This window comes from Aythya fuligula, chromosome 16 (genome assembly GCF_009819795.1).
Source record: "Aythya fuligula isolate bAytFul2 chromosome 16, bAytFul2.pri, whole genome shotgun sequence".
Taxonomy (NCBI): domain Eukaryota; kingdom Metazoa; phylum Chordata; class Aves; order Anseriformes; family Anatidae; genus Aythya; species Aythya fuligula.
The window spans coordinates 13,722,386-13,863,849 of record NC_045574.1 but is presented as its reverse complement, the minus strand read 5'-3'; the positions used below and the strand labels follow the sequence as shown (position 1 = coordinate 13,863,849).

Here is a 141,464-nt window from a genome sequence, read left to right as displayed (position 1 = left end):
CTTCACTGCTGTGCTAGTATATGGAGAAAAAAAAAGACACTTCACAGCTTGGGCAGTTGTGGCAGTAGGAAACAATCCCTGCCTAAGTCATTGTAAGCATGTTCTGTAAGTAATTTACTAGATCCAAAATTACCTTTTCCTGTGCAGGTTTGAGAACATTTTCATTTAATGTCTGACCTAACTCTGATGCCTATTTAAAAGCAAAAACAAAAAGTCAGTCAGTTATATTTTCCTTAAAAAAAAAAACAAAAACCACAGCCAATGTTTTCCACAGGGTAGTTTCTCAGCAGTGTCTCCAAAAAGAACACGAAGCCTTGAGCTTTGATTTGTACAAGCAGAATGAGCTGAAAGCACACACAGCACGGTGCTGCAGAGAACAGACACAGATGCACACGGCAGTAGGTTGCTGGAGATGCCCAGAGCCCAAGCAAAATCTGACCTTGCACTGGAAGCAGAAGCAATGGTTCGACCAGCAACAGCCTGGAAGAGGGGCCCCTTCTCTGCCTGCTGCTGAGAATTGGGAAGCACTGACCTCAGCTGCCTTTTTCCTCACTCCCCTCCATGACATTACTTGTAGAATTTGGTCTTTTCAGACCATTTTTCACCAATTCTTCTGTCTCACAGTGCTGCTGTCATCATCTATTAGTAACAACCCAATTGTTTCCAAGCAACACACAGGAGGCAAGGTTGTGACAAAGACTTAAAATCTCTTTTAAGGCTCCAGGTATGCAGAGAGAGAAAACCGTGAACTTCAGAAATCTATTCCAATCCAGAAGATGATGCACAAGCATGTTGCACATTAGAGGCATGTTATAAAATCTGAGCCCACAGAGCAAGTCACAAAATGATGATACTGATAAAGACAGCAAGGCTTGCAAACGTTTCATTTGAAACCATTCCTTTCCCTACCACCATAATAAGCCTTTGATTGATTTAAAGTTTTCTTCAGAATTGTCACATTAAGCTGATTAATTTCTCAATTAAAGTAATTAGTCCAAGAAGGCCAACTTGCTTGCCAGACAAACATCATTCCCAACCATTAGCAAAGACTAATAATGCTTAATTTCTTATGGGTTTACATCCTATACCTGAAAAACATTGATTAGGGTGTGAGTATTCATCTATCCAGGATGGAACAGCAAGGAACTTCCTTCCTCCACCGATTCCCAGGTGTCTATAAAGCCCTTTCCTTAGCCCCATCACTGCTGGGATCTCCCTTCTACCCAACCATCATTATCTCCAATACTTCTGGTCCTTACCAGCTCAAAAATTATTTGAGAAGACAAAGGAAAAAGGTAATCCCATTTCTATCTAATAAGAAATGGGAATGTAAATCATATAAGGCTCGTCTACGTTGCAAGTGAGGCTGAGAAAGTGTTCAAGACAAACAAAGGGGATTGAATCGGACTTCTCAACGATAATAAATCCCTCGGAGTCTACTGAACCTGCCAAACTGACTGTTTATGCTACAGAATAAAGAATATAACATACCAACGGTTGAGCTGTGCTAAGTAAAATTATTGCTAGTATCAAGAAGAATTCTCATATAAACCCATTTACTCAACCACTTAATTTCACAAATACACCAAAGGGAGGTTTGGGTAGTTGTTTCCTTCCGAATCATTTATCTTTACTATTTTTGAATTTAGGATAGCACCTTAGAAACCATTACGAACACTACGTAATGGTGCATTTATTAAAGAGTTTGCCTTCAAGCAACACCCCAGCGTAGTTCTGTGTATACTGCATTCCTGGATCAGACATGCAAAAGGAAATCCTGAAATCGCTGTTTATGAGGAGCATGGAAAGAAGTACAGAATGCTTTCTGAGAGTGCAGAGCCTGGACATCTCTATCCATTTTAACCTATTTCAAGTAGGTTTGAAGAAACATTACCAGATGAAACACACAAAATTGTTCTAAACAGACTTGACTCAAGGCAAAAAAAAAAAAAAAAAAAAAAAAGACAGCTCAAGAGCAAATGAGCATATTCAGCACGAACAGTGACAAGGAGTTCATGCACAAGAACATATGTGAGGGCGTTACCGGCTCTGGCTGCTGCTTGTAGCCCCAAAACTTTACCCAGACAGCGAAAGAGGAAGAGCAAGGAAGGTAGAAGAAGCAGCTTTTAGCAAAAAATTGGAAGCACTTTTTTAGGCAAGTTAAGTAGCATGAATCTTCTTCAACTTAACATCTACTGACAATACGAACAGTGCATGTTTGGTCACTGCTCACTAAATACACTTCTAGTCAATGCATTATATCAAGAAGATGTTAAATCTGTTTACAGAGCAATAGAACAGATGTTTCAGGAACAAAATTTAAGCTTCAATAACACAGCTTAGGCTCCAGGGCACCATATTACTGTGGTTCTTGTCAGTAGATGTGATGAGCTTTTACACTTAACATTTTATTTACATGTTAATAAAACTAAAGGAAGAACAGTTTTCTAAAAGGGAAACTGTTGCATGGAGTGAAAAAGGCAGACTTGTATAATACAGTTTTTCTTTGGTAAGCCAAGCAGCAAATATTTTAGAAGCTTCTAAGTATTAAGTTTGGGTGCATTCACGAGACATTTCTGATAATCTTGAAAAACATGCACGTGTTTGGCAGAGTACTGGTATCCTACTGCATACATCTCCTGTTTGAACACCAACAGCTGCAGGTTCACATTCGTGTTGCACAATAGCACCCTAGCCAGATCAGAAAGTATGCCAGGCTAGGGCTACACATGTAAAGGGAGTCACAGTTCAAAGTACTACCCTATAAAATACATTCAAACATATAAGCCCCCTCTCTCAGAACATTGGAATTTTAAGAATCCTATTATTTTCCAGATTTTCACATTAGAATTTAAATCTTTTCTGTGCAAACAGATCTTGCTTATATCACAGCTCTGCATAATTCAAGTCTAGCTGCTTCTGCTTTAACTTCAGCTTGAACGTGGAAACATTTTTAGAAATTCTTTTTTAAATGCACCCAAGCAAGTTACTTTAACAATATTAAGCAGTTCACATTTGTAGTATCTTATTAGGATTTAGGAATGGCTTGCTTTACATTAGTTCACCTAGAGAAGAAAACTACTTGAAGACAGAGAGCATTTAAGCTTCACAAAAATATGGGTATTTCATATCTGCAAACATGAACTGAAGCATTTCATTCTACTGCCTACTGAATACACCTGACAGCTACTAATACAGCAGACTGTCAGTGTTTGTTGCCTGCTTAATTTGATCACAGTAGTTGATTGCAATTCCCATGGAAATAAAAGCAAGAACCTAAAAATTGCTGTGCACCATGAAGGCTAAACACAAAAATCTGAATAAATCGGTACAGGCAAATGCGTGACATTTAAAGCCAATTATTGTCAGTAAGACCGAGTTTTATATATATATATTTATAATCACCTTTTGACTTGCTTGAGATCCGAATCTGGTAGCCTGTGAAAAAGAAATAAATACATTCAAATTTTAAAATGAAAGGTTTCATTCCTAGTAAACACACACATTTGAAATGCTCTGTGATCCTTCCCAAGATGAATGGAAAGTTTACAATTCAGAAAAATGATTATACAAAAACATGAGAAATGAATTTTAGGCATTCACTGTGCGGCTATTTCATATGGCACAGGCAAAGATAAATAGAGGTGAATTTAATATATCTTGGTAATACTTTTAAAGATACATCCCTAATAGAAGTCAGATCACAATAACGGAACCTCTTTTAGCTTACAAGAATTACACTGAAATGTTTTCTATTTACTTACACCCTCTTTAGCAGCTGAGGCAATCTTGCTTGCTCCAGTTGTAAAACTGCTCCATCCCTTTAAAAGAAAGTAAGTTGTATGTGAATACTAATAATAGTGAACACTTAGTTATTGCCTATTTCACGCTAAATTAAGACAAAATATTTTCCAATACAGCCTGCCCCATGGTCGTAAGAATTAGTTGCTAGTGAGAAGAAAAATTGTGGTCTCACGCTGGTCTGTAACAGACCAACAAGCTTCCATTACTCGTGCCAAAACACTGATGGCTGCAATTTGAAGGAACCTGAGTTTCCAATGTTATTCTGCTAAAAATGACTACATGAAAAAAAATCTTCCACCCTCAAGAAAAGTATGAGAATGTAAAAACATTAAAACCTTACTAAACAAAGATTAGCACTTCAACAACATGCACAAATGAATGAATAATAATAAAAAAGAATTAAAAATCAAAATATGAAGCAGCAAGTAAAGCATCAAACTGCTCATTTCTTGCAAACTTCAGCTTTAAAAATAAGCAAAACTTTATTATGCCTCTTTGGTTCTTGGAAGATCTGAAAACTACCACCACAGTCAAGATGTGGACACTTCTTAGCAGACTTTTATATAATGAACATGAAAAGTTTTCTTCTAACTATCAATTGTCTGATGCTAAGAAGCCAGCTAAAAGAAAATGAAGCAGGAAAACAATTCTAATTTTTTAACATCATTAAAAATCATTTCTCAACTGTTTAGATTTCATGTTTTGTTAGCAACACATCCATCCAGAAACCATCCAGCAAAGCATGTGAAAATAAATCATGTTTATTTCTGGGTTTTGCCCATCAAATATTTAATATGTTTGTGGTTCTCTTTGTTTATAATAATGCAGAAACAGCAGGATTTTTTCTTTGCAGACAAGGCAATGTCTTGTAGTTTTTACGCTAAGTGCAATCACATGGGCCTCAAACGAAATCTAAATTGCAATTATATCTGTTAGTTACAGGATGAGTTGAACAGCATAGTAAGTGTGAATTAGGGACACAGAAAACAGAAATGCTCCAATACAATAGCAGTAGAAAACAAATGTATATATGCAAATGTAGTATGCATGGGGAAAAATAATTATACACATCAGAAGGATGTGTATAATTATACACATCACTATGATGTATAGTATGTCTTAAAATTACACTGTAGTATGCATCTGTGGTCACAAGAGGGCATTTTAATCGTAAGTTTCAATCAGATCATGCATTCAAGTAATAGTTGACAGTAACTCAGACAACACAGTACCAACTCTTGCTGTCTTAGAACATCTGCAATCCATTATAGATGTGCTTTCTAATTTTAACTCTCTGGCCTCCAGTTTATGACATAAGTAGAAAATATTCAGCAGACATAAGTATCCTATAGGATCACCTGGAATACCATTCAAAGGCTCAGGCTTTACCTTTTTCTGTTATTCTCTAGTAGAGCCTGGTCTGGATATTCAGACTGTACTCCACTACACTAGTCAAGACTTCTGAGGGAATTACTTAATTTTACTTAATTTTGTGCCAATTACAAGAATTTAGTAATTTTTCTCACATGCCTCCCAGCTGTAGAGGAAGACAGAACTGTAGTGTGCCCAATGGGTAGTTCAGTCCCCTATCACAAGCATCTAAACCCTTACGTTTTACCAGATACATCTTTAAAAATCTTGATTTTTTCCTCACTGTTAACTACAACCAGAAGTCTGTTCCAAAGCCTAATTGCTCAAATTTAAAGATTAGTAACCACCCATAACAACTTCCAAGCACATTAACACAAGACTTTCTATACCCAAATCATATGATGAGGCTGAACAGAAGACCACCGACCACTAATCCTGGTAGAAAACCTTCCAACATTTCAGAGATTGCAAATGCCAAATTTCATCCTGCGCTGTTACCTTCCAGCACATCAAAGCACCTGACTTTATTCCCCATGTTCTTTCAACAATACATCTCTCACCATCTCTACTTTAATCATGACAACTGCTCAGCCATATGCTGTTAGGTCTTCATGCCCTGCCGAAATATTTCAAACATTTTTATCACTGTTCGGGGCTTCTAGCACCATATACCAGAATGTTTCAATTGTTTTCCACTGCACATAATACAGTTCATCTATTTGGAGCGTTACCACCCCAACTACTATTATCCTGTCAAGTTAATCTTTTATTCATTTGTTTTTCTGTGCTCCAAGGGCAGTGCTGTTGAGTATTAGTTCCTAATTCATTGCTATATCCTCATTTCAAGGAACTGATCTCAGACATGCTTAACTTTTGTCAAAATGTTCCCTTCTTTTCACCTTTTGAAGTCCTCCAGTATTTTTCTCACACTCAGAATAATCCCAGTCCTCTACACCTTCCTCTAACTACTTGCAGTCTTTAGTTTTTCTCCATTGATATTCCAGTAACAGAGGATGAAACAGAATGAAATACTACTTCAGGTCACAGAAATCTTCAAACACTTCCTTACAGAGTACAGCGAAGACATAGCATTATTCAGAAAGTCATCCTCTTTTTTTGGAGGGGTTACCGTGTTTCCAAACCCCACGTAGCGATTCTCTTGGCCACTACAGTAAGAAAATGAATAAATAGGATCCGCATTAGTGATTTTAATGAATGTATGCTAAACAAAAGTATAAAAGAATAATTATTTAACAGACTTTAAAATACACTTGAAAGAAAAAGCCTGGTAGCATTTACATTTGCATGAGCACTTAATTCCTAAGTCACCTAGCACCCAAAAAACACAAAACCACCCACTTCATAGAGACATAATACCCAAAAAGATCCACTGGTGAACCCCTGCAAATTAAGGTGTCTCATATGCAAGCTAATGTCTTCTTAATGTTTCTCCAACACATCACTCAGATCAGAAATCTGAATAAATCTTAATGAAGATATTAGAAAATGGGACAAGAAGAGGAGGAAAACAGTGTCAGCTTTATCAACATCCCCATTTTAACCAAAACACTGTAAGATGCTATACAAACTAAGAATGCCCTAGCTTGGAGCCTACCACAGTAATATTTGGATTTACTAGCTCTTTCTTGAATGCTATCCAAACATTTTTGTTACAAAAATACATTAAAAGACTTCTTCCTTCCTTTTTTCCCCTCATCATAAACTATCAAAATGTTTTTAATCATGAGCAAGACGGAACTGTTAAGTAGTATGGCCCAGTGAATCAGAATCATAGTTGCACAGCTGCAGTGTAACATCCCACTCTTTGTAATACTACAGGGCCAGGCACACAAAAAGTTAATAAATATTGCATTACCCTTGATAGGAGTTGACATCATCATTTAACCAGTCTTCAAAAGCCTTGTCAGAAGAGGCAGTCACGTTCTGAGGTTGTCCAGCAGAACTACTGAAATGAAAGATTTAAAAGAATCAAACTGTGTAAAGCAAAAACCACTAGCTCAGCACTGCATCTTGTCATAGATCATCATAAAACAGGCGCAAAATTGATTATTTCTTTAGTCTATCACGTAGGGAACTGTAATGTAACCACTAAAAGCCACTGGAGTATTGAATGAATAAAGCAACACAGGCTACGCTACTCAGACCACTGCTAGCCCACTGAACCTGCTGGATGATGGCCAGGCACAAAGCACTCGTCCATCTGATTTATAATTGCTTTTTCAGTTAACTTGATTCCTTCTGCAAGGAGTAACATACATGCAGAAGCAGAAAAACAAAACTGCAGTCCAGCTTTGATGCTCTTATTTGTAATTAGCACCTTAAGGAAAAGCCTGTGCTTCTTTGTCACCAGCACTCAATCACGAACTGGAGCAGAACTGTAGTTAAGGTAGGGCTGTGACACACTGTGCATGACTGACATGATGATGAATCTCAGGTGCACTACAAGTCAAGGGAAAAACAGTATGTCTTGTCCTCCTTTCTTACTCAATTGTCTCTGCCACATCATTATTATTATTTTATTTTATTTTTTAAAGATTAAGATGGAGGGAAGGGGATTTACAGAAATTAAAGCTCTTGCTGAAATTTAGGAATATGGGGAAGCAAAGAAATGTTTGTTCAGCCAGCACTTTTCAACAGAATAAAACCAGCAGACATTCAAGCATCAGGTTTTGATCCTGATGTTGCTATGCCAACATTAAATAGCAAGAATACATACCGATGAGTGGAAGAGAGAGACGTTTTAGGCTGAGGTGGCGTCCAGTTTCTGGCAGGGGAAGTTTCAATGGACCACTCCTTGCCTTCAGCTACTGTAGCAACCTAAAAGAGGCAGGAAAACAATCAAAACCCCAGGTACAATATTTTCATGAGATACACACACTGGTCCTATAAGCAAGAACAGGTCAAATCACTGCCAGTTACAGAAATCAATTAATTTGTTTTCACAAGAAGCTCATTTTTTTCTTTTTAACTTTAGACTAGCAATGTTAAATTGAACACTGGTTTTACTTCAGGTGACTTTAAGCACCTTCTTCCAAACTGGCCTGTTTGGTCTGAAAACCAAAGACTAAATTAATTCAAAGACATCAAGCTCTAATCTCCTAATAACGGAGATAAAGGTGGATTTACACTCTCCTATAGGGAAGCTAAAACACATATGCAGAATTTAAATATTCTCTATGCCTAGCTTCAAAGAAAGAACCCAGTGGCAGGGTCAGCATAAAAATGCAGTATCCTTCTAAGTCTCTAAGCTCATGAGTTCATCTTCTCTTTTTTGTTTGTGTTTTTTATATACTACACACATAAGACGACTTACCAGCAACCTTTAAAGACCAAGTGCTGACAAAATATTTGGAGGTTTTCAGATAACAGGGGATGAGGACACACACCTCTGAACTTACCTGATCTCTAAAAAGAGCTGCAGCTTTGCTGTTGTACTTCTCCTGCATGGTCCAGCAGGGATCATAGTCATCTTGAGACTCCAAGAACTCTCGAAATTTGCTGTTACCTCCAGCCTTCATTTTCTCTAACTCAATATCCTTCCATTTGTCCATAGTTACAGAGCGTACAAAACTGCAAATCAATTTAAAAAAAAAAATCACAGATTGTTATAATTTCCTGCTACATTGGCTGGGACAAAAAAAAAAAAAAAAAAAAAAAAAGGCTTATTGCAATCTATATCAAAGGTTGGGTGTACAGAAATGTTAAAAAAAACACTCTCAAAGTAAAGAAAGAAAGCATCTTAAAAAGGTGCTCAAAACCCTCGCTGAAATAAACAAAAATAAACTTCTGGCACTTAAAGGAGACTGTCAGGAGAAGGCAAGAAACAGAAAAAACACTTTCTTCAACAAGCTTGGAAACCTAGCGCACCATATAAAAGAAAACTTCTCCCAGACTTCTTTACTCTGAAATTTCCTTTTCCTGTCTGTTTTCATGTTTTCACAGTTACACTCAGGTAATCTGCAAGAACACCTCCTGCCCCATTTCATGCTTCTGCTCATAATAACCATCAGGTACTGACAACTCAGCTGTCTCGAACAGCCTACGCTAACATTTACCATGACCTCATCCCAGGCATTTATGACTGCAGTTAACTTCCCAGCTCTGCTTTGGGGCATAAATTTTTGCTACCTACTGCTCATTACACTATATTAAAAAAAAAAAAAAAGCCCTACTGTTAAATACAAGTCACAGAGAAAAAAAAAAATTGAATCATCCTCCTCAACAAGGCTCTTTAAAACTTGAAAGTTGACCAATTTCTTTTTGTCCCAAAATACCCTTCATCATATCTTTGTCTCAGTAATTTGTATTTTCTTTCATCTAATGCATGGAGTATGTCCCACACTCTCATTTCCTACACTATTTGTACTCACTAATTAGCTTCAGGATCACCTCCCTGAAAAGTAAAGTGCGTAATTCTGAATGGCCTCCTTAATTTGGTGGTCTCCTTATTGGACTTAGATATCTCTCTTGTTTGGGAAGCTATGCCATGTTCTGCCTCTGTTACATATTGTGAGTCCCTGCAATACTTAACAGTTCTTATTCTACAGTATCCAGGCTCAGTGAAGTAAGTTTCTTGGAAAAAAAAATATATATATATCATTTATATTAACAAAAAAATATCTCTTGAATGGAATAAAATGATTTTATACACTTGTATACAGTACAGAAGCATTCTGCAACCATGCTGTGACTTTCTTTGCACAATTCTCAAGCTGCTCTAGTACTACTTCAGTTTTAATTGATGAAGATTATACAAAATTAAAAAAAAAAAAAAAAAAAAAAAAGGAGGACTAGTGCAATGTTGCCAAACACACCAGCACACCCACAAGATGTAGCTGGAGATGATACTTTCTAGAACTGGGCACAACACAGCTGCACCAATGCAGGGTGTGCTCCAACTAATTACAGAGAAGACCCAGACACTAAAGTTCACTTTGGAGAGGAGCACGAGGCAAAACTGCCTGTGGAATGCTGAAACTGAGACATTTTACACCCCTCCCAAACCACCCGTTCTGTTCACAGCCATAGCACACCCCAAGGTAACCCAACTTATCCTGACAGCTGACCTGAGGTGAACTCCCAAGCCTCGGTGTTTTCCTGAGCACTCGAGACAGATCCAAATTCCATAGGTCACGCTCACCCACTGGGGGTTAAACGCACCACACTCAAAACAGACCTGTAAGAGGAAATAAAGTCATCTCTAACTTGCAATGCCCACGTGAAGTTTTTAAAGTACAACTTGAAAAGTCAAGTCATGAAAACATCACACGCAGGAAATAAATTCAGAAGGGAGAGTTCTTCATGTTTGGAAACACCTCTCCTTAGAGTATAAGCTTTCTTTAAATATTTATTTATGCTGAATGGAAAGAAAAACTCATAACTTAACCTGAACTGGACTGTAAAATTACTCTACCAAGTACCAAACAGCAGTAGGGAAATATAAATAAGTGGGTTGAAATTAATGCACAAAAAAAAGTCATCTTGATATCATAGTCAGACTGTTTTGAAGGATAAGAAGTTCTTGAAATTTACTACGCAAAATGCAAACATTTGAAGTTCAAAACATTCATTCAGAGGTACTACAGCATGGCAGTAAATTGCAAGATAATAGCAGATCAGAATGGAGTTTGCTTTTTTAAATAGCTTTCTTGCTCATACACCACAATAACCTCAGTTCTTACAAATGCAGTCACCAGTCAAAATTTAATACGTAAACAAAAATGAACCTGTCTGTGGGCAGGGATTATCAAGCCACTTGAAACAGATAGTTTTAATTAAGTTATGCCCAAGACATCACTTGCTCAGAAACTAAGGGTTACAGCATTCCTAGAATCTCTGAGAGACTTGTGCCAAATGTACAGCCATGCATTACAATACATATATGAAAAAAAGTTTCTAGAACTAACAAATATGAAATATTCACATCTCTGTATGTTACCGTTAGTTAGACATACAAGTGCTATAAATGGGTTAACCTTTATGGACAGCAACATACACCTGGAGTAGATTTAAAGAAAATTTAATTATAGGAAACTAAAGATCATAATTTTCTCACATTATTCTCATCTTGTGCTCTGACTTCCTTAAGAACTTTCCTTGTTCTTGGACTTGCCATGATTCTACAAGTAAAAAAACAAGATGTGAGTCACGTTAAAGGGTATGATACTGGTAAGATGTTCAGCACCACACAGGCATGATGAAAAGAGCTTACAAACAAAACCACTGAATCATAATCAATTACAGGAAAAATAGGAAAAAAAAAAAAAAAGAAAAAAAGAAAGAACCCACAATCTTACTTCTCCATTTACTTCATACAGTTTGGGGAATTTTAGTCATCCTATCTCGCTGGAAAGCTATAATTCAGCCATAGCTGAGGGCAGGGAGAGGATAAACGTGAAAACTCTTCCTTCTATGGCATATGTCCCACCAAAACAGACACTGACGCTGCTTCCAGAGCCATCCATCACCCTTTCTGAACGTACTTTTTTATCATTCATGATTACATGGGCTCATATGCATACAAATAAACTGACCTAAGCAAAGAATAACAGAGACTCTTGCACTTAATAGTGCTGAATACACTGCTAAAAGAACACTCTATTAGAAGACACAAACACACACAAAAAAAACAACTTGATTTACCATAAGTATTGAGTTTCCTTATCAAGGAAATTCTGACAAAATAAGGCAATTACTGGGGTCTCTTACACAAAACAGAATTTTAATTCCAGCAAAGTCATCTCTGGCTGGCAGACCACATCATCTTACTCTATTTGTTACAAAGCGTGAAATGCAGCAGCCTGGAGCAATGGCAAGCTACAGATAAAATTCATATTAAGAAAGAGATGCGACTCACAGCATATAGCCTGGAAAAAACAAAGGACACAAAACAACCCTGATTGGAAGAAATGCAGTGTAGGATGCAGCACAAGACTGAAAGTTAAGATAAAAAAATGAAATCACATTTCCAGCTATTCAGTAGTACAACATTTAAATTAATTTTAAATATCTCTTCTTCCTTTTCACTTCCAGTTGATTTTTTTCATTTCTACTCCATAAAAGGACCCTCTAGGATGTAATAAAACACTCAGAAGTCACCAGGCTAACTAGAAACAGCACCAACTACTGAACGCCAAGCATATTGGCCAGTCAAGACACAATGCAAAAAATAACAGGACAGCATTTCTATCAAATCCTGGTCTGAGAAGCAGAACCATCTTCACTTCTACGCAAGTGTTTGGCATTTGTTCACTGTGCTTTTTAACTAAAGTCCTAAGTCCTCAAATTATAAGAAGGATTGGTAACTGTGAAGTCATTTTAAAAGGTAAATGATGAAGTGTTGCAAACAATTACTGCAACCCAGCAGAGGAGGGAGAGTATCTTTACTTAGAAAAGGAAGACTTTAAAAAAAGAGTAAAACCCTACAAGTACGAAAACTACCATTAAATTTGTGGAATGTGACAGTGGCAATTTATTAGACATCTCTAAAGCAAAACAGATTTCCTGTGATTCCCAGCCACAGCAGTGCAACAGAACAGTGCAAATACAATCATACGCATCACCAGCTAAGACAACACGGTTTGGAAAGAAACATCCTCAAAATTTTATCTACGCATTGATACAATTAAAAGCGGAAGTTATCTGCAGCAGAACTCGCTGCCTTTATCTAAAGCACTAATTCCTTTGTAAACATTTTGTTGACAAGCACTTAATTCTGTATAACTTAAGGGACAGTGTTTTCACTGAAGTTTAGATAATGCTGCCTTTCTATTTCAATTAACTCACATTAAACAAAACCAGATAAACTGTGAAAGGATCAGTTTAGATGGAAAAGGTTACTGTAACTAATGGTTAATGAGTAAAATTACCTTCCAAACTGACAGAGGAAACAATTGCCCTTGGGCTGCCATACCTGCTTTTTTGAATGAAATCCTTTTATCTAACTTCAGATTGAACACATGCCCACCCCAGGAACACCAACTTCCTTAACCAAGCCCCCAGGAGCTTCACCCAGACCGCTTCATCCATGAAAAGGAGGGGATAACTACGGCCACCAGCTTCTTGCCCTTCTCTCTTCCTCTGAGTCATTCGGAATTGAAAGATGAGGATGTGGGGTGAAAAAAAAGTCAAGCTCTAAGCTTTGTAAGAACATGTAACTGGGTTAGAGCCTAGTCTACTTTCAGTTTTATTTCACGATAAGCAATTAAATCACCACAGCTGACCTGAGCCATGGTAGCCTACTGGGCTCATCATCCCTCAACAGCAGCTTAACTTTCAGGCAGTAAACGTCCAAGTAACAACTGGATGGACAGCCTAAATAAGCACTGAGCATTTCCATCTCATGAGCAGTAAACAAAATGTTTAATTTAGGAATAAGTTTTCACTGAAAATGTCAGTATCTCAGACTAAGGGTTACAAGGTGGAAACATCCAGCTTCAGACAGATTGGTCTCATGCTGTTACTTCTCCGTCAAACAACCTGATTATGGTTGGACCTGATGATCTTGGAGGTCTTTTCCAATCTGAATGGATCTACAATTCCAGAGCAAAACTAGACATGCACCATAGGAGCTTCGATGTGTCTAGTTCCCTAAAAGCATGCAGAAAGGCAGGAGTGGCACTATACACGTAGGTTGAAATGAGCTGTAAAGGGACTTTGCTCCTCTGATCCAGCAACAAATTCACACAGCTGGCCTGCAAGGAGCTCCGTGACCCACCAAGCGATGCCTGTGGTGACTTCGTGTGCCACAGGGCTCCCAGCGGGTCCCACAGGGAGAAAAGCCCACAGGGGCTTTGCTGCCTGAAGGAAGTTTTTAACCAAATTCCATGGAGCAAACACAATTCATTCACACATACCTATCTACATATTAACAGTCCACTTCAGTATATATTATATATTCACATATATAGGCATTGACGTGGCAGTAAATCCGTTACCAGAGGCCTGCAGCCCTGTATTCTCAGACCCACCACCACCTTACCCTACGCTTCACGGAGGCCGAGGGACTGGCGATATTTGCAGGATATCTGCAGGATATTTGCAGGATATTTACAGGATATTTGCTGGGTATTTTCAGGCTGACCGTGAACCCAGCTAGCCGGATCCGCGGTGAGTCGCGGAGCGCTGCCTCAGAACATGGCCAGGATCCCCGCCAGCACGGCGGCTTCTCCTTTCTAAGAAAAAAATAAAAGTAATAATAATAAATAAAAGAGATAAAAGAGATGAAAACCGGACGCCGCTCCCAGCACCACAACGCCTCCCCCTGCCACGCCAGCGGGCTCCCGCCGCTCCCCCCCCCACACCCCCCAGCCCACCGCTCGCTGCCGGGGGAGCGGAGCCCCGAAGCCGGCCCAAAAGCTGTGGAAAAGGCCCGGGGGAGACCCGGGGAACACACCGGGAAGCCGGCCCCGGCACCCCCGGTAGCCCCGGTCCCGCCCGGCGCCTCACGGCGCAGCCGCTGCCCTCAGCGAGGCCGGCGACGTTGCAGGGCCGCGAGGAATTGTGGGCGCCGGCATTAACCCGCTCCGGGCCGGCACCGGGACCGGGGCCACGACCGGGACCCAGCCCGGAATGGGGCCGGGGTGGCCGGGGACCGGCTCGGCTGAGGGCCGGGAGCCCCCCGAGGGGCCCCGGTGTGAAGGGGCAGCCACCGGTCCTGCTGGGCCGGAGCGGGGAGAGCGGGCTGGGGTTGAGATTTAGGGTGAAGGGAGAGGCTGCCTGCCCTGTTTTTGGGGTGTTAAGGCAAAAATATAACCGCCGATGAGCTTGGGGTGAAAATCGTGACGTGAAAAGTGGATGAAAAAAAAATGGCAAGAAGAAATGTTGGAGGAAATAGTGGGAAATGGTCGTTTTCGGAGGGCTGGCCTTAGGCCTTCTGTGTTGATGTGAAGGTTTTGTGTGCGTGTTTTCAAATAAAAGCTGCTCATCAGAATTAAACTCCACTACTCTTTATTTCCAAATCCTGCTTTTGGTAAAGAAGATATTTTAAAATGTTAAATTATCATTTTATTTTATCTTTTTCCTAAGGGAAGGGAAACAGAATTGTGTCAACCAAACAAAACCAAGCCCAGCCTTGTCCCTGGCCTTCAGTCTTTTCTGGACATTTACTTCTAAATTGAAAACCTGGGGGCTCAGATCCCAAACGGTACCGGGGCTGCAGGTCCGTGGGGTGCCACACAAGTGAATTTTGTCAAGGTTGGGGGTTTTGGGGGCTTGCACCTGAGGCTGAGCGCTCCCAGAGGAAGATTTCCTTTTGTTGCCATCCAGCGATGCTCTGAAGGTGATGGGGAATGAGAGGATATGAAAAGGGAACGTGCAAGTGCTTTGTGATGGTTGCAGGCCTGTGCCCAGAGAGCACGTAGATAATAATCACTAATTTCATTTTAATCATCAACTGTAGACAGTCCGGAGCAAGGCTTTAACATTTACATATGAATCCCACAGAGACTATATGCTGCTCATTTTCGGTGCAACTCCTATTCTGGCCTTCATACTTAATAAGTAGGCTATTATCTTACTATCAGCACATGGGAGATTAACAAGAGCCATTTTCATTACCGTTAATGGTAGCTACACACATAACCCCCCTGCATCAACAAGAAGATAATGGGCCCGTAAATGTGTGTGCCTTCGAAGGAGAGAGGGAGGGGTACGAAACATAAAGCAAACTCCGCTGAAATAATTTGCTCTTCCAGTTAAGGACAAAGTGGTCTCTTCTGATAAGCACCATTATTTTCTGGTAAACATGAACTAATGGGCAATGAGGTTCCCATTATGCGCACGCCGAATTATAAGATCTAATGAGAATATTAATCTTCGTTTTTCTGTATAGTTGGTTGAGAGTCCAGCGGTGACAATGGTGGGCTCGCATCCCGCGTTCAATACTTGTGCTCACAGCCTCAGGGGAGCAGTGTTGTGCAACATTTTTCATCTGTCGTGACGCAGGGCTAAGCCACCGATGTCTTCTGTGTTCTTCCCTAATTTACCAAATGTGCATGTTTGCTCTCTGGGCAGCAACCCTTGCAGTGGCAGCTTTGTCTTCCTGGGACCAAAACCGCTACTACCAGCAAAGCATAAATAGTGCTTCTGTTTTCACTACAAGCAGCAACATTGCAATTTGCCCTGCACACCTTTAAGCACTCAACGTACAGTGAGACAGAAGGACTTACCTACACACATGAAGGGTGCAGGATGGGATCAGCTGGTTTGCAGCAGGAATGAGGGGAAGCCACAGGCATTTGCCTTTCTTAGCAAGCAAATAAATGCACGCCTTTCGCTGGCCATTCCAGTTTGCTCTGTTCCCGGAATTTGGGCTGGGTACATAGCTCTCTTCCCATCCCTGCAATGTGTGACAAATATCTATTATAAGATAGTAGATAATGCCAGCAAGAAACATTTGCAAATACATCCCGCATTGTATTCCCAGTTCTTCCCCTTCACTACCTACGAATTGGTTCTAGCTTGAAAAGATATTACAAATATTACAAATATTTTTAGCACAATTGCCGTTGTTATAATTGTTATGCCCAGAGTCAACCACATATGAAATGCGATGATAACAAACAAATTATAGGATAAAATAATAAAGCGTTAGACAGGCACAGGCTCTTTGAGCTGTATTCCATGCTGAGATTTTGCAAGTAGAAGTAATTTTACTGGGCTACAAAAAGATAACATTCGAACATGAAGCATAGTCTGATTTGAAAGCAGAGAAAACTGAAGCCCGATTCCACAAAAATATCATAAATACATGCATCATAATTGCAGTGAAGAATAATCACAAGTGAAAGCTTATTGCTATAACCTACATAGCATGCGGCTTTGCTTGTAAGTTAATGATTTTGAATGATGGCTATGAAATTTCTTAGGTGAAAAAAAATGTCTCTGGAAGAGGATTTAAAGCAAAGAATGCTCATTTTCACATTTTCCTCTTTTACAGCTTTCCTGCAGCCTTTCTAATCTATTAATAAGACTTGATTTTGTATAATTAATATTGCAGTCCCTGACATAAGTGAAGTAGTATTGCGACCCAATTTAAATTCAAAAAAAAACACCTGAAAAAAATCTCTTCTGAAACAGCTGTCAACATGAGTGTGGGGTTGGGAGAGATTCTTCATAGCCCATCAAAGATTAAAGGAAAAACAAAACAAAACAAAACAACAAACCTCTATTTTGCCTTGTTCAGTAACACCTATGTGGGATGAATATGATAGTACAGGTGGCGCTTGTGGTGGACTAAGCAGATGTCAATTTTTACTGCCCCCTTGCCTCCCAATGCACCTGAGATTATCTGCTACATCAGGGTAATGTGCAGGGTGTCACAACGATTAAATTGGAGGGGAGCAAAAAGAATCAGAGATACCCATGTTAGATAAATCTATTTAATAAATCTCAAGAGCAGAGAGGAATAAACCTGTTCGCATGATAAATGTCCCCGTTCGAGTTCTGCGTTGTCATTATTTATGATTTAAGTAACTGTAACTGTGTGAAGAATAATAAAACATCAAACTTTTAGCTCTATGAGTAGTCTTGTTAGTTGATTGGAATGTGCTAATACCCTTTTTTGGACGATCTTTCAGCATTTTCATTTATTACGTGCTATGAAGAGCACCCAGTGAGCATGTTGTCACCTGTGCCACCAAAGACCCAGTCCCATTTTTAAAAGAATGGGTTTGAGAGTTCAGCACGACTTCAGGGAGGTGTCTTCTTTTTGTAAATCTTGACAGAAGCTCATTCCTGCTAACATTATGACACAGAAAAATATGAGAAAAGTAATCTGGGAAATATTTTCTGCCATGGGGTGAAACATCAATCCAGTTCTTATTAAATATTCATTTTATTATTATTATTTTCTGTGCTGAATAAATAATATTTGCTCGTTATTAATTACAGCATTCAGGGCCATTGATATTCATGGCATTTGGCAGCCACGACGTAGCACCCTTACCCAGCTCCAATGAATTTTGCCACTAGGCTATGGAAATGCTACCCGCACTTAATGAAATAATCACTTCCCTCTCACTGTGCAGGGGAACATGGCTTTGTCCTTCCTTTTCAGCTAAGAAACCCCTGTATAAGGGTTTTTCTGACATATTTTCTTGGTTAAATTGATGTTGCCAAAGCCATAACCACCACCAGTTACCCACTGGCCCTGCTGGTGCTGGGGCAGGAGAAGTTCAGGCGAGTCCCACAGCCAAAATGCAGGGCCCTGGGCCCTGTTGTAGGAAATTCACATCTGGTTTGAGCTCAGTGCTCAATCAGGGCACTGAGACTTCCTTTGTGCTGCTGCAGTGACATTTCATAGAGCTGGAGAAAAGCTTCAGCAGCCACTTGTGTTCGGAGACCTCCGCCGGACCTTCTGCCTACGCACGCCTTGTCATTCTGGGAGCGAGGCAAAATTCGGGAAGTCTTCATGCAAGACAGCAGGGATTCTTACTAGAAAAGCTTTGATTTAACAAGCAGGGCTGCAGCTTTGTGTTATCATCCTTTAGGGGTGTGCAGCAGCCAGCACCGTGGTGCTGAGCCATGTCACACGTGGCATCGTGCTGGGTCGGCACCGCCAGGGCAGGGGGCAGCAGCCCAGCGGTCCTGCTGGAGGGCTGCCACCTCCAGGGGGATTCAGAAGGGACTTTTGGAGGCTTATTTCCAAGGTAATTAATTCTTCCTCAACTAACCGTGTATAAAAAATGCTCCTTCAGCCTGGTGGCACCTGACACTGCTGACTTCTTAATGCACGCGAGGTCTTACTGGCTGGGACTGGAAATAATATGTCTGGAAAAGGGCAGAAAAGGGCTGGGACTGGAGAAAATATGGTGAAACAGGGCAGAAAAAGGCTCTGGTCGGTGTCTGTCCATGCTGGACTGGCTGTGCTCCTGCTGCACAGTCCCCACCTCGGGCAGTGCAGCTGCCTCCTGACCCCCTGCCCTTCAGCAGGCACCCTAAAAGAACCCCACTATTGATTTCTTCTCTGTTGTATCACATGGGAACTTCTTTAATTGATTGGGGGAATGCTCTGGGAGGAAAACTCAAATCCTAAGCACTCAGGGAAGCAGCTTGGTGAAAAGAAAGACCGCAAAAAGGCCACCCAAAATCAGAGGCTGCTCTCAGCCTTTTGGCCCGTTTGGTCCTATCATTTGAGAAATACAACTGTTGCATGGAAGCCTCGAATAATCACTTGGTATCGATACCCGGGGACCTTGGCAGCTGCACTGAATTACTTCTTGGTCACACCGCCTGGAGAAACTGCAGCTGGAAATGTGGCTGCAATCATGCCAGCGACTCGGATTGCAGGGGCTGGGAGCTGGGCTGTCAGCTGTGACAGCTTGCTTTTCCTGCGGGAATTAACCCTTGGGGCACTCCCTCCTCCTTCCCCAGGAGGAAAAATGCATTACGGTGTGATATCGGTCATGGTTCCTTCATGCAAACCTTTGATCGTATGAACAAGGTGGCTGGATCACTAAATGTGGACAAATCTTGCACCTCGCTGTTGCTCTGGCACAGTGGAGAGCTCTGAAGCTGCCTCCTACCTTTGCCACCCTCCACCTCCTTGTCAAAGGGTGATGAGGATCCGTGGGGTTCAGCGAGCCAACAGTAGGGAAATACAAACGCAGAATGTGGTTGATGGAGGTGTAGAAATGCCAAAAAGTCTGATCAGGATCCGTCCCCAAGCAGCATCCAAGACTTCAGGAGGAAAATGACAGATTCCACGCACCGCTTCTGATAAATTTTACAGGTTGCCCTGGGCTGCTGGGAAACTATTTCCAGACACAAAAGTCACTGAGATTGTCTCCTCGCTTGTGTAGTGATGAGACTGATTTTTAAAACTCTTGCTTCAGCCTCACAGTGCTGCCCTGGTTTCTTCAAAGTTGTTTTTTTTGTTTGTTTGTTTGTTTGTTTTCAGAGGGGGAGAGCAGCGTGCTTATTCTTTCTGGGCACCACAGGCTGAGCGTGCAGCACTGCGGCGCTGCTCACTTTGTGCTTCTCTGCCTCTGGTCCCTCTGGTGGAGGAAGGACGTTTGCGTGCTGCTGCCAACGCTCAGGTCCTCTCCTCGGGTACTCTTGGCTTCAGCAGCACTAAACAACTCCCTTGTTATTACCGCAGGGTAATGGGAGCTTAAAAACATCACAAATTAAAAATGTGAAGATCAAAAGTGCTTGCCCTTTCCATAATCTCTTTCTCCAGAAAGAGACTTTTTTTTGTCTAGCTGGCTCAGTAATCCTTTCCTATATAAAAACATCTTCAGTAGGACACAGGGGAGGATCACAAGTCCTCCTTCTGCAGCCCTTGCTGTACGAGGTAAGCGGTGACACCTCTGTCACCACGGGCCAGGTCCTGTCACAGCATCCAACATTCCTCCTGATTTATCCTCATCCATTCCTTTGGAGCACCCCCAGTGTCCTGGGGCAGAAGCTTTTGCAGCTCACCCAGCTCCCACTGATTTCCAGTTCTCCAACTGGTTGTTTCGAGTGTGTCCCTTGCGAAGTCCTGCACACAAAGGAAAGGAGCCATCGATCAGACAGCTGGCAGCAAGCTTTCCTTCTGATTTGGGACAGAAGAATGGGATTTGATGCACCACCTTGGAGAGGCTGCTGTCGGCCCTGAGGGAGCAGTAAGGGCACAAAGCCCAGAGACAGGCACATTTTGCCTTTTGGACGTGGCACTGATAGGGCTGGAGGACTCTGACACCGCTGTGTTTGATCAGGCGTCCGTAAAGCTGCCGTGACCCAGCTGGGGTTATTAAAACAGAGAGGAGGTGAATGTCAATGAAGTGAGAGGAATAAAGCACCCACGCGCATTGCGGGACGTGAGAGCATCTACAGCTTCCAGCTCTGACTGCCCCAGGGCTTGGGCTGTGAAAAGAAGTGTCCCAGGCTGATACCTCCAGTCCCGGGTGTCCTTCTTGTTGTCAGACCGAGGAGGCTGCGGACACGAGGGATAACGAGCTGCAGGGAGGCACTGCTGCTTTCTTTCAAGCTTGCCAACTTTGCTTCTTGGGTTCTTCCAAAGCACAACGGCGACCATGAAATTATTTAAATGTCATCAGCCGGGAACAAGCAGCCACCAGTCCTCTTGTCTCAGGTTAACCGCCCTTGGCACAGCAAAGTTCTCTCTCTGAAGGGATGGGACTGGGTTCCTGATTCAAGCTCTGGCTGAGAACGGGGACGTTCAGTCTCTGGAGCCTCATGTGTGCCTGGGGATAATTCCCAGCTGGACTTCATCCCAGGAGGAGGCTGGAGGAAGACAAAAGAAACCGCCAGGAGCTCAGATGGCTTCAGGGTGCTCACAGCTTTTAGCAGGTGCTGGCAGCTCCTGTGGCCACGCCAAGCCAAGTGTCCCCGTGCAGTGGCCCATGGCACATCCCTGGTGGTACAGCACACATCAGAGGTGGCACTGTGTTATGTACACCTCCAACAGCGCCTAGCTAATCCACCCCTAATTAAATATACCCAATTAAGATCTAAATTCCATATGTTTTACTCACTTAGGTCCAAATTCAGCTAAGTGAATGTTTCATTGCCGAGATAAGGGGTTTTCTGGAGCTCCGCAGGAGGCTTTTTAATTGGCTTGCAAAGAATGACCGAAACACCGGGCTCAAAGCTCACACACCTCTGATGGTGCCCACCATCAGCTGAGGCTGAAGAGCTGCCTCCGACGTGGGAGCAGCCCCGCTAACCCCAACCAGGGGGGTACCTGGAAGCTTCGGGGCAGATCCCCTCTGTGCGAGGGCCTCCTGCCATACCCATGCCAAGAAATCCCCAATACAGGTTGCAAAACCAGGCTCTGGGAGCTCCAGGTCTCTTTTTTGAGATACCGTTGTGTTATCACTGCTGTTTTGCCCTGCTTAAGAGGCTAAGATGATTTAGTGTTCGCCTTCAGATGCATGTGGAGTCCCAGCCCACACGCAGTTGCCTTTTCCTTGGTTTATCGAGATGAAAGTGCAGGGGGTGGGGAAATCCTGCCTGTTTGTGTCAAACTTGTTATTTCAGCAGCGGTACCTTTGGCTGTTTCTCACAACGTCTCCTTTGTAGGATGGCTGTGCTGGAAAATAGCGATGCTTAGGGGAGGTTTTTAGAAGCAGGAGATAACAAAAGGTGCAGAAAACCTTGACACTCGCCCCAAAGGCCAGGTAGTAAGGGGCACAGCTGCAGCCCAGCCTTCTCCACGCTGCTCCCAGCAGTTTCCAGAGCACATCACACCCCTCCTGGTGGCCTTGAGCTTCTGTTACAGATCTGATGTCAGGCTGCCTGACCCTACAGTGCAGGGGGATGTCCCCATGCAGTTCGTAAGGTTCGTAAGGTTCGTAATGCACCGACATTCATTAAAAAATAATCTGGTCTTTGTTCCTACTGCCTCTGCCATCCCAAATCCACCTTCCTGGGAAGACGAATGCTGCCACAGCTTCTTCAGTCCACGGTTTTCTGGGGGAAATAAATTGGTTTCTTCTCCGGGTGTACTCCTTTCACCTATAATAAAGTGTGTTTTATTGTATCTGACTGCGCTAATTGCTGCCCTCGTTATGCTCGGTGCACAGGTCAGATAATCAATACACTTCACCATTTAAAACCAGTAGGACTTGTGATCATTTCAGAGCCTGTCTCCTAAGCTTAGGTATTCACAATTTGCTTGTTTGTTTGTTTTTCTCCCCGTGGCTGATTTGAATGACAACAACGTTGTTAGTAGCAGGTTTCTGACACTCACAGCGCCTCAGGACTAACCCTGGGGCCCTCTGTGATAATCAAGCAGCGCTTCCCTCCAGCCAGATGATAGAGCCTTTGTCATCTCAGCTGCCATCTCCTTCTCCCACCACTGCAAGCAGCAGCCTGGTGTTTGTTCAGAGGGACGTGGAGCCGATCCCTCCTGGTACCAAAGTCACGCTCTGCTCGGTGGCAGGAGCAAACCCCAGTCTTGTGTCCAAGGAAAAAAATAGCAGTGGCAGAACAAACTTCACCCCACAGCCGCTGAAGTCACTGGAGGCTGCCAAGAGAGCACGTCGTCATCAGACGAGTCTCCCCCAAAGCTTCTTATCCTGCTGTGCTGGAGCTTAGCACTAAGCAGGTCCCGCTCCCAGCACACGTGTGTGTGCGCCCTGCTCCTGGGGCTGGCCAGGAGACCATGGCAGGAGGTGACACGAGCCCTTGCCTCCTGGTCCCACTCCTCCTCGTGGGCAGGAGGCAGCGGGGAGGGCTCAGGGGGTGAAGGAGGTAGCTGGGTGCTCGTGGCTTTGCTGTTTGAAGCTGAAGCAGCCTGCCCTGCTTGTCTACACGTGGGGCTGGGATGTCCCCGGGGAAGCTCTCCACGCAGGAGGTGCTCCCCTGAGCACTTCTGCAAGCAGCCAGGTGGGATTTGTGCACAAACCTGGCTTTAAATGCCCATAAACGTGCATTTTAAGGAATTCCTTGCCTTAGCCCCCTGCCTGAGCTTGTCTTCCCCGTGCACTTTAGCTGACAAAGTTTATGGTAAGAACCATTGCGTTTTAGCTTAATTCGGGGCTTAATGATGTTGGGGTGAGCGAGCCAGCATCTGCACGGGGTAGAAGGTGAGGAGAACATGTAGGAATGGGGGAAGAGATCCCGATTCCCATCTCCTAGGACGCCCTACAGGCTCCGTGCCCTACATGCACAGCCTGCCCAGCACCCCCCCTGCCCCAACACCCACCGAGCACCCCTGTGCAGCGGGCTGCCCCAGCGGGGCGACCCTGGCAAATGATCATTATCATGCAAATAAATCCAGGGGGCACTCGCAAGGGGTCGGGGAGCTGCCGGGCCGCGGCGCTGCCGGGCTCAGCCCCGGGGAGGGCTCTGGGGGGGGCGGCAGCAGCCGAAGGAGGGGGCTCGGGGGGCGCGTCCCAGCCCCGGCACCCGGCGGGACGGGAGCCTCCGACGGGGAATCGCCCTTTTAAGCAGTGGTCCCTCTGCCTCCCCGGCTCCTGGAGGGGCTCCGGCAGCCTCTGAGACCTCCGTCCGTCTGTCCGCCCGTCCGTCCGTCCCTCCTCCTCCTCCCCTCCCGCCCTGCCCGGCTGCCAGCGGCGGCTGCGCTCCGTGCTGCGGGCGGGGGCGCGGGGAGCCGCAGGGCGGCGGTGGGGCTCTCCCTGTCCCCGTGTCCCTGTGTCCCCGTGTCCCTGTCCGTGTGTCTGTCCCTCTCCCTCTGTCCCTGTCCCTGCCCCGGGGCCGCGCTCGGGGACCATGGGATGCTGCACCGGGCGCTGCACCCTGATTTTCCTCTGCGCTCTGCAGCTGGTAAGTGCCGGAGCTCCGGGGGCTGCCCCAGCCGAGCCTCCCCCTTCGTGCCGGGAGCGAATTTGGGGGTGCCGAGGGCTGCCCGGGCCGGGAAGGGGGCAGTCGGGCTGGGACGAAGCCCCCCAGGTTGGGACGAAGCCCCCCGGTGCCCGGGGTCGGCAGGGGAAGGGGCGGTGGGGGCAGCTTGTTGGTGCTTAAACCTCGGGGAAACGTGGGGTCGGTTGGTTTCTTGTTGGTTGCTTTGGGTTTGGTTCTTTTGGGTTTGGTTCTTTTGGGTTTGGTTACACTGGATTTAGTTGCTTTGGATTTTGGGTTGCTTTGAGTTTGGTCGCTTCGGGTTTGGTTGCTTTGAGTTCTTGTCGCTTCGGGTTTGGTTGCTCTGGGTTTGCTTGTTTTGGGTTTGATTGCCTTGGGTTTGGTTGCTTGTTTGTTTGCCTGCTTGCTTTTTAACTCCTCGATGTACAAGTTTGTGCTTATCAACTCCAACTACACAACCCAGGCGTCCCGGCGGGCTCAGTGGCGATGCTCAAAGGCAACGCAAACTTCAGCCTTGCCCAGACCCACCGGGTCTGCATCACCCTGCATGGGATGGGGCTGCGCAGGCTGAGAGGGAATTATTTCAGCCAGCCTCGCGGTGGTGTGTTCATATACGACGTGCTTCCATGTCCATTTATTTAGGAATAAGCTTCCCGGTGTGTCCCTTGAGGGGTCCCCATCCCTCTCCACACGCCGGTGGCGAACAAAGGTCTGGCTGTGCCGAGCCCTGCGCACCCCGCCTGGACCCGAGGGTCCCCTTCTTGTCCATAGCTGAAGGCTCCAGGGCTTCTCCAGCATTAAAAAGGAAATGACAGCGTTCCTGTACTTAATTTCATGTAGATCTCCCGAATTTGCTTGATTTTGGAGCGCTAGGGGTGTGCAGGGAATGGCAATCTTTCTTCTAAGTTGTTGAAGAGTGAGCTGGAGCCAAGGGGCGAATCCAGCTAAAACTCTTTGTGCTGGGGTCGCTCGCTGTTACAGCAGCTTGTTTTCTGCCAAGAGGCAGCGAGCAGGCACTTGGCTGAAGGTGGGAGAGCCTCTCATGAGAAAAAACGGGAACCTGCTAGTTTTCTGCCCTAAATGAGAGGGGAGCAGAGTGGGAATACCCCCGTGAACTGTGAGCAGCACAATCGCAAGATGTGGATGGAAGATTTGACTCAGAGTTAAACAAAACGCAGAATAGAAGTTTTTCGCACAAAGCGCCTCCCTCGGCATATTTATGAGCGGCTTGAATGGCCGGGGAGTGTATTTAGTCTCCTGGATTATTTCTTTTGATTTCTCACCCGTGATCACAGAAGAAAGAAGCTGTGCCCCGTATTACGTTAGAAATTGGCATCTCCACCCTGACTGTCTCTGAACCCCATCACCATGCCATCCCACTTTAAGGCACACACTCGCATACACCGGAGGGAAAAAAAAAATGAAAAAGAAAAAAGCCACGGGCTGCTGGTGCTGTTCTTATTCCTGACAAGCGTGGGAGTTTTTTCGTATCCAAGATACGGGGACAAAGAACCCCCAGCATTTTATTTTCCTTAAGACCCTCCTCCTGGAAGAAAAGAATCAGTTTGGCTCATTCTTAAGCAAGTTTGGATGCCTTGGCCGTGGCGATTTCCCATGGCACTCGCGGGGTGAATTGGTAGAGCTGGAAAAATGTGAACTATGGGGAGGGAATTCCTGGAGCTCCGCTCCGATGGGGGTGAGGTCAGGAGATCCTGGCTGGTTCCCAGCAAGTGCTTGGGTGAGGGTGAGGTCCAGCCTGGTGCTTTTTTTATTATTATTAATTTTATTTTAAGTGATGCTTGTCCGTAAGACTTCGCATCATTTCCACATCACTACGGCCAAGTGACCTGCAGGACTTACTGCTGCTTGGAGTGGGCTCTGCTGAGACAAAACACTGAAGCAATCAGGCCAAGATCATCAATAAATTATAACGACGTGAACTTCCTTTGTTCCTCTCGTGTCTCTGCTCTGCTTCATTTGATACTTTGAACCCTTCACAGTCTTTCCTGCGTGTTGCCAAGCTCTGTGCCTCCCAGTGCCGAAGTCCCAGGGTGAAACCCTGGCTCCTCTGTGGGCAGTGGATGTTTTGCCTCTAACTTGAACAGGCAGAGCACTGCAGCTGTGGCATTTCCCACTTCAGTTCTGCAGCACAGCCTTGGGTTTCTTTACATATTCTCATGTCAGTTCCTCCAGGCTTCACAGGGGCTTTTTGTAAACAATGAATGGAAACATGAAATAACACCCCCCTGCCCCAAAAATGAAACAGAATTGGCTTGCGATGTGTTTTTTTTTTTTTTTTTTTGCAGTTTGCTTTCTTATGAGGTGCAAGTCGCTGAGTTGGTGTGGGGGGAAGTGTTTGCAAACTGCAGTTTCAGTGTTTCCCTGGGGAAAAAGAAACAACAACAAAAAAAGCCAAAAGCAGAAAACATATTAATCGCTGCTGTGTGCGCTCCCCAAACAAAAAAGTTTGTGATCCCGTGGCAGAGCAGAACAACTTGTGAATTCAAGGAGCTGCTACACAGCGCGAATACCAACGAGATCCTCAGCCCCCCACGGGCTGAGCGCTCGCGGCAGAGGCGAGCAGAGCCGAACGCGGCTGGCTGCAGAAAATCAGGGCTGGCTCCCCAGCGGTTTGCTAATCAAGAGGGGGAGAGGCGAGGCTGTAGTTTGAATAAATAATTCGCCGTGTTCCAATTTTAGGTTATTGTTTCCTCGCAACGTCCACCTTCAGCTCTCGCTCCTGGCTGGTCTGTGCTGGAGGGAGGCCACGAGGAGGTTGGGGCTCTCCTTCCTGTGGGTCCTGCTGTGCGTTGCTGCCCCAAATCCCTCCCTTCTTCCCCGTCCATCCCTGTCTTCAGCAGAAGTTGGGGGGAGCGGCTAAACTGGGGCCACCCCATAGAGGGGTTTGTCCTCAGCCCCAGCACAGAGGGCCACGAGCGAGGTGCGGGACTGTGGTAGCCCAGAGCTCGAGGAGTAGGTTAATAGCTGCTGCAGCCTCCCACCCCAGTCCCAGCGGTGAAAGGGTAACAAGAAACACGTGTCTGACCCCATCGCCGTGCTGGCCAGGCCTGCAGGGGGATGCTCTGTCCTATTAATTTCCTCTGGTGTTGAAATTCCCAAGGGTTTTGTCACCGCTTGGTTCTAGCACCTCTCCTCCAGGTGCTAACGGCGCCTTCAGCACCTTCGCGCCCTCGCTAATCCTGCCCAGGGAAAGCCCCAGGCAAGGCTGAAAAGAGACTGCAGGCCTCCCCATGAGCAGAGCAGCACCCGGATCCTGCAAGGGATCCTCTACGGGGGTTCAGGAACATCCCTCGTAGAAATTAGGGTTGGAAAGGGCTTGTCAAGGGCAGGCATCCATGTGGTTCGCAGCCAGCAGGGCCACGGGGCTGCAGCCTGGGTCACGGTGAGGAACCACAGCTGGGGCTCAGGCAGCGAACTATTTAAAAAAAAATCCTTGATTTGCTTCTTTCCTCCCCGACAGCCTGAGATTGCACCCAAACAGAGTGTTTTCTAGAGTACTAAGCGATCGTGCGCTGAAGGCACTACGTGAATTTATTTCCACCAAGCTGAGCATGGAAAAATTCCCTCCCTCCCCATGCCCTGTCCCAATAAATCAAACAACTGCAGTTTCTTTACATTCTGTCCATGGATTGAGAGCTCAGATGCCAAGCAAAGCCTGGAGACAATTTTACAGATACATTATAAATCCCCCTAGAATAAGAGCTTCTAATGGAAAAAGTGACTAACACTTCAAATGAGCGCAGAACACGGCGCCCTGGGACGGGCCTGCAGATTGAGACTAACCAAAAGTAACTATATACCTTTATTTATTTATTTTCTTCTGCTCCTTCTCCCTCGCTCCCTTCTCGGCAATGCCTTTTTAATCTCTTGCAGAAGGGGGTGACCAGTGCTGGAAAGTATTTGGAACCAGCACAGATCCTTCCCTAGCTGCTCCCTCGTAACTGGAGCGGTCGCGGCGGCTTGGGCGAGACGCGAGGCTATGGAGAGCACGCGAGGGGTCAGGGCAAAAGGGGAGAAAACGGGCACGTGGGGTTGCACAGAGCGTCTGGGAAGGCAGGATTTGGGGGAAAAAAGAAAAAAAATGAGTTAAAATGGGTGGATTCAAGCTGGTCAGTGCCCCTGGGTCTGCAGGAGGGAGGTTGGCAGAGCGTTTTCCTCTCCAAGAGGCAAGTGGGATGGCGATGTCGGCATTTTGGGGCTGCGGAGGTGGTTTTCTCTCCATCCCAGGGAGATTTTGAACGGGAGGCAGGGTGGGGAAAGCGAGGCCCATCTCTCCCCCTCCGTCAGCTGCCTCCGGAGCCGGGGCAGTTGGATGCATCTCCTGGGGGAGCCCTGAGCCCGGGCAGCTGTGGCACGGCTGAGCACAAAGCACTGAAGGCGAGAGCAGGTGCAGAGGGAAGCACGGTGTCCCTTTGCTCATCATGCTGATCAGGCCCACTCCAAAATTGCCTCGCGCTCTCCCCAGCTGTTTATCTTCTCCAGGTTTTGTGCTTAGATTGCAATCCCGCTGGAGAAGGGACTGTCTTTTGTGCATACGCACAGCACCCAACACCGTGATGGCTCGATCCTTTCTCGAAGTCCTTGAACAATACTCCGGGCTAAATAATAACATAAGTCTAAGGCTATATTTGACAGATGCTGTCTTCTCCGTGTCTGTTCCAGACAAAGGAAAATTAAAGCTGTGCCAATAATAGAGCTCGTCAGCATTTTCCACTGATGCTGACTTTCAGTAGAAACCTGGGGATTTGACTAAATGAATATTTTCATGAGAAGTATCTGCTTTCCATAGACAATTCCGAGTTTTTCTCCAAAGTTTTGGCCAGAATATTTTGGCGAAAAATCAAAAATGTGCTGGCAAAGGCTTGCTGTGCTGGCGAACATTTTTAATTTTGGAGTTGTGGGGCTTTTCTTACAAAAAGTTGAATTTTTGCATGCGGAGATCTTTTTTTTTTTTTTTTTTACTTTTTCCTGAACAACTGGAGTCCGTAACGGTGCAGCACGGCGGTCTGAGCCCAAAAGCAGCACAAGGCGAGAGGGGTTTGGGGTACACGCAGGGTGTTTGAGGCAGCCCATGCCCGTGTTCCCCATCACAGTGGCACAGCCCCTGCGCGATTCACAGGAACCAAGTTGCTCTGTGCCTACTATCCAAACCCATCTAGCGCTTTCAGACCAGGACTGACATTTGGCAAAGACCAAGCCAAAAAGCAGCTGAGGGCAGGGCTGGTGCAGGTCAACTCTTCTCGGACTCCCAGGGCTTTATTTCGGCTGGTGCGCTGCATTTGCCCGACCACGCTCTGTGGTGTTGCCTCCGCTTTTTTCTCTCCCCGAGCCCCGGGGCCACGCAAGAAGCAAAGGAGCTGGTTTTCCCCCAAAAGGGAGCCTCTCCCCTGCCTGGTGTGGGGCTGAGGGGCCGGGAGAGCTGCGCCTGCCAGGGGCCCTTCCCAGCGCGGAGCTGACGTTGCTCCATTGTGTGCTAATAATATACGGAAACGCGGCTCGTTTTGGCCGGGGTGCAGGATGGAGCCCTTCCAAGAATCTGCTCCAGGGGCCCTCCAGTAGGAACTCTTGGAGAATAAGCTGGATAACAAAGGCCAGATTGTGATGGCTTTTCCTCCAGGAAAACCCTGGAATAGCCTATCGCTTTCTGAGCACTTAAGAAAACGCATATGATTTCGCGAGGTCTGAGTGCCCCAGCTGGAGCTTTCCCTTCTCCCATTAACAAAGCGTTGGGTTTGAGGTCGGTAGAACCAGACCTTTCCTTGTTATTAAAAAGCAGAGATAATTTATGATTTAACGTCCCTATGGTTGTGGGGTTCCCTTTGTCCCCATTCCTCCTGGGCTGGAGTAAATGTGGTGAGCAGACCTGGCTGCATTGGTTGTGTCTGTGTTGAGACTTGGTAGGAAGAACATTTTCAACAAAGTGGAAACTTTTTTTGTGTGTGTCAAAGGCAGTGCATTCTTTTTCCATTCCCCATATCTAAAACACAAGTTTTTTGTTTTTGTCTTTGTTTTGTTTTTTTTAAAAAAAAAAAGAAAAAAAAAAAGAAAAAAAAGAAAAAGGACATTTCTTGCAAATATTCTGGCATTTAGCAATGTTTGCTGAAGATGATGGGAGTTTTATTGTGCCAAACCCCAGCTGTTTTGAACTTTTCAGAAGTGTTTTCAAGCTTCTGTCAAAAAAAAAAAAATTGAGAAGTCTCACCAAAAAGAAGTTTTGGTTTTGGTGTTTTTTATCGGAATTTTGAGGTCTGAATATTTTCATCTTCCAAACATCTCTGATGTCATCACGTTGGGAGCTCCGATGTACTTCCTAAGGACTGGGGCTTAAGGGGAGAACTTCTCAAAAAGAAAGCACAGGCTTTGGGGTTGCTGCAGTGCACTGGCTCGTTGGATTGATTTGTTACCTGTTTATAGGACACTGCTTTTTGGTGTATTTGTTGTTGAAGGAAACTCGGTGAATAACACCCAGTAGAACTGCCAATCTGAGATATTTTATAGTCCTTCAAAAATCATATTATGGCTCTTAAAGTTCACGAGATCTCAAAATAAGAATAAACAGCTCCTGCTTGGCTTGTTTATGGAGCTGTGGTAAGGGTCACAATCTTATTTCATCTTCTTCTTGTCGGGGATAGCAGCAACGGTTACAAAAGCAAGGATTAACAGCAGTAAAAAGAAGCGAAGCAGCACTAGTAAAGTAATAACAGGAAAGTGGTTATTAGCAGTAGGGATGAGAAAAACTGAAATCACCAAAAACCCGTTGAGCTGGGGTTTCAGCAGGGCTGCTGCTTCTTGCAGAACTGATTTCTGTGTGGATCACACCGAAGCTGGTGGTGATGTCCTCTGGCTCCTCGCTGGGACAGAAGTTTTATTTCGCTTCGTGTTCCAAGTTTCGCAGCCTGAAGAGGAGCGAGCGGCAGCTCTCTGCTGAGGGAAGGTCTGTGGATCGTCTCCTGACTTCCCTGCAGCTCATTAACATCGCGGTCTTTTCCAAGGGATGCTTTCTGGTCTCATTTCCGCACGGATTTAATTGCCATTTTCCTCCTGTCTGCGGCTGGTTCTCAGCACAGCTGCTCCTGTGGCAGGACGTTCGACACAGATATGTTGTTTATCGGGGAAGCTCGCATCCCAGATTTTCTCTCAAAGGTGCGGATTTGGGGAAATGAGGAGAGAAGCTCCTCTAATCCCCCTTCCTCCTTCCTCCCGGCTGCTGTGCGGATGAGTCTCGCTTTGGTAATTGAGGTGTCAGATTCCCTGACACCTTTCGGCTGAAAGGCTGATGGTGTGGAAGCAGTGACCTCCGCTGCCATCTGCCACAGCTTAATGAAAATATACTGTGGGAATCAAGACAACAGCTTGCCTTCGTCACCTGCGTGGAGGAGGCAGGCGTCAGGAGTCGCTGTGCCAGCCTCCTTCGACACCTCTCAGCGCGGCGCTGAGCTGCCCGCCTGCTCCCTGCTCTCCCAGGCCAGCAAAACATCCGCTTTCTTCTGGAAATTTTCTTCTCTGGCTCTTTGATGCAGTGCTCAAAGCTCTAGCAAACCAGGAGCATCGTCCTATTTTTTTCTGCAGGCACACTGATGCCGGTTTGCAGAGGAATTGAATACCACTGAGGAAAGTTTGGTTCAAGTTCTCCTCAGAAGCTAAGTATACTTGACAAAAAATGAATCACGGTGCTCAGATCAATACACAACTACAGTGAATACACAAAGCCTGGGACACTGCCTCCTGTGACCCCTTTTTGGGGAACAGGGACCTGTCCCTTGTCCCTGGTGACCCTGACAGCAGCCTTGGGCCCATTACAGTGCCTGGTGCTGAATTATATTTTCCAAGTGCTGTTCTCTGAGACAGTTCATCTGTAAGCAGCGTCTCAGCTGAACAGGGAAGGTGAGATAGAGGACACTGACGGAGGGGACGGAGTATTTTATTACCCACACAGAACTTATAAAATATGAAGTGTAACCTTGCATGGAGCTCTGTAGAGTGTGTTCATCCATCTCGGATAAACAGCCTCACCACAATTAACAGTTTGTCACTGTCTGTCCTCAGCTCCACCAGAGAACGATCTCTGTGGTAACAGCTCTTACTCCCAGTACCAAGAAGGTTCCCTCACCTGGAGATCAGGAGGAAGCCAAACCCTGGTCATGCTTGGTTTTGTTCATTCTTGCAAGGTTTGGACATTATTTCTACAGCTCTACAAGTTCAGCAGCGAGATGGTTTTTCTGTGGAGGATGCCTCCACAGAAAAACCTCTGTTTTCTGTGTTTTCTGTGGCAGGGCCTCCCGTTACTGCTGCCATGGTGCAGATATTCAGCAGCTCCTCGCTCCATGCCACGGGGCTTGAGAGCTTCCTTGCTCCTCTTCAAAGATTCTGTACCCTTGACACAACATCAAGCTGGAAATTGTCCCGTTTTTGTGAAGGCATGAAGTCCAAATCCCAAAGAGATGGACGCAGTCATGGACGCACAAACCAAACCAAACCAAACCAAACCAAACCAAACCAAACCAAACCAAACCAAACCAAACCAAACCAAACCAAACCAAACCAAACCAAGCCTTTGTCTGCTTCCCCAGAGGGAATTATTGAGTGAAGCTGGCTGGAGAAAAACTCGCCATGAACCAAAGACCCTGTGACCCTCAGCAGGACAGGACAGAGCTGGCCTGGAGTGCCTCTGTGAGCTGTACTTACAGTCCTGGAAAAACCAGAGCTCATATGTATGTATTTATGAGCTGCCAGGTCCAAAGAGGCAAGGGCATGGTCTTGCAGCTGATTAACCCTGTCAAGAAGGACTGACATGTGAGCCCTTGGCCTTGGGTGGGCTGTGGCACTTCCCAGAACCCAAAACGTGGGTTCTGGGAAACCCCAAACACCCCTGGTTCGACTGCAGGGCAGAGGAGCAGCTCTCACAGCACTCCCCTGGGGGACTGCGAGAAGAGCGGCCAAGTCTCTGGCCAGATTTGGAGGCTCTGTGCTTTTAGATAGCGCAAATATCCGAACTACTGGCTTCTTACCCACATCAAACCCAGTTCCTAATTTCCCATGGCTCCTGGTAATCCATCAGCAGCAGATTTCCGTGTGCGAGACGAGAACGGGCTCTGACAGGCGGCTGGCATCCGCACCTCCAGCAGACAACGCGCTTTTTGTGGGCTCATTGTGGGAACAGCCATACACCTGCTTAGATTGTATACGTACAGAATTAGGGGAGAAATCTGATTATCCTAATTACTCAGAAATGCTAAATATGTGCAGAATACATTTTGGCTAATTAGGCTAGGAGGCTGCTGGCTGTTCGGGTGCTGGGGGAGTGTAGCAGGATCTCGTGGTGGGTCCGTTTTGTGCCCTCTGCTTTGTGAGAACATGGAGAAAAATGAGCATGGGGGGTTGGAGATGGCATTGCCAGCCTTAAAACTAATTACAAAGCTGGGAAAGGGCAAATTTGTGCCACTTTTCAGGATTCTAGGTCTTCGAGTTTCCCACCTCATTATTTGGAGAGGAAAGATTCAAAGGAAGGATGGGGCTGCCTCGCCGTGCACACAGCTGGGGAGAGCCTGTGCACAGCACCTTCTCAGGCGGGTCTTTTCTCTGGGCTCTTTGCTCTGCGTTTGTACAGGTTCTCAGCTGCTCTCAGAAGCCTGAGGAGAAAGTGCTGGCAGTTGCTTCTGGGAATGGTGCTGCTTCGTTTGCCTTTCACAGGCTCATTTGCACCACAGAAGTTCACAGTAGAAGAGGTCTTCTGGCCCCAAATGTGACTGCTCTTCCCAGAGGTAGTAGGCAGGGCAGTGGGAGGCTCTTGCTGAGTACATCCATCACTGAGGTGTCTAGATCCTGAGAACCGGGCTGGTTCCTCCACCTCCATGCTGGACCTACACCCAGGGACACCAGGATCCTGCACGGGAGGGCTGGTGGGCTACAGGGTCCTGCAGGACCCAGCACACACACACCTTGTAATACTCCTGGGTCTTCCAGTCCCCACAAATTTCTGCCATCAGAGCCCAAACCCAGATCTCCTGGATATAAACAGTGCACAAACTACATGCTCATCCATCCTTGTGACCCATGCATGCTCGTATCTTTAAATAAACCCATGTGGCTTTTATTCCCTACCTAGTCAGAGGCTACCATCTACCTCAAGCTGTTCTGAGAAGGCGAACTTTGCTGCTTTTAAGTCACCAGCCGTATATTTTGGGTGCTCAGGATCAGTTGTGCTGCCAGATTAAAACATCAGCTGTGAAGTTGGCTAGGAGAAGTTACAGGAGCACTCGAACTTCCAGGGCTGCCACTGAACTAGTTTAAAACTGGGTTGTGTGACAGCCTGAAAGAACAGATAGGGGGATAGAAAAACTCTGCCATGGCTTCAGACAACAAAGCCTGTGTCTCTCCTCTGATGAATAATGGCTCTTTGTTTTATGCCTCAGATGACAGGGCCGTTACAACTGCTGAGAACTATTCCAGCGCTAAATATATGGCTGCGTAATAAAGGCTCTGCAATCTATGAACTGGGGCTGAATGGCTACTGGAGTGAATCATTTAAAGTGCGATGAATTTCTGAAGCAGCTCATGGTGACAGGAGGCGGAGGGGCAGTAACCTCGTTTTGCAGATCGCCCTGCCAGAGGATGCTTTCCTAGCGTGAGACGTAACCCAGGTTTCACGTCTGCCAAGTTTTTCCCTCGTGGTGGCTCCCAGGGCCGCGGGAAGTTCCTCACTCATTTTGGGCACTCACCCACAAAGGGCGTTTCAGACAGAGCCCCGGTGTTGGGTGGTGACATACTACATGGATTTTCTAGCAGAAATCCTGGAAAAACAGTGCTGGCAGACCAAGTGGGAACGGGAACGCAGCAGCAAGTCCCTCATTCAGCTCAATGGGATTTTGTTGGACCACGTCAGAAACTGTGATAATCCTGAGGTGCTACGTTAAGGAGGATAATGCTGTTTTTTACTCCAGTGGTGTTTGCATGCTGGTAGGAGAGGGGATGCATGGGTGCTGTTACCTCTTAAAGCAGTGGGTTTCGCCGCAGAGCCCTGCCAGATTAAACTTCCCTGAAACAACCTAATGTAGCGACGAGGATTTGAATTTCCATAATGTGGATTAGCACTCTTCTATTTTAGCTAATCCTTGCAGGCAGACCTCTGCAAGCAAGAAGGTGAAAGCACGTGAGCGAGGCGATCGGAAAGTTTGCAGCAGAGACTAGCCAGAGACGCTGCTGCTCCTGGGATGAGGAACCAGCTCCGTCCCCCACGGGGAGCGATACCCGCAGCAGGGAGGCAGGGCCACGTGTGGACGGAGCTTTTGTAAGAGATGTTAATAGAGGGCAAGTCTTTGTCCCCTTTCAGGGCTGGAGGAGGCAGAAGCGCTCACGGGTGCCCTACTTCAGAGCTGCCACCCCGGCAAGGTCACCAAACCGGCACGGCCGAGACTTGCTGCAAAAGAAGCGAGCTGCCAAAGTGGCATCTATTGAGCGGGCTCGTTGAAAAGGAGAGGGAGAGAGAAAAAAAAAAAAAAAAAGAGAGAGAGAGAGGGAAAAGAGAAATTCAGCTCTGCTGTTGAATAAACCATGAGCTCAAGTCAGCAGGGGAGGGTAGGAGAACATCGTGCGAGGAGCGCAGCCGAGGAGGGGCCTGGCGGTTGTGGGATGCTCCTGGACGCTTAATTGGGGAGTGGGCTGGTGGGGGGCCAAAAGACGCCCCCGATAACACGGAGACTGCAAAAAATCCAAACAAATCGGGTAGCACAACAGACGAGAGAAATTATGCTGGTAAGATAAACCATGGCCGAGTGACGCTGCACAAATGGCCCCACGGAAGAACGCCGCTCTTGTCTCAGCCGCCCTAATTGGGAGGCCGGGCAGCGGGTGGCGAAAGCCCCACATTGCACATTTTCCCTTCCTAATGAGGCCCATCCGCCCCCTCCCCCAAGAGCAAAATTCCCCCCAGTCCTATTTAGCTGAAAGGCCTGGTTTCAGTCCGCTTTCCCCCAGCAAACTCATCCTGGCAGGAGCTGCGTTAAGGAGGATGAGGAGGAAATGATAATAAATCGAGGACTTGCTCCCGTTTCACCTTGGGACGAATCCATCCCATGGGGGACTCAGGAAGGGTGCTAAGAGGACAGACGGGGTTGCTGCTTTCCTTTTGACGCTTAGTCATGTGGAAAATAACCCCATTCCAGGCCTCGCTCAAAAGGGCTTTCCTTTTAAAATAATGCTCTTTAAAAGGCGCCGAGTCCGTATTTACACCGTCAGACAGGCAGCAGCTCGCCTCCATCAAAGGGAGCGTCACGGGTCTCGTTTCATCATCTGCCTGGACTGAAATGCCAAAACAAAGGGAATGCAGCACAAAAAGTAGTATGGTCAATGCCATTACTGCACGTCAGAGAACTTGTTAAATCTCAGTGGTTTTTTTAAGCACAATACCGTATTGCCAATAAATCCCCGATAAGGATCTTCTGTCTCATTGACCTCCTCTCAAACACAGCGTAGCTGACACCTACAGGAACACACGGTGTGGGGAATGGTGGGCATGAAAACCACGAGCTGACCGACTTCCACCACGGCTCCTTCTCACATTTTGAAGCCAGCACCCTCTGGTGCCTAAACCTTCCACCATCTCCACTGTGCTTCACCCTTACTCGTTTAATCTGTTTGAGCAGTTTATGTGTCTCTGTTCTCCTGCTCTTATTAGCTTAGGGAAAAGAGAGCTCTCTTCCCAATCCATAATGCCCATGGGGAGGTTGCAGCTGGGGAAGAAACCCAGGGGACCTGGCACCCAGGGGACCTGGCACCCCAGGGACCTGGGACCCAGGGAAACTCCAGGACCACGTCGCCGGGGCCGTGTGTAGGTTTCAGCAGTGCCGAGAAGTGGCTGGCACCTCAGGAGTCCCCAGCCCTTGGGTCATGGCTTTTCCTCCTCGAGTGGCTGCCAAAATGAAGCATCCCTAGAGTACAGATCTTGAGGGAGGCGAGGGAAGCTGGGTTTGTTACCTGCGATTACAAAAGTAATTAATCCGTGATTTAAGCAGGATTGATTTCCTCCCAGTGAAGCACTCGGAAGACGAAAGTCAACAGTGATCGATGCATTTTTTAGCTACTCCATAGAAGTGAAGTTGTTTGTGGGGACTGTGGTTATTGGAAAATTCCTGCAAGACCCCAAAAGCCTCTGCCAGTCCCTATTTGTAGCAAAATGGTCGTTTGCCTGTTTGTTCCAATTTAAAACCCTTCCTATCAAAAGCATTTTACTGAAACCAGAAGATGGACTGTTAAATGGGTTTCATTTCCAAAATACTCTTTTCTTCCCGATGCTTTCTCACTTCGGGCTTTGATGACAGGTCTGGAAGTTTCCGAGCACATTCTTTAGGGGAGAGTTGGTCAGTATGCACCGATACAGATTCTGGAACTGGGGAATGGCTACGTCTTTTCACAATACAATTTCACAAGGGGAATTTTCCCTGTGTCTGCTTTTTAACTGAAATAAGCACATTTTCATGTTAGGTTTATTATTATTATTATTATTGGCAGAGCATAAACAACAGAGTGTTAGTAGAGATGATTAAAACTCGGCTGTCTCAGTACGGGTGATTTTATCCTGATGACAGCATGCCTGAAATGCAAGCGAATCACTTGGCACGCTTGTGGCCAAACTCCTAAAACACCTCCAGCTTCCAATTTGTCTGAAAACTTTCTGCATAGTTCATGACGTGCAAAGGGAAAAGTCTCCGGGGTCAGATTTGATATATAAATCCAATCACTTCTGTGGCATTAGCTCATCTGCTCTGTCCTGACTTCCCAGCTGTTCATTAGACTGAAGTTACATCCTCTGACCACGGAGGGCAAGGTAAGGGTAATAGCTGGAGCAGGCAGCAGTGGGGAGCCTGAATTGACTTGGCATCCTTTGCTGGGACTTGCTGAGCACCAGGACCCCACAGCAGGGCTGAATCTGGGGGGATGCAGGCCTGGAAGTGGGGTGAGAGCTCCGCTTTGTGAACTTGATGGTGAGGGGCAGGGTGAGGGTCTGGTGCTGTGACGAGCACAGGAAGGTTCCCAGCCTAAAATGAGACCTCTTGTAATCCCTACAGGCAGGCTGGCAGCCAAGGAAAACACCATTACTATGTTGTTAGGGTTCCTGCTGATGCGTTAATATGAAATATCAAAGATTTTGTGCAAAATGAGGGGATTATTTCTAATTTCACTCCATAGCTGGGAAAACAGGAGGTTAACACCTCTGCTGCAGCACTCTGGGGGAGCAGAACGAAATGCAGGAGATGGATCCTGGTTTGTCCTATTCTCTGTAGGATCCAGGTTGTGTCAGTGCATCCATACCCAGCCTCCGTGTTGTTCCCATGGGCTTTTCCCTCCTGCTCCTTGGGCCCAGGTCTCACGGGGTGCTGCCGCACGTGGCTCCAGCTGGACGGACACCATGCTTGGCGTTAGCAGATGCTCCAGTGCTGAACAAAGCGAGGGTTTCTGTCTTCTTCAAGGAGCTGCTGCTCATGGAGTCACAGCGAGGCAACAAGCAGCACGTGTAGCTGCTGGCAGGTGGAATGGGAAAGCTATAAAATCCTGGGAAATCCAGCCCTTCGGCTTCACTTGTCTTTCCCTGACCCCGCAACTTCTCAGCTAGGTATTAGGAAGCAGAAGTGCTAAGAGGACTTCTCTGCGTCCTGGTGGGGGAGATAAAATCTTCATTGCCTCTCTGCTTTCCATGAGAAACAGATGCTCTATGAAAAAAAAAAGGGTCTGCTTGTGCTGTAATTACCAGTGGAAATTTCTGGGTGGCCGTGCTGTCTCCCCTCCTGCTGTGGGATGACTACAAATGGGTTTTTCTTCGCGGAGCGGAGTCGCAGCAAGACCATGGCAGCTCCCAATTTCCTCGATTATTAATAATAACAATATCATTTGCTTTCTCCCCTATTTCTCAGCCACCCTGCACTTCCCTTTTAATGAATTCCCTCCCCTGGCTGCAGACTCGGCAGTGACACCAGCCTGATTTGTAATGTAAATAGGCAGCCCAGCGTAAAGGCGACCTGCAAGAGCACTGCGGGGCTCTAATTATAATTTTCATTAAACTCCTTCTGTTTACGAATATCCAAGCAATCTGGCATTGCGGCAGGAGCAAGAGGAAATTAAAGCAACACTACCACTTAGCTAAGGTGTCGGGGAGGGGGGGGACCCAGCTGTTGAGCAGAAACCAAGACAGGGCGCTGCGCTTTCCTGCGGGCGAAGTTGGGAAGAGTTATTCCTGCTCTGGCATCCTTCCCCTCCAAAGCTTTGCCCCGGCTGCAGAGCTAGCATGTGTTTTCCCTTCCGAGGCCCTGGCTGTGTTTTGTGCGTGATCCCTTTGTGACCTAATTAAGGGGCTGAGCTGCTGCAGCCCCAGAGCTGCGAGCAGGGGAACAGCGGCTGCTGGTGTGGCCGGAGCGGGACGGGGAGCGCAGGGAGCTCCGTGCAGCACCACTGAGGTCCTGTTGGTGCTTTGCTGCCCTACACGCACACCAGGAAGCATCCGCATGTTCCCCTGGCTGGGAAAAGCAGCTTGAGGTGCTCCCAGAGAGGCATTTTTTTTCATTTCACAGGGCACACTAAGCCTTGCTGAAGGGAAAGTGCTGCAGGTGCCAGGCATGAGTGAGGCTTGTGCAGGGGACACCAAATGTGAGCAATTTTGTCCCTTTAGCTAAAGCTGGGAGATGTTCTCAGAGTAATTCGGATACAGCAAGTCTTCCTTGGGCTGCATGTGGGCAGCATGGGGAAGAATTGAGCTTGTTTTTTCGAGCCTGAAGCAAGAGTTTCTTCCTCCTCTGGGAAGCTGCCCGTGGCATATTTAAGGCTATAAATCAACTCCGGGATAACCAGAGGGAAAGTAAAATTGCAGCTCACAATAAATGCCTATAAAATAGCAAGGATAGCAATAATTTTGTCTAAACTGGGTGAGTCCAACTGGTATCTCATGAGCTTTATACGCCCTGGGAGTCTTGGTCCAACCTCTGAATGGCTTTGAAATCTTTCTGGTCCACCTGGGGCTCTGCAAAATGTTCCCAAACTGCTGCTCCTACATCCAGGAGACTCCAGAGAGCTGCATGATTAGCATCTGAACAGCCTTCTGTCCTGGGCAAGTCCTGGCCATGTGCCTGCTCCCTCCCTCCAGCAGCAAAATGCCACAGGAGGTTGATATCTGTCTCTTTTAGCTGAGCAGACAGTGTTTAAGATAGCAATTCAGAGGGTATAGGGTCAGTCCCTATAGCTAACATCCCCTTTGCTAATCTTCAAGTATTTGTATTTTTTCCCTGCATCCCTGCCAGGCAAACAAACCCAAACTTTGGGCAGCCTTCCTGGCTGAGCAGAGGCGGAGATCACGGACTGTAACGCCCTGTTGGTAGGAAATAAATCTCTCTATTAGAAAATTAAATTCCTGCTGATCTCCAACGCTGCTCTGCCTTGCAGCCTTTATAGGGTTTAGATGGCTTCGTAAATGGTAGCAGATCTCCTGAGGGAAATGGCTGGGGAGTTAATGGCATGTCTTTAATAGACTTCGCTCAACAGTGAAATTCGTGCTACTGGTGGGAGAAGGCTCCCCCCCAGGCCCCTTCTTAGGGTCATTGGTGTGAGGTGGGCTGGGGTAGGGCTGCAAGTCCTGCAGCAGGAGAGGGGAACAAGGCTGCCACGAGCAGAGAGCCCGGGGTAAGGCTGTGCCTTGCAGAGCAGCTGGCTGATGAAAAAGTCAGGCACTTGTTGAAGGAACTCATTATTTTTGTGTCTGTTGGAAGCGGTCACATCCCCTTTGTTCCAGTGCCCCCTCTCTGTTGCAAAGCTGGAGAGCCGAAGCAGAGCCCTGAAACTGCAGGAGGAGAAAAAGCTGGGGGCAGGGGGTCTTGTGGGCACAGCAGCTGAATCTAATGATGTTTGGAAAACTTAGGTCTGAGTGTTGACATAGGTTACAAACCGAACGAGTTTGTCATTCTTCTCAGAGCGCTTTTTGCTTGGCTCACAAAGGCACCTGCTTATTAATTTGGGCTGATTGCTAATCTTGGCAATCAGCAATCAGAGCAGCGTGCAGCACTTCGATGCTATCGGGAGGCAGGAGCGCAGGGAACGGCGTGGCTCTGGTTCTCTGGTTTATGATGCTGCTGTGCACAAACCGGGGCTCCAGGTGAAACCAAGAGGCTTCTGCACCGCCTCGGTGCCGGTCTCATCCCTTGTGCTCACCGAGGATGGAGGATGGTGCCTCTCCTGGAATGCTAAGCAGCATTCAGGCATGTGGGGCTGCATAATCACGGATCTTCTCAGCCAGGATGTTTGTGAAAGGCAGCGGTGCCAGAAAGCCACCGGGACGGTGGCATTTGTCTCCCAGGCCCTCAGAGTGACCGGCTTGCCTCGGAAACATAAGTGATTTAAAGATATAAGGTCTGCTCCCTAACATCTGTGTGAATAGAAGGGGTTCAAGCAGCTCCAGGGGAGGAAACGGACCCAAGCAGGCAGAGAATGGGGCTCATTGTGTCCAGCGGGACCGACCGCGCTGGGGGACAGAGTGACAAACGGAGACCTCCCGTGCAATTAGTCCCCTGACCTCCGCGGTTCGGTGAGGGATGCCGGGAAGGGAGCTGGGGATCACAAGGCCCCGAGGAAGGTTTCCTTGACAACACTTAGTGAAGAAAAATGAGATTTCGTGAAGGCAGCGTGGATCAGCACGTGAGATGCCGACTTGGGAAGAGACAAGGACGTGGCACCTAGCAAACGAGCCCCTCGGTCAGGGGGACGTGAAACATAAGCTCAGTGAGTTGCTCTTTTTCAGACAAACTCAATTAAACAGCTGTTAAGACCATTAATATTTATTCAGAGATGCAGCCACTCTGGTAAAAGCAAGCTTATTGGTTAACTCCCTAATTTTTCTACCCACAAAATCTTCACCTTGAATAAGCCCCGGCGTACAGAGAAGTTTCTGCCCACTGCTGCGATTTTCATCGCACTGCAGCGTGGGTTTAGGGTTCCTTAGATCTCATCCTGTTTCACCATTTCCAAAAACAAAGCAATTGTACAGAAAGACTACAGTGTAATGAGAATGATAATGCCAACAACAACAATAACAGCAACAACAATGCACAGGGCGAGTGTCTGGCATTGCCAAACTTCTGGTCTGGAAGAACCAGGAAAAAAAAAAGTGTTCAAAACCCAAATAGATACATTTTAAAATGAGACATTTGAGACTTTCTTCATTTCTTCCTGCTGTCTCAGCTCGCTGGACTCAAGCATTCATCGTTATATGATGTCTCATCGGGACAGCAGTGCTGTGACTTCGCCCTGAACTCGAGCCATCAACCACCGCGTGGCCAAAATACCGCAGGAAATCAGCGCAAGTTTCCTCCTCAAGAAAAGGCCCGTGACCTTTCTCAGTGAAAGTCTTGGCCGCCCCGGTGGTGTTTGCACAGCAGACAAACAAAGAGCATCTTCTTAAAAAGCAAGGCCGCTTGGCAGGGAACCAGAAGCTGAGTCAACGAGTCGGGCCTCAGCCAGGCAGGGCTGAAAATCCGAGGAGCACGGTGCTGGCCCAGGGGTGCAGCTCAGGCACTTTCGCAGTTCAGCTTGGCAAGAGAGCAAATATTGGGGGCTTACATCGCAATTCTGTCTGTGCTGAAACTTTAGGTCCACACACAGAGATCCAGGGTGGCTGTGTTCACCTCTGAACGAGGGCAGAGCAGAGTTGGAGCGGTCCATGAGGCTGTGTCCTTGTGGTGAAAGTTATGGGAAGCACAAGAGTTTAAAAGTGGCTTTTTTATTGTCCTCGTGGAAAATGGGCTGGGTTTCTGGGTAAAACGTTCTTTCACATTTCATATAGGGAATGTCTCTTGATTTTAGGGAAAATTCTGCCTTGTCAAAACCTGAAGCTACCAGGTACCACTCCTCAAAGTCAGCTCCTGAAAAGTCTAAACCTTTTCTGGAGGAAGAAGAGAGTTTCTGACCAGCTCAAACCACAGCTATGGGCCCGATAAAAGGGCAAACCTCAGACGAACTTCCAAGGCTACACAGCACTGGATTTTGGGAAGGTTTGTCTCCAGTCATGCACTAACACTACAGAAAACTGAAACTGAGATGATTTGATGAATTCATGGAAGAAATCTTTCCATTATGAAGACAGTACATAAAAACTTGCCTTGTCCCTGTCTAAGTAAAATGAGGAGAGCAAATCGAGCTGATGGCATCGCTTTGATAGAAGAGTGTAAAGGACAGGCAGTTAAGGGATTATGGCAACTGATTTGTTCACCAACACCTCTTTTTCCTTAGCAGTATGGAGGCACAAGGGGAAAAGGTTGGACTCCCCAGCTAACCAGCATGACAGGAACAACAGATGAAACAAAAAGGAGGTGATCAGAAAGATTGGGAGGGCCAAAATTTCAACAAGCACCCCCCAGCCTACGTTAAATCACCCCAGAGCGTCCTGCTGGCAGCAACATCCGCCAGTGACACTGTGCTGCCAGAGCCATCACAAACACAGCTGGGACAGTTTGAACCCTCCGACAAGAAACTGTTCCACATTCAGAGATGTTTTTTAGGGCCACATTCCTATTCTGCAGGAGGGTCCATCAGGCGATGCTCCCCTCCAGCTCGGGGACAGCATCTCCTCTCTGGTGAGGCTTTAACCGTGCAAAGCCCTTGAGCACATCCCATCCTGCTGGCTCACAACACCCCTCTCTGTGTGTGAGCCTCGATATAGGACTCTCTGTAAGCTGCAGAACGTCTTCTCTGCCTTTCTTATCTTTCCCAGCTGTATAAATGAGCGATAGCCTGGCGGAGAGCTTGAGCTCATTTTGTTTGCATGGCTAACAGTTGCTTCACGTGCTTATTTGCTGTTCCAGTTTCACTCGGATCAGCAGAAATGCGGTTTGTTTCAGCAGAAGAAAGTCTGCTGCTATTCTGATTTTAGTACCGCAACACGTAATTTAATTTAAGGAGTGAAAGGTAAAAATGTCTTGTGGTCTAGGAAAGCAAAAAGAGCAGAAGGAATACTATTTTTAATAAGAACACTCATAAAGGAGAAAAATTTGTTCTCCGTGATGGAAAGGTCTTGTCAGCTTTGAATGGCTTGAAACCTGTTCCCCAATCTGTGAAATTTCTCCTTACAACAAATATCCCCAGACTATACCAGGGTTTCTCAGCAGAATAGTGTGAATCATCATAGAGAACGCTACAGCGAGGAAATGACCCTGCGGAGCCTTGGCAGCGGCAGCGAAAGCCGGCATTTCCCCTGCTCAGCACGAGGATCCAAGAGGGGCTCAGTGGAGGGGTGCGGGTGCATCTGCACACGTCAGCAGGGGCAAACTCTGGCCCTGAGGTTTCTGCCCAGGCTGAGGGAAGCAGGCGTGAAGGCTCCAGCCGCATTCCCTGCATCTGCTGTTTTGTTTCCAGCCCCAGGCCGAGGGCAGCCCAGCACAAACCTCAGCCCTGTTTACCTGCAGATCTCAGCAGTGTTTAACGGGTGTGCTCTGCACACAGAACTGCAGTGTAATGAGTGGCATGCTTGTTGGTTGGGTTTTAGCAAATGTTTTCTTAATCATCCTAGATTCCTAAGGGGACAGGGACAAGCCCAGGGTAACTTTGGGCTGCTTTTCTGACAGCTAAATCATCTCCAGGGCGGTTGGGTACCTCTCAGGTCAAAGAGCAATGTTTTCCCTGGTCCAAACAAACCAGAAAACATCAAGAAGATGTTTTCCCCTTTTACACATCCCTAATGGAAAGAAGAAAATGCTTCTCTAGAGATGGATGCCGTGAATCTTGATTGTGAGAACCCCAGACAGGCAGCATGGGTAGGAAGGAGCTATCCTTATCCCCTTTTCGGGGGCTGAAGGCAGGAGGTGAGGCTGAGTGCTGGTGCGCCCAGCAGCAGGGGGATGTTATCTCTGCAGGGCACAGCCCCGCGTGTCCCTGCAGCCAACCCAGGCAGCGCCGTGCCAGCTCCGGGCAGCACACGCTGCTGCACCAGTGCACTGCACAAAGCCAATTAAATGCCTGATTGGATGAGGTGCTCACGGACAAGCAGCCCGCTGCCAGCCAGTCAGAACCCCAAGTCCCCAAATATCGTTAAGGTATGTGCAGTAATCCCCTCCTGAAAGGTTAAGTGGTTAACCTGTTCCAGCTGCTCCAGACGAGCTGCAGACAATCTGTGCTGGGGGAGATGGGGCAGCGCCTGCCCTGGTCTGCCCGCAGCATCCTCCAGGGGATTCAAACTGGTCAGAATGAGCCTTTTGCTTCAAAGGGAAGATGTTTGTTTTGCAGAAGGCTCAGGAGACTGCCTCCGTTCCCTCCCCAGGCTCCTGCGCCCCTTTGCTGGTGAGGAGAGATGTCAGTGGGGGAAGGCTCTCACCACCACACCGACCGATCCCCCTTGCCCAGGACTGATGGCCCTGACACAGAGTTCTTTGAAAAAAAGATTTGTGTTGAACTTCCAAGATAATGTTAAGAATTGCAGTAGCTTCACAGCCCAGAAGAGATGCGAAGTTGGTTTCCCCACTATTTGGGAAGAAGGAGCAACAGTGGTCAGTTGGTAGATGTGGCTTCCCTCATCGTGTGCCTTGGCTGGGTCCTGCAGCCACTCGAATCCTTAAATGCCTTAAACCATTACAAAAGCCCCAATGCTTGGCCCCCACCTGCCATCATCTAAAAGCCAAACCAGGAAAAAATTGGTTCACGTTTCATAGCTGATTACACATAGTAGACTAAGATCATCCAAGCTTAATGTCTAATTAGTAGTTAAATTGACTATTGATGGTAAATTGTAATGATTTATTTAAGTGAAAATAAATATGAAATGTCATAACGTAATTGCAGCGTACTATACTAATGAAACACACGTTTGAAATTCACAGGAAAAAATATTCTTTGAAATCCACTGGACAAACCTGCAGGAACCATTTTACCCCCTCCACTCACTGTTTCCCTTATTAATATTTAAGGGCTACGGGGACGTAAAGGCCAGCGTGCAGTTGTGTGTTTGTTTTGCTCTTGCAGCTGCATGCCGAACACAGCTGTTCGGATCCAGATGAACAGTTCCTTGCCTGATACAATGGTTACAGAAAAAAAAAAAAAAGCACATCTTTATGCAAATATGGTTTGAAAATCAGACCAAGCACCTCAACAGTAGTGGAGTTTTATTTCCAGGACATAGACCTAGCCTTGAACCAGGCTATTAGTGCTGGAGAGGAACACTGTGTCCTCCAAAAAGCTGATGTGTTTGCAGAATTTCTTTGCTGGGTGGCAGCATTTTCTGCTGGGGGAAGGCGGAGGAGAGAATTCCCTCCTCCCTCTCACCTTGATGGATGCGTGCTGGAAAGCAGAAAGCTGAGAGGTGTCAGGAATGATGGAGTGATGCTGACGGCTCTGATAAATGAGTTCTTGGACGTCCTGCTGCAGCCGTTTAAGGCGCTGCTGTCTTGCTGTCACCTCTCCCCTCTGCCAGGGCAGCCTCCCCGTGGCAAAGCGCACAGAGAGGCCGTGCCCCACGTAGGCACTGGAGCTCCCTGCTCCTCACCAGCTCAGCTGTTGGAGAGGGAAGGAGAGGTGCAAAGAAGGGCGGTTGTGCACACACATCCTGTACTACTGCCCCGGTTCATGGGCAGCAAATTGCTTTGGGGTGGGAGTCACCACTCCAGCTGCTGCAGGGATTTGCTCAGGGAGCGTGTCAAGGCCTTGACAAGGAACACCGTGAGTCCAGAGGCTGTAACTCTCCTTGTTCTTTTCCTTTCCAGCTTGCGGCGTTAGAGAGGCAGGTGTTTGATTTCCTGGGATACCAGTGGGCCCCCATCCTAGCCAACTTCCTCCACATCATCATCGTTATCCTTGGCCTGTTTGGCACTATTCAATACAGACCTCGCTACATAGTGGTGGTAAGTAACATCCGCTTTGTTCAGAGCCTTTCAAGGCCCTTCATAGCCTTTGTTCTGGGATGCAGCAAGCGATGAGGCACTGAGGAAAGCCCTTGGGAAATCAGGCACGAGCACTGCAAACAATTTTAGCAGGAGGTGCCTGGCTGTGCTAAGGAACACGTTGTTTGGTGTGCTGCACGTGTGCTTACTCCAGACTTGGAAGACTTCAGATATTTGTTATTAGCACCAAAGTAATGCCAGGACACCACACAACAGAGAGGGAGAAAGAGATCTTGGACACAGCAGAAGCTCTTCCAGTCCCTCCAAGGCTCTGCCCCTGTGTCTCTAATTAGGCAAGAGACCTTCTGCACATGAGAAACAGAGGGAAAGAAAATTGTTACGGTGCTGACTCAGTGCATTTCACTGTCCCCAGCTGGATCACATACATATAAAGCAATTCCAGTGACTTCCTCGTGCTTATTGCTTCTCTCTCCCCATCCTGTTCCCTTCTAGTATGCCATCTGGACTGCAGTTTGGGTCACCTGGAACATCTTCATCATCTGTTTTTACTTAGAAGTGGGAGGGCTCTCAAAGGTGAGTAGGAGCTCCGGGGGTAAGTGCCTGGGCTTTTGTAGAAAAACAAATGGTGCTTAGCAGGGAGGCCAGAGGGGTGGCAGGCTGCTGTGGGGTTAAGGTGCTGGGAGCTGGCCCTGGCCTCCTGCGTACTGGGGGGCTGCTTTTCTTGCAGCGGGAAGAGCAGTGCTTGTGGTGTGGAGGGCTCATGTGGTTTCTGGAGTCCTTTGCTGGTCAGCAATAAGTGGCTGGGATAAGTCCTTGTCCAGGGGTGTTGCGAGTTAATACCCATGAAGCTCCTGAAGGCTGAAATAAGCCAAGTATTGCTGCCTGGTTATCGAGGACTGAGTCAGAAATAATAAAAATAGGAGGCAAGCCCCAAACTGAGCCTGGGCTGCAAGCAATGAAGTACGAAGTGTTGCTGCAGCTTAGCAGACTACGAGCGATTATGGGCTGTGGGTTCAGTTCAGAGCACTCCACATCTGGCCTAAATTCCCAGGTCATACATCTAAGTTGCAGTCATAATTGGAACCGCGCTATGTTTTTCATTAGCCCTACAGCGAGTTGTGAGTGACGTTACAAATCCTTTACAGATAAGAAAATGTAATTTCTTAATTCCCCAATTAATCTCTGTTTCCCCTCATGACTATCTTTAGGAACTTCGCGGGAGCTCTCGCCCAAAACAGCAATTACTCAGGGGCTGGAAGCTCAGCCTGAGATGATCTTGGTCTTGGCTGTGACCAAGGAAAAAAAAGAAGCTTATCTAACTATTTTAAAGCTCCCTTCTGAGAGAAAACATTGGCTTGAAAAACTGCTCTGGGAGCTTCCCTGGCAGCCAGTGTTTGCTCCCATCCAGCTGATATTTGCGTTCGCTAATCCCGACCTGCCCTGTGTTGGCTGATTGCTGTTCTGCAATTCAAACAGCCTCACAAACTTCGCCTTCTCCACCCCAGAGGAGCTTCATCTCGTAACCTTGCTCTGTGCTGGCGTTTGTTTCAGCAAAGCCAGCACGTGATGAAGCTTTACGTAGCCTGCAGGATGTCCCCTGTGATGGGGACCCTTTTGGTAGGGCTGGGTTTCAGGAGGTACCGTTACCGACTCAGTGAACCTCTCTCTAGAGCTGCAATGAAAATGTCACACTGCTGCTTTAGTGGCACCTAGGGGGTGGAACAAAACCAAAGATTACTTATGTTGGTTTGGTGGTAAAATCCTTTACAGCCTTGCCTCTATTCTTCATGTGTTACTTCCATTTAAAAAGGCTGCCTTGTAAGGAAAAACTCACAGTGCTGCTTTTCCTCCCCCTTCCCTGTATCTGAAGGTATTTCTGTCTTTGCAATGACAAAACAAAACCTCATTTCCACATAAGAAGGAAAGATGCACTTGGAGCAGGAGTTAAACTTTCTGTAGGACGGCGTGAGGTTTCCCAGGCTGGCTAGACGTGGGCAGTGTTGTTCTCCTGCTACATCTCTGGCAACCTGATCCAACGCCAGCTGACATCTGTAGGGTCTCATTGATTGAATCATCCCCAGGATCAGGCCCCAGGAGGACACCTGGGCTCGGCTGGGAATGTGTAGAGGAGGCTCTGGGAGGGGGGCGAGTATCAACTGGGGTTGGGGGCACTTGGAGCAGCAGGTACCTTTGTGCCCTGGGCACCTTGGCTTCTTGGGAAATCCAAGTTTGTAGTGAGGCTGGCAGTAAGCAGGTGGATTCAAGATATTAGAAGAGCTTTGGAGCGCTGCTGATGGAGCTGGTGAGGTGAATGCTAACTCGTTACCTACTAGACTCCATGGGGAGTGTTTCAGACACGTGTTTTCACGCTTGCTGTGTTCCTGTGCAAGTCCCTCGAGGGGCTGGTAGTTCTGAGGGAGGTTTTGGGGTGCTGTTTGCTCCGGGATCCCTGGTGGGGCTGTGGGAGGGAGCTGAGGGAAGGGGAGAGCTGCTTTCCTGCTCGCCCCGCGGTGCTCCTGACAAGGACAGCCTGCCGGGGAGATCTGTCAGCAGCTGGCTAATTTATAATGACAAAATGCAGAGAGGGCACCGAGCTGGAAAGAATGGAGTTTGTTACCTCGGCGGCTGGCAGTGACAGCCCAGACTGAGACAGGGGATAGATAACTCAGGTGGGGTGAGAAAAGGGAGAAAGGACCCAAGGGTTTCTGCTGCAACAAGTTTGGGATGTGCCTGGAGAATGAGAAAATGAGAAAATTATGATGGTTAGGTGCACTTATTGCAAGTAATTCTCTCTGCCGTGATGCCTCTATCCAAACTCATCGGTGAGAGTGCAGGACGCAGGCAGGGGGATGCCAGGCAGCGCAGGGCTGAGGTTTTTGTGCCTGGCTGATTGAATAAACAGAAACCAGGGACACTGCAGCTGTGGAGTCTGGGAGATAAGGGCCTCTCTCAGCCCATAAACAAGGCAGCACAGGGGTTAAAAGACTGTTACAAACCGTGTCATCTGCAGAATATGGGCTGTAGGCGCACAGTTGTTGAACAGCACTTAGGGGGGCTTGCTCTTTGCCTTCCTTTACCAAGCAACTGCTCCTCCACTGCCCCTTTCCTTCTCTGGGTCATCTCTGTCTCTGCCTTCCTCTACTTTCTCCTGTCTTTCACGACAATTCCTGAAGTGCTCCTCTGTCCTCCAGGCTCCTCCTGCAGCACTCACTCTCTCCTGGCCAAGGAAACCCTGAGGAAGGCTGTTCTGGCTGGCTGTGCTCAGGGTGGTTATAACTACTCTGAATTCTTGTAATCCAAAGGGAAAATGTTCTTCCCTGCTCTGTGAATCTATTCTCTACTTCTTGAAGAGCTCAGCTGGCCTGATTTCTACTTTTCTACCCTGTCATTTTTTATTCTGTGATCTTTTCTTAGCAGGAATAAAGGAGTGTGAAACATGGCACGGCAGAATTTCATTAGGTGGACAGACACAAATAGATCTGCGCAAGCGGCTAAGAAAGCACTTCCCTTGCTGCTGGGAAGGCCTCCCTGGGTGTTAGCATATGCTAGCTTGGCTGTAAGCGCTTTGCCAGCGAGCAGGCAAGAGATACAGCAGTCTGGATTTGAAAGGTTGCATCTCAGCACTGGCAGAGAGATGGGGACGTGCTAGGAGAGGCTTCTGGCAGTGCTGCCTTGCTGGCTGTCCCTGCTCGGTTCTGAGCATGCCAGCATCTGGGAGAAATGCTGTCAGAGAGCTCCGTACTGCTCTGTGTTGCTGTGCTTGGTGGGACATGTGGCTAGCCCACTCTCCAGACTGCTGGTCCTCCTCCTCTGGTCTGTTCCTCTTATCTCTCTCTTTTTTTTTTGGTCCATCTGGCCGTTGAGTAAGGCGAGCTGCTGGAAGCTGCCTCCTGACCATCCAGGCTGTGCTTGAAGTCCTGTGTTAAGCTTCTCCCCTTCTCAGAGTGATGCACGCTCTCCTCAACACCTCAGTATGAATTGTCAGACTGAGTTAATAATTAAAATCCTGCTGGTAAGACACATGAGCATCTGTCTGTCCTGCTGCCATGCTGACTGGCTCTTCATCACATACTTGAGAAGTGTTCGGAGACGTTTGAGGAATTGTCATCTATTCACATTATTCCTTTGTCTCTTCCCCCTGGAATTATTCATCTCATAAGGGTGATTTTTCACACCCCAACCCTTTTTTTTTTTCCCCACTCTCACCTCTACCCAGTGCTTTGATCTGAATTCAGAGCCCTGGTGGTCTAAATTTCCTCTGGAAACACAAGGAAAAAGAAAGTCCTTATTCATCAGATGGGGTGCGTGTGTCATTTGTATTCCAGAGACTCTGGGTGGCATCTGGGATAACTTCGTACCTGAATAAATACTGTGAGGAGGCTGGTGAAATGCATGCCGAATCACAACTGTCCCTCAACTCCACCTGAATTTAGAAGCTGAAAGCCTGGGATTTGCCCTTTAAATGCGGTGGCATTGTCAACAAGTGTGCTGAGAAACGATGGAAGTGCTGCGCTGCGGTCTCAGGGTGATACAGCTATTCAGCACGCATGACTAGGAGATAAACATCGTATTTCCCATTTTGATAAGAAGTGTTTCCAACTTAATGGATATAAAATCCTGCTGTCAAGCTCTGGGATCTCTCATACAGCGTTCGACTTGTTTCCCAAGCCATTATAATGCTGCCTTGCCTGATAATTAAGGAAATAATAGGGGGGATAATTCAGGAGGATGTTCACAAGAAGAAATCAAGCCACCTTTGATTAGTCCCTTAAAAATAATGTTAGAAAAGCTTTCTAAAAAATCTTGCAGAGAAAGGAAGCTTCGTAACACAGCTGCCTCCCTGAGGGTCAGAGCTGGGTGTGAATTTCCCCGTGGGAAACGGTGGGCAGAGGCTGGGAGCAGAAAATGGACAATAAAATGTAGGTACGACACTTTTAGTGCTGTTGTCTTCCTTCTCACACTGCTGGCAAATACATAGCAACAAGGTGCTACGGCAGTTCAGAGCCATGTGTGATTTCTGGCTGGCCTTCAACATCCTCCTGAGGAGGAGCTCATAGCACTCTCTGCTCGTATTTCTCCCGAGGCTGAAGGTTAAGGAGGGAACGATAGCCCTCCAGCTAGCAGCCTGTCAAGGAACAAGGGGGAGTGCAGTTACACAGCTCCTCGCCCTCCCAACAGCAGGGCTTGCTCACTTCTGGGACTCATTAGTATCTTTCAACCTGCAGGCTTTCAACTTCTGAGAGTGTTTCAGTGTGTTTAGACTTCAAATGCTTTACAGAAAGGTCTTGGGAAACAGCTGTTTCCAAAATTTTCTCGCGGTTGATCTTTTTCCGATGGTTTTAGAGCAGTGCTCCTATTTCACAGTTACATCTCTCTTCAACCACCTCCTCGCAAATGATGCTGGCAAACCACAGGAGACATCCTGGGATTGTTCTCCTGATCCCCCAGCAAGCACTGAACAACTGGAGGTCAATTAACTGATTTTCCTGGATGCTCTTTCATTATGCCTCATCCACGCAGGTATCCTCGGAGGACCCCAGCCAGGGAGACGAGCAAAGGGACGGCGTCGCTCTGCATGTCCAGAGCCTTTCGTTTGTGCTGCCCTGGTGCCCTGCAGAGCTGTTGCCTCTGCACTGTCAACCTGAGGGCATCCGCTGCAAAATCAGTATTCATGTTCCATCTGCAATGGCTGGCTCATGGGTGTGAGTTGTGGGGGTACCATCAGAATTTAAATGTGCTCCTTTTCTCCACTCGGTTCCTAGCAGATTGTAATATTTCTGCACAGAGCTGGAGTGTGACAGTAGATGAGCAGCACTGACTGCTGCTCAGGACCTTCCACCTGCCCACCTCCAGCCCAGCACTCATTCTGCTTTTCCAGGCTTCGTTCACGAACAAGTTCAGCTTCTGCAGTAAAGCTAAGCCAGAACCAGTTCTGTATCATCCATCAGTCATTACAGAGGTTTGGGAAGGAGAGCAGCCTGCTCCTTATTTTGCCAAATACACACAGATGCCTCTGGAAGGAGCAGAGAAGAGCACTGGAGGGGCTCTTTGCATCAGCGAGGCAGAAGGTTTGGGAAAGCACCATCTGTGAGTTGGGAAAGGGAAGCCCTGGGGACCGGGATAAAGAGTAGATCCTGTGGTGCCCCGTGGAATGGCTTTGTTACTGCGCTAATTGGGGAAAGCCCCAGGCAAAGAAAGAGGAATTGAGTCTTTTGTTGTTGTTGTTGTTGAGATGATTTTTTCCTTCCCTAACTCCAGTGGTCTGTGAGAAGAGCCCAGCAGCTAGGAGGGCTGGCTGGCTGCGGGGGGAAGCGCCTTTCTGGGGAAAATCCGTGTGTCAGAACATGCAAAGCTGGGAGAGAAAGAGCAAGCTTTGCAGAAAAGATGCAATTTGGTTGATATATGGGATCTCTGTGGGCCACCGAAGAGCAATGCCCAGCAGAGGGAGCAAGCTAGAGACTCTTCTGTCAAAACTGCCAAGCTGCAGGAGCAAACTCCAGCAATGTAGATGGCACAGCTCCTTGCAGTGTGTTATCCCGGAGCTGCCAACCTAATTATTTCCCTTGGCCTTAAAAACGCAGGCAGCTCCCTTTAAATTCCCAACTGTTAATAGTTTTCTCTATTGTCTTTCCATTCAGGCTGCTCGTGCGCTGGTGCCATCCTTCATCTCCATGCCCTCCTCCATCTACTGTAAAACATCCCATCTGCTGCAGTGATTATGTCGGGAACTTGGCAGCTGCCTCCTCACTTAATTGTCCACATTTCTTAACATGTGCTTCCTGCAGCATATTTTAATAACAGCTTTGCAAACTGTTTCTCAGGATCCGTGGTGCAGCGGAGGGTACCCACACAATGCGCGTGCTGGGGCGGTCGGTCTCTATTCATGAGTTAACTGGCTGGCATTCAGGTTTTCTGCTCTTGTAACTCAAATTTGCCCCTGGATACAAACATGGGTATGCAGAAGTGTATCTGCAGGCTTACCTGGCTATGCTGCCTGTACTGGAAGCAGAGACGAGTCCTCTGGGCTGAGGGCAATGCAGAGCCTGGAGTGGCTGCTCTCATCCTGCGCTGCTCTCATCCCATTTTTCCCTCTGGACTGTGGGGAACTAAGGCAGAGGAGCTGCCATGTTTGGATTCCTGTGTTAGGAAGTGTGAATACCCCAAGCTCTGCTGCTGTTCTGGGAGCTGCTTCTTTCCTGCAGGCGGTCTGCACGACCCTGGCATGACCAGTGCCAAGTAGCACATGGATAGGTGCTAAAAGCTTTAGAAACAGTTGGCTGGGTGTGTGAATCCAAAACATATTTCTACCCTGTAGAGACACATGACTTCTCTGCCTGATCTGTTTTGTAATCTAACCTTCGGAATAAAACTTCCACTCCCTTGTGGCTGATTCTGCATCAGAGTGACCACTCTTAGCACTCATCTATGGAGCGATGTGGCTGATCTTTCCTGACCCACTCTGCCAGCTCTCAGTTTGTGTTTTGCCATCTGCAGGGAGGGCTTTGCTGTGTCCCATAGGCTCAAAATCCCAAAGCACTCAGGACGCTCCAGCAGGTCTCATGATTTTCTCGTGTGTTATTTTGAAATCAGCGGCTGGTTGCACACAACTCCTGCACTACTTGTGTGATGTTTCACCACATAACCCCCACAATGGCATTATTTATTGAACTAGCGAAGCTCAGACTAAAATAAAAAAAGCCTCTCTTGAGGTAGAGTTCATAAGGAATTGCAGCAAAAGTGTTTGTAAGAAGCTGCAGCGGTCACTGAGGTCAGCTCAGCTGGGTAACTTGACCTGAGGCTGTCAGTGCTAGGGTCAACAGAAGAAGCAGAAACACCAGATGTCAGGAGTGGAAGGAAATGGGACAGTTAGAAACAGTAGGGGAACTTGGTAAGTGGGTTAAAAGCTAGGAACACATGAAGATCTGCTGGGTTTTGAGATTTGCTTTGGGGTGATGAAGTTTCTCTCTTTCATTTCTGTGTTGCTTCCATGCCCATAGCACAAGATTCTGTGACGGGGTGCTCTGTGCTCTCATTTGCCTTTTTCTTCCAGATTTGAAATCTAGCATCAATGTATTTTGATCAGTGCTAGTGTTTCTTGAGGGTGGGGATCTCAGAAGCTTTAGGTTTTCCACTGATTTAATGACCCCCATCTGGCAGCACATCAGATGCTCTTGGAGTAAGTGGAGATCTCTTTGCAACTCTTTTCTCTAGGACAGCGAACTCTTGACATTTAACATCTCCCGGCACCAGTCGTGGTGGAGTGAAAATGGTCCTGGCTGCGTAAGGAAGGAGGCTTCGATGTCCGGCATCAAAGGACTGGACAGCCATTCGTACGTCTCGGTGATAGGCTGTGCCCTGGAGTACCGGTACATCGAGGTCATGCACAGCTCCTTCCAGATCCTGATCGCGGTGAGTACACTGCTGAGCCCACCTGAGCAACTGCTGAGGAGATGCCCTTTGTCTTTTCCAGGCACAGGGGCTGGCCTACACTTTGTGTCCCAGTTTGTATCATCTGATTGCAAAGGCCTTTGAAAATGTTCTTATTTGTTTGTTCATGGGTTCTTATGAATGATATTGCCAGAGAAACTGGACATGCACAGCAGCAGCCCAACATGTGGGGTAATGCATCACACAACCAGCCAGCAACAAGTCACCCTGCGCCCCTGCTGGGCTTTATGCTGGTAATGTTTGGTGGGTTTTCCTTCAGGGAAAAGGATCCGACCTAAAGTGTCTGCGAGTTGCTTAAATGCACATGTATGAGAAAGGAAAACCAATGCATCCAGAAGATCAGAGCTCATTTTCTTTTATAAAGAGCTGTTAGGTGGAGCAGGATTGATGCTGATCTGGTGCTGTTCCTGACTTTGGTGAGACAACTAACACATTTTGAAGTCAGAACAGGTGGACCTGAAGTGCAGAAGTGTCACCGTTAGCATCCTTCTATGCGTCCGAGCTGCCACAAGCACCATGTCCCAGGCTCAAGGTCCAGCCAACAACCAGTCCTGACGTGGACTGGGACAGGGCTTTGTTTCAGGGTGTCTTACTGACTTAGGCAGCTGGTCCTGAGCTCAGTGCTCACACTGCTACTCATCAGTCTGTGTCTCCAGGAGTGTTTTCTGCTTCCCCCAGGGCACAGGCCAGTACTCCCTCTGCATCTGTAAACCACCACAAGGGGCCAGCTGGGGAGACAGGAGGGAACTGTAAGATAAAATACGATTTAGGTAAATATCTTCTCTATCCTTTTCTCTGAGACTTAACTCACAGTGGGTTTTTACATCCTAAACCCTGGAAATGAGGGTAAAATATTTGTATGCAAGGAAGCCATATGGGCTGAGCTGTGCAGAGTGAGGTAAATTTGTGCTTGTCCTGTAATAAAAGCAGAATATTGAAGCCCCAGGCCTGTAGCTCCTGCCAGCTCTGAAATGCTCATATAATTTTGTCATGTAGTGGGAAAAACAGAGCTTTTCCCCTCTGCTTTGCTGAGGTAAGGCAGAAAGAAGCCTTTTCGTATTCTCACTCAGACCTCGCCTGAAACCAGTCAGCCACTTCTCTCCCTTCTTAGTCTCTGAGGGTCAAACTCTTTGATCCCTGCCAGGATCTCTTTCTGTGCTCTTTATCTCATTTTAAGGCAGATTTTATTACAGGCTGCCGTCCTTCCCAGAGCGCCAGGCAGGTACTGAGCAGCAGGCTGGCAGAGAGGCCAGATCGATAGCACAAAAACCACGAGGAGGAGCTGATGGCTCGGGGGATGCAGCCAGGGACATGACCTAGTTCCCTCCTCGTCTCCCACGCATTTGAGACCTCAGTAGTCAGCACCGTTTTAAGGGGGAGGGACAAGCAAAATTGTCCCATTCTGCTGGTTTTGCTTTGTTCAGTGTTTTTTAGAAGTTGTTGGGTAGTTTTTTTTTCCCTTTTTTTTTTTTTTAATTTATTTTTTAAATTCCAGATACAGTAGTGTGATATCCATGTTCTTTATGCAGTACCCAGCTGAGGAGACTTCTTTACTTCTTTTCTGAAAGTCCCAATTCCTCGAGACTCCCGAGGACCTATAGTGCACCGTGCTGTGTGCCTGGGGAAGGCTGAGCTCATCTCACTGGATTTCATCGTGCATGCCAAAGCAGAGGGAAAGCAAACCTTAGCCCATATGACAACCGCAGTACTAGCTGTCATCTTGACTCCTGCTGGCTATATTATCCCACTCCTGGGTGTACGTTTGAGGAAGATGCATAAGGTCTCAGTCTGCTTTTGTTCAGAGCTTGTCTGTACCCCTTGAAGGCAAAAGCAGCTCCTTTAAACTGGAGCGGGATCAAACTTGGGTACATCAGCCACCACACACAAGACGAGTAGCTGTAGGGCCCACAATGAAAATCTTGCTCAGTGCTTGAGCAACGAAGACACCGGAGGAAAAGCTCCAATTAGAACAAAAACTCTTGAAGTCTGTACTGGTGTAGAAATGTAACTGTAAAACTAATCCTAAGAACCTAATCAGGAAATGCAACCGCAGTCAGGGTCAAAAAATCTGCTTTGTTTTTATCTTACCAAGGATTCATCTTGCATCTCCCCAGCTCGCCAGCCAGCAGGGAGAGGAGTGATTTCTGGGTCTGAAATACCTGGCATAGCTCTGGGCCGCCCATATGGTAGTTCTGGGAGCGGGGAGGTCTAGGCTTTTCCTCAGGCTTCGTTGAATTGGGGTGGAAATTGGAAATATCCTCCCAACCGAGAGAGCTGCCTGTCTGCTGCTTTCGCTCAGACTGACAGGTTGGAAGGCTCCCAGGAAGGCGGCAGCTCAGGCTTTGACAGCAGATGTTATGTGAGAAGCAAGGCGCAGGAGATGCTCTGCTGTTGGCAGAAGCTAGATTTTCAGTGGTTGTAATTGCATCCAAAGAGTAAAGAAGGTCAGGGAATCAAAGGATTTTGCTCCATTTTGACTATCTGGCCACAATAGCTTTCTCACAGGCTGGGTTTGGCTTTCTTGTAGCTTGGGAACTGGTCAGAAGGCTCTTTATTTCCCCCCCCCAGTCTCTCAGTGAGAGCACACACGCTTCATTAGCTCTGATTAGAAGTGAAACCTGGAGTACATCTGCCCTGGAGAAGGAGATTCTGCACATACTCTGTGGTGGGGGAAAAAAAAAAAAAAGCAATGGGAAGTTTCTCTTTTCTCTGGAGAGAAGAGTTGAAGAGCCCAGAATCTTCACCAGAACAGATGCAGATCAAAGCTAAGATTTTATTCAAGCAGCAGTAACACCTTCTAAAATTTGCCTTCCCATCCTTCAAGTATTTTGTACACTTGCAGCCAGCTGGTCCCTCCCGTTAGATCTTCCTGTAATTCAGTCTTTGTGCCTCTAGTCCTTTACCTCAGTGCTGCTCTTCCATGAACACTCTTCAACTCAGTATTTAAAAGTTAACTTCAGACGACCGAGGAACTGGTTTGTTTCCTTGTTCTTTAGGAACACACACTGCCTTTTCTGCTCTGCTGATCGGCCGGCACAATGCTTGGGACATCCCAGCTCCATCCCCTCGCTCCATCCTCTCCCTTGCTCGGCAGCGTGTGCGTTCCCAGGCTGTCCGACGGGCTGACTGAACACACCTGCCTGCGACATGTGTTCCTAATAAAAAGCTTAATCGGATACTTGTGCAGCCTGGAGGAAGCTGGTACTGAACACGCAGAACAAGTGGAGAAACAGCAGCAGAGGCTAAAGCCCGGGAACATTCTTTGGGGAATTAGAGCAATAGCTTAGTGTCGTTTTACATCACTGACTTCTCCCCTCCTCTTCCACCTTTCCTATGTGATTCACAAAGATCTAAGAATTCCTGCTATTTATTTCCCTGGGATAGAAGAGCTTAAAGCCCTCTTACTGAAATCAGCAATGAAGACCGCGTTTTGAGCAAGAGCAAAATTACTTCTGAATTCTTGGCCTTTGAAGCCTTCTGCTCAGTGTTAATTACTGATAACTGTGGTGGTGTCTGGGGGCTTGACACATCTTCATCAAGAATGCAGTCAGAAGGGAACCACTGCTGTCTCTTGGAGTCTACTCACGGCGTGCTCCAGCAGACTGAGAACAACTGGGCGATAGGAACGGCGTTTCTCTGTAACTGCTTCATTCACAATTCACGCAGGAAGCAAGATGCAGGGAGTCCCAGGAGCTCACATCACCCCTGAGGTGATACGGTTAATTACAGTTTAGGTCAGCCAGTGTAAAAATGTGCTCACATTTATCTTGTAGGTCTCTTCCCTCCTTTGCCATGGAAAATCTCCTACTCTGGGCAGGCTGCAAGACTTGCAGAAATTATTTGAATAAAAAAAAATGTTCAGCTGAATAAGCAATTTATTATTGATGAAACTCTTGTCAAGAAGGAATGGGTTATAAGGTAAATGCAAAGAAAAATTTTAACATCAGTCACGTCAGTTTGAAACTTTTATCAGGAAATAAAAACAAAACTTTCCGCTCCAACAGAGCTGGAATTAGGAGTTCCCTGACCCAGATATCAGGAATGGCAACCTTAGATAAGGTTTGTGTGCATATGTTATAGCATATAATAATAGTGGATGATTGATGCCATTTTGCATGGCTGTTAATCCAAAGTTCCTGCTCTGGGGCATGACAGAAAATCTGGGGAAGGAGAAAGCCTTCCTCGAGCTCCTCTGGAATCAGAGCATGCATTCAAGATGCATCTTCCCTGCTTGGATATTTGTGTGTGTGTCAGCCCTGTGATTTGGCCTTTATCTCTTGTGAAATACAAATGGCTGGACCTTCAAACTCAAAAAATGTCAGAGCTACCTCTACTGCACTGAGGTACGGGGACGTGTTTCCATAGGGCCCACCCAGAGCTGGCTCGTCTCTTGGATGATTATAGGAGATGTAAAGGCAATACAGGGTTTGATGATGCTACAGAAATATTCCATTCCCGTCCAACAAGGTCTCTTTTGTCTGGGAGAGCTGGAGAAATCAAGAATGCCTTATAACTCCCCAGTAGAAATCTCATTATCTTGCCTTTTGTTTTCTGCTGTGATGTATTTTTCTGTCATATTAAAAATGAATGGACTCTACTTTCCGAGCTTCACCATGCATCATTCTGTCTTCCCTTGGAGTGAGTCACTGCATGTTACATCCTAGCTCTTGTTCAGGAGAATTGAGTTCACAGTGGAAAACAATTACGCCTCACAATAACTTTACTAATACGGTTACTGTCAACCAAGATCTCGCTAAGTGGGGTGCTATGTAAAGATGTAAAATGAAGGATGGAGAGGATATTTGATTACCAGGAAGAAGGCAGAGCAAAATAAAACCTTGCTGAATCTAGAATGCTTAATTCCCACAGTACCAAAAGCTTATTTCTCTTTTCAGGCTGGGTAACAACTTGCTACTGAAATTGAACACGGCAGTTCAGATACTTCAGAGCTCCTACAAAGCTCTATCAACTAAGCACAGACCCGCTGGGCTCCCATAAATTGCTTTTTTAACGTTCACTCTAGTTTTCTGCTCGAAACACTGCTTCGAGCAATGGGTTGACATGAGGGCCGTGCCACGCCAGGACGGCTATTTGAGGGGCACCCCGTTGTGTTACTGCTCCTTCCCCGTGTCCGTCCTCCTCCCAGGAGCTGGCAGTTTCCTGCTAGCCTCTGCAGTTTGTGAAGTAAGACCATCACTACTGTCTTGCTTGTTTTTCACCATGCCCCAGCCCGTTTACTTTGCAGGCCTAGTGCTTGATTACTCCATGCAGCAGTGTTTATTTTCCATAGAAAGACCTTTAGAAAATGAGGACCTAGAGTAAGACTGGGATTTCCTTCCAATGAACTTCAGATCTCCAAGCCTACATTACAAAAGATCTCAGTGGCTCTGAACGTTGCTGCCAGTGCAGCACTGTTCTCATGGTTAACTAAGTTTCCACCTCATCTGCATAAAAACTGCTCACATCTTTTTGATTGCTCCTACACCAGTGTAATTTCTCTTCCCTTTCATTCCCCTTATCACAGGAATACAGAGCTGAGGAGCTGAACCTCTGTTAATAAAACCTGAACCTCTGGTAATAAAACCTATCCCTGTATGTAGAGGTCTGTCTAAAACGTTCCCTCAGTTCCTACATCCCCGTCACTTCTTACAGAGCATGAACTTAGCACTTAGAAAGCATAAACTTAGTTTCAATATCAACAAAGCCAGCCCATGTTCTTGCCAACCATTCTAGTGACAGCGGGTCGCGATCTGAAGGTGAGGATGGGTCAAGTTTTGAGCTTTGAGTCTGCTCCCAGCAGTGTCCTCCTCTAAGCCTCCACCTGTACTCCCTACCTCACAGCCAATATGACTTGGCTCCACCGTTACAGTAGTGCTGCCAAGTGGAGAATAAATATTGGCTGCTAACATCATGCCAAGTGGGTTTTGACCAGCCGTATAAGATTGATGCTGAAATGATTTATTCTCTCTATTTTCCAGCTGGTGGGCTTTGTCTACGCCTGTTATGTTGTTAGTGTTTTTACAGAAGAAGAAGACAGCTGTAAGTATTTATCAACAGATCCCCTGGAAAGGGTTTATTAAATTTGCTTTCTATCTCAGATGTTCATCTATCAAGAACAAGTTGTCATTAGACTACTTTCCATCTCTCCCTTTATGTGATGTGGTCCTGCCTACCTTGCAAGGATCAGCCGTTTTTACTGTGTGATATTTCTCCCCACGTCACTAAGTGTTACATGCTGTAATCTGGCTACTCTTCCAACACAAAAAAAGCGTGGTGTTAGCTACTCACTCAGGCTAGGCTTCAGAGAAACTGGGCAGCTTCTTCTGTTCTCAGGCTTCTATAGCTGAAGAGTAATGCCACTGAAATTTAAGCAGGAGAAACTACAGCAAAGCCTGGTACTCAGCTGGGCCACCTGCTGAGTATCATGTGCCATAAGCTGAGGATGAAGCAGAGCATGAGATTTCTTGCCAGGAACCATCCTGACCACTTAATTTAAAAGCAGAGGAAGCACTGCATCTGAATTACGGGAAGGATGATGGAGCTGACTCTCGTGTTTGGTTGACAACTCTCTCAAGTGTCATATCTTCACTGTGATGGGTCAGAAAAGAGCAAAAATTCAGAGAATTCATAAGGATGGTTGGGTCTGCGGGATCTATCCAGGCACCTGTAGCCTGGACCTGTATTACTGCCCCTCTCAATATCCTCTTGAGACCAATACTTTTGCAAACAAAAGAATGGATGTGTAGGGATCAAATAAATGTGAGTTCTGCTTTTTTTTTTGGCCTTTCTGTTTTTGAATTCAGAATGTTTAAATTGGAATATTCTTACTGAAATCAGTGGGTCTAGGCCAGTTCTCTCCAGGTAAGGATCTGATTCAGAGGCTTTATACCCAAATATCACTTCCTTAAGATTTTTGTCAGATTTGTGCAAGTAGCTCTGTTGTTTTAAAGAGCAGCTGGCATGGATGGTAGCTGAAAAATAACAGCTTTGAGCTGACTATTTGAAAGTATGTGAAGAATGTTGATTTCATACGGGTGAGATGAGCTGCATTGCTTATCTGACTTGTCCTCGTGTTTTGCTGTTGTTTCCTGTGCGGCTGAACTCATTCTGCTGGCTTTATTGATTATTTGTTCAGAGCTTGGAATTCCACTTAGTGAAGGCACTTTGTTATAAGTAATATTTTAAAAAATATCCGATAGCTCTTCTGGTAGCTAAATAGCTTGAATTGTGAGACTCTTTTTAATATTGCAAGGTAGTAACTTGACAGAGCTCATTTTTATGGGAGGGATCTGGTAGGAGAGGCAATCACATGGAAGGAAGTATTATCTAGAAACACAGGGTTGTTAATTCCAGGATACTTTTTATTTTTTCTTCCACTAACAAATTCCTTTTTCCTCCCAGTTTCCCAGCTTGGAGTTAAAATGCCAGCTTGAATAATTAACAATGACAAACCATCAATATTTCACACTCACAGTGGTAGATCCTTCCAGTGACCCGAACGAATTTGAGCTGCGTTTTAATTTTCTCTTCCATTTGTGATTTCTTTTAAATGTTCCTTTGATATGCAGCATGAAGTAATTACAAGTGCTGAGGCACATTAATCAGGAAGCTCATGCTAACGTGATTTTCATGAGAAAACACAGCAGTAGGGACCTACTAACACTGAACCGTGGGCAAGAGTATTTCAGGTGTCCGGATGCACTGAGATGTCTTGGTGGTAGCAACAGAGAACCACAGCTCAGACTTTCTCTTTAAGAGACTTGGCTTTTGGGTGCTTCCACGGTTGGGTGCTGAGATGAGATGACTTTGTTAAAGGTAACAGACAGTTACTGTAAATTGCATGTCGTTAAGAAGCCTTCCTAATTTAGATGCTGCACAATTGAGGTAATATAGTTAGCATCTGTTCTTTTAAAACTGCCAACTGTTTCAATTTTAAAATACTCACAGTTTTTTTTAAGTGGCTAAGTAAAGTTCAATCTCACTGGAAGTGCTGGGAAGGATCCCCCCAGTTTGCTTAGAATCTTTAGAGATTTCACCCGTTAACTCACAGTTGTTCCAGAACCACAGTGTCAGCATGAGGCTACCCATCAAGATGGAATTTGTGAGGGTACATCCTCCTTGGGTTTCTAAATACATTTTTAGAGGGTTTTTTTTTCACTTCTTATATATTTAATAAACATTCTTTCTAATATATATATATTTTTTTTAATAAAAAGTATAGAGCTAAAATCTAAAATTATAGTGCCACCTTCAGGAAAGGAAAATGAACAGGCATTTATATAGTTAATAACATGCCAGTTATATATGGATGGGATAGCTTTTGTACTTCCAAACAAGATGCTCTAACTTGGCATCGAGAGGAGTCTAAGCTGGATATGTTTTAAACGTTTTTGCAGGGCTTTCTAGGTCGATCACAAACTGCACCACATCCCCGCACTGACCCCGCTGTGTTGGCCAAGCTTGGTAGTGCAGACTTGGCCTAATTTCAGGGGAACTAAGAGAGACTTGGAAAACTGCTCCATGGTTACTAAGGGGAGTTGTCCCTTAAAACATTCCTGGTTTAGTTACATCGCCCTTCTGTGAGTACTGGAGAAGGGAAGCATTGTTCCGACTTGTATACAATTTAAAGAAATGGAGCTGGCAGAGGGGACCTGAAAAATAGCAGAGCTGCAGACAATGGGGTATTCACAGCTCTCCAAAGCTGCTGTCGTCTGTCTTGCAGGAAAGACAAGTGGAGCAAGAAAATTCCCACTTCAGTATATAACCTTCACGGGGACCGCTGTGCTGCCAAATTCTCTGCTGGCATTTACTCACGAGCCAGCCCCCAGCTTCCTTCTCTCAGCACATTGCTGAACGGCCGAGGCTTTGGCAGCTCCCTTCCCTGTGAAGTCACAGCGTGGCAGCAATACCCGAGAAGGCTGAGGGAGGTCCTCTCATTTTTTCTGGAGCTTTTGTTTGGTTTAGGTCTTTTGTTAGCTCTCTGCTTTGGGTTCTACATTAGCCGAATCTCCTCTTTGGCGTGCTTGTCCAGCCTTGGGGATCCATCCAGGAAAAGAGGGAGAACTTTCCACCTGGCAATCCATACCTGAAGAATCATTTTTCTGTTCTCACTGATTTTTGTGTTATGCCATGACACGAACCGACTTTTCCTTTCATTTCCTTCCAACTTTCTGGCCATGTTTGTTTGTTTATTTGAGTTCTGATTTTTTTTTCAGTTGATTTCATTGGTGGATTTGATCCATTTCCTCTCTACCATGTCAATGAAAAACCCACCAACCTTTTGTTCAAGCAGACATACCTGTAAGTATCGTCTCCTACGCTAAGAGGCTGTGCATGCCTCTGAGCTTGATGGCTCAGGGGTGCCATTGGTTTGGGGTTTTTCCTCCTCGCAGGTTGATTTCTCCAGCAGGCTTTTCAGGCATGGAAGGAACAAACAAGTTGCAGAACACCAGAAGGGGTGAAGCTGCCTCTGCTCAGCCCCTGGTTTCCAGGGCAAAGCTTGGCTGATGGCAGTGAGGTTTATAGGAAGCACTTGGGCCAGCTGCAGGATGCTATTGTAAACAAGCTGCTGGATGCTTTTCAGCAGAGAGAGGCTTTGAATGCTGCCTGAGCAGGTACAGGTAGGAGCTGTGAGGAAGCTGAGAATAAGTGAATGTTGAGAATAAGCCAGAGGGACAGCAGAGTACGATTCTCAATCCTAAAGTTAAATTATGGCATGTCAGGCTCAACGACAGATCTCTACCAGGGTAAAATAAATGCAGCTTCTAGTTATTTAAGCCATATCTCAGCTTTGTGGGCAGTCACAACTGAACTTAGACTTGTGCATCCACGCAGTTTTGATCACTGGGCATCCTCCTATAACAGCACATCGAACTTTGATTGTTGTAACAGTTTCCCTCTGTATCTGCCCATGCTTCTAGAAAGCCTGTAAGGAGCAAAGCTAACACACCAGCAAATTAAAATGAGTGTTAATTTGTATGCAGGACAGGGCAAGTTTGCTCTTCAGGTTTCATTTGTGTTGGAATTCTGTTGCCCACAAGAACAGCAGCTTTATTTGTGCCATCCCAAGAGCTCAGCTGAGAGGGGGGAGCAGGAAAGGGAGGCAGCCTCAGCAGCTCCTCTCACACCAGTGTAATAGAGCTGTTGTTGAAGTCCTGCTTCTGCCCTCAGCTCCTCTCCTTCCACTGCTGAGGGCACAGAAGTGCACTTCTACATGGTCCAGTTTAAAGCTGGTACTTATTGAGAATCTCAAACAAAGGCTAGCATTATCCGTTTAAAGCAGCAATAAGAGTGATTTTTCAATGCTTCTTGCATCAAGCTGCCAGAAGGCAGTTCAATCTGCAGGAATTTGTAAAAGCAGCCACCCAGGAAGGTTGTTTTGGGGAATAATATTAGTAGAGAGTTCTGCCAAAAAGAAAGATGGGAAGATGGAGGAAAAAAGTGGGGTTGGAAGAAGAAAAACTACCCGCAGATAAATCTGTAGGTGTCGCCCTGTAACGTAGCACAAGACCAGAAGAATAAGTCATTGCTGCAAAGCAGTTAAATTCCCTGTAACTTTGGGGGTGCAATAGCATTATTAGAAGAGATGCTACAGGAGATTAAATATTGATTTCCCTCTCATTTTGTCACAGTGGGATGGAACTTCCTACAGTCTGCAGAAGCCGTGGAACTTCTGTAGGCAGCTCCCTGATTTATTGGCTTGGCGCAGCGGTGTGCTTTTACAGTACGGGGCTTGGGCTGCTTTTTTACTTAAAATGACAATTCCATATGTGAAAAAAAGCTGGTAATTATGAAGTTTTCTGTATGGGGAGATGTTAATCCCCACTGAGAAGCTAGCAATGTAAAAATTCCTTACAAGGGTCTTAATAAGATGGTAAGCTACTGAAGTGCATGGCTAATTCCGTTCATTTCCATTGTTCAGACCATCACTCACACACTGATAGCTTCTGCCAGCACAATATAATATTTCTCTCCTGACTAACTAGAGGGGAAAACAGCTGCTAAGGAGTAGATAAGATGACCTTCTATAAATTTCACAGCAGCCAAACACTAATTTTTGTTTATTCCAGACTAGTTATTGCCTCTCTTCCACATGCAGGAGTGGGAGTAGGAGTAGATACCAGTAGATACCTACCTGATTCTCAGCTAACGATGCTATAGAGTTTTACAACATGGGGCACTGGAGGCCAGCTGCCCTTGTCCCACCATGAAAGTCATTTAATGATGGCTGAAAATATTCTATATCCTTCCAGGAAGATGCAAAACAACAAACACATCCAAATTCAAGTTTAATTTTTAGAGCAGCTAGGGGTCAGGAGCATGTGCTTTGTTTTTTCTCCTTTTTGTTGATGGAAGCCCTGAATGAAACCAAGTACATTTTACAACTGACTCTGAGCTAACTGCAGCTATGAACTTCCATTTTTAATTTTAGGATGGCATCACCCCATTTGACAGTAGTCAGTTTGTCCTGATGATGATCTTGTCCTGTTGCCACAACTGTCTAACAGAATCGCTTTCATTCATTCCCTGTCTAATTACATTACCCTCTACAACCTAGTTTTACCTGTCCTTTTCCAGTGAGATCGCACTCCTTCCTCTCTTCTGTGTCCTCTCCCTTGTCTTGGCTTGCATATTTCCCTACTTTCTCTCTCCAAATTAGGGATTTCCATACTCTGAAGGCCCCCCAGAACAGTGACATTGGCCTACGCTGGTATGCATTGCTTAAATCTGGGACTAGACCTGCTCCCGTATTGACTACCCAGCCTCTGAGTCAAGTAACTTTTCAATACACTGTCAAAGTTCGAAGTAGAATATGTTCCTCGGTAATGTACTTCCGTGGTTATCAGCTGCTAAATTTGGCATTTAAAAGTGTGCACCCGTACTTCTGGCCTTCAGCTTCTACCCCCTGCACTGAAAGATGCTCTCACATACCTTTCACATACCTTTACCTTGAATTAGGTTGAAAAAAACACCTCCCAACACTGTTACTGATAGCAGATACTTCCAGCCCGTAATCCAGTTATCACCCAGCTTTATCTCAAGCTGGGCTCCTTCACTTCAGTGGCAAGGAAGTTAACTGAATGCCACACAAGTGATAAAAGCCAGGTGTTATTTCTCTTTGAAATAACAGTTTCGTACTGGTGCTTACAACCGCATGATTTTGAGGATTCTTCATCTTAATTAGCCTCTCCACCACTCACACAGTGGCACTGTTCTATAAATACAGTTATTTCAGATTCCACAACTGTTTCTGTTGTGCATGTCATTGACTTTAGGGGATTTTGAGTGGGATAACTCCTATTTCAAGTCACAGGCTTAAGAAAGCCTTCTGGAAGTTTTTCTGTGTAAGAATACTTTCACCACCACATTGCACTAATTAATAATAAAATATTAGGCTACTTGATGGAAGTTAAATCTTTAGTGTATGACTTTCTGGGTGAAAGTACTTAACCACAGGATAATAAAGCAGTTATTTAAAGCCAAAGTAATTCTCCTGAGACCAAAAGAGAACATTCCCAATGAGATTTCAGGAAGGAAGGAAAGACTGAGCTCTCCTAAAGACCAAATTCAGGCCACGCCTGTTTCCACTACCATCTCCTCTTAGGCTTCATTGCAAAAGGCATCAGGGCTGCTTTTCTTGGTCATTTGCAGTAACAGAGCTCCCATTTGAAGCAAGAGAGATCACATTATAACCATGGAAGGGTTAACAATCAGCTTTGAAGTTTGACTAAAGCTGTTATCTCCCAGTACCCTGCAATGCCTGCCAAGACAGTAGGAGGCCCAGATCATCCGATAACTTGTCAGCACTTCCTGCCTGCTGCATCCATTCAGGCCTTTGACATCATTCTCTCAAGGTGTTTCAGTACTAGGTGAGCTCAGTTAAAACCCAGATTAGTCTCATAACATGATTCTGTACGTAATTTATTGCAAAACCAAGAGCTAGCTGGATGATGGGAAGTAGCCTCTACTTAAAATGTAGAGAGATGGGCAATAAATACAAATAATAAATACATCTCCCTGCCTTTGAACACCACACTTACATGACCCATAATGAATTGCACAGTTGTAAGGCTCCTGTCCACAACATGGGCACAACCTGGCACACTGAATACTCTCGTAAAGCTCATAAGTTATCGATGTAACTTTATTTATTGAGCCAGATTTCACTGACTTTGCTTCCCTTAGATCTACCACTGGAAAGGGCCAGAGGGTAACCAAGGGTGTGACTTTTATCAGATGGAGACACCAGTATTGACAGGGTAGCAACAGGAGGCACTGCTTGATTAGGGATCCAAGGCTCTCAGGGGTAATTGCTTCCTTTAATAACCCCTCAGCAGCTCTTCTGCACTGCAGCCTGCCTGCTAGCCCCAGGCACAAAACAGCTGTGAGCATGCTGAATTAGAGGAGTAAACCCCATACAACAGTCACCCACTTAAACTGCATTAAAGTGTTTTTTTCAGTAGATAAACTTGTACCTCTCAGCTCTTCTGAGAGGTACAAGTATGCAAATAGCCAGACTGAAACACCGTGGGAGGGAGTGGGAAAAACTAAAACTTCTTTAGGATTCATTTTTTCCTCCAAACTTTTTTTTTTTTTTTTAAATGACCAAGATACTAAGCCCACTTTGGAAAAAAAGAACACAACACTACATACATCAAAATCCTTCTGCTTTTCTTTCTAGGTAGACTTCCCCCCCTTCCCCCCAACAAAAACATTTGCTGAATATCAACCTGAATTTGCAAACTGTTTTGATCAACCTGAAGCTGCATGTTTAAGAGGTGATGTTTCAGCTGAAAGCCTTCACTCATCCTTAATGCTGGCTACAAAAGTAGATATGCTTATACTGATGCTTCAGCACTGAAATTGCAGTGATGTGCTTTAAGAAGCTACCTTATTCCAGAGATGCCCCTAGCTTTTAAAATTCCTAACCAAATTTTAAGCAGCTCCAAAGGCTGAAGATCCATGGACCTAACACTCCAGCTCATAACTATTCCTTCATCTAACTGCAGTATATTCAGGTCTGGTATATCCATAACATTCTTTCCAAACTTGCACACTAATTAACCCCTTTACCTCTGATCTCAGTCCTATTCCTCATTTGTAACCCATTGTATTTAAAAGCCCACAACGGGGAAAAAACAGAACCAATTTTGTCCTCGTCTTCAAAGTTTAACTCAAGTTTAATACGAGATCCGTATTGATGCCCTGCCTCATTTTTTCCTCTACAGGCCTGCGTAAATAAAGAAGAGCCAGAGGATGGATAAATCTTGCACCCCAAAGGTTCTGCAGGAAACAATCCCCTGTGGCCTGGATCTCCAGCAGAGGAAATGCAGGATGGAGAACTCCATTCCATTTGTTGTTCCTTCTCTTCTTTTCATATGCAATGAATGTACACCGAAGGATGACCACGCAGTCTGTTCTTAACTCTACAAGTGCCCTGATGAACCATTCCTACCATAGCCTGGTGGTACTCGCCAACAGATGGCAGTGGCCTGAAGACCTCAGGCAGAAGAAGTTCACCAGGAGCCTCTCTCAAGAGATACAGTAGAAGTCGGAGCTGCTTCCTTCTGCCACAGATCCATAGAGAAGGAAACACCATAACACCCTGGGACATCTCATGTTTTGTAGTTAGTTTCTTCCATTCTCCTTTCCCTTGTTCTGGAAAGAGCCTAAATCCCTTAACACAACCTCAAGTCTTCCCTGCCTGTATAGAACTAGGTAAGGGCTATTTGCATTTGAGTTGTTTAGGCTCCTTGCACACCCTCCACTTTTTTCTTTTTTTTTTTTAAGTTATAGATGAGAACTCTTCCCTTTCTTCCCCTCACCCAGGACTCTCTTCCCCTCTTTATCAGTTATTCACTCCTTAGTAGTAAGAACTGACTTCAATGTTCTGTGACTTAAGTACTATAAATGCTAAACAGCTAAAAAAACTAGCACAAGCACCAAATCTTTACTCAGCATGGAGCTTAGCCCCATTTCAATGTGCCAAGCCATTCTCAGAGCAGCTGTAGCTTACTCTGAGTTTGCCCATCCACATTAAATTAACACTGGTGTAACCGTATGCACAACTGCTACCTGCTGCAGGACCCTGGAAAACACCCCTGGTTCCTCCTGGATCACATTTTTGTTCCTGCTTTCTTCACCACACAGCCACACTTCGGGCACAGTCCCAACAGCTTCTTGCTGGAAGGCATTTCTGTGATAGGATAACTTGGACGGGAGGGAACAGGGACTAGGAAAGGGGTGATATAACTGTAATTAAGTTGCATTAATGAGTTGCAGCAATTAAAAAAGTGTCAGTTTTGTTAACTAAATCTCCTAGCATGTTACGTGTCAAGCAGCGAGAGCGCTCGTCCAGCCATTCATGGCATTCCTTGGCTGGTACACTCCACATGCTGTCGTAATTCTTTGTCTTGCCTAGTCCAAGATTCCTTGGGATTTCTGAACAGTGCTTCACAGAGGAGTCAAGCCAGAAGCCATGCTAGGGAAGGAAAGTGTGGTGGAAGGATGGAAAAAGAAATAAAAACATTAAGTGCTAAAGTCAACAAAATGATGCACCTTTATTTGTCCCATTTGGAAGGGATCCAGGAAACAAAATGCTGTTCTATAAAATTAGTTCTAATAGAATATACACAATTTATATGCAACGTGCATTCCAGATGCCTACTGCAGCCAAACATTTCATGTTCTGATCAGATGCAGATACAAGCAGCATGTTCCTGAAGTTTTCTAAGGGTGTTTTTCCTTCTGGCCAGTCCAAGCCACAGCTTCTGATGGAGCAGAACAGACAGCTGGGAGTTGCTGCTTCGCCACTAGTTTCCTCAATTTGAGGAAGAAAAAGCTCTGTCTGACCAAACGTACTACCTCCACCTTCAGTGCTGTGCCAACTTAAAAAAAAAACAAAGCAGAACACAAGTTACTACACCATTCAGAGAGGTGGCATAGCAGTGTGGGTACACAGCTGCTTAGCACTTTCTCCACCTCTACTTTGATTCAGCCCATTCCTATATTATGCTTCCCTACTTGCCCTGCTTGATGTTCCCTAAAGGGGTAGAAAAAGAGTGCTCATCATCAAGATTTTTGCATTAAAACTTAAAGAAAGGGAAAATGAATTTTAGAGGCCCCAGATAAATGATTAGAAAATCCTGAATTTACACTCCCTGGTTTAACAAAAATCTTTTCCTCAGAAATTCCATCAGATGCCAGCATTCTTCACTGGCCCTCTTTGAGAACAAACAAAACTCAGCACAAGTGGTGGAGAAAGCAATGTTTCAGCTCTGAAGAACTGAAGTGTTTCACTAACCATTTAGCAAAGGAATTACTACACAGGGGAATTATTCTAGATGGTAGTGCAAAGTCAGAAAGGAATTCCTCAAGTTATTTTGTCGTCTGTATGTTTAATACTCTCTCATCTGACCAAGACTTAATGCCACAGCTACTACAGAAGCTAAAAACATTTCCTAAGTACTTTAACAAGACTAAGCACAGAGCTGTGCACTTAACAGCATGCCTCTTGACTTCAAAATCCTGCAGTAAAGATTAATTGTATACAGGACTGATGACTGAATAGCTTCTCAACAACTACCCTTCCCATTCTATGATGAACACAGGTAATTACGCACCTTTCACTAGAAGTAATACAAAGGATCAGGTGAGCTTCTAATATTTAGTATTGGCAACTGCTATGAAAAAAGTCACTCTGAGAAGACAAAGCGAGACAAGACACTACACATCATATTCCACGCTTAATTACCTCCTCTGGGTTTTGTTAGCAAAGACATTCCTTCTTCATGCTCTCACAGCCCTTCTTGCTGGTCTGCTTGTGCTAGACCTACTACTGTCAGTACTGCAAGACTACACAATAACTATTCTATTAGGGCAGAAACTCCCTGTTTGCATCTCCAGCAAGCCGTGAGATTAGGAGCAACTGAAAGCTTTGCTCAAGTGGGTTCTTACCAGAGGTTAGGAGTGCCCTCTGTTGGTGACAGGCATCGCTTGGGACTACTGCTAGTCAAACCAACTTTAATAATAATAAAAAAAAGCCTAGAAATAGCTGGCCAGTTTAGCCTCCTGTCATCCCGTTGATGCTCAGGCTGTGTTCCAGCTATGGGGAGCTGAAGTTTAAGAGGAAATAACACTAATCCAACACTGAGCTGTTTTCCCCTCCACAGATTAGTACACCCACTTAAAATGTATGCAGCTTTCACTGCTATTTTTAGTGGCAAAATAAAGCCAATGATAGCTTGAACCCAGATGCAATGCTTAATTTAGCACAGTGGTACAGCTCTGCTCACTGCAAAAGCTGCTGGCTGGCAGGAGACCCACCAGCTCCTCGGAGTTCAAGAGTTTAAACTGCTCAGCTGGTAATTTCTCATCGTTGCCAAAAGCTGCATTAATATTTACCTGACACCTTAAAGTTAAGGAGATGAGGCTTTGACCCTGTTCAGTGCCTGGGGTTGGACCTAAACAAGCGACTCCAGAGCTCGTGCTCCAGTCTTCACAGCTGTGTTTAAGTAACAGGTATCAAATCTCTCAGTCACATTCAGATGCAGAATTATTCCCACTTACACAACTTGGCATGCTTGGTCCTTATCCTCCTCCCTTCTTTTGGGGTTAGGAGTCTGCAGGTCCCTCACAATATCTTCTGTGAATTCCCAAGGAAACTGGTGGATAGTATAAGGTTGTTTCTCCCTCTACATGCTTCTGTAACTTGGATTTCCATCCTTCAGTGTTACCTACAACTTGATTCCACTCTGACATTGTGGGATCCCCACCAGCAGGGCACATACAAGAATCAGATACTCAGATCTCTGTAAGATAAGCCTTTTATTCAGTGAAAGAACAGCTAATTTAAAGACATTTTTCCCCTGCAGTTAGCAAGCTATAGTACCGGCAAACCTTTATTTGCTACATGACAGAATATTACATTTAAAATCACCACTTTATTAAATGTACCTCCTGGCACTGGCTAAGTTTTAGGCCAGGCTGCCCTGCAAATAAGACAGTATTAAACTACTTTTCTTCTTCTGTTTTATGAGTGGATTGCATAGATTAATGTTTCCTCTTTAGCACATCATAGCTCAGGACATGAAAGTCCTCACACTCTGCTGGATGACTGCTCTGCAGATCGGGCACAGTCTCAAGTTGAGGGCACACTCTCTACAAGCTACCAGGTGGCCACATGGAACAAACACAACGGACACATCTCTCTCCATGCACATTTTGCATGTCCTTTCCTCTTGCAAGCGGCGGAGCTGTTCTTCTGTGCTCAGCGGAGCTGCTTCTTCACCAAAAAAAAAAAAGAGAAAACCCAAAGAGTTAGTATTGTGACAGCTCTAGAGGGCCAGTCCTGTCACCTTAAGTGGTCACAAAGCAATTTGCTCATCATTTTGTTCAGTGACTGACTGGGAAAGTGTCAGAAGTACCTTTCTCAGGCAAATTTCACTCAAACTGAAAAGCTACAGCTATTACAGACTCACTCTTACCTACCTAAGGCTCAGCATATCTAATCATGTTGGACTGAGTAGGGACAGGTGTCAATATTGCAGTATAAAGATATGTAACATCCCTGATTAAAAAAGCTATTTTAAAATAATAGCCTGCTTTACAAAGGAAATCTAATTCCTCAACAAGGTCCCTATGTTCCACCACCATTTGGGCTGCTACACATTCCTTCTAAGGATTAAAACCAACATATACAATAACCACTGCTGCTGTTCCTATAAAAACCTATCCTGACCGTATCTGGGCAGTTCCCTCACCCACCACTGTCACCCCAGTGCACCTGGTTCCTTTTGTTGCTCAGACTGCATTTCTTCTCTTGACCATGAGATTTCAGCATCTGTAGAACCAGGAGAGAAGATGGCATTAAAACGCTACCCCTTCCTTCCCTCTTCAGAGGGCACTGTTGAAAGAGATGTGATGTCCTTGATGTCAGTGCCACTCAGTCAAGCACTTGTTTACAGAACTGTTAACCTCATGCACTCAGCCTGGTCAAGCCAATGCTTTCTGGTGCTTATGGCACTGTATTTTTGTAAGGAGGTTGACATATGTCCAAATCGAATTCTCTCCTCAGAGGTGGTTTATCTATCAGACAGCAGGAGTCAGCACCTGCTCACTCACTATTTAATCACTCTCACCTTTGAGAGAGTCATTTTATTTTTTGCTTTAGCTAAAGGGGTGGCCTGCTGATACAGAGACAGGAGCTTTGGAAAGTAGGCTTGTACCAGAAAAAGTCTATGGGAAACTACATCTTAGATAAACTTCACTTGTCACAGAGACTCCATAAGACAAGTAACACAAGACAGACATAAATAAGACACATTATCCAAACAGAACTATGGGTATTTTTGATGAAGTCCTTGATTGGATTTCAAATAGGCTTAGAGTACACATTCATCCTAAAAGCCTTGCTTCACACAACTGCCTCTGTCCGCCCATCTGCATCAACTGATGTGAGTTTGTGCAGAAACCCTACAATGTTCATCTGCTACTGCAGTTACGGGCAGACAGCTTCAATACTGTCTGCTACACCACGGCCTACTGGAGAGGTTCAGTTACTGATACTACAGTAATCACAGCCCCTTATTCTTCAGCCTCTTCAGGCTTAGGTGCATGACTGCTGTTAATTCCAGCCTAGGAAGAGAGGAGGCAGACCCTCAGGACAGTCCCAACAGCGCTCAAGATCAAGTGAATGAGAGGTTAAACTTCCATCAAGAGCATGGGTGGGCAAATCAGGCATACCTCTGCTTTCCTTCACACTGTTCTCTTCCAAATCTAGCTGGAGCAGATCAGAAATCAGTTCAGACTCAGACAGGTAGTGAGTCCCAGTCAGCATGTACTTGTTGCCTACCAGGCTAAGCATCAAGAATGGGTCAAAGCCCATCTCCAGGACATTGCGTGCTACAGAAAACGGATCCACAGAAGGAAGAGACAGCGATCTCCAGTTCCTTAGAAGATCTGTAAAGCAGTGAGCAGATACTTCACCAAAAAAAAAAAAAAAAGCAGGGGAGGGTAACTGGGCGAAGAGCATGCCGCTCTCTGAAGTCATTCATATATAAAGTGGCATTAATTTCACAACATTCCTCAAGTTATCTATATAGGCAGACCAACATCAAGATTTACAGCTTTTACTTCCAACCATAACTCACAAGAAAGTCATTGAAAGCAATTCCATGAGAGCCAGGAGACTAACTTCAGGTGTTTTATTGGACAGTGCCAGTGAATGAAGTCTCCATGTCTGGCCCTAGTCCAGAATCTTGTTTTCATATCCCAGAACAGAAGCCTCAGAACTGCTTTCATGAAGATCAAGAACACTCAAATTGAAGCCTCTCTCACCTCATAATCTAGCTCAACCATTCATCAGTTAACACTAAGTGGGAAATTCAGCTGGCAGCCTGTTCAAAGGCATAAATCTTTCTTAAGCTCACCTAGTGGACAAGCTCTTCAAGAGCATGAGGAAATCAGTTTTCCAGTTACACGAGCCAAATTTCACCTACTTAAGTTTTCAGCAGCAAATAACAGATGGTAATAGATCCCCAGAACCAGTCTGGGACCTTCTAGCTGTTCTCTGGTCTACTGAATACACTTCAAACGCTGCAGTCTGAACAACTCCACAGACAGAAACAGAACCATCAGAGCACCAACAAGTCCAGGTAGGGTTAGGCAAGCAGCCAAAAGTCACATCATCATCCAGACTAGCTGAATGTTCTGTTTTGAACAGGATAAAAGGTCTCAAGAGCAAGTACATTTGCTTCTTGTGCTAGAGACCATTTCCTAAGAATAAAGAGAAACTGCTTCTAGAACATCAAAACACCTCTCAAAAACACCAAGTCTACAGAGTGCACAGAAGCTGGGGTGAGGTGGAAGAACAAACACCACTTTTGACAGAAGACAAGACTCCACGTAATTACAGCACCAACCTTGGGAAGCAGAAGAGTCTTGTTCAGTCTGATCCCTGGAACGTCCCTGAAAACATCACAGGATGGTCACAGAAGAGCAGCACATACACCAGACTTCAGCTAACAAACTCCCATTCACTACACACAAAATATTCATGACTTACTGGAGGGCGAGCGCTGGCAAAGGACTCCTGAACACTGTTAACAAATTCTCTCCCCCTCGACCCCAACAGAAATTCACACCTGTAAGCAGAAAGTTTTAAATACATTAGTACAGGGTATCTCAAGAGCTGGCTTTAAGACAACACATGGAGAGAGACTCCAAACACACACACACACTACATTTTAGGAGAAATAGGAGAGTCAGCAGGTGAGGAGACATGATTAAGTTGTCAGGCCAACCTTTGGTTCTCCCACAGGTGAAGAGAATAACACAGACTAAGTGGCAGACCTACAAACAAGTTTTCTGTCTTGGCCCACTACTAAAACCTGAAGATGGTCCCTTACCCTGGAACTTCGGCCTTAAGGATTTGGAGCCTCTCAATGTTTCAGAGACTTTGAGATAGTTACAGACTATAGCAACAGCTTATGCAGTTAAACATAACAGAATTTACTCAACTAGCTTCCTACTTGGCTCTAGCCAGGTAGAAAAACCTAGAAACTAAGCTATAACAGGGCCTGGAAGCAGCACCCTTTACTTGTACACCTGTGTCTGACTGCCTTGTCCCTCAGCTGGTGGTACTTTTGTCTCATGGAATAAGAAAAACACACACTACAACACACACAATGTGCCTTTTGGCCTTGCTACAAGACAGATTTGTCGGCCAAGACCAAGTTACCTTGGATTCCATTTGGCATGCTCCCTCCACGGGTCATCTCCAACAGCCCAGTTCCTCACACTTCCATTACAGTAATAACACCTCACCGCATCCCCTTGTCCTGAAAGAGACATCAAACAGTGTATGAGATCTCACATCACCTGATGCTCCCCTAGCCCTAGATGAGAAGAAAGGGGAGAGATTCAGCACAAACCCCAGACTCCAGGACAGACCAGTTGAGCACATGACAAATTTATCAGCATTGTACAAGTTGTTTAGAGGCAGGAAATCCAAAGATAGTCAGAAATCCCAGAGCTGCAGCTGGCTGAGATGATTCCAGAGCTGGGTCACAAGCTAACAGCCCACATGTGATCATCTAGTTCACGTGCACACACACCTACATTTAGAGCACAGCTATAAGCAGTTATACCTATAAACACACCATTTCTAACCATGATCTGCCAGAACCAGCAGACAACACACACAGCTGCTATCCCATAAGCATAAAGTTTTATGGCAATATGGTCCCGAGCTCCCCACCTTGCTACTGCAGGTCTCTTCACAATCTGAAGAGTTCTCAGCTGTGCTTGGCTTTGATTTCTCTACACTGCCCTAAGGATGATGGAAGTTTCAGTACAGCCTGAACAATTTCAGTAAATTTGGGTCAGAGACATGATCTTCTGAACATCAGGGCACCATTTGGCTTATTTTGAGCATTTGGTTCCACTGCTCTCCAGCTTAAGTGGCAGCAGAGGATTGCCATCACAGGCTGCTGCCTAACAGTCCCCAGGTGAGCCTTTGTGGGGGGCTCTTAAACAGCAGATCTGCAAGAGAGAAATCAAGTCCAGCACAAGGCAGCTTTTAGCTGCAAACAGTGCTTTATGGTTTATCCTGTGCTCCTGGCCAAGCTGGTCTTCTCTTTTCCTTGAAATTTAATAAGGACAGAAACAGCAGCAGGTAAACTGAAGTAGCCGATGCTCTTCTGCTACAGACATGCTGCTCCCTGCTGTGAGCAGACAGGTGCAGATTTTTAGTATTTAACTGCATTTACCACAAGATTGAGGTTACAAAGCTTCAGTGAAAGTCTTACAGAAGTAGAAAGCCATTAGCAAACAAACTTATTTAACTCAAGCTAAGAGGAGCAGGTCAGTTATTTAGACAGACCTTCCTACGTGCACACCAGAGGTGCAGATTTGAGATGCAGCAATCACAACATTTAAAGATGAAAGGAAAGGGCAGCCTTGCTAAGAAATAGTACTCAAATGGAGAAAGAGGCAAGTCAGTTTTACTGCAATGATGAGAGCATGAGACATTCGTGATACCCAGGATTTTTCTCAAAGAGGGAACTTTAGTCTGTAGATGCAGACTGCCACTTCCCTCCACATCTCAGTTACTGATGTGCAGATATGAAACCCATAGATCCCTTCATCACATGGAAGAAGGAACATTTCTAACACAATTATCACTACATTAGATCACAAAAAAAGGATTTCCCACCCACAATATTTAATTACAGTCAATCATGATTAAACTAGAAGGATTTCCTCCAACTGCTCAATCCAGGAAGCTGGATTCACACTTTCTTTGACTTGATACCTATCCAGCAAAGCTTTCAAGGAGGAACCACCATATATTCATATGATAACAAGAAACATTACATATTTTGCTCAAAAAAGCATCTTTTCTAGTTTGGTAATACAAGTCCAGTGTCCTTATTACTTATGAATGTGAGCCACAAATGGGTTATCTATCTATAAATTTCCTTGAGTTGGATTCTTGAGAAGGCTGAGGTGCGAGCCTGGGCTTACACAAAACATGGCATACAAAGGAAGTGCCTCAAACCCTTCTAAAAGTGCAAGCAATAAATAGGTTCAACACCCATTAATTCCAGTAAAATATATGCTTAAAACACATCATCCTTCCATTCCTGTCAGTAAGGGGAAAGGCAGACTTACTAGTGGATTCATCAGTACCCAAAAACCAGAGTTCAGCATACGAGGGTCTTCTGCCCAAGCAGTACATAAAGCAGCACGTGCAGAAGGAAGGATGTGGTCTCTAACCATACCAGGTGTACTTGCAAGTATCTGGGCGAGCAATAACATTAAACACATCTTCAAAAACTACCTTGAATAAGAGTTTTAAGAAACACTGCGGATTTCAAAGTAGAGCTTCAGCTAAAGAAGGTGCTAATTCATCAGGTTTGCTTCTGTGTCTAGGAGCTACAAACTGGTGTAAAGATACCAGCTAACATACACATTCATATCACCAGAACAGAGCCAGAAACGTTTCACCACCAAAGTGCTGGTAAATACTTCAGCATAAAGCTGTGAGAAGCATCAAAGGAAGCAGCAGATGAGATGCTGTTAAGATGCCAGGCAGGCATCTTAAAGTGCTGCAGGATCCCAAATCAGCAGCACATTCACGAAGATATCGTGTGACAGCAAGGTAGAAATGCAACTGATCCTGCTTTACAGGGGACCACACTTGCAGAGGACAGCATGCTTCTTTGAGGGCTTTGGCAGAGTATGTTAGGTTGATGTGCAGTGTGGATAAAACACTCACACTGTGCTGTTAGCCAGCAATCTCAAGTACTCGGTTACAGCCCCTGCAGAGCCTTTGTTGTTTGCTCTTCAGAATGTTTCAGGTAAGCAAAACTTGCATAAGGCATGGTCAACTCCTCTCTCTAGCCAAGTCTTCTGCTTCTGCATTTCCTCCAGCATTTGGTACAGTAAATTCAGATTTAGCTATGGGTTCCCAGGAAGCACTGTACACAAACATACTTTCACAACATTACACAGATGGAAAGAGACTTTCTTAGGTGTTCCTACCTGTGTAAAAATATCCTGCTCCAGCCAGTTGCTCGGGACGCATCTCACTACTTTGCGGCCAGTTCTGAAATGTTGACAGCCTCATCTCCTCTGTCACCATTTCTGGGTGTGCTGGCAGATTGGGCACGGCTACCTCCTCAATGTCCATCCACTGCAGGAGGCTGAGGAGCTGCCCATCCACACAGTCAAATATTCCCTGGAGAGGAAGCTGTTGCTGGTTCTGCACAGTCCCATGGAAAAGAAATTCACAGAAAGGGAAGAACTTCAGGTGCTCCAACATCGGGCAATCGCCAGCTTTCCAATCCTTCAGGATACCACCACAACAGAAGCACTGTACGCAGTCTTCTGGACCCACAAAATAAAACCCAGCCTCAGCCAAATCCAAGGCAGGCACCGGTGAGCTGTCTGGCCACTGGGAAAAAGTCCTCAGTCTTCTTGCTTTGTCCCTCATGCTGAAATTGAAGAGCTTGAAGTGAGCAGTCCTGAGAGAAGCCTCTGCTGGTACTGTGTCCGCCATGCCCTCGTTCTGAAAGAGAATGAGATAATCCAGAGCAGTCAGCTGGATTCCCAGGGTCAGACAGCACTCACCCTGCATTATTTGTCCTACATCCCCCCTGCTCACCCCCACGCATATTCTGGAAATCTCGTGCTCTCGACAACACTGAGCTTGTTTCAGAATTGCAGCCTAATCGCAGATCTGGTGTTTGTGTACTTTGCTGAGCCCTTGCTAGCACGTCTGAAGGGAGGAGACCTGTACTTTCTGATCCCCTCTGCCAGTTTACCGGAGAGATGCTTGTGGGAACAGATAGTAAAGGAGGAGAGCAAAACCTATGCTACCTCTTGCAGAGCCAATCCAGCTTTCAGCCTCAGATCTGTGAGATAAATCCCCAATCATTTTGCTCAGCCTTCAAGCTACCATTAAACAGACTGCATTTTTGCTCAAAAAAAAGAGACAGGGCAGAAAACAGCTACAGCCAAGCGAACACGGAGATCACGTCCAGTTCACAGTACCAGGCTACTCATAACCTCATTATGCCAAATTCACATAACAGAGAAATATCCCTGTTACAGAGAACTCTCCAGGAAACAGCCCAAAATAATTAAGTTCAATTGATAAAGAAAGGCAGCCTTAACTCAAGGAAAGATAGGACCCTTTCTGCCTGTGCTAGTTCTACACAAGGGGAAATTAAAGTTAACAAATGCCCAGTTATCTAAGTCCCCGTCCTACCTAAGGGAAGGGCCATCCCCTGCAAAACTTAGGCTGCAGCTCAGCTACTGCTTTGAACACTTTCTACATGGCTTGTAAACACACTTGGAAGGGTCATACACTCACATAACAGAATCAAATTGATTGCCCCCCAGAAGATGACTAACAGAATAGAGCATTGAATAAGCTTCACAGTAAAAGGAAAAGAGAATTACTCCACCCAAAAGCTTACCAGCTGATTTTTTTTTTTTTTATAAAAAAGATATGGCACAGGAAGAAGAAACATATGTTTAGTTTTAGCTTACAGAAAAAAAAACATAGCTGCTATGGTTTGCCTACTTTAAAGGCATTAAATCTTCTACAAAGCATATAAATAGCTAATAACAACACTCCACACCAACTCAATATATTAAATAGCTATAGCACAAATAAAATATAATGCTCTCTCACTATCCTCTGCTTACACCTACTTAACAACATACTTTCAAAGCCACATTACAGCTAACATCAACAATTTTCTACAATTAGGGAAACAAAAGCACAAAAAAACACACACCTTGCTTACCTGAAGTAAATTACAAACAACTTCCAATAACTAAAGCTCTCCCAACCTAAGTTTCGGGCAATACTCTCCTCTCCTTCACACCACAGAGACCTTACTCCAAGTGAGCAGAAGCCCTCACACAAGGCTAGTGATACTGCCTGGCACAGTGGCCATTTCTAAAGCATCTTTTTCCCTGATTGGTTGGGTTTGCACTGAAATTCTCTCTTGGCCTAATAGCCCAAATTTTCTCAATGCAAGTCAGCTGGTGAGGATGTGAAATTGATCCTGAGGTCTTTCCAGAAAATAACTGCTTGAGCCTAAGAAACAAGTAAGTCCTGTGTCCTGGTTAAAACCTAGCATAATACTAGCTGTGGCATCTTGACTTAAGATAATACTTGCACTCCTCCTGTTCTGCTGTAGTGTTTTTGCCACTAGATCTGGAGGCTGAGCAGGACTTCATAAGAACACCTAGTCCTTCTGCTCTGCCATCTCCTAGGGAAATCACTTTTTTTATATGTTTTTTTTTTTTTTTTTTTTTTTTCCAGTTAGCAGCTGTGACTTAAACACCATGCTTATGAAGAAACAGAATCTGTTTTAGTGCTCCTGCAGATGTACAGATAATCACTAAAATGTACACATGGTAATAATAGCAGTGACTATGATAGTGTGATGCTAAAAGGCTTTGTGCTTGGATGGCTCTATCATACATCTCAAGTACAGCTGCCTTCAGCATGTTCCTGCTTTTGCAGGTATTCCAATAGTTCTGATTCCAATAGGCAATTGAGTGAAGGAGCTGCTTAGAGACTTGGAAGACTCAGGCTGTCAAAGACTGTGCCTCAGTTTCCCTGTCCCTCAAATAAGTATTACTGCATCTTCTACCTCAGAAGTGTGGTCTAAGGATTAACTAGTCTGATTCTGATGTCCACTGAAATCTCTTTAGGCCCTGACAATGTAATGGAGTCTAAGTGGGCACAAATTATCCTCCATAGCAAATGTCTAGCCATGTTAAAACAGTTTTCAAAAGCCCCACTGAAACAGAGGAATTTCATTATCAGCTGAGTCAGGTCCAAACACCACTAGTGCATTGCAGTCCTCTGGGGGAGTTGCTTTCAAACCACAGCAGCTGACACTGATCTGTGCCATGCCAGAAAAGCGTGGGAGCCTTGGGAACATTGATCACTGCTGGAAGTAAAAGGGTTCTCAGTAGGACTAGTGATTTTCCTAAATTGCTGATGTTGTGTGCAATTACGATTTCTTCTTTAATTTCCACTTCATACAATAGAGACAAACATAATCATATTTTAAAAGGAGGCTGTCAGACGTTAAGTTATGACATACATCAAATCTGCCACGATGTCACACAGGGGCGTGACAGCAGCTCACAAAGTGCTTGCAGTAATGCTGTGACTACAATAGCATCACTCTATCTTCTTCACCTTGCACTCACACATACATGCTTTGCACCTTACAATTTCCAAGAAAATGTACCATAAAATGAAAGACAATAGCAACAAGAATTTACTGAAGAGTGCTTGAATAGATCATGTTGCCCTTACTTTGGGGATAAACACTAATTCTTTTGCTACTGTCACCTTTACAACTTGAAATCTTTCTATTCCTTTGCTTTCCCGTGGTCATAATTCAGAAGGAAGGACTTTAAGGTCAGTCTTGAGAGGTGCAGTTACTTGGAAATGTGGTTGTCTCTACTAACTTTCTGCCTGAGAAGATGCACGTATCTTATTCTAAACTATGCATTTGAGAAAACAAATTGCTTCTGTTAACGTAAGAGCACAGGTGTTTTATGCTCATAAAATGATAAATTGGGAACTTTCTTCTAAGAAGATGTCCTTTTCTTACAGGCAAGCCTATACAAATATTTTAATTAAACATTCTGTTGTTGAAACATTTTTAATTAAATACACATTTATGAAAATCCCTTGAGCAGTAGGGGGCAGTGCTTATATATGAAATTTACAGAATCTTTTAACGAGGAGGTGATTCATTTCTTTTGTCCACAATGAATTTGTATGCAATTGCACATTATCTTCTGCTCCATGTATCCTGTTCTTGAAGAATGTATCCTAAAAATGCAAGATACAGACTTAAAAAATGTCCCTCTTACCGAGGCTGTTAGGGGACTATTTATGGCTTATGGCAAGTTACCTGATAATAGATAAGAATGATCAGTTCTCATCTTATGACACATTTTACAAGCAATGTTTTTTTTTTTTTTTTTTTTTTTTTTTTTTTTTTTTACTGCTTCTAACTGCGTTGCATCTAAAATTTGATCTCAGGAGGTACTGGGAACGTGGCATGCTCCTGGGCCCGCTGACTTCACAGTCACACTCACCCTCAACAGTAGGCTGCAAGGCAGGGATACTTTCATGAAATGCTTAAAAAGTCTGACCACAGCACAGGGCAGCACTGCTGCACCCACCCTCGTGTTGGTGTAGAGGTGTACTCAGCTGCCAGGTCTGTTCAATTCCACTTCTCCTAGGGCGAGCCTGTGGGGTGGCTGGGGCTATGGTTCCATGTTTAGCCTATATCAAGGGCAAACAATCTCAAAATACATCACAGATATCCCCTGCCTCTGTTTTAAAGATGGTGATATTGAACACAGGGCAGCTGAGTAACTTGTCAGATTTATGAGGTGCCTTGGGCAGTGTCAAGAACAAGCTTGTTGGGTTTTTTTCTTCTATATTGTCCTTTCCCTATCTTCCAAGCCTCTTAAAGAGGGAAAAGCTGTATAAGAGTTCAGAGGAGCTGAAAGACAGCTTCTAAGTTAATTTACAAAATTTGACTGATTCTAGCAATTATGATCTTTTGATCCTTTTTTTTTTTTTTTTTTTTTTTTTTTTTTTTTTTTTTTAACTGTTAATACAGAGTTCTTTTAACATCATACAAGCTTCAAGACAGGTTTAAGGTTTTCTTTGGAGGACACTCATATAACAGATCTTAGAGGGAACATTTCACCAACAAAGGAACGCTCATAAGGACTACTGACTGTAGCAGAAGAAGTGACAAGTACGATGCAGAGAGAAAAATAAGCCAGCATGCTCAAGGACGAGTGATGGGGTTTTATTTTAGCACACAAAAAATTTTGAAAGCAAGTAACATTCAATAACGTGTTGTATGAAATTAAGATTTTTTTTTTTTAGCAATCTGTATATATTTTTAGTTCCTCTTCAGAGGATTAAGATGTCCTACTGAGTTTTTGAGCTTGTCTTAAAATGAAGAGCATAATGAGCTAAAGACAATCAAATGTGGAAAACAGTAAGCATCAACCAGGAGGCCAGGACAGTTCAGTGATAATGATCAACAACATCACCACCATGCCCCTGCATGAGGAAGGCATTAAATTCTACACTGCTGAGCTTGTTTTGGGGTAACTGGAAGCCCGTGCCAGGCAGTGAATTGAAACACTCTAGGAAGAAATAAATGTAAACATAATTAATCAAAAATATATTTGCTAATATCAGCCTGATTTGGAAGGAAAGCAATCAAATACAAGGGCCAGAGTATAGCTGAAGACAGGATGTGAAAGAGCCTAAAAGGGCTGAAGTGACAGGAACCCTTGGAAACACTCCAGCTGAGTTCAGTGTCTCTAATATTAAAGTTCTACATGTATGTAATGGGATAAAGCTGTTCTGTATGGTTTTAGCTCAAGGAAGACTATTGTGCTTTCATTGCTCAGCTAAAAGTGAATCCAAAAAATCCTGAGGAAAGAGGCTTTTGTAACAGGGGAAAAACAGTGTATCAGCTGGCATTATCAAAGAAGCAAGGAGGTTGGGAGCATGGATTGAGATGCCATTGCTTAACATTGCAGCTGATCTGTAAAGGGGCAGGATATCAAGGAAACTTACAACAATTCCTGTTCCCATTTGTTCAGAACCACCCTTAACTGCTCCATGGAGACAAGCACCCATTTTTCAGAACAAAACAGGGCTCAGTTCAGACCTTGTGAGATAACTGCTTTCTGGGCTGAGGCATTAAATTAGTTGCCATAGAAGTAGGTGACTGCTTCTGTTTCTCCATTTAGGGTCTTGCTCTTCATCTTCTGGCTGCCTCTTCCTTATCTATTATCCTTGATCTCCCTTCACACTGAATGGCCAGCTGGAATCATCCTGCAGCAAAACACCTGCACTCTGCTGCTCTCATGAGAGCTGCTGGCAATGTATTTCCTGCACCACTAAAACCTTTCAGGACGCCTGTCTGTCTGTCCAGCTGCTTTCCAGTGCAGCACTGAGGGACCACAGCAGGCTGCTTGCTGTCTGTTGACACGAACTCCAAGGCATCCATAAAACAAATCCGCTGTGGACAGGCAGCATGATCCAATTCAGTGAATGATGGCAAGGCACAGTGAAAAGTGACTGGTCACACCAGAGACAAACACAAAATCATTCCCCTAGGGCAAAGCTTAAAAGTCTCGCTTTGCTTCTCCATTCAGCTCAAGGTCCTTTCTTTTGCCAAAAAAACAAGTAGAGCCACATATCTAAAGGGATCTTCTCTGCTCATCACTGTCTCCCTTGCTGTGCTTTCCACCTGATGACTGGTCATTTTTAATTCCTCACTGGATATTTCAACAATCAAGAACAAATTTAACACATTAATAACATAATAAAAGATTAATCCTTCCCTGTGTTAACAAGCATTAATTCAGGCAAGCTGAAAAATGTTGTTATGAATACACTTACAATAAGCTTACACTGCCAGAACTAATACACAGGTAACAGATGCATGTTTTAAGTGATTTCCTAAGGATTCCAACCTTTTAATCTCCTCCCCTAATACTTTCTTTCAGCCCTAACTACCACAGCATCTGATTGCCTCAAGACTTTATGTACTGTAATGGTTAGGAACAGCTCAAATGTAGCTTGCAACACTATTCATGAAAAGTGCTTAGAATCAAACGCTATTTATATACCAGCCCACAGGAACAGAACACAGTACATATCAAAAGAAAAATCTGCGCAGCACAGCAGATAGTCAAAAATCAGTAGAGGAACTGATAGTACTGGGGTTTCAAAGAAAAGCAAATTAACATTATAGTTCCTTGGAACAAGGAGAATTAGTGTTTCTGCCACAAGTCATTATTACGTTTTGTAGGGTTTCCTAAATTCGTGATTTCAGTGTCCAGTCTATTACAAAAATATGTTATAGAAGATAGAGTGGGTTGAAAGCTGTTTTTTTGGATTTGTCAGGCATTGTTATGACTTTAATAGAACACATTTTTTAATTGGTGGAAAATCAGCCATTAAGGAATATGGAACATCTAATTTTCCTACTAAATTCTGCTATAGTTTGGAACATGTTTTTATGGCACAGAGATGTGCCTAGCTGCCTATTACTTGGGCAACAGGCAGAAAAGTATGTTCTTGAGCTCTTCACACTAACAATCACCTGTTTCTCCTAAGCAAATTGACTCAGAATAGGTTTGTTTTGGCCCATATCAATAATTGATAGCAAGAATGAAAGGTAAGGAAGAAAGATGACGGACCAATGTGAAAGGCACTGCAGATAGATGAAGTGAAAAATGGATGAGACAATTCAAAGAAGTAAGCAAAGACTGACCTTACAAGTTAATTGAAACCACGTAACAGCAACAAGGAGTTGCTGATGACAAAGAATGAGAGGGACACTTGTGGTCAGTCATTGCTCAGTTGAGGTCCTTGCTACAGCTTTCCAATGAAGTTGTCTTGCAGTGAACAGCATGTGATGAAGATGTCAGGTATCTGTTCACAGGACATGTTCTTTGCATAGCATTTTCCTTCTCATGTTTTCACAAAGCATGCCAGTGACATGAAAAATGGGAAAGAACAGATACTACTGTGTGTGACTGCCTTTATTTTACACTAAAGTGATGGGAATTAAAGCTGGATCCTTGCTTTGGTTACATTCCACAGGGGGTGTAGGGAGCAGAGAGGGAGATGATTCCAGCATGACAGTGCTTGATTTTTATCTCCCTGCTCATAGCAGAAAGGGCAGCATAAGATTCCTGTAAAATCCAATTTAAGAAAAAATGATCTTCTGTAAGTTACAAACTCTTCCAAGATTTCCAAGGGTTAACAAAGGAAGAAAAATGTATTGTTAAATATGTCTTATATGAGAAGAACATACCACTGTGTTTGTCTCAACAAAGCCAAAATAAACAAACAAAAACATGTGCTAGCCCACGGGTTACACTGTTTCTCTCCAAGAGTATTCTGAGAAGAGATAAAACAATTCAATTTAGCTGAAACCATTCTGAATATTGTGTCTTACCCATGTGCTTCAATTGAGGCTCCTTACTGGTTTGTTTCTGAAAGATTGTGTACTTCTCAATGGACAGGCAAGATCATTCTTAAAGTCACCAGGGAGAAGCAGCAACTCACACTTTCCTAATGCAAATGAGAAAAATCCCAGAAACATGGATTTAGACAAACACATGCATATATACCTGACATGCTCTGACTTTGAATCTAAAAAAACAGGTATAGTATAATAGCTTTAGTTCCCTGTACCTCAGGGTGCTGAAAGAAATACAGTTCTAACGTTCTGCCTACATACACTCATGGCTAGGATGATTCATAGTCACATAGCTGCTATATCAAGACTAGTGAACATATACAATCACATGGACTTCACAGCAGTGCCCATCACCCAAGTGTTCAGGACAAACATTTTCTTCTTTCTAACAGATGTTCCACACTCATGCCTTGCTGTTTGATTTTTCTCATGTTTATTTCTGAAGCAATGTTCCCTGGATAGCCATTCCAGCTCACCCAGAGACTCTGAAGAGTACACGCTTACTAAAGGTGGCCATAACATAAACCATTTGGCAAACAATTAAAATTAAACATGCCAGTTAATACTTGCAAGCTAAGACAAAGAACTCAAAGCATCTCCAGGTGCTGAGCATTAATGTAATATTCTTATCTCTTGATGACTGATCAGAAAAAGAACAAAAAGTGGACTGTACAATTCAGATATTTTTATTGGAATAACAAACTCAAACTAACAATTACTGAACTTCTAAAGACAGAGTAAACTTTGGTTTTAACTGTATCTAAAAGAAAGGATGGTTGCATTGTATAGTACCATTCACAAGGACTAAAATTTATCAATTTTACCCCCAAAAATAAGCATGAAAAGGTTACGAGAAAGGTTTGTAATCTCTGGAACTACTGTTTGGTATGTCACTCTTAACTCTGAGCATTGTACAAGTTGGTACTAGGCACAGTTTGGGCCTAGTTATTACCTCAAACAAGTACACAATATATTATACACATGTTGTGTACCTAATTTGGATTCAATTTTCACTTAAATATGTTCCTAATGTTGTGTGTATCTGGTAACTGTAAATGGTGTATGTTTGTATTAAGCAACCTACACAAGCATTATATTCAAAGGCAAAAGAGACCTACCAAACTACATGTAAATCCCTGCAGATATTTTGATACTTTCAAGAAAAAGTCAGGTTTCTGGACATTTATTTCCGCTCTCCAGATGTCAGGAACCTATATAACACATTACAGGACGGTTTCAGTAAGACTGTTAATCAGTGAAAATTCTGTTATAACTCTTATTACTGCACCAACTTTCAAAGAAGCTAGAATTATATTCTACAAATCTCTAATACCTACTAAAATGTTTCCACTGTTCCGTAGAAGTACTAAGACAAAACTTTGTGTGTGTGTGTGTGTGGCTTAAGAGGCTCCCAGTCCGCCAGACTCCAATCACGTAATGATTGAACTATCACTAGTTCAATAGTTCAGTTTTTAAGTCAATAGGGCAATACAGTCTCTTGTAATTACAAAATTATAAACAGTAAGATAGCCACACAGTGCTGAGTTCTGTCTCATCACAAAATGTTTATGATCTGTTCATCAGAACTCAGATATAAAGCAGATTATCATACAAGTTTCTGTACTATAATAAGTAATCTAACAAACATGCCTTGGGGAGGGCATGGGCTGACTTTTTGTTCTGTGCAGCACTGAAAAAATTGTATATTGACCAAAGGGTTCTATGTGGAATCCTAAAAGCTGACAAGAAGTTGCAACAGTTCTCGTTGTTATGTGTTCTACCCCTTTAGGAAAAAATAAAAATAAGATAAAAATATAAACCTATGCACAAGCAGCAGTTGCAGTAAGTTGATGATGATCCACAACTCAAATACTAGAAGGGCGCTGCTTTTATTTCACACGATTTCTTATTAAGGAAACACCAGGCCACCCTGAAAGCTGCCAAAATCCAGCTTCCGCAGAAGCCAGCACCCAGCAAATGTAACTCAGCAGCCTTATTTGCCCCTGCTTCGTGCCAACACCCCTCAAAAACCACTTGTGTGCTTGGGAACCCTGTGAAACCAGCATCAGAGACGCTAAGGGGGGCAACGTTTCACTCAGATTTAGCACAATAATAGCTGGAGGGGAAATAAAATCCATTAATCTGATAAAAAAAAAAAAAAAAAAAACGGGATGGGACCAGCTGCACCAGCAGCTAGGGGGACGGTGAGGGGCTACGTGAAGGGGCGCTGAGCGGCCCCGCCGCCATTTCCTCACGGCCCCAGCGGTGGGCGCGGGTGCTCGGGGGCCCTGCGCGCACTGCGCATGCGCGACAGGTGCCGCCGCGCTCTCTGCGCGCCTTCCCCCCCCCCCCCCTCCCAACCCAGCCGTGCGCTCCCGGCGTGCCCCGCGCTCCGTGGGCGCTGACGTCACCGCCGCCATTGGAGTCGGCGGCTCCGGCTCCGTGGCTGCAGCGGGGCGGCGGGGGCAGGGCCCGGGGGGGGATGTGAGGGGTCGGGGCCGCCGCGGCACCGTGAGGCGAGGCGAGGTGAGACGAGGTGAGGCCAGGCACGGCTCGGTCCCCGCCGGCCTTGAATCCGGTCCTTCCGTCCCCTGAGGAAACGCCGAGCGCGGGCCAGCGGCCCCCGTCCCTCCCCCTCGGCCCGCGGCCGCCGCCTGAGGGGAGAGGCCCCGCCGGGCCCTGCCCGCCTCCCGCCCGCTCCCGCTGCACCACGGCGGCCCCGTGCATGAATTATGTCTGCCACCAGTGTGGACCCTCAGGTAAGACCCTCGGGAGAAGCTCTCCAGCCTCCTCGTCCCCCTCCCCTCTCTGGGCACGGTGCCTCGCCGCCGCCCCGGAGCGGTGGCCATGTCTTGGGGAGGCCCCGAGGCGCCTCAGCCCCAGCTCAGGCAAACCCCAGCAGCGCCTGAGCAGGCCCTCAGCCCGCCCCCCTCACCTCAGCCCTCCCCCGTCAGCCGTGGGTTTTGCAGTGACGATGTAACCGTTTGTCTAAAATTAACTTTTTTTTTTTTTTATTTCCCTCTCTCTCTCTTTTTTTTTTTTTTTTTTTTTTTTTCTTCCCTTCTTTACTCGATCGCCTGCCGTGGCTTTCCAGAGACCGAAAGGACAGGACAACAAAGGTGAGGATCGCGCGGGGATCGTGCCTTTGGAATTGTTACTGCAAGAGTTGGGTTATTTGCATACCTGTAGGTTAGCAGGAAGGTGTTGCTGGTAGGATCTGGATAACAAAGGAAGCTGGGCCTTGCTGCAAAAATACATTGCTGCTATTCGTGTGAATTTGCTTGCATTCCACTTAATGCTACAGAACTTACCATACCAAATAAATGTGTTAGTACTAAGCATGTTTGTAATAACGATTTAATTTTCTTAAAATAACCTAATTCCATGCAAAAATATGAAGGTAGGCCTGTTCAAGATTTTATACATATAGACACTCTACATACTTTTGCTCATTTTTCTGTATGAATACAGTCCTGTTTCTGGACTCCAGTTGACTGTGTATGTATTAGATGTCATAAGTAAGCCTACAAACCTAACTATTCTTTAAATTTAAAATTTCTTAACTGCTGGAAATACTAGGCTTCTTATAATAATACCTATTCTTCATTTGAAATTTAACTTCAAAAACAAGTTGTTCAAGAAAATACACTGATTTGTGGTACAATTGCTAATAAGTGTGTAAATGCTAAGGTTTTGAAACTAGCCATGTCTTTCATAAGTGCTTTTAAATTTATCTTAACATGCCTTAAAAATCCAGCTGCCTCTACTCACAAGAAATTTGACACTGTTTCCTATGTTTGTATACACTCTTTTGCCTCCACTCTCCTTGGCAAACTTTCTGGAAATACTCTTATAAATTCTCAAACTTACTTGCTAAACGCTGTGTTTTGTGTGGTTTCAGTTTAGTTTAGCTGTTCTGTGAAGTAGTAGCTATAAGTAGGTGTTTGATTAAGGCAAATATCTGTAACTTATGCATTTAAAAGATGAGACTTAAATTTTGCCTGAAAATGGCAGAACATCAGGGCACTGAGCAGTCATTATTTTACAATTAAATGTAACCTCATCTGATTTCATTTTTGTCAACTTAAAATTGGAAGAAACACATGCTGGGAAAGCTGTGAATTAGTTTGAGTTCTAATTATGTACCAGAACACCTGTTGTTATCTATTTTTCACAAACTTTTTGTGAAAAACTATTATTTCTCGGTTCAGAGATGGTTCACAGGGGCTGTCTATTAGGAAACCTGCAGGAAAGCTTGGCTTTCTAAACTTGCTCAAGTTTAGTTTTGTAAACAGTAATACAAAGACAAACAGTGGGAACAAAAGTCATCCCTTTAAGTTTCTTCATGCTGTGAAGAAGTATGGCTTTTCATAAAATAACATGAAATGAAGCAGTTTACTGGGTTGTTTACTTGCTGCTAAGCAGTATTATAATGTGTTGTAACTTTTTTTTTCCCTAGTACAAAATGGTTCATTACATCAGAAGGATACAGTTCATGACAACGATTTTGAACCTTACCTTTCTGGGCAGTCAAATCAGGTTAGTGTATTTTTAACCTTTTTTTTTTTCTTGGGCATGTTGTTGGCACTCAGTTCATAGGATGTGTTAAGGGAGCAAATTCCTTAAATAGAAACGGAAAAAGAAGTGACTGGCATATAGTGTTACTTCGTAATACAAGTGCTTGTGCTCACCCAATTAATGCTACTGTGCATGTCCAGATGGCCACAAGTGAAAATGAAGTTAATGCTCCAACTAGTGTCTGCTGATTGCTCCTCAAATTGCAGGTTATTGACATAGCTGAGCTGTGAGAGACTACTGAGTCTTGCAGTTATCTGAAAGATGAGTTGCGTGTGAGAGTCTGGAGGTTCTGCTTTTAGGGTCTCCTGATTTGTCTTTTTAAATAATCCTGGAGATTGCCCTAGTGGAAATTTGGATATTGCTTTTGAGAAAAGATTGCAGAGAGATCCTGCTTGCTTTATACACTTGAGCAAATATTGCTCTTCTGTGTCCTCTGAAATATCTTAAGACTTAGAAATGTATTCTCTTATGAATAAGGCACCGTAATGCAAACTCTGAATATAACTTAGTTCATTATAATGTACATTAAATCAACATCCAGGACTTAAATAGCGTTGCAATTGAAAATTTTCTAATACAAGTAATTTTAGACTTAAAATACAAACTTTTTAAAGAGAACAAAATGTTTAGAAACTGGAGATGCAAAAAGTTTTTTCACACGAAAATCTGCTTTGGTAAGAAGGAGGCATGGCAGAGGTATGTTGTTATTTCTTGGCAGAAAGGGTAAGTGGTAGGTTTTAAAAAGTAAATCTGTAATTCAGCCTGAAGCTGATAAATGCCAGTGTTTATACTGGTGACATCACTGAACTTACTGGCAAAGGAACATTCACGTGCATGCTTAAAAAAAGGAAGAGGATGAAAGAAAACATGTAATGTGCTGTTCTGTTTCATTTGAGGAAATTGTGACTTAATCTTGAACAGTGAAGCAAATGACTTCAGTTCTAGTGGTGCCTACTGGGTAGCTTCAAGGTGCATTAAGCCTTCTGTTAGGGCAGCCACAGAGAAGAAACTGTTACAGGTTTTAGATCCTGCAGCTTTCTGAAAGCTGCTGACTGTAGCACAGCATAGATATTGCAGAGCTCGCTTCCATCCTGGAAGCCATCTAGATACACTGCTGTGGAAGTTGGGACAAATACATTTAGGACAATGTGGGTTGTCTTATCTCTGCGCTGCGTGGACTACCTGGTATGCAGGTTTGGTGTGCAACATAGGCACGTGGTCCAGACTTGCACAAAGTTAAAATCATTCAAGAAGTAGCATGTTCCCTTCTCTGGAGCTGTGTTGAAGAATGAATGAAGCACATTCTCTTGTGCTCTGGCAGGTATAAAGGCATGAAATTTTTGGAAAAAATAAAGTAAAACTTCTTTGTGCAAAATTAGTTTTGAAAGAGATCAAGGTCGTATCCTTTCTCTGATTTCTTGAAATCCCACTTCGTTACGTTTGTATGTAGTTCTTACTTACTTAAAAACAAGATGTCTTGTAACATGAATTGTACCGAGCATTAAGCTCCACATAGAAAAAAATCAAAGACTGTCTATTACAGTTAATTTCTAGGAAATATATCTCTATATTTTTCTAGCTCTTAACAATCCCAGTTATTAAGTTTTAAAATGGAAAAATTACTATGACATAGAACATCTGTAATTCTAATAAAGTCTAGGTCCATTAAAGCATAGCTACATTGACTGGTACTTATGCTCTGACAAGAAGTTGGCATGCTGCAGGAACCAGTTGTGTAGGTGGTCTTACAGTTCTAACTAGAAAGCAGCAGTAGCATTGACTAGGACTGAGATTTTTGTACAGGACAGCCATATTTCTGAACAAAGTCTTATCTAGTTATTTACTCAGACTAATTCAGCCCTTTTAATTGCTGTAAAATACAATTAATGTACAAAAAAGACTCAAAAGTGAATTAATTTTTAAAAATACTTGAAAAATTAAACATTCTCCTGACACAAATGTGTATTTGACGTTCAAGTTCAAATGTAGGTTGATAATACTGTGTTAAAGTTAATACTTTACAATTACAAATTAGTCTTTACAATGAGTACTAAGCACGTTACCTAATTAAATAAAATGTAATTGTCCTCCATCTTTCTGTTGGAAACTGCACCTCATTAGGGATGCCTTTTTCTTTCCACAGAAAGGTCCAGTATCCAAATAGCAGCAGTTAATGCAGAACAAGTTCAAGGTGTGATAACTATTATTAACTATGCTAAAAGTACCTTTTAAGTGAGAAGGTACCTGAGTGTCTGATACTCAGATACAAAGCTATGCTCAAAGCAAGGAAGGCATCCCCCATGTACTGTCAGCCAGAACCAAAAGATTTTTTGTAAGTGACAGGGTATTTATTACTAGCAGTGTGAGTACTTCAGGAGGAAGGGTTTCTTTCCTAATTAATTCAGTGTTGTTTTTTTATAACAGGAAGGGTGCAGATAGTTCCAGGATAAATGTGTTGAATGCATGTACCACTGCTGCAGTGAAGGATTTCTGTCAGGGCTGCTCATACATGCCCTGGCATAAAGCCAGTTGAAGTAGACGAATGCTTTGTAAAGATGTCTGCTGAAACTTTCCCTTAATCTTGTTAGAATCCTTGTGGAAACTTTGCAGGCTGCTTACAGGAGGTGACAGTCTCAGGGATTGTCTAGAATCTTCAGCAGAAATATTTTAGAATAAAACACCTGCCTTCTTTAGATCTGTTCTTACTGCTCTTAAGAAGTTCTGTATCTGTGGAATATGAAAAGTATCTCCTAAGAACAACTTATGTCTCCTCCTCCCTCCAACAACATATATTTCTACTTTTTTCTGATATTAATGTATTATTTCTTCAGTTATTAATATCAATCACAATTTAAAGTCTCCCAGGAAAAAAAAATCATGACAAATATTGATTCATCTGGTTTGGGAATCTTAGAAAATGTAATGTGTTTTAAAGGATCTTGTAGTGGGAAGGTAGATAATATTCCTCTTGTTAATGATGGATATAATTTGCACATAATGGGAGCATGAGCAGTGGCAGCAATGATGTCTTTTGAATCAGTAGCATTGGAGTCAGGCTGAAATCTCAGTAGTGCTTGCAGTAGTGTATGTAAATCTTGGTGGCATTTTATGATACCATTCTTTATATGGAAAGTAAGGGTATTACTTTGGGTGTCATGAGAAGTCAAAAAATGAGGAATAAAACTGACTCTTTAATTTATCGATTGGGTATTATGCTCATCTACAGCAAGGAGTCTTTTTTTGCTTCATTTTCTGAATAATCTAAGAAATAATTGTATGTTGGGAAAAATGGAGGAAGCTTCTGAATCTGGACTAAAAAATAGGAGGGAGAAAGGGAGGAAAAGCTAGAAATTTGGAGAAGGATTTGCTTGGTTATAACAAGTCAGTCTTTTATTTCATAGAGCGGAAAGGTGGCCTGTTTGGAAGTACAGTGAAGAAGTCTTGCCCACTTGTAACTTTACTACTGAGGGAGGAGGAGACTTTCAGAAACAGTTTGATAGGGTTTGTCACAAACACTGGATGGCTTACTGGAATATGTCACGTGCTGTATATGTATGTAGTTGTCTCTAGCACATCATCTTCATTTCAGTTTCTAGTCATTAGGTCTACTTAAATCAAACTTGGCACACCTTTTAAAATGCGATCCCGCTCTGATCCCTTGTGTGTCAGAAGTAGCCTTTGCATGTTTTACTGCTTCAGGTATGGTTTGCTTTTTAGGAACTGTTGGCTCTTCAAAACAATCCTGTAATAAGGACTGTAACTGTATTTTCTGTATGCTGCCATATTAAAGCAATTTAATATTAAACTTCTCCCATGCAGCTCTTTCTGGTAATCAAGATAGACTAAATATCCGTAATGCTGTGAGACACAAAATGTATTGGTACATAAGTTTCTTGAAATATTTTGGAGTATTGGCAGGATAAGTAGTCCTAGAAGAGGCCGCAAAAGACCCCATAATAGTGTAACTAAGCTTATACAATTTCAGGTACTAACATCGCTGTTAAAAATAGCACTGGGACATATTGTCAATGTCCAGATACTGACTTTTGGAGTGTGAACTAAGATCTTTAATTAGAAATTAATTACCTTGTTCCTATTGTTCTTTTTCTGTTTGGTGATGTACAATGTTATGGCTATTTATAAACCAAGTTTTAGATATCTGAAGTTACCTTTTTTTTTCCTTTAACAGAACAGTAGCTATCCATCAATGACTGATCCTTATCTGTCCAGTTATTATCCACCATCGATTGGGTTTCCCTACTCTCTCAGTGAAGCACCATGGTCTACGGGAGGAGATCCTCCAATCCCATATCTTACCACCTATGGACAGCTCAGTAACGGAGATCATCATTTTATGCATGATGCTGTTTTTGGACAGCCTGGGGGTCTGGGAAATAATATCTATCAACACCGTTTTAACTTTTTCCCTGAAAATCCTGCCTTCTCAGCTTGGGGAACAAGCGGATCCCAAGGACAGCAGACTCAAAGCTCAGCATATGGGAGCAGTTACAGCTACCCGCCTAGTTCACTGGGTGGTACCATCGTGGACGGGCAAACAGGATTTCATAATGACACGTTAAATAAAGCTCCCGGAATGAACAGCATTGAACAGGGAATGGTTGGACTTAAGATCGGCGGAGATGTTACAACTTCTGCTGTGAAAACAGTAGGTTCCGTTGTCAACAGTGCTGGGATGACAGGTGCTCTCTCTGGTAACGGTGGATCTAATGTAAACTTGCCAGTATCTAAACCAACCTCGTGGGCTGCTATAGCTAGCAAGCCCGCAAAACCACAGCCTAAAATGAAAACAAAAACTGGACCTGTGATCGGAGGAGCGTTGCCTCCTCCGCCTATAAAGCATAATATGGACATAGGTACTTGGGACAATAAGGGCCCTGTGGCAAAAGTTCCTGCCCCCCAACAGATACCTTCTCCTCAGTCCGTTCCACAGCCACAGCAACAAATTGTTCAGCCTGTTCCAGCTCAGCCTCCTCCATTGACTCAACCACAGTATCAGAGCCCTCAGCAGCCGCCCCAAAATCGCTGGGTAGCGCCTCGCAACAGAAATGCAGCTTTTGGCCAAAGTGGAGGAACTGGTAACGACAGCAACTCAGCTGGCAGCACCCAGCCTAACCCTGTGCCGAGTGGCGAGTCCCATCCTGTTCTGGAAAAACTGAAAGCTGCTCACAGCTATAACCCTAAAGATTTTGAATGGAACCTTAAAAATGGACGTGTGTTCATAATAAAGAGTTATTCCGAGGATGATATTCATCGTTCCATTAAATATTCTATTTGGTGTAGTACGGAGCACGGCAACAAACGGCTGGACAGTGCTTTTCGGTCCATGAATAGTAAGGGCCCGGTCTACTTGCTATTCAGTGTCAATGGTAGTGGACACTTCTGTGGAGTTGCAGAGATGAAATCACCTGTGGACTATGGCACCAGTGCAGGTGTCTGGTCTCAGGACAAGTGGAAGGGGAAGTTTGATGTCAAGTGGATCTTTGTGAAGGATGTGCCCAACAACCAGCTGCGACACATCAGGCTGGAGAACAATGACAACAAACCTGTTACAAACTCCCGTGACACACAGGAGGTGCCCTTAGAAAAAGCAAAACAAGTGCTTAAAATTATTGCTACTTACAAGCACACGACCTCCATCTTTGATGACTTTTCTCATTATGAAAAGCGCCAAGAAGAGGAGGAGGTGGTGCGGAAGGTAAACTTATTAAAAAATTTATTTTATACACAGATATGGGGAAAATGAAATGTGAAGGCTGCTTTGGTGGAAAAAATGTAAGTAGGAATTCAAAATGTTTTTCATACATCTCAAATTGGTGATTTTATTTGTGTTTGACAACACCGAAAACAAACTGATGCTTATTTGTCTGTGACATGATTTTGTAGCAAATGCGTTTCAGAACAAAAGGTCAAGCAGTGATGCAGGTAAAGGACGTCAATGTCCGTTTTTTCAGTTATTTTTATCTTAAAATGGTTAATAGATTAGAAGCTAGTTTCTGTTTCAGAGTGCAGTTCTGTCAAAGGTGGCCACACAAGCTCTTTGCCTTACAGATAAGAGGTGTTTTAACACTGATTGGAACCAATCTATCAAAATTGGTATCTGTTGTGGCATTTGAAGTTTGTATATTACCTCTGAGAGCAAGAAGAGTCAGGCCTCATGTTGTTTGTTCAGTTGATCTCTGGAAAATGAGTTGCATAAAATTGCTGGAGTAGTGCTAGAAAGGTTTCTGCTGCTGAAGTCACATGTATTATTTGGGTAATTAATGGCTTTCGGTTCCCAGGTCTAATCTGTCTACTAATTCTTGAAAAGAAGTCTTGAGTGAGGATGTATGAAAAACTGGGGCAGTAACTGGGAAAGCGTGGTAAACCTTTTATATACGCTTTTATGGCCCCAAGACTCAGCTGTCCTAGGATCTCAGCTTCAGGAATGCCCTTCTCCAGTTAGGCAGTCTGGAAGTAAAGGACTGACAAAGTAAAAGCTGTTGGGACAAAATAATAGTGTAGTTACTAGTTGCGTAGTGCTTGAAGCTGTTTGATAGCGTTTCGTATGCCTCTTTTGTATGGCATTTGAAATAAAGCATGAATTTGCCAGGCTGGTTTAATGCAGCTCACTTGCTTCAAAATCTTCTTGAAGCAAAACCCAACAACAGAATATGTATTGCTGGGCCTGAAATCGAAGTTGCTGTTTTAAAGGTTTTATTGGCATTTAAAAATTGAGATAAAATTGCTTTAAATTGTATTCATAGAACATACCCTTCAACCAAGAGAGTGGAGATGAATGTATCAAGAACTTTGAGCTCAACCTTTTCTAGCCATCTGATACAACATGCCTGGCATATTTCAGCACAGCAGGGAAGGAGAGCTTAAGATTTGAAGTTTTTCTTCTGTACTCTCCACAGGGTTCCACAAGCTAAAACCTGAAGCTGTTACCTCAACGCTTCATTTGTTCTGTAGACAATTAGCAATTTGATATTTCATGCAATGTGTATGTCAAAGAGCTGTTCCCATATGTGGGAGAGAATCCTTAAATGATCATAGAACGATTGGGGTTGGCAGCGGCCTTTAAAGATACCTGGTTTCAACCCCATGTCCCGTGGCAGGGACCCCTTTGGGCAGCCTGGGCCAGAGCCTCACCACCCTCAGAGGGAAGAATTTCTAACTTGTATCTCCCCTAAATCTCCTTTAGTTCAGAGCCATTGCCCCTTGTCTCATCACAACGACCTCCCCTTATCAGGGAGTGTGGTCTCTTATTCCAGACAATAAAAATAGTCTTGGAAAGTTGATTCCCACCCTCCACCCCCTTGAATAAATGGATTTTAGAAGTCCAGTTGATTACTAGAAGAGCTTCTTTGCAGGATATACACACAATTAAACTTATTGTTGTGAAGTTCCTGCTATTGAAGTTGAATCCTCCCTAGGATGCCAAAATTATCCTTCCTATGTGAATTTTTGAAGAATCTTATTGCCAGTTAAGGTAACCCTTATGGCTCAAACGGCTTTTTCTAATGCTTGTTTGCATACGTACATACGTACCGTCTTAATTGGTTTGCAAGTCGCCATGGTTTTAATTGGTCATACTCTGTTCAGCTGTAAAATTGATGAACATTTGTGCTTCTGTTTCATCACTGTAGTGATTACAAAAGGCTAAAATTCTTAATCTCTTAATAGAGAGCTTGAACACTTCATTTATACACAAATGTTTAGAAGGGAAGAAAAACTTACTGTAATGTATTCAATGCGAGCCACTGGCGTTCCAGGGTTTGGGTTTTTTTGATATTCATGGTTTGTTGCTAGCCACTGTTTCCTGAAGTAAATAAGGGGTGCAGCATAAAGCTGCAGTGTGTGCTCTCTGAGTTTAACTCATCTAGGAACATCTGTGTTCCTTGAAATCCTCAAATGAGGATTAGTTGGGTGTAATGTAATGCTGGGTGAAAATCACTGCAGTGCCAAAGCAGCACCGCTGGTCATGCTGATGAACAAGGGCTGTGTCGTGTAGGTCGAAGCCATGGTAGATGTGCTCGTGTTGGCGTGCAAGTCCAGCTTCTGATTTGCCATAGTAATAAGCTGTTTTCTCCCAGTCTGATCTGGCACCTGATAAATAAGGAAGCCAAAGCAGAAGTGGTACGAAGCTTCTTCTGGCCCCTGCTTGTTTTCTCAGCCAGTTCCCTAGGCCACTACAACGTGTCTGTGTCCACATGGAGCAACTTCCCTGGTCAGAGCTCATGTTCTTAAAATGCAAAGTTGCAACACATGAGAAAAGCTTTAAAAAGAAAATCCAGTATGATGTAGTCTTAAGTAACACTCCCTAGAAACAAGCCTGCATAGTCTTTACAAAATTGTCTTGCAAAGTAAAACAGCGTGTAAAGAATATAAACTTGTTGTAGATTTTTGTATAGTCACTGGCAATTCATGGTAGGACAGGGTGGATTGAGTGTAAAATGCAGCCGTTCGTCCTCCCCGACGTGTGCTTCGCGAGATGGTCCCTGGTATTGTGCCAGGGCTGCTGTGCTCTTGCCTCTGATCTGTGCCACGGCAGTCAGCTAGTCCAAGGCCTGTACCGTCCTGTCGTGTTGGAAGGGCTGAGTAGCTTTATCTCAGAAAGTTCTTGCATCGACAGCTTAGCATTTCTTCTTTTGGGAGTACATACTGTGAAATGTTAGCTAGTGCACGACAGACATACTCGTCTTCTAGCGTTGTGTAAAGATTTCCTTTCAGTATGCTTTCCGTGAACGTGCCCGTCGACACAGAACTTTGAGGGATGTAATATCGTCCTTCCTCCAAAACTAGTTAAAAACATTGCTGTTTTACAATTGATGCTAATTGTTTCCTGCCACACAAATCATGAACGCTTTCATCCAATTGACCTTAACAAGCACAGCTTAGCAGGAAGATTGCCAGCTACTTTATACTGGGGTGCAGGGAGCAGAAGTTTGACAGGGAAGGGTGTCTCCAGAATGGAAGTTACAAGGTTGGTGAAAACCAGTCTTCCCCGTGCCTGATGACTGCACGTATTAATGTCACCAATGAGAAGCAGCGTGCAACAGGAGCTCCCTGGTGAGAGATCAGAGAATTCCCCTGGAGAAGAGAAATTACGAAGGCTCCGAATGGATCTTAGGAGCCAAACAGAACAAAGCTTTTTAGTAACTTACAAAGTTGCTTGTACTTGCTTGCAGTAGTACCACATAGCAATGCAGGAGAGAACTTGAGTTAGATCTTCAGAGATCTTCCAAAAAGCAGCAATAGTCAAGAGCATGAAGAAGTGTTGCATCAGGCTCCTCCCTGTCAATCTATATGGATTCAGACATTTTTAAAAGGAAGACTCAGAGTAGCCCCTGAGAGGGGAAAAGAAAAAGAGCAGCAAGGTAGGAAGAACTGCTTAATAAATTTGTTCAATAGATAGTTCTCTGTGAAATTGTAAAGCCTGAGCTGAGTGTCTGAGTAGTCTGTGAGAGTGAAAGACTTCTTTAGAATTAGAATTATAAGAATCACTGGATAGATACCCCAAAAAAGTTGTCAGAGATGACAATGGGAATGGTCTATAGGGCAATGAGGTATAGTAAAGGTTAACTGCCACCTTAGAAATTGAGGTGGGATAGAACTGCTTTCATGGAAGTCTGAAAATGGGATTGATTTGGTTCAGTTTTAAATTCTCTTTCCAACCACCTGTTGTCTGAGATGACAGGCAGCAGTCAGTTCTTTTCATCAAGAACATACCACACAGTTTGTTTTGCTGATTTGGTAAAACAACTTTCCTAAGGTCTTAAATCTTAGGTTAAGAGCTTATTCAAGATATTAGTTCACTTTTTTTTTTTTTTTTTTGAAATTGAAGTATTCTGCCTGGATGCAGAAACCAGGAATGGACATAAATATTCCATTTATAAACATAACAGGAATCGTATTGGCTACTTAGCTGGTCACAGCAAAAAATCAGAAAACTTCCTTAAGGACTGGCACATTTGCAAATAATGTTTACACTGCAACAAGCAATTTGGAGGTAAACTTTATACAGAAAGATTCCACAGAACAAGTAAAATGAAAATTGGGAGTTGACACTTGTTTGTGCTTAGGTAGTTTCACAGTAGTTTGTCTTGGCCTAGGATTTGGTGCTATATCAATGTATTAAAGTACAGCACACAGAGTCTTTACATGCTTGTTTTGAAATTTGCAGTCTGTTTTAAACACCAGTAGGATAATGCAGAAAGCAGTGAGACTGCACCTTTTCTGTTCATTCTGTATGGGGTCTTAGCTGGAAAAATGCACTTGCTTCAAAATACAGCAGCTTGTTTTATCCCGGTTTTCTTGCAGTCATTCTGGTGTTCTGCACCTTCAGGGGCTCCTGAAGCAATTATTGAAGATGTCCTCCCTGCTTGCTGCTGGGAGAACACAAATTAGCTAGATGAAGACTTAAAATAATTGAGGGATTCCTGCAGATACCCGTTAGATTATCTGTTTTCTGTATTTGTGGCTGGCAGAAACTTTCGAGACTTCAGACAGCTGCTGACTTCTGTACCAGAATGTTTTCATCAATTTTTGGGTTGCTCTGTCTAGCTGTGCTGTTTTTTATCAGACCATGCAAAACATGCATCTTCCACAAAATGAATTTTTCCCTAATTCGTCAAGTATTTTACGGTGCCTCCCAGAATAGCTGAACAGGTTAAAAGACTGAGGAACAGAATTTCTATAGAGATCAAATCCTGGTCGTATTAAATATGACTAAACTCTTAAGTTCAGTCTTAACTCTTAAATGCTTCAAGATTATACTGGTTCTGTGGAGTTCATTAATCTACCTGCCTCCTTTTTGTTCCACTTGAAGCTGCACTTTAAATTCTTACCAAATCCTTGGGTTTGTCAGGTATATACAATATATTTATAAAATGTAGTGACAATTTTTTTGACAAAGCATGTCATTGTCTGGGATCACATCAGTGCTGTTATACTACTGAAAATGCTTTTCCTTGTTCATTTCACTAAAATCTTTAACTATTTTCAACTTCTTTTCTCTTTGCAGGAACGTCAGAATCGAAACAAACAATAAGAATATACGTATACAGTTTGATATATATACTAGAACTGATATTAAATTCGACTGAGAAACGAAATTTATGTATTCTGGTGCTTTATCGTGGCATCAGGATAAATTAAAGCTTTCAGCTCCAATATATCTTCTCGTGCAGGGGAAATTAAGTTGTTGCATCTTTGTAGTTTATTTTTGCCCAAGTGGATCTGCATTAATTTGTATCTTTTTTCTATGTAAAATTCTGTAGAAATCATTAATAAAGGTGTGTCTCTTTTTATTTTTTTAAGTTGGTAAACAGTTATATTAACCTAATGTGGACCTATACACGAGCATACTAAAGTGTCAGTGCTTCCCAAAGACTTCATTTTGGCACAAATTATGTTCCTAGCCAGTTATAGAGATTATGGAGAATACATGACAAATCTTCCTTTATCCTCTTCCCAACCCGTGTTTCTTCATGGCAAATGTAAGAAACCATGCATTGATTTTTGTCATTTTAAAAAACAAAACAAAACTAAGATACTGCACTTCGGAATTTTGAAATGAGAAATCTAAATTTCAGATCACTTTGTGCAGCTGCTACGCCTCTTTATTTATCTGTACAATTACACTTTTAAAATTGCTAATGCGCCATTGTTGTTTTTTTCTGTCTAGTAGAAGATCAAATTGTCAGTGAAGCTGTTTCTCTGGAAAATATTTCCCTTTCACATTCTGTTAACCAGTGCTTCAGTGTGCATTCGTTATACCATATCCTGCCGAGGGTGAGCGAGATGCTTTCTCTCAGCCATAATTCTGCTTTATGGTTTTTGTAGCTTAATAATTAATAATGTGATGCTATCAACATTGCAGGGGTTTTGGACAATGTGTTTAAACCTGTTTCAGCTTCAGGTGTTATTAGTTAATTGCAGATCATTTTTAATCCTTCCCTTCATTACTCCCTCCCACCCCCCCGAGTCCTAATGCCATTTAAAGTTTTTATACCAATAATGCTGAGCTTTAACGTAGGAACTAATAGTATGGATAATATGATGGATTATGCCTCAGATGTTTAAAATTGACAGTGTGTATGTCTAACTTTTTTCTGTTGGATGAGTAAAAAAACCTGTTTTAAGAAACTGAATTTGCTGTCATGTTTTTGTGGAGTGAGGGGACCGTCGGAGAACCTGTCACCAACTGGAGTTCCAATTAAGCATGGAAATGGTGCTCATGTCCGCTGCTCTAGCACACTGAATCTGCACGTGTTTATTGTAGAGGATCTTTTACTATATTAGAAAGCAAGTATCTTCTGAATACTATTTACTCCAAAAGGACCTCCAATTTAAATAAAGTTTAATCTGTATCATTTAGACTTGTATTTAGAACATATAACTCTGTCTCTGGACTGTTACTGCCTGTAAGGGGTAATGGACAGCATCGGATTAACTTTTTCCTCTAGGAGAATACAAGCCTTAATAAACAATACATATTTAGCAAGCCTGATGTCATTTTCGTTTTTTCCCTACTTTCAGTTGTTTTTCTATGTTAAAACAGCCCATTATGCAAGCTCACGAATTGGATCTAATTGGAGAAGTGTTTTGCTCATAATAACTCGGCTGTTCGCTACCAGCGCGCTTGATATTTGCAGAAGGGTTTCCCGGGACTCTGTGGAGGACGCCTAAGCTGCTTTGAATGTTTCTGTTCCTCAGATGAAGTATGTGTACAACGCATGTTTGCTGCTTGTGCTTTTCTTTCTCTCTGTGTGATAGAGAAGCTGAAGCAACAGTTGGAAGTTGCCCTGTAGCCTTCAGGATGTGTTACTGCAGACACGGGGCACTGGGATGAGAAAAGAACCTTCCAAATAGAGCTAAAACTCTCAGAGCTGTTCCTTTTACAACAGCAGGCTGTGTTTCACAATGCTAACTTCTGTAATTTGACTTTTTTTTTTAAAGATGACTTTTTGAAGCAATGCTGCATTTTATAAGCAAGTTACCATCTAATAAAAGGGCATGCTGTGAAAGACAGGACGTTTACAAGTGCTGATTCCAGAGCTGAAAGGAATATTCAGCTCTATTTAGGCACTGCAGAGAGAAGTTAAGTCACACAACTTTCACTTATTTCTTTAATTAGATCTTAAAAAATGTGTCTTTGCTCTGAATTAATACAGGGGGTGTAAATATTTTCTACCAGAGCGAGAACCTTGAGCTCAAACTGGTTTGGCGGTGTTGTTAAGAAAAGCTGTGATGTGTCTCAACCTGCTGTCTGGCTTTGTGGTTAGCAGAAAAAATTTGTATCGGCTTCAGCACGCAGAGATTTCCCTTCCAGATACTGCAGCGGTGTGGCTGGGTTGTACAGCAGTATCTGAGTTAAAGTGGGGGAGAAAATACTTCTCAGTGGATAAAATTCAGCGCTAGGAGATCTGAAACAGGCTGCTAGTCGTGCTCATTTTCAACCAACTGTCCTTGCAGTTTAACGAGATACCTGACTTTTAATTTGAGTGTTCAAACGATGCTGAGGGGAGGAAATCGTTCTTCCAGTGTCTGTTCTACATAATGCCAGATTTCTGACTTATTCTTTCTTTAATCCAAGCAGCGTTTTTACAAAAAACTGCCTTTGTGCTTTTTGAATTTGTGCTTAAATTCCCTCCTTAAATGAGTACTTTTCGTTTTTAGAACATATATGCGACACTATCTCTGCTGCCTTACCACTTCTAAGCCAGATGCAGCTGATGGCACCAAATACTGATAAGTGAAATAGTTCTTTGCTTCGGTTACTGGTCAGTGCCTGCAGCACATCCTGCTGACATCCCCCTGCCCTGAGGTGCACGTGTTGGATAGCTGTGAATGTTGTATCACAAGGAAAAAGAAAAGTTATTCTCTACAGGTAGTAATACCTAAAGTGATAGTGCTGAGTACTTGGGCTTCGTGGAGCTCAAATTTGTTGCTCTGAAGGGTGATTGAACTCAGCTTAAAGATGATTGCTCTGCCACAACGCCACGTGCTTGTAAATTAAGGGCAGAGTTTGGTTCTTACTCCACTTGTTCTTGGGAGATGGAAATAGGGGAATACAGAATTTAAAACCCTACAATTTTTGCTTTCACCCCTAAGGAACTGTTGATATTAAAGGGTGGGAGCGATTCTTCACAAAATACTTGATTTTTGTTTGCTCAAAGATACTAATGGATTTGCTTAAAGATGTTAGGGAGATCTCAGAGAAAAACAGTCGTATTTATTTCTGAGCATTAGACTGACCACAGTGTACTACAGGACATGGACAGGTTGTGCAAAGGACCTGTTTTTGCTTTTCCTCTTTAACAATAAAGAGTTAGCTGGGGAAGAGAGACAATTCCAGTAAATATGAGCATTAAAAAAAAAACTTTTATCAAACGAAAACAACCTTTGTGATGTTACTGCTCTTTTTGTGTACACCTGTTGAGAAAAGTAGTTGGGAGGATTGAGGGAAGCTCATGTAATGCATCAGATAAATGCAAAAACAGAGCACAAATAGGATCGGGGTAGGAGGCAGGGGGTGTTTTGGTCTAATACTCCTTTTCCTTGTCTCTCAGCTACTCTGAACACAGAGCAGTGAACAATCTGTTTCACTTGGAAAAATCTCTGACTTTTTCTGATAGCAGCTCTCAGCAGCTGCTCCTTCAAGGAGAAAGCTGCTTGCTATTTTGGGGAAAATGCGAGTTTTTCATTTGAATTTGTGATGCTGCCCAAGAACAATGTGAGCGTAGCTGTGGCTTTTCTGCGATAACCACTGCGTCAGCAGCCTGCCTTGTCCACAGTTCTTTGGAGCAATAGCAGCTCTTACTTGCCTATTTTAGAAGCGAGGGAATTGAGTCAAAACGTTGACTTTTTGGTGTGCAACTTGCCTGAGAGATCCGGGATTTCCTGAGCAAGGTGCTTCAGTGGTGCTTCAGTCCCATGGACTATTTGGCAGCAGTACTGCTTCAGCTCACATCCACTGGCACTAGGGTGAATGAAACCATGTGTGAATGTGGCTGACAGCTCTCCTGCCTTCAGAAAACTTCTGGGGGGGGAAAAAAAATGTAAAAATTAACTTGCATATTGCACTTGGATTGCTCCTGTGGTGGGTAATAATTCTCATTTCCTAGCAAGAGAATAAGCAGGGCAGAGCTTTAGGAGTTACGAGAAAGGCTTTAGTTCCCAGGTATGCTGCTGGATTAATTTCCTTTTTTGTGTAGGATCATTATTTCAGGGCACATTTGTAATCCCTTGGGAAATCCTCCATGAAAGCGTGCTGGCTTGGCTTCCGTGAATGCTTCCCGTAACGCCCCTGATCCTCCTTTTGTGAAGTTCCTCAGGTGAGCTACCAGCACTGCGAAGATGACCTTGCAGAAGTGGTTTCTTCAACAAGCAGAACTTCACAGAGCTGGCACGTAAGCTGCCTTTTAGTGACTCCTTTAATTTGGAGAGCGTGGGAGGTTTTATGCCATCTGTCTGTTTATAACTTATTCAAGAAATTATTTTTACCTGCAAAGTTTCCATGACAACAGACGGTTGGCAAAGCCTTCACCAAATGCATTTCTAATGTCCGACTGCTGCTGCATCAGCACGTATGGTGTTTCGCTGTGCCTTCGGTACTGGAGCTAACGTGAAAGAGGTGTAAACACTTGTTTTGTCAGATCTGCACTCTCCAGGTATTTTTAGGATACGAATGCAATGCGCTGGGCAGTAATTCATGGTTAATTTTTCCCCTCCCTGAGGATATTGTGGGATGGGAGAATAGAAGGTGTTAATAAATGACATTGCCAAGCTGTATGTACGTTATTAGAGAGCTTTTGCATCGCATGTGTGCTCTGTCCAGTCCCTCCCTTGAAGAATTACAGCATCGCTGTGCTCAGTTTCACAGCACGGTGGCTTTGATTTCTGTGCCGTGCCGGGCAACGAGCCTCTGGTGGATCTACAAATCCTAACGTGGCAATTCTCCCAGTGGTAATGCCTCCGTCTCTGCATCTCCCTGAAAGTTAGGGGTCTGCAAACCCTCTTGAGAAGTTAAAAACCACCAGGTCAGGGAGTGAAAACACGGCAAAGGCAGAAACGCAGAGCGCAATCTTACACCGAACGTGCTTTGCTGAAAAAGTGTTTAGCCCACTTCTGATTAGAAGTTTTGGGAAATGGGGGTCATCAGGCTAGTGAGAATTAGAAGAAATCAATGCTTATACCTTGCTGACGATGCATTTTCTAATTAAAGACCGCGTGCAGGGTAAGAGATACTCTTGGCTGCAGAAAATCACGTGCTACTAACCACGCCTGGAGCCAGCCTCCAGCTGGGGATAAGGCGGCTCTGGGCAGAGCAGCTTCCTTTTCACTCCTTCTGGGGTGAGACTTCTGGTTAAAAAGCACGTTTTGAATTTAAGAAGATCTGGGGTTTTATGGAGGCTATTTGGCAATCCTATCCCTTCGGTGTGTATGGAAATCCTTTTCTCCTATAAATCTGTTCCGTGTAAATTTGTACAATGTTGGCAGAATACAATTATGTGACTGCACTTAGCCTAATTTTGATGGGGAAAAACTTCACAGCTCTGTAATGAGCTGCTGCTTTTGTCACCTTGAAAAGTGTCAGCAGAGGCTTTTGGCCACTTTAAATAAGATGAATATCAGCAGCCCCAAAATCCATTTCCATGGGAGGGAAATGTACTTCGATGTTCTGGCCTGTGATAACCTCATTTCATAAATATGTCAGCGGCATTTATCCCTAGCTGGCATGAAAAATTAGAAATCTGTAAGTGCAACTGGCCAGTGAACTTTCCAGACCCCTGATGCTGCCCTCCTATGAAGTCTCCCTGGCACTCTGATAGAGGAAAGCTGCAATTTCCCATTCCTGCTGCTCAGCTCAGAGCTAGGACAGAGCCTGGAGGGCAGGGGCAGGTTGGGGCAGGTAGCAGAGCGCTGCCACCACGGAGCTTTTGGAGCTGTTCTGCTCAAAGGCTGCACGATTCAGCCCCTAAAGGAGGCACCGGGTTCCTCCCCGTAGGTGGAAGGGGAAGGGGGAAGCAGCCTGGGGGGCACTCGTAGAGGAGGGGAGGTGTTAGAAAGGCACCAGGTACCCCTAGGGACCCCCTTTATGGGATCTTGTCAGTCTGAGAGACCAGAGGGATGGTGGTCAGGGTTAGAAGTGTGCTGGCTTTTGCCTTTGATCCAAAAGGCGCTTTCTAAAAATGCCCCTTTGGATCTGGAAGGTGTGTGGGGGGGGAGTTAGGGATGGGGAGAGCGCCGAGTCGGGATTGCTTCCAGGAGCCGTTGCATCACGGGGAAGGGGGATTGGGAGGCAGGAGCTCTGCCTCCGCCATCCACAGCTCCTGGAGGCGTCCAGGGAGCAACAAATGCTCTGCAGACGGGGACCCCACAGTCCTGGCCAGCTGAAAACAGATTTTCTTGGTGGTGGAGTTTCGTCGTTTGCAGTGCAGTTAGCTTGCAGCTTTCTCAGGCATAATTCTTCCGGGGCACTTCTGCTTCCTCAGCAGAATAAGAAAATTCTGTACATAATAAGATGTTTTTTTTATTTAAAAAAAAATGAAATAATATCAAACCCTGGAATAAATCCTGGGATTTCTCCCACTCTGTAGTAATTTTTATACACATGGGCATGTACATTGTATGTATATAAATGAAAGGGCAGTAGCTGGCTGTGTGTGAGCTGCAGGGGCGGGATGGCCCCAGCTCCTTTCCACTAGCTGGCAGCCTCACCCTGCTTCTTACAACCAGTGCCTTTTTCAGCCAGGTCCCTCGCTGTCCGTCCGAAGGAAGCAGTGATAATGAAGAGAAATGCGGGCTGGTTAAAGAGGAAATAAAATTGCAGAGGAGGGAGGAGGCCTGGAAGGCACAGTGTGGTTTTTGGAGGTACAAAGCCAGGAAAATGGACCCTTTTTGACATTTTTAGAAAACTTTTCATCAGTGAAGAGGTCCGGGGGGTGCTCAGACAGACACCTGTGTGGTGACAGCACATCCAGCCGTGGGGGGCTACAGCCTGCCCTTGGGAAGGGGTCCTTACATTTTTTGAGTGCAGCACGAGGTCTTTTGGTGACTTCCCACAGTGCTGTGTCCTCCTTTGACAAATAGGTTCGTTAACCTGTGTGTGTGTGCCCTCTGCTGCCCGGGGGTCACCGTGGGTTCCTTTTTCCCTTGTGCTGAATGCACACTTACAAAAAATGTCCTTTTTTTTTTAAAGTTCACCCTATACCAGGCTTGGTAACAGCAGCTCGCAGATTTATGAACTTAAATTTTGGCTGTTTCAGTGCAACTTGACTCTCAGAAAGCCTGAAACCACTCTTTTAGGGCGTTAAAATCAATGTGTCTGGAGCAGGGAGCCTTGTGAGGGTCACAACCAGACCCTAAATTTGAGGGGTACGGCTAAAACCCTCCTCTCTAGCCCAACACGACTAAGACTAGACATGAGCAAGCTAAACAAGCAGAGGAATAAGAACAGACAGAACGAGATGCTGAAGATCTTACAGCACTCGTGCATGGTGCTGCGTGCACTCACCTGCAGCTCTCCTGCTCTACCAGCACCCCCACTTCGTGCTGTAGCCCAACTGCACTGGGGGGAGTCAGACCTGTGCTCTGGGCACCGATTCAGTTACTTTGAGTTCAGCAAAACCAAATCGGTGCTAAAGAAATGAGGATCCCATTTCTGCCTCCCCTGAGCACAGCACAGCGCATCGCACAGCTCCGACTCGGGGTCCGAAAGTGGGGACTGACTCCTTCGGGCAGGCACGGAGAAAAGATTTGTGTTTGTTTGCTGGTTACAGAGCCCCAGGAGGTTGGATGCTGCTCACCTGGAACTTCTCCCCGTGTGCACCAGTTCCCAAAACTCTCACAAAGATCCCAGGAGCACAGTGAGGTCCCTTCCAGCCCTTGCTGCTGTTGCTGTTCCCATACAGAGCGCCCGGAGAGCTGGGTGAGGGGAGTGCAGCTCCCAGCCAGCACCGGCTGGTGTAGCTCTTGCTCCAGCTTCCCACGGCGTGATCGCAGCCGTGCAACTGCTCCTGCCCCACGTTCTGGGGGCTGCATGCACTGCTGGAGCTGCTCCTTGTCAAAGGAGTTTCTGCTTTGGTCCAAACAGCCACAAGAAACAAAAAACAACAACTAGAAAAAAAAAATAGAGCAGGAAAATGAAGGGGAGAATGCGAAAAGCAGATGCGCAGCAGCTCCATTAGGAAAAAGGAGAGAATTGTTTGTCTGGGGGGTGAGGCATCGAGGAACGTGATGTTCAGAGCTGAATTACAGCTCCTTGCCTGCCGTTTGCTGTGCTCCAGCCGAGCTGGCCGTCCTGCTCCACCCCAGGAATCCTCTCCTCCTGACGCCAAAGGTTCCCATCGGTGCCTTCCCTCTCGCGTCTTTATTTCGGGGCAATTTCCAGAGCATTAAGCCACGGCACAGCCCCCGATTCTGGGACTCCCCAGCTCAGTCATTAGCTTCCTTTTTCAAAGCCTTGCCCCGTGCGTGCTGTAAGCCTCCTTGTGCTCTCCCCGCTCCCTCCGCTTCGCCTGCCGCAGCAGCTCCAGCCTCAAAAAGCTCCGTCAGCCTCACCACAACCCTGCCTCTCTGAAACCACCTCAGTCCCGATTACTCAAGCTGTGCTTTTGCATCTGATCCTTTACACTCTTTGTAACGCTTACCCCGGTGAGGTGAAGCTAATTAGGATGTAACTCCCCGCAGCACTTCTCCACCTCTCCCTGTAACCGTGCCAAACGCTTGCCCGTCTCTGGGCTCTGCACCCGAATTGGGCAAAGCGCACACCCTACTGCTTTTATTGCACAAAACATTTACATCTCTGTATCAGCTGGCGTTTCCGTACGGGAAGGAGTGTAAACTTTCCTGGAATGAGGTGGAGGGGGGTGTGTTTGGGGTTCCCACAGCACAGGAGGGTGTCAGAGCCTGGGGCACCGCAGTTACCCCGGGCACGGCTGCGGATGGGGCAGCTCGGGCGGCCTCTGGGGCTGGGGGGGAGATGGGGAACAGGGAGCTCAGTGCACAGGCGCTGTGTGGCTGGGGAATAAATGACTGCTAGGAGGCAGGAGGAGTTGCTCAGCTGCGGGTGAGCTCGGTGAAGCAGTCTTGTTGTCACCTTCCACCCTTACGGGCAGAAAGGGCTGCAGCAGGGCTGTGTTAGCGTGGCGCTAACTTGCAGAGCGGCAGGAAGGGTTAGTCTCCTGCTGTGCTTCCAGCCTTGCCTCAGACATGAGATTTTGGGTCTCAGACATGAGTTTTTGGGTCTCAGATAGGAGTTTTTGGGTCTCTGACACTAGTTTTTGGGTCTCAGACAGGAGTTTTTGTGTCTCAGACATGAGTCTTTGGGTCTCAGACACTAGTTTTTGGGTCTCAGATAGGAGTTTTCAGGTCTCAGACATGACTTTTTGCGTCTCAGACACTAGTTTTTGGGTCTCAGACAGGAGTTTTCGGGTCTCAGACAGGAGTTTTTGCATCTCAGACACTAGTTTTTGGGTCTCAGACACTAGTTTTTGGGTCTCAGATAGGAGTTTTTGGGTCTCGGATGCTAGTTTTTGTGTTTCAGACATGACTTCTTGGCTCTCAGACACGAGTTCTTGGCTAACACCAGCGCACCCGTGCAAATGTTGTCCCTGGCACCCAGCCTGCATGACACAGGGCAGCACCCAGCATGTCAGCCAGCATTTTTAATACCCAGAGAGGGGTCAGGGCACGCAGGAAAGGCAGCAGCCCCGGGGGCAGAAGGGATGGGCAGCAGGCTGACCGCAGGGTGCTCAGCCCCAAGGCCCAAAGGATTTCGGCTGGGCTGAACCAGCAAATGTGGCCGGGAAGGGGGCAGAATTGCCTCCCCAGTTCCCAAAGGGATTTAATTCCGCCTCCTGTCTCTCCTCCTGGAGGCCAGGAGGCAGTGGAGCCATCCTGCGGTCACCGGGACCCTTGCAGCAGCGCGGGTGGCTTTGTCCCGCTGTGGTGCAGGAGCTGCTTTGGTTTGGAAGGTGTGCAGCTCATGGAAAGGGGAGGTCAAAGAAAGTAGCAGTCCCTCCGGGCCGTCACCTGGGGGTATTAGACCTCGGGCGAGGAAATAATCCAAAGTGGGATCGTTTCCACAGGCTGGGGCTGAAGGCACGCCCGTGTCAGCAGCCTGGAACTGCGCTATCTTTTTGGCAAGCTCGGGTCTTTCTGGCCAAAAATCCCCCACGACCTTGAATCTGACCACTTCAGCCCTGTGCTCCGGGCAGCGAGCCTGGCTTTTATAGGGACGCTGCCTCTCAGCAGCGGTGCCTCGCCAGGCCTCTGGTGGCACAGAAAAACCCCGTGGGCCTGGGGCAAGGCACGGTGAGGGCTGGGTTTTAGCTCTTTGGGGGGCAGCAGAGGCACGATGCCAGCTGAGCGCTCACCCTGTGCTTGGGACACCTGCATTAAGGCTGGGGACCTCGGAAGCCCTGCCGGGTCCTTCCCCAGGCAGGATTTTCTCCTCCTTCCCAGGCTATTTGGTGTTTCCCCGACCTTTCCTCTCTTTTCCTACCCCCTGAACCATTTCTGCTGGGCTGAGCCCATCCCCACGTGCACAGCTATGGGAAATGAGCCGTCCTCTCCCCTTCCAGCAGCCTTTTGGGCCCTTGGCTGTTAATTTCTTTCCCTTAACCTCCTTCTCCTTAGGCTTACCCACCCCTATCATCATCCTTCCCCTGGAGATGGGGCTTTTGCCTGCGTTTCTTTCTCTTTAACCTATTTTCAGCCAATTTATGTACCCCAAAGCCGAGCCTGCTGGCTGCCAGGATAGGTCCCCGTGCTACGTGGCGACCCGAGAGCAGCCGTGTGTGTTTTAATCTGTCCTTACTGACCGATGGCAGCACTTGGGTAGGACGAGGCACTCCTAAAGCTGTTCCCTGAGCAGCTGGCCTGAAAATAGGGACGGAGCCGGGTGCTTTGTGTACGTCCTCGAGGCCTGGGGGTGGAGGTAAATCTTCTTTCCCCCCAGGCTTGCATCCCGCTGTGCTTCCCTTGGGAGGGAACCGTGGCTCTCCTGGGTGTGGGGGGACCGTGTAGGGGAAATGAGGTGCTGATTTGTGCCCAGTGGTGACTGACATGTAACGGCCTGACCCAGCCCCGCAGTGCAAAGGGCAGCTCGTGTTCCCCGGGGCTTTTCCATCAGGAAATTCGGACTTGACTCCACTAAACCACGGCTGCACGAGGCCACGTCGCGGATAAATCCACCTCTGAGTGAGGGCCTGGTGCCCGAGGGGCCGCGGTGCCAGGGCTGTGGGACTGATCGTGTTGCTCGGGGCACCTTTCTCACCTCAGCAGCCTGCGGGGTGTGTGACCCCCCGGAGGAGGTGCCCCCAAACCTCCGAACCAGCAGGGGAATCGCCGCGGGATCACCGACAGCCACAGCTCCTGTGCTGGCGTTGACACAGATCACATCCCTCAGACCGTGGGATCACAGCTCTGAGCACAAACCTGGAGAGCCCTCGGGTCCAGGAGGAGCAGTGGGCACCAGCTCAGCCCCATCAATCTTTCCTTCATCCCCTTACCCCCCAATTTTGGGGTCCAGGCCCACTCTGCCCCATCGGCCCCAGCAGCTCCCCGTTACCTGCGTTCCTCCGGAGCTGTCCTCGGTTTCTCGGTGGCCCCTGGAGGGAGCCAGCAGCTCTCCTGCTGCACTGCAGCTTGCCTCAGCTCGCTCCCCTCTGTCTTTTTAATGCCAGCCGAGGCCGCTTTGGGTTTATTGGGGTCTGGCTGCCTACCCTTGGCTTCTTACCCCTCACTACCTGCTCTGCAAAGAACCGAGGGCTCGTTCCGGAGCAGAACTGCCCCGTGGCTGGCACCTCGCCCCAAGGGTGCAAGGAAGAAGCCCAGGTGGTGCAGATGTCCCGTCCCCCAGGGGTGACCATGTCACCACATCATCACCCCTGACTTATGGTGCTGCCAAATGAGGTCAGAACGGTCCCGGGACCTTGCCGCGCTTGACGGACGAGGGAGCAAGGCGGTCTCCGACACCTTGCTACGTGCGCTGCTCTACTGGGGAAGAGTTTAAGGGGGCAAATCCAGCTTCTCTGAAAGATCTCTGCGTCTCTAGAGCCCTCCCGATGGAGCTGGGGCTGCCTGCGCCTCGCAGCCTCTCGCCCTCTGAGCTTCTGCAGTGACACCGTACCTGGCCTCGCTGGAGCAGCGCTGGGGATGGGGTCCGCAGGAGAGGAGCCGCATGGAAGGAGCCGTACGGGCACGGCGTGCTTCCTCCCTCCTGCCTCTTCCCAGGGCTGGAGGCGAGCCCCCCGTCCTCAACCGCTTGCTTGGGCGACGGATCTGCTGCGGAGCAGCCCCGCAAGCTGCACGTCCTCCGCTTCTTCCCCCCGGGAGCCCTCCCTAAAAGCGCCTGGGTTTTCCAGGCGAGCGCGAAACCAGGCAGTCCCACAAAGGTCAGGCGAGGGTTTTCTCGCCCCTCTGCTACACAAGGAAGATGCTCTGCTAGCGGCAAGGTCGCGTGTCCCACGTCAAACACCGCAGGGATGGAGGATGGAGCTGGCTACGGGCTGGCTTCCTTGGACAGACGCAATGCTGAGAAAAAGTGGAGCAGAGCCGAGGAATGGGAGGGGGCGCCGAGAGTTGGGTGTATGCGGCTGAATCCGGCTACGTGGCTTTTCGCAGCCAAAAATAATGGAAATCTTCCCTCGCCCAAGTCCGGCTCTCGGGAGGCTCGGGGCTCGGCGTGGCTTTAGGAAGCTGGAAACAACGAGTCTGACAACAGAGGTTTATTGAGGTCGAAAGCCTAACCTGGGAGCCCTCGGGGGCTCTCGTGGTCGCCCTGAAAATGCCCAAGGGGACGCGCCCCACCTTGCAGGCTGCTGACAGAGCCTGTGGGGGGGGGAACCGGAGGCTGCCGTGATGCTGCAGCCCCCCGCCTCGCCGGACCTCGCTGCTTTTGGAAGAGAGCAGGCTGGAGATTTCGCTCTGCGAGGCGCTGAGCTGCGACGGGGCTGTTGGGGAGGTCGGGCAGGAGGGGACCACGGCCCCGTGCTGCGGCCCCGCGGCGTGCAGCGAGCCCCCCAGTGCAGGGGGCTGCGGGGAGCGGTGGCGAAACAGAGGCAAATGTAAAATAAAGCAAAAAACCACCCCCACCACGGCAAAAAAAAATAATAAAAAGCAACCTCCGCAGGGGGTGGGTTATTCGGGGAGCTCGGGGACTGCACCGGGCTCGCCCTTGGGGGGTCCCGCAGCGCAGGAGCTGTGCAGCCGGGGGGTTATTGGGGCCCGGCTGCTGCTGCTGCTGCCCTTTGTGCTCCGGGGCCGAGCCCCCCTGCGTGTCCCCCCCCCCCCTTTTTTTTTCCTTGGTGCCCTCCCCGCCGCCCCCCGGCCGCAGCTGCCGGGCATTGTTCGTGCTGCTCGTCCGGGGGGCGAGGATGCTCCCGGGAGCGCTCCGAGGCTGTTGTTGGGTGTAATTAAGGAAGGTGGGGGGGGGGGGGGAGGTTTAAAAGGGTGTGGGGGGGAGGTTTATGTCCCCGATTTCCATGAAAATGAAGCTGTGAGGCTCCTCTCTTGGCATTCACCGCGTGCCTTAATTGTATGGACATTAAATCAAGGTCCGCTGTGAACACGCAGAGAGGGGCTCGGGCTCGGCCCCCGCTCGGAGCAGGGCGGGCGGAGGCTGGGGGGGGGGCAGGAGGAGGCTGGGGGGGGGGCTGGGGGCAGGCGGAGGCTGCCGGTGCCGAGGCCGCCCCGGTGGGCTCCCCCCCCCCCCCCCCTCCATCCATCCCAGGGCTCCCCATCCACCGGAGGGGGATGCGGGGATGTTATGGGGTTGGGGCGAGGGGGGGGGGGGGGGGCAGCATTAAGCATCGCCCCCCCCCACACACACACTTCGCTGCCCCAAAACCCCGGGGCTCGGAGGCTCCCCCCCCCCCGGGGGGTTCCCCGCGACAGGACGGACGGACGGATGGGCGGACAGACGGACGGACAGACGGCAGCATCCCCGGCTCCGACCCCTCCCAGCCGAACCACCAAACGCCCCCCCCCCGCCTCCAAACCCCTCCGCCTTTCCCCATCCCACCCCCCCCCCCCCCCCGGGGGGCCGCCGTCCCTTGCCCCGGCAGCCCCCCAAGTCGGGGGGTCGGGGGGGGGGTCCCGGCGGTGTTTCGGGGGGGTCCTCAGCCCCCCTCCGCCTCCTAGGATGGGGAGGGGGAAAGGTAAAGCCCCCCCCCAAACCCCTGTCCCCGTGTTGGCGGCGGGGGCCGAGAGCATCCTTCCCTTTGCGCCCCCCCCCTCCCCGCCCCAGCTCCGCCGGGGGTTGGTGCAAGCAGCGCTCCACTTCGGAAAAAAAAGACGAATGCGGAAAAAAAAAAAATTAAAAAAAAAAATAGGAAAGGATAAAAAAAAAGAAAGAAATTTGGGGAGGATGGGGAGCAATTGGAGCGGGTTCGGTGGTCGCTGCCGGCCTCGGAGGCGGTTTAGGGCTTTAGGACGGTTTCGCTCCCGATACCCGCGGCTGCAAATCCTCACCCCCCCTCCCCTCCCCTGCCTCCCCTTCCTTTTCGTCCGAAAAAATAATAATAATAAATAAATAAATAAAAAACAACACAATAATTTAAGAAAACAAATAAATCACGAGCCCGTGAAGGTCGCTTGCAAAAGGGGCGGAAAAAAAAAAAAAATAATAAAAAATAAATAAATAATAATAATAAAAAAAAAAATCCTGCTGCTCTTCCAAGGTAGCAGTGGGGCCGGGGCTCTCCCCCAGCGCTGTGGCCCAAACCCCAGCAGTGCGGCTCGGCACGGGCAGCCCGGAGCAGATTTTTACCCACTCCCGTGGAAGCAGCGCTCGGCGGCTCCGGCGGCACAAACTCTGCTGCCTCGCTCAGATCCAGTGCAAACGCCCTCCCGTGGCTCAGGATGCTTGTTTTTGTGTCGGCAGGCTGGAGATGAATAAGAAAGGCGCCTAGTCTCTCGTTAGCTTTGAATTTCAGACTTTTTTCTCTTTCTCTCTCTCTTTTTTTTTTTTTTTTTCCTTTTCTCTCTCTCTCTCTTTTTTTTTTTTTTTTTTTTTTTTCTCTCTCTCTCCTCCTGCCCTGGAACAATGCAGAAAGACCCCAGCAGAGTGAAAACCAGGCTCCCGCTAGGCTTTAAAAGCAAGATGAACTTGGTGCACCACCCATCTTTCTCTTCTCTTCTCGTCTCCAAAGCTCTTTAAAGGGGTTATGAGGCGTCTCTCTCAATTTATCCCTTTTCTCTTGATCTTCCTAGCAGAGGGGTTTGGGGTCTAGTCCTGGCTGTTTCAGCTGATCTCATCCAGGCTAAGGGATTAGAGCTTCTTCTCCGCATCCCGGCTCTCAGCACATCTGCTGATTGGGTTCAGCACAAGAGGATTACATTGGGACCCAATGACGTCACCGCCAGGACATAAGTTCTCCTCCATTAACCAAATCCTCATCAGCAAGATGTCCTTGAAACTGGAGGAGGAACATTCAGGACTCCATCGCCAGCCCGTCCCCACCTTCCTCCCGGGCGGGCTGCCGGGCTTTTTCGGAAAAAATATTGTTTAAGCTTTGAGCACTTGCAGCTGCAGCGATAACGTACTGCTCCGGGCTGGCGGACCGAGGCGGGGTAGCAGAGCGCGCGCCCTATAAATAGGGTTCTGCACCTAAACTGTTAATCAGAGGAGCTTTATATATTCTGTTGCTTTTTCTTTCTTTTTTTTTTTTTTTTTCTCTCTTTTTTTTTTTTTTTGTTGGGAAGGGAGGGGGTGGAGGGGCAGGGGGGGGAGGGGAAAGCTGCATCCTACAGTTATATTTCCAAGCTCAGAAAGACATCAGCGGTAATTTTCTTTAAAGCTGACACGGCTGTAATTTTAAATCCTTTTTTTTCTTTCTTTCTTTTTTTTTTTTCCCCCCATTTTTTCCATTTTTCATTTTTTTTTTTTAAATTATTTTAGAAACGTGTAGGATTTCACCCCCGTTCCCTCGGAGAAGAGACAATGTGCCCCGTGTTATATAAAGCCGGAGCTTCCCCGTAAAGCACACAATGCAAATTTTACGTTTGCACTTTGAACGCCAGCTTGCTCCTTGCTCCCTGCGCCGCACGAGCGCGGCCCCACGGCGACGAGGGCCTGCATAGCCGAAAGGAAACGCTTCCCACTTCCAACCAGCAAACTGCGGGAGGATTTTTCAAGTTAAACCCTTCCACCTTGGCTGTCGGAGCAGCGCCTCCGGCCCGTGGCCTGCCCCAGGCTCCGCGGCCCCGCTGCGAGCCCCCGCCGCAGCGTGCCCGTCCCACCGGGTTTGGCTGCGGCTCTCGTTGGCTCAACTTACAGACCTCGTCACCTTACAATGCAAAGGGGCACCGGGATTTATTTATTTACCTAGGGTCGCCGAATTTCATCTCTGGGGAGAGAAAAAAGGGGTTGGAGAGCAGCAGGCTGGGTCCCGCTCGGAGAGGTTTTGCTCGGGAGCCTCGCGTGTGTTTCGTTTTCCATCAGCAAGCTGCTGGCTCACTGCTCATTATCCGTCCCCCCTCCAAACACTCACACCCCAAAAATGCAGCCGCACACGCACACACTGACACCGATTTGGGGCTGGGAGCTGCAGGGCTGGGGCTTTCCGCAAGCCCCTGCTCCTTGCCCAGAGGAACTTTTATGGCCAGGGTGCGATGCGCATTTGCTAGCAGAGCTTTCAGGCGAGGATTTATTTGCGTCTGTGCAGTCCCCCAGCCCCTGGCATTTCCCTCCTCAGGCAGGGGGGAAGGCAGGAGGCGATTTTGGTGGCAGGCGTCTTGTTGTGGCCCTGAAAATCTCCCCCAGCCCCAGAAACAATTGTTTTCTGGATGGCGTCTCCCTTCCCCAGAGCCACCCCAGGCTCCGGGGGGGTGGGTGGTGAAGCGGCCTCCAAATAACATCTCCTAAGGAGCAGCTTGGGTAGCGGTGAGCAAGCAGCAGTGCTCTGCAGCGAGGTACAACATCACCTCCCGAGCCCAAGAGCCATGTTTAGCAGGCAGCCTCAGCACCGCGAGCCTTCGCCCTGCCTGCGTGCGCTTTTCTCCTTCCCTTTTGTAGCGCCGCAGTGCCCGCCGTAGGCACCGAGCAGGGGGGCGAGGGGAAGCGGCGTTACGCAGCGAGGGGAATTCTCCCTCCGCTTTCCCTCTTCCGAAACGCCTTCGTTTCATTTTATTGTTTCAAACCTGCTTAGTTAGAGCCGTATTGACCTATTTACCCTGACAGACCGCTGCTCCCGACCCGGCATCGATCGAAAGGAAAACAAGGCGACCGAGCGCGGCCTCCCCAGGGCCCCCCGCCCTGCTCCGCACCCCCCGGGGACCCTGGGGCCTCCTTTTCCCCCAGCCTCCAGCCCCGACAGCGCTTGAGGCCGGCCCCATTGGGGCTCAGTCCCCATGGGGTGCCCCTTCCCGGGCCGGGGATGTGCGGGGACGCGAAGCAGCCTCACCCTTGGCCTCTCCATCAGCCTCCCCATCGGCCTCCCCTTGGCCTCCCCCTTGTACTCCCCCTCTCGCTGCCTCCGCCGCCTCCCGGCCTTCGCTGTCCATGGTATTGAAGGCACCAAAGGGAGGCTCAGCTCCGGCCTCCTCGGGCCAGGAGGTGCCGGGGGGGTCCCTCCAGCCCCCCGCAGCCTCCCGGAGGCTCGGGGATTTTAGGCTGAGGTTCAACCCCGCTCCCCTCTGGCCTCCCCCGGGGGGCTGAGTGGGCACCGAGCGGCGTCGGGGGTCGCAATGCTGCTCGGCAGGGCAGCAGCTCTGCAGGACAGAGCCCCCAGCCCTGGCTCAGCCCCAATAAAGTTTGCGGGACAATAAATTCCCCCGAAGGCTCCTTCCCGGCCCCGCAGCCTCCTCTGGGGTCGCCAGCACTGCCAGCGAGACATTTTGTGCGGAGCTCGGCCCTTCCTTAATCCCCAGCGCAGCATTTCCACGGCCCGGAAGAAAACAGTCAGATGATTTGCAAAGGACCCCCTTTTTTTTTTTTTTTTTTTTTTGGCTTTTTTTGCTTTTTCGTTTCTTTCTTCTTCTCTCCCCCCCCCCCCTCCTCTTTCGTTCTCTGCCTTTTTAAACCTACCACCTACTGTTCCCCGAACAAAGGGATCCCGGAGACGAGCGACATGCCTCCACTTTCCTGCCATTTCCAAGCCCCGCCATGCGTAGACGACCGCCGTTACAGAAATACCCGGGATTGAACCCAAAATCGACTGCAGCACCACAAAACCCGCGCGGCCCCGGCCCAGGCCACCGTGACACGCGCACACGCCGCTCACAGATCACCCCTTCGCCTCCCCAAAAATGCCCCCTCCTTTATTTCTGCCGTATCGGGGCCGCCTTTGTCTGTCCCTTCGGCACCGGGCTGCGGCCCAGGTAGCGGGGCAGCACCCAACACCAACCCCAGCACCGCCTCCGAGCCCACCCGCGGCCGGGCAGAAAGAGAAATCGCCTTAAAACGAGGCCCAGCTCAGCCTCCACATCCCCCCCCAGAGTTTTTTTTTATAGGCTCTGGGCCTCCGCTTTCTGCCCCAGAAATCCCAGAAAGGGACCGGCGGAGTTTGGTCCCCCCGCCACGATTTCAGGCATTCTTCCACATTTCTTTTTTTTTTTTTTTTTTTTTTTTTCTTTTCTTTTCTTTTCTCCTTAGAAAGCAAATCATTTTCTTAGAAAGTAATGACACTTACAAGAGGTTTGGGAACGAGATCTTTCTATCACGTCTCCTCTCCCTCTTTTTCTCTCTCTCGTCTCCTTTTGGTCTTCTCGGCTGCTGCAGGGTGCTGGTGTTTGGTGTGTTGGTTTGTTGTTGGTTGTTTTTTGTTGTTTTTTTTTTTTTTTTTTTTTTTTTTTTTTTCGCGGATCTGTAATAAAAAAATAAAATAAATAACTCGCCTCCCTCCCCTCGTCCCCGCGCGATACACAATTTGCTGATTTGCAAAGCCTCTCCCCATGTGGAAGAAAGCCGCCTGCTCTCCCCACGACTCGCTTTCCTGGCCTCCCAGCTCCTTGAGAAAGGAGGAGGGCCTTGTGCATTACAATTCCATTCAGCCTCATTCATTCTGCCTCTTTCTAACGGTCTTTGGGCAGCAAATCCACACCGACGGGGGGTCAGAGCCCCCTCCTCGCGCCCCCCCCGGCCTGAAGCGCACACAATAGCCGTCAGCTAACAGCACAGCAGCAACTTTGAAACATTCAGCCTTCCGAAGCCAAGAATGCCCGCAGCTCCCCAGCCCCCACCCCTGCCACTTCTTCCTGGGCTTGACATTTCAAAAACATAGAATGATCTTCATTTTTTTTTTTTTTTTTTAAAAAAAAAAGGGGGGAAAAATTATCCACACGTGGTTTCGCAGGGCAGAAACCCGGTGTCGGGAATTTCCCCGGCAGGAGAGGGTCGCTCCATCCCGTAGCTAATTACCTGCTGCCCCTCTCCTTGCTGGAAAAAGGCTTTTTTATTATTTTTTCCTTTCCCCGGAGGTGTTTATTTGGTCGGATCAGCCAGCAGGATGGATCCCAGCCTGGTTTTTCCCAGCTGTGGGCACAGCCAAGGGCTGGGAGCTGCCGGGCGGTCCCAGTGGCCGTGTGGGTGCAGAGCGCACGGCCCCATCCTGCTCCCGGAGATGCTCCATCCCCATTCCCGGTGCTACCCGAGGGACTTGGGGCTGATTTTTCTGGGGTTTTGAGACCCCCAGGGCTCTGTTCTCCCCTGGGATGAGGAGCAGCGAGCAAGCAGCAGCCGGGGTGAGGGCCGAGCTGTGTCCCCAGCATCCCGGGTGCAGTTGCAGTTCCTCCTCTTGCTTTTTGCTCTGAGGCTCGTGTGCTTTCTCCTCTTCCTGCCTGTTCTCAGCATCCCACAGCCTCTCCTCACCCCTTTCTTTTCCCGGGGAGCCCCCCGGCTCCCAGCAGGGCTCCCCCAGACCCCAGGACGTTGTGCAGGGAGGGTTTTGTCTGTGGGGGACAGGAGGGATGGTGCTGTGGCACCGAGCCCCTGCTGCTGTCCCCGCTGGGATCACAGGGACTCGATTAGGGTTTCAGCAGTGGCAGAGGGGGATCAGTGGGATCAGTGCCTCGGTGTCCCCAGCTCCCTGCGTCCCCAGGAAGTGCTGAGTCCCGGGGACAAGGCTGGGGACCCGTCCCCTTCCCATTGGACTGGGACAAACCCAGGGATGCTCCATCCCTTAGAGGCCAGCCTGGCTCTTCTCCAGAGAGGGAAAGGTCCTGGAAGGAGCGGGCAGGCACCTCTGGACCTGCTTTGGGTTCGGATTTGGGTTCAGATTTGGGTTTGGGGAAGGGCTGTGCCGTCGGGTCAGGGCTCCGCCATCCCCCCGGCGCTCCCACACTGGGGTTTAGCCGAGGTGGTAGCAGGAGGGGAAGGCCACAGCTTCCCTCCACGGATCTGAGGGAAAAGGCCAGTCCTAGAGGCAGCCCGTGGCTACTGCAAGCCTTTTCATACAATTAAAAATCAATGACACTCGGTGCACGCCCGCAAATAAACGTCGCCCCCTCTGCCTCCCTGCTCCCCTGGCCACCCCCTCCGCCGGCCGGTGGGGAAGGCATCTTCTCCAGAGCCTGTTCATTACTGCTCTACTTAGGTGGGGAATTGCTTAACCGCTCTCTCTCCAGTAAATCATATTAACTCCAAGCACAGCTATTTATAAAATGTTCCACAGCCCAAGAGGACGGCATCCAGATCACTCGAAGAAAATTAGGCGATTAGGCGTGCATAATCCCAGCCCGGCGCGGCTCCGTGCAGAGCCTCGCCAGCCTCCTGCCTTCAGCCAGTGCCTGGAAGTAAAGGAAACGCCGGGTTTATGGGAGGCCCAGCCCCATCCCGATCCCGGGCAGGGATGGGGAAACGACCTTCTGCTGGGCAGAGCACTCCCGGCTGCCTTCTGATGGCTGCAAGACCAAGCCAGGCTCGGGGAGGGCTCCTCTCGCGGCCCCGCTGCTGCACGAGGGCCCCTGCGAGCATCTGAAGCTCTCCGGGCCGAGCTTCTCCCCCACCCCCTTCCTCCTTTTGCGACCCATTAAACGTCTTCTATACATTTCCTCTTCATCTTGTCAAGGCCAGTTGCTCGATGACTGCTGGTTTCCCAGGCAAATCACACCAATTTCGGAGTTGATGTTGAAGGTCCGCATTGGCTCGGCAGGGGTCCCAGCGAAGCACTCATCCATGGAGCCGGAGGTCAGGCTCTGCCCTGCTTCGCCAGCTGAATTATTATGATTTTTTTTTTTTTTTAATTTTTTTTTTTTTAAGGCCGCGTTGCTCTTTGAACATTCACGGATCGGCTGGCGACGAGGATGACAACAATAACCAAAGGCAGGGCGTCCTCGCCGCGAACGCGCTTCTCGAGCCTGGCCGAGGCTGAGCGGATGCCGAACGGTTGCAGCTCTTCCTTGCACCCCAAAACCCTCCAAGCGATGGGTTTTTAGCGGGGCGCACGCGTGCAGCACCCCATTACCCCTGAGAGCTTTGCCCTCAGCATCAGGAGCGCCCACTGCACAGCCCCTCGGGGTCTGTCCGTGCACGTCCAAGTTTGCGCTTCTTTTTTAAGGTTTTGCGCTCCTTTTTTAAGGTTTTTAACACCTTATTTGCTAAAGGGTGCCACATCTGCACCTTGGCCCAGGAGCGTGGGCACACGTACACACATGCACCAGGAGCATTTGTGCATGTGCCCTTCCCTTCACCCCCAAGGGACTTCGCCGTGGAGGTTAAAAATAAAACAAACCGGGCTCCCGCTTTTCCCCTCTTAGGCTCTTTCTCCCTTTTTCCCGTTTCCCCTCTGCCAGCTTCAGCGTTTTTAATTAAATTAGGAGCCTCAATGATGTTTTGCTAACTGCAGCTCCCCGCTTCCTCGTGGAGTAGCCGGCGGAAAGGTATAATTTTGCAAACAGTTTCTTTAAGAGCTGGGCCTGAAGTGCCATCAGCGGTGCGTGTGTGAATGGAAAAAGAAACACCTCCACAAAAGAGGGGATTGTTCCCAGAGGACAATCCGAAGGGGGCCCACTAAGGCCTGTCCTTCACAATAACGACGGAGGGCGATGATTTGAATGCAGGGGGCCCTACTTTCAAATCTGGACAAAAACAAAATGGTAATCAGGGTTGAATCCCTCACTGGTCAAAGCAGTGGGCAGCAACTGGTCTCTTTAACTCCCCCCACCCCCTCCTTCCCCCGAAGCGGACCCCAAACAAGAGGAACTCTCCTCCTCTTTAACTTTATTTCCTTGATTAGCTCTAAAAAAAAAATAAATATATAATCGCCCGGGCGGACTCGGGGGAAGTTTTTTCGGGTGGTTTGAAGGGCGAGGAGGGCTCCTCTTTGCAGGTGCCGTGGGGACGTGCCTGGCGGCGGGCAGGTAAGCGCCGGGGGGGCTTCTCCTTTCCTACAACACTTGGGGGGCTTCCGAGGGCTGCCCGGGGCTGCCGAGGCAGGGACAGGGAGATATCGGGGTACGGTCCTTGCCGTGGGAGCCCAGATGTTGCCTGGTTTTGCGGGGTCACTTCGTTTTCGGGCAGCGCTCGCGGCTTCCTTGTCACCGAGCCAATTAAACCCTCGCGTTCGTAGGGTGGGCGCGGGGGGGAATTAATAATTACAGAGCTATGTTTAAATACCGCTCGCCGCTTGTTTGGTGGGGTTTCTGCGAAATGTTGGCAAAAGGGGCTCTGGAAAACCGGGCGGAGGCTCTGGCTGCGCCGAGGGCTACGGGAAGGGGGGGTCTGGCCACTGATCGGCCTTGCCCACTGGGCTAAGGGCACGGAGGCTGGCCCCTCGCTGGGGACACCTCCAGCTGCTGCCACCCCAAAGCCCCTCACCCCATCCCTCTGGCTTTGCTCCCCCCTGCAGCCCCCAGTTCAGCCCAGCCAGGGCTGCTTATCCCATCTGGGGGGCGTCCAGCACCCGCACCCCATGGCCCTGTGCATCCTATTACCCTGCATGGACCTCACAGCCCCCTACAGCTCCCCACCTCCTTCTCGGGGCATCCCCATCCCGCTCAGAGCCCCAACGAGGGATGAAGAAAGGGGCCAACCCCCCGCATACCCACAGCCCAACTCCCACTCGTGCCATGCTGCCTGTTCCCCAGGGACAGCTTTTGAGCTCCACTCGCGTGGTGTTGCCGAACACACTGGGTTCCCCTTGTGCATGTGTGTGAGGTGTGTGTGCGATGTGTGATGGAGATAACTCGCAGAATTTATTTTTAAGCTGACACAGCTCCCGTCAGCACTGAGGACATCCCGCTGCTGGCTGTCCGCATGCACTCTGCACCCATCTGTGCGCCTCCGTGGCAGCCCCAGCCCCAATTTTGGCCGTGCACCCCTCGTTTTCCCCCATTGAGCAGCGTTTCTGCTCACTCCTTCCCCTGCTGTGGACCCATGGAGAGCCGGGCTCAGGGCTGCCCAGTGCCCCCCAGCCTCCAAACTCACATCCCACCTGGGTTTGTAACTTCAGCACGTGTAAGCAGTTTGTCCCTGTTGGGAGGACAGCACAGCATTGGGCAGTGCCACCAGGTATACCATAGCAAATCCCTTTTCTTTGAAAAAAAGGCACAGAATGGCTTAAATTTTTGCTTTTAGGGAGTGGGCTCAGCCCCAGCCTTCCCTGTGAAAGCATTCTGCAGTCTGGGTGCTTCGGGGAGATTGTTTTACTCTAAGGAAAGGGGAAAAAAAAGTACTGTCAGCACACATTTGCCACCCTCCCTTAAAAAATCAGCCTGTCTCCCTAAGGAAGGTCCCAGTGAAGGCAAAAGGCACCTTCCTGCCCGCCTCCTGCAGGTGTTCTGCTCACCCAGCCACTGCCAAAGGGACAAGCACACATCTTTGTGTGCTGGATGTCACCGCCGTCCCCTTCCCCTCTTCCTTTATTTACCAGGAGTGCTTGGAGAAGGAAAAAAAAAATAATCTCCCTCCTCCCCTCACCCCGCGAGTTTCACCTCTCCTTCAATATTTGCCCGAAAAATCTTGCTCCCTGATAGAGGCGGGAGCCTGTTTGCTTAGAGGAGGCTTTCCAAACAATTTCAGCAGCGGGTGAGCAGCCGGGCAGCATCCGTGCAGGGTCCAGGCACCGCTCTGAGCCGCTGCCGCAGCCGCAGCATCCCCGGCGAGCCCCCACGCTGCGGCTTCAGCGGGGAGAGACCAAGTGTAGATCCCCTAAACACCACCCAGGCAGACACCCCTGCCCTCGATTCTTCTGTGCCAAGCCTGGTGGTCCACCAGAAACGAAGGCCCCTCGGAGTTTATTACGGGAGGGGGAAGTGCTGCATCTCTGCTGCTGCAGCATCGCAACCTGCAGCGGGGTTTTTTTTGGGGGGATGCGTGCGCTCGGCGTGCGTCGCAGCGATGCTTCGGCACGGCTCTGCCAGGCTATCCCAGAGCATCCGTCCCAGTCCTTTTGGGGTTTCAGTGCTTTCAGTCTTGGTGCTTCATTGCATGAAGTTTGGGGCAGTAGTTTCTAGAGGGAAGAGTGGGTTCGTGGTGCACGCGAGACTGTGCGGGTAACATGGTGTAATCTGCGGTTACGGGGTCCTGCCGGTCCTGCTCGCCCCCTGAAACGTGCTCAAATCTCACTCTAATGCTTGGATTGAAAGCAGGGGAATAATGCAAAACAATCCCTTTCACGGGGAGAATCGGTAGAATGAAAAATGCAACCTCAAATGTTCCTAGCTGAGACAAAACAAGAGCATGTTCGACAGCGTCTAGTTAAAAATAAAGGGGAAATCTCTTAATGCAATGACTGAATTGCTGTAGCAGGCATCAAAGCACCCCGATGCTTTGAGGGAACTTTATTTCCATCAGTCTTTTTAAAGAGCACAACATAAAAAAATAAAAAAATTTAAAAAAATCCCTTACCATCCCGCCTCCCTGAAACCCTGCCATTTTCCTCATTAATTTTGTAATTAATCAGTTAAGAAGTTCTGACTTATTGGATTAAAGGGACGGGGAAATGCAATTCCACCCAGCCTGATTTGAATGCGCCGTTGTGAAATTGCTCGTTGGAGCCTCCTGCCTCAGCTCCGTGCCCACGACGAGGAGGTGAGCGGGCAACGGGCACAGGAGCCCCCCCGGGACCCTTATAGGGACCCACGGCCAGGAGGTGAAGGGATTTTCTCCCCCTTTTACCACTGGGGAACAGCAGGACTGGGGGGTCCACGGGGGTGTCCCAACTCTGGGGTTCCCCTTGCCCTCTTGGGGCTGTCCCCAGCCCTTCCTGCTGCCTTGGGGCTCAAGGAGGAGCCCCCCACCCGCTCCCACTGCTCAGCTCCCCCCAGCTCAGGGCATGGCCAGTCTGACAAAATAGAAGGAGAGGGTCCCCCCCTGCTCCCTGAGAGCCCTCTCTGCCTGTCCCTGTGTGTCCCATCCCTGCTTGTCCTGTCCCCACTTGCAAAGCTCCCCTCCCGCTGGTGGTCACCTCCCTGCTCCCTGGCACTTGGCAGCTGGGGCCTGTGGATGGAGATGGGCTGCAGCACGGGCTGGAGGCACCGCAGAGCATCTGGGGACAGGAGGAGGTGCAGGGGCAGAGTGTGGGGTTTTGGGGAGACCCAGCTTCTCCCCACCACCCATAAAAAGCCACGAGGGCGCTGGCACCCCAGCGGCTTTTTCCTCCGGGTGATCCCCAAGTGCCAGCCAGCTGCTGCGTCCCCAGCATGACAGCCAGCGGCCTGGTGACCTCCTCCAAGCCCTTCCCTCAAAAGCCTCTCCATGTTTATCCTTCCCCCGAGCCACACATGTCCACAGGACAGGCAGCACAGAGCGGGGAGCAGCACAGAGCCCACCACAGCGTTCCCCCGGGACCCAGCTCCGCCTGGACCCAGCGCCGTGCAGGAGGCAGGAAGCAAGAGACACGGCACGGGCTGATTTTGTGCAGTGCTCACTAGGCAATTAGACACGTCCGGTGGATTATTTTTCTACCTCTGCCTTTGATCTTTTGAAAACCTGACAGCTTTCTAAACGCCGTTCCTCTCTTTGCAGCCATTTTGCATTTCTGGTGCAATTAATGTGCAGCGGCGTTCCCTTCCCTTCTCCTTCTCCCTCCAGTTCTTCCCCGAACTAACAGACACATTTCTTTTTTCTCCTCGTGTCATCACCGAAACACCAGAATTACATAAAAACAGGTATTTTGTTGGTCATTTGAGGACATTCTGTTAAACCAATGCCCTGACCCTCCTGCTCAAGATCTGTTACTAATTTGTAAAACTGGCAAAACCTGCGCATGGAACTGGATGCTTTATGCTAATTATTTACTAATGATTTATTTATTTATTTTAGTAGTGCAGCAAATCTCTGGAGTTTCTGCATTTGGTTTGCACTTTTAAGAGCTCGGTGTAAATGTAGGCAGCACAGCAAAGCGCATCTCCTCGGATGGGGAGCAGGACAGGGTCTGTCCCTCTCAGCTCCGTGCCAGGTACCGGTGACCTTGGAGCAAACCAAGGCTCCTTCCTGTGGCGTTGGGTGTTTGGGTGGTGCTGTTACCGCTCGTGGTTCAGCGTGATGCCTCCCTGCACCCTTCTCTCCCTTGGTGTTGATGTGGTAAATGACAGCACCGGGCATGGAGCAGGGAGCATGTGCCCAGCTCTCAGGAGAAGAGCACGCAGAGCATTTAATTTCCCTTTCAACGACTCATCTCAAGGCTTTTCTGTCGCTGGGTTTGTGTGCACCAGCATCCGTCCTCACCCCTTCCCTCCTCCCATTGCCCCAAAGCCTCTGCCAAGGCACCCAGGGACATCCACAGCCCCTTGCCCTGCCAGGCTTCCCAAAGCATCACTCCCTTCTCCCTCTGAGAAAAACAAGCAGAGACCTCGTCCTGCTTCATTCCCCCTCTGTGTTCTCTTTTCATTTCCCCAATCTCTGTTTCTCCTTTCCTGTCCCCTGGTAGTCCCAGCCCTCCCTTGGCAAATCCCTTTTGGGATCAAGCTGTTCTCAGGGGCATGGATGTGAAAATCCATCCATAGACTGTAACACCCACCCTCTTGGCTATTTCTTCTCCCAAAGATCTCAGTAAGACACAGAAGGTAGGGACAGGCATGGCAAAGGCATTTTCTCACTCAGGATAAATCCCTGTCCTACTCCTCAGGACAGAGACTGTTTCATACGGTGCATGTTTGCATAGATTCAGCACAAGGCACGGGCCATGCTGCTATTTCCCCAATATTTCCACTTTTCTGTCTCCTGCTGTGCCACGGTATCGTCTTTACTAGGGACACACAGATTTTTATATCCCTTTTTTTTTTTCCTTCCCATGCATGTCTGACTTGCTTTTGGGGGGTTATGGTTTCAGACGTATTGTTTATTATTCATAGCATTAATAATAGGTGTCAGCTTGCTGTAGTAATTAAATAATTAAGAAACTCGTTCCCGTTTGGTCAGCCAGAATGCCCCATATGGCAGAAATATGCCTTACACTGCAACGAACTAAATATGTACGTAGCTGGGAACTCAATGTTAGGTTTAGCTACCCATAAAGTTAAATATGTGCATTTCTTACCCAGCCAGATCCTCCACAGACTCATAAAACAAGTGATACAGTGATCTGCTCTTAAGATGCTCTAAAAGCTCGGAGAAATTTGTTACGAGTGCTCCTTCTGCAGGCTCTTGTTCCCGTGAATCGGTGCCGAGATTCATGGTTTGCCTTCCCATCCCCTGCTCTGGGCTTTTCCAAGCCTCCTGTTGGGAACTGGGCACCCAAATGTGATGCTGCTTTGTGGGAGATGCTGCTTTTTGGAAAAAGGAACATTGTCCTCATGCTGTAATAGTTTAGGCATTGCCAAATGCTCCTCGTGCTGCCCATCACCTCCAAAGGGTCACTCTGCCCAGGCAGGTGATGGGACCAGCACCCCATGGCTCAGCACCTTTCACTTTGGAAGCAGCCGAGCCCAGCCTGGCTGAGAGAGCATCTCCCCAGTCCCCCATCCCTCCCTGGCTCCATCCTGGGGAAGAGATGGGCTTTCTCTATGGCACAAGGAGTTCCCAAGGCCAGGAGCTGTAGAAACCCTTCCTGCACTGAACCACAGCCAGAGTGCACGAGGGATTTCTGCCCCTCGGATGAAGAGCAGAGGCTGAAAACTGTGCGAATAAAACCAAAGGTGCTGAAGGTCTGATGGCTGTCTTCTGTGCCTCAAGGTCAGATGTAGCTGAGGAAGCCAGGGCTGCACCCCTGCACGTCCCTGCTGCCCTTCTGAGGAAGAAGGGAGCTGAGCTGAATTCGTGGCCTCTTCAGTTTGCTCCTTTACCATTACCCAACAGTTGCAGGCCAGCAGAAAGTTCATTATTTTGTTGCTGGATTTAATTCCTGGACTTCTCTCCACCAGCTCCTGTTGCTCTCGGTGTGTATGATCATTTGCTTGTGCATTGGCAGAGCCAAACCCGGAGTGGTGCAGAGCTGGCCGCGGCCATCACTCACCCTCTCACTCTCAGCCCAAGGTGGTGGCCAGGTGAAACAGCAGCAATCACTTCTCTGACCTCAATGAAATTCAGCTCCCTCCATAGTTATGGCACACATGAGGACGAGATCCAAAACCCCATAAATAAACGTAGATTACCCAGGAAATCTGCAGAGAGAAACCAGAAGGTCCTGAGCAGGACACAAGTGGAGGAGAGCCAGGTGCCCGTGCAGCTAATGCCTTCTCCCACCTCACTGATACAAACTCCTGAAAGGTAAAGAAATAAGTGATTGATTGGAGGCAAGGTAAATAGCAAAGGAAAATACAAGTTCAATCACACAGAGGTGAGCTCAGTTATTTCTTTACTTTTTTTTTTCTCTCTCCCCCCTGTGCCCAAAGGACAAACGTTGGCCACACGCCGGAGTTTAGTGCAGGTGGGCTGAAAGCCTGTGGAAGGGAACCGCGAAACCACAAAACCAGAGCCAGCAACATTTCACCAGCTCCTTTGTTTAAAAAAGGGGGAAAGCATTACTGTATGGCGTGTGATTTCAACAAACCTCATTTCTGTGCTTAAATATACAAACCCGGTGAGACGTCTGCGCCCAGGAAAGGTCAGGCTTGGCAGGTTTTTCTAAATTCCTCGGTAGAAATTTGTGTGACCCGGTCCGGTAGTTTTAAAAGCCGGCAATGGGAAAATGAAAACAAACTGTTGATGGCCTAGAACACGTATATATAAGGGATCTGATGATATAGCTCCAAGGTCATAAATGCTTGGAATATTAAAATAAACAGCGGAGCTCTCGAGTTAATGAAAAGCCGGTTAGGCCAATAAACATCTAAAAGAACACATATGAGCAAGCATCCATCTTTTCAGTGCATCGAGTGAGTGCTGTTTACAGTTTTAACAGATTTTAGGGCTGGTTCCTGTTGGAGTGGGCAGTAAACAAGTGAATCAGATGGTCACGGTCCAGGCTGGATTTCGAAGTCATGCAGAGCAGCATCCAGCAGCAGGCAGCCCTGGCTAACTGCTGGGCATCCTCGGGAGTGTGGATGGGTTTGGTACGTACGTGGCTCTGTTACACACCTCGCACCCTCTGCACAGCCCCAGCAAAGGGCTGGTTGCACACAAAGGAAATACGAAGACATGACAAAGACAGCCCAGCACCAGCTCTGAAGGAAGAGCTTGAGATCTCCTCGGTGTGCTCAGCATCCAGCACTGCCCAGGGGCTGGAGCCTCCCTGCATGGCATAGGTCCGAGCCCATGTGCTGAGATGATTGCAGGCCAGTTAGCATTATTCCCTGCCCCTTCTTTTATTTTTCTTTTATTCAGACATGCTATGAGCATGTCTTTTAGCCGACAAAGAGCTTGTGCCCTGGTACAGCGTTCACCTCTGCGGTGTTTTGTCCATCTCGCCCGCTCCGTGCTCCACCCCGCGCCGATCTGAGAGCTGCCGAGAGCAATGAGTTTCACCCTGAGCATACCCAGGGAAGGGAGGAAGGCTGCACTTTGCATTTTAAATCCTGAAAACATATTTTAAGGGCTCTGCTTCTGTCTGTTCTCCAGTTCTTGAGAAAAACTCAGCTAAGGAAAGATTTTGGTAGGAGCCCAAAAGTGACATTCGCCTGCCTTTTCCAGGTAATGCATATGCATGCATGCAAAACTCAGGCATTGGTTGTTTCTGCCTCAGGATTAAAAGCTATGGCATGAACAGAAATAGAAGCCCATCTTTACAAAATTGCTTTTAAAAACCCCATATGCCGGTTGCATACCCTGCAAAGATGTAGAGCTGGGGTAGTGGCGAGGCGATGGGGCTGCCAGCCAGGAGCATGAGCAATCAGCTCGGCTTCCCTTTGTCCTCGGGTCAGTTCTGCTTCCCTGCTCTGCTTTCCCACCCCTAGGAGCAGGGAGGTTAATCTTAGGTGTCTGGTGTCTCAAAATAATTCTCAACATTGGCAAATTTGACTGGGGGTTGACTCCAGGTTTGTCCTGAATTCCTATAAACGCCCCTTTAGGTTTGGCATCCAAGCAACAGCGGGAGAGCCCTCTGAACTGACCCTAAACCCAGGTTTAGGTTTAAAGGTGTGGACAGCCCATCAGCAGCAGGAATTGGGTCTGAAGAAGCCGTGCAGGATGGCTTCTTGCGATAGAGAAGAAGTTCAGGCTGCTTTGGGAGAGCAGTGCCCTACGACTGCTGTAAATTGGCCGGCACAGCCCTGACTTGTGCTGTCCTCAGGCAAGCAGCAGCTCAGAGCTGGCTGCTCTCGGCCCCGCTCTGAGCAACTTCTGGGGAGAATAAATCTCTTCTCCTTTTCAAATAAACAAGAGAGCTTCACAACACCGAGGCCGCTTAAATTTACAGCAAAATAACACCAGGAAGCGATTCACAACCTGATTTGTATTCCCAGGCTTCTGCCCGTGGCGTGGCGGCGAGTCTGGCCCTGGCGAGGCTGAGCTCACGGCACAAGCAGAAAACGAGCACAGCAGAAGACTCAGCCCTGCTTTGCCCAAAGCCTCGAGCTTTGCCTTCAGCAGGGTCGGGCCCTACAAGACCTCTCCCTTTGCTGCACGCCGGGGTTGGGGCTGGGCTGCTCCGTCAGCCGCCGGGGACTCTTTGTTCGCCACAAAAGAGGAACCGGGAGTGCCGCGAGCAGCGCCGCGCTGCAGGACGGTCGCAGCAGCTGAGGGGTTCTCGTTTTGGTCAAGTGCCATTGAAAAAAAAAAATAACACGAGGGCTAAACGAACCGCAGGAACCTCGTGGATGAAATACAGAAATCATTTGGGGGGAAAGAGGTAGAATTTGTAGTCGGGAGCTGGGCAGCATCAGGGGGGTTTGCTCTCGCCCTTGCCCGGATGATGCTGCAGCATTTTGGAGCGTGCATTTTCCCCTTTCAGGGCAGCAAGGAAAGAAATTTTGGGGGTTGTTTTGGGAGGTCTGGGGACTGCCATTTTCTTTCCCTTCAAAGATCCCATTGGAAATGACAGGCGCCTTCGCGATGATTTTCCTAGCCCTGCATTAATCTATCTGATTTAGTTTTGCTTGAATGAGAACCGAGGCGTTTCCTGCTTATTTCTAGCAAAATTCTCCAGTCTGCTTTTGGAGTCGCCACAGTTATATTTTTTGAAAAATCAGCTTTTAATCTGAGAAAACATTTCAGTGGGATGCTTTCACTATGGAAATCTGCATTGCCTTTAAACGTGTTTGTAGGATTCCTAATAGCAGGAGTTTTATGTTTCCCCAAACTTTTGCAATATTTAAAACCAATCAGAGGACATGGGACTGGGGAGGGGTAATTGCAAATGTCCTACAGGGTAACAATTTGAAACAGGCTGATGGTTTGGTGAGGATCTCAGCTCTCCGAGGTGCGGGCTGGAGCCTCCTTCCCCTGGGATTAGCTGGGGCATCACTGCTGCCTCGGTGGTGACGTGAACCAGCACCTTTCTGCCTCGCTTTTGAAGGCAGTTTGGAGGACAAATGCCCGGTCCCAAACTGCGTGAAGCTGCACAGCCCTGGAAAAATTAGGAGCAATGTTAGCAGCAGCAAAGAGAGCGAGCACCTGCCTGGGATCCTCTGGCAAAAGCCAGGCGAGGGGAGCACAAATGGGACTGCACAGAAATCAAGCAGGAGGCTGTGGCGTTTTTTCCATGTCTCTGTTTTCAGACTCAGAGCTCTAAAATGGCTTGAAGTTGTTTGTTTTTTTTTTTTTTTTTGTAAATTGTGAGCAAGCTCAAAGGAACCCGAGGCTGCAGCAGAACGTGGTCCTTTCCTTGGGGGAGATCGAGTGGCAAACAGAGAGCAGGGGCTGAGGAAGTTTTACAGCATGAAAGGCTGAAAGGAAGATGCACGTGAAAAAGGCTTTGCACTTTCTTCCCTCTCTCTTTCCTTTCATTGGGATGATTTCTATTTTATTTGTGGATGTTGAAGAAAACAGCCTACTATTTTTCTCAACTAAAAAATAAACAAACAGAAATTAGAGCTGATTTGAGCTAAGAAATCAACATTTGAAAACTCAGCTGAACTTGCCCATTCCCCCTCCTGTTATTCTGCACAAGCTGGATCCATTTTTTCCCCCTGAAATCAGCTGTGAAGGAGAACTTCCCGTGATTTCAATGGGAACGAGCTAGAACATGTTATATTTAAATATTTGAATCCTCAGCTGTGCTACCAAGGCATGTCAATCTGCCTTAATACTTTATTTCAGGTTATTATATTAACAAAACTCAATGACATGCTAGAACAAAATTGCATTACATGCTAGCGCTGTGTTTTGAGCTATCGTACTCTGCACTGGCATTCCCTCTCCGTCAGTAAATGATTGTCTGTGATCTATTTGTCTAACCCCGTTTTGAATACGTTACAGTTTTTATCCTTAAAGAAAAAAAAAAAAAAAAAGATCCTGGAACAGCAAAACCAAACAAACACGTTTCTCAGTGCCTGGATCCGGATTCTCACAGATTTGTCCTCAAAGCATGCAGAGAGAAAGAGCAAACGCTCTTGGGTTGGATAGAGGCTGCCAGACGTGCTAGCACACAGCACCAGGGGATAGCTCAGCCAAAAGGGAGCCCAAATTAGCGACCGATATTAGGAATAAGCCGGTCATGCAGCACAAACATGATCCTGCAATTATAACCCTTCCTGCTTCGGGCGCGCCTGATGCACAGTGTATGCGTGGAGGCACACAAAGCAAAACAACCTCGCTCGCAGAGTTAACTTTGTAAATCTGGCTGCAGTGGAGCGCTGAACACGCAGGCTGCAGTCTGCAGGGCAGCAGCAGCTCCTCATACTGCTGGGATGCCCACATGGGATGCCCAAATGGCTGCAAGGAGGGCAAAACCACCGAGGGACCAAATAAAAACCCTACCCAAATGCAGAGCTTAAGCCCTCTGTTATTTGGAGACAGAGGGTCAGCTTCCAGAGCCGGAGCTGCTCCGACACCGGGCGTCTGCTGAGTCAGGTCCTGCTGCATGCCCGGCCCACAGCACGCTGCAGCTGCTGCCAAAAGTGCATCCAAATTATTTTGGGCACCAGGGAGCTCTGCAGCGCCGGGGCCGGGGCCACTGGCTGCGTATCGGGGCGCGGGGGCTCTGCGGAGCGGGCTCCGCGGAGCCTTTTTCTTCTCCACCAGATGACTTAACCCTTCCAGCTTCCTGACAGCTGAATAAATAGGCAAATGAAGCGGGGCTTAATCTAGTGTCCACCCCCCCCTGCAAAGGCCCTGTATTAAAGAACTTAAGGAACTAATTGCTTCTGTAGTGTTATTGCTGCCCTGCGACTGCTGACAGGCTCCCGGAGGTTTGCGCTCAGCCCGCGCTCCTTATTTTGTGAGCATTTGCTATATTTCCATATTAAAACAGCCAGGCTGGGGGAAAAAGAAAAAAAAAAAAATGGAAAAAGAAAAGGAAAAGAAAAAGAGCGACTCATTAAAACTGCATCATGTCACCCGGCTGAACTTCCCATCCCTCCACTTCGCCCTTCAATCAGCGGCAGGGATAACAATTAGATGTGAGAGCTGCTCCGAGCGGGCGGCGCTGCCTAAAGCAGCCGAGCCCCAGCTCAGCCGCTGCACGTTGGTAATTGATGAGGCTCGGATGGCCAAATACAGCTCTCCTAGCAGGGCAGGAATTGTGGGGCTGTGCCCCTTCTTTTTTTCTGGTTCTGATTTTTTTTTGGTGCCCTCCCACCTAGCACGGCCGTGGCGCATCCCAAAGCCACTGCCATCCCTGCCCCTTGGTCCTGGCACATCCCAGAGCCGCTGCCATCCCTGGTTCTGGTGCATCCCAAACCTGCTTCCATCCCTGTCCCTTGGTCCCAGTATATCCCAGCCCCGCTGCCATCCCTGCCCCTTCGGGCCACCGACGAGGGGCTCTCGGCCAGGGCGGCAGCAACGCTCGGCTTCACTCAGCCAGAAAATTTGGTATTAGGACTGGGAGAAAAGGTCACCTTGGAGGATCAGAGATGGAGAGTTAAAAGAAAGGGGATGGGAGTGGGAGAGAGGGAGGAGGAATGGGGGGAGGCTGCGAAAGGAAGGGGGAAGGGGACGTAGGATTTCTAAGCAGGCCTGACCCGGGAGGATAAAATATCCTGTTTTCATTGGTTCAAATGAACCATTAGGGAGAGAGTAATTTGTTGACCTTTTTGCTGCCTTATCATGAGATGAACAGCCTTAACATGGGCTTCACGTTTGCCTTAACCCTACCGTAAATCATAGAAGAATCGATTTTTTTTCCCCCAAATAAATAACTAAATAAAAACCAGCCTGTGTTTGGAGATGATTTAGCAGAGCAAGCCCAGGTAGATATGCACATTGGTTAGACTCTGCAGAGGGCATCCACTGCCTTTCTTGGTTGCTTTTGTTCCCTTTTGGGTGAGCAAGGGGGAACTGGGGTGTGCAAAGGCTCCGTTTCCTTCGGGAATTAAAAGCGGAGGGCAGTGATTTTCCTCTCATTTCCATCAAGCCGGGTCAGCAGCAGGTCCAGTGGGGTCAGTTCACATTCTCCTACAGCCCGTCTCCTTCCTCAGCTCCTGCAGACAGCCTGGCATAATTTTGGCCTAAGAAAGGCCAAATACCCCAGGCTCCATCCATCCCTCCCTGGCCCACCTCTGCTCCGGGGAAGGCAGCAGAAGGAGTGAAGTTCTGCCCGAGTGTGTTGGGTTGCACAGGTTGGGTTGGGAAGATCTCTCCAAGGGCTTCTTGTGGATGCGGTCGCAGGTGAGGTGGGATCCTGCCAAACAATTCCTGTGCTTCGAGGAAATTCAGGCTCAGCCTCAACCCTTAGCCATATCTCACGTCCAGCTGGGCAGATGAATGCTTCTGATCTGCCCGCAGCGTTTTGTTTGACTTCCCTCGCCGTGTTTTGCCGTCTCTCCCCGGCACACTGGGGAAAACGTGACACACGCTGCAAAAATTGACCCACTCCAACTAGAAAATGACTTGAAATTGTTGCGTAGCCGGGATTTTTCCCTTTGCAACACAGGTATGTTTTGTGCTTCCACCGAGTCCCTTATTATGGGAAATTTAGATATGGAGCAGAAGCATCTGGCCTTCAAAGGACTCCCAAATTGCCACGGGATGTTATGATAACGCTGCTTTTATGTGGCTGATCTTTTCCATTTGTCCTTTGCTCTCCAGGTAACAGCTTGGAAAATGTCACCTTTCCGTAGGTAAAGAGGATGCTGTAGGGCTTGGGATAGGGCCTTTTATTCTAATCACCCTACACGAGATGCAGATCTCCAAATAGCCAGCAAATTCTTGTCGAACGAACCCAAATCGGGGAGGTCAAATGTTCTCGTGGAGAAGGAGAGATAAAGACGGCTTCTGTGCCATTTCTTGATGATAGCACCTTCTGCGATTGTTCAGGAGGATATTTAACATGACTTCTAGTGGCAGGCTGGGTAACAATATACCCGCGTGTGCCAGGCTAAAAATAAGCTCCAGAACCACGTTTGTACTACGCTGTGAAGTACGGGATCGCGGGGAGAGATTTCAAACGCACTTTCTTGTTTTATGTCTCGCATTAATTACGCTTTTCCTACAAGTCTCTAACACACTGGATGTCAGGTTTTCTTCCCCGCTTGCATGTTCACCTTGGTGTTTGGAAGGTGTTGCTGGATTTTCAGTGTCAGTGCTGCTATTATGGAGGTGGATTTTTTTTTACATTAAGCGTTTAAAGGAGTTGCCGTCACGATAAATTACAAACCAACGAACAAATATACATAAACAGGGTTTCGTAAAACCCAATGGCAATGCTGTATATTCCGTAATTTAGGCAAAACTGGTAAAAAATCATTTATAGAGCTTTATTTTAAAGCTGTTCCAATGCAGTGCTTGAAAAATAAACATTACAGCATGCTGCTGTATGCAAGTAAAAATGTATTAGTTAATCCAGCTTCTAAACCACAGTGTAATTTCCTTACAGAACCTGAAGGAACCGTGTTTAAACAGCAAAAACAAAAAGAAAACCCAGAGGAAATTAGGGGCAGAAAAATCCCTTCTAACAAGCTTTCTTTTCTGTTTGGTTTTTAAGCTGATAGCGTCCTTGTGTTGGACTTCAAAGCGAGTGTGTGTGTGCGTGTGTGCGTGCGAGATACATGTGTTAGAGAAATCCTGCTCGGGCATCGCCTCCAGTTTGTAAGAATCGCTGTGTTTCTCCCCATTTTTCACCCTGGAAGCCTTACCTACCCTAAATGGCTTCCCCAGAACCGGGCACTGAGCTGGACTTGCTAGCTGGACTTGGTTTGGGGATGTTCCTTGTGGGTTATTCCCCGCTGGCAGCCAGCAAACCTGATGTGTCTGTTGGTGCTGACGGGGCTGCAGAGCACTTCTGGGGGGAAATCTGTGCCTTTCTGATACCTTGGGGGAGCTTTCATCCCTCTTCATGCAGCCCTGGTACCCCAGGATGCCGACTAAGGGACAGGGACACCCAGAGTTCAAGCTGCTGATGGGGTACAAGCCAGCAAAGGTACCCAAAACCCTGAGGTTATAGGATCAAGGTGCCAGACAGATTTCTGCCAGCAATGAAAATGTGGTCGGAGGGACTCAGGAGCTGTTCAAATCTGGGGTAGGGTGAGGAGGGGAAGCTGCAGCTCCTGGGCCCCAGGGCATTGCCCACCCACGGTCTCCGTAACGTACCATCACAGAGGGTTTCCTCTCCAGAAAGTTGTGAAATTCACTACTGAGAATTTTTTATTAAACACCTTGAAATTTATGTAGCAAATACCCATTGCTAGCGGTGAAAAGGAAGCGAGACACCTTCCACGTGTGGCCGCCGGTGGCCTGGGAGTGCCAGCAGAGGAGAGGAGGCGATGCTGATGACAAAACTGAGGCATCAGTGGTGGGGACATGGGGCAAAATCCTCAGTCAGGGTTTTGTGATCCATCCCGGGCTCACCTCTGCTGCTGCTCCTCAGGCACCAGCCAGGGGCAGCCCTTGGCTGCTGGAAACCATGCCAAAAAAATCCCAGGTCTCACAAAACCCAACGGGGCCGGGGGCATCCACCCCCTTCCCGCTCCCTCCGTTATCTGCCCGTGGAAGATGCTGGGGGGTGGCTGGCAGAAGCTATATTTCGATAACAAGAACGAAACCAACATGTGTACACAGTTGTTTTCCCTGCCTGGGGTCCGTGTAGTTCTCCTGGAAGGTTAATAAATGGTATGCAAATCCTCTTAAATGGCCGTGTTTACACCA

General features: G+C 46.7%; 4 protein-coding genes across 16 annotated transcripts in view; 2 read left to right on the top strand and 2 right to left on the bottom strand.

Moving 5' to 3' along the window:
- The window catches only part of ARFGAP1 (ADP ribosylation factor GTPase activating protein 1), a 21,450-nt gene extending 6,805 nt beyond the window's left edge, over positions 1–14,645 (bottom strand). For 2 of the 9 annotated variants that reach the window (XM_032198141.1, XM_032198147.1), the window contains exons 1-12: positions 14,591–14,645; positions 14,177–14,369; positions 11,252–11,315; positions 10,263–10,372; positions 8,595–8,766; positions 7,913–8,013; positions 7,052–7,141; positions 6,245–6,341; positions 3,765–3,821; positions 3,406–3,438; positions 2,045–2,074; positions 134–190 (exon numbers count right to left, since the gene is read on the bottom strand). In XM_032198141.1, coding sequence (XP_032054032.1) covers positions 134–190; positions 2,045–2,074; positions 3,406–3,438; positions 3,765–3,821; positions 6,245–6,341; positions 7,052–7,141; positions 7,913–8,013; positions 8,595–8,766; positions 10,263–10,372; positions 11,252–11,311 — 807 coding nt within the window. In that variant the 5' untranslated portion in view covers positions 11,312–11,315; positions 14,177–14,369; positions 14,591–14,645. The other 7 variants (XM_032198148.1, XM_032198149.1, XM_032198144.1 and 4 more) reach the window with 6 other exon arrangements.
- A 9,412-nt stretch (positions 14,646–24,057) lies between these two features.
- On the top strand, positions 24,058–73,827 carry NKAIN4 (sodium/potassium transporting ATPase interacting 4). Of its 4 annotated transcripts, XM_032198152.1 has the most exons (8): positions 24,060–24,432; positions 47,208–47,345; positions 47,838–47,918; positions 55,557–55,754; positions 61,772–61,832; positions 65,009–65,093; positions 69,475–69,571; positions 70,022–73,827. In XM_032198152.1, the coding sequence occupies exons 1-7, from the start codon at positions 24,379–24,381 to the stop codon at positions 69,476–69,478; spliced, it is 621 nt and encodes a 206-aa protein (XP_032054043.1). In that variant the 5' UTR covers positions 24,060–24,378; the 3' UTR covers positions 69,479–69,571; positions 70,022–73,827. The 4 variants fall into 4 exon arrangements, with proteins under 4 accessions (XP_032054044.1, XP_032054045.1, XP_032054043.1 ...); XM_032198153.1 differs by lacking the exon at positions 65,009–65,093 and having other exon boundaries at positions 24,058–24,432; XM_032198151.1 differs by lacking the exon at positions 69,475–69,571 and having other exon boundaries at positions 24,061–24,432; positions 70,022–71,991.
- Positions 73,828–73,872: 45 nt separating this feature from the next.
- Positions 73,873–80,856, bottom strand: BIRC7 (baculoviral IAP repeat containing 7). The gene is made up of 7 exons (XM_032198544.1): positions 80,340–80,856; positions 77,533–77,632; positions 76,858–76,936; positions 76,715–76,760; positions 75,537–75,752; positions 74,578–74,634; positions 73,873–74,076 (listed from the first exon to the last, which is right to left on the bottom strand). The coding sequence occupies exons 1-7, from the start codon at positions 80,854–80,856 to the stop codon at positions 73,874–73,876; spliced, it is 1,218 nt and encodes a 405-aa protein (XP_032054435.1). The 3' UTR covers position 73,873.
- A 9,940-nt stretch (positions 80,857–90,796) lies between these two features.
- YTHDF1 (YTH N6-methyladenosine RNA binding protein 1) lies at positions 90,797–105,461 on the top strand. Of its 2 annotated transcripts, XM_032198285.1 has the most exons (5): positions 90,797–91,134; positions 91,470–91,494; positions 92,835–92,914; positions 97,143–98,669; positions 103,980–105,461. In XM_032198285.1, the coding sequence occupies exons 1-5, from the start codon at positions 91,108–91,110 to the stop codon at positions 104,004–104,006; spliced, it is 1,686 nt and encodes a 561-aa protein (XP_032054176.1). In that variant the 5' UTR covers positions 90,797–91,107; the 3' UTR covers positions 104,007–105,461. The 2 variants fall into 2 exon arrangements, with proteins under 2 accessions (XP_032054176.1, XP_032054175.1); XM_032198284.1 differs by lacking the exon at positions 103,980–105,461 and having other exon boundaries at positions 97,143–98,717.
- The last annotated feature ends 36,003 nt before the right edge of the window (positions 105,462–141,464 follow it).

What these genes read in the sequence shown, in the direction of transcription:
- NKAIN4 (XM_032198151.1), top strand. Translation starts at nt 24,379, where the DNA reads ATGGGATGCTGCACCGGGCGCTGCACCCTGATTTTCCTCTGCGCTCTG. An exon ending in TCCTCTGCGCTCTGCAGCTG is followed by an intron (nt 24,433 to 47,207) that starts GTAAGTGCCGGA and finishes TTTCCTTTCCAG; the next exon opens with CTTGCGGCGTTAGAGAGGCA. An exon ending in TACAGAAGAAGAAGACAGCT is followed by an intron (nt 61,833 to 65,008) that starts GTAAGTATTTAT and finishes TTTTTTTTTCAG; the next exon opens with TTGATTTCATTGGTGGATTT.
- BIRC7 (XM_032198544.1), bottom strand. Translation starts at nt 80,856, where the DNA reads ATGGCGGACACAGTACCAGCAGAGGCTTCTCTCAGGACTGCTCACTTC. An exon ending in AGACTCTTCTGCTTCCCAAG is followed by an intron (nt 75,753 to 76,714) that starts GTTGGTGCTGTA and finishes ACTGCTTTACAG; the next exon opens with ATCTTCTAAGGAACTGGAGA. An exon ending in CAGTGTGAAGGAAAGCAGAG is followed by an intron (nt 74,635 to 75,536) that starts GTATGCCTGATT and finishes CTGGTTCTACAG; the next exon opens with ATGCTGAAATCTCATGGTCA.
- YTHDF1 (XM_032198284.1), top strand. Translation starts at nt 91,108, where the DNA reads ATGTCTGCCACCAGTGTGGACCCTCAG. An exon ending in CCACCAGTGTGGACCCTCAG is followed by an intron (nt 91,135 to 91,469) that starts GTAAGACCCTCG and finishes GTGGCTTTCCAG; the next exon opens with AGACCGAAAGGACAGGACAA. An exon ending in GAAAGGACAGGACAACAAAG is followed by an intron (nt 91,495 to 92,834) that starts GTGAGGATCGCG and finishes TTTTTTCCCTAG; the next exon opens with TACAAAATGGTTCATTACAT.